A 115,059-nucleotide genomic window follows, 5' to 3' on the forward strand; every position below is an offset into this window, starting at 1 on the left:
TATAGGGTTAGTGTAAGGGGTTAGGGTTAGTGCTAGGGTTAGGGTAAAGGTTAGGGTTAGGATTAGGGTTAGGGTTATGATTAGGGTTAGGGCTAGGGTTAGGGTTAGGGATTAGGGGTTAGGGGTTAGGGTTAGGGTTATGACTAGGATTAGGGTTAGGGTTAGGGTTATGGTTAGGGCTAGGGTTAGGGTTAGGGCTAGGGTTAGGGTTAGGGCTAGGGTTAGGGTTAGGGGTCAGGGGTTAGGGTTAGGGCTAGTGTTAGGGTTAGGGTTAGTATTGGGTTATGGTTAGGGGTTAGGGTTAAGGTTATGACTAGGGTTAGGGTTAGGGTTAGGGTTAGGGTTAGTACCACAGGGTTAATCTGTGGTACTTCCGGTTCTGGAGATACGGGGTTAGGGGGTTAGGGGGTTAGGGTTAGGGTTAGGGTTTAGGGTTAGGGTTTAGGGTTAGGGGGGGTTAGGATTAGGGTTAGGGTTAGGGTTAGGGTTAGGGAAGGTCGTAGAGTCATGGGTGGTACCGTTGGAAAGCCCATGGCTGAAAATGGTGGGGTAGAGCTTGGTCCCGAATCTGTGGGACTTCCTGTTCCGGAGATATGGGTTAGGTGGTTAGGGTTAGGGTTAGGGTTAGGGTTTAGGGTTAGGGGGGGTTAAGGGGGGCTAGGTTTAGGGTTAGGGTTAGGGTAAGGGTTAGGGAAGGTCGTAGAGAGTCATGGGTGGTACCGTTGGAAAGCCCATGGCTGAAAATGGTGGGGTAGAGCTTGGTCCCGAATCTGTGGGACTTCCGGTTCCGGAGACATGGGTTAGGGGGTTAGGGTTAGGGTTAGGGTTAGGGGTTGGGTTAGGGTTAGGGTTAAGGTTAGGGTTAGGATTAGGGTTAGGATTAGGGTTAGTGTTAGGATTAGGGTTAGGGTTAGGGGTTAGGGTAAGGGGTTAGGGCTATGGTTAGGGTTAGGGCTAGGGCTAGGGTTAGGGTAAGGGGTTATGGCAAGTAGTAGGATTAGGGTTAGGATTAGGGTTAGGATTAGGGTTATGGTTATGACTAGGGTTAGGGGTTAGGGGTTAGGGTTATGGCAAGGGTTAGGGTTAGGGCTAGGGTTAGGGTAAGGGGTTAGGGTTAAGATTAGTGTTAGGGGTTAGGTTTAGGTTTAGAGTTAGGGCTAGGGTTAGGGTTAGGGTTAGGGCTAGGGTCAGGGTTAGGGCAAGGGTTAGGGTTAGGGCTAGGTTTAGGGCTAGGGTTAGGGTAGTGTAAGGGGTTAGGGTTAGTGCTAGGGTTAGGGTAAGGGTTGGGGTTAGGATTAGGGTTAGGGGTTAGGGTTAGGCTTGGGTTAGGGGTTAGGGTTAGTGCTAGGGTTAGGGTTAAGATTATGGTTAGGGTTAGGGTTAGGGTTAGGGGGTTAGGGGTTAGGGTTAGGATTAGGTTTAGGTTTAGAGTTAGGGCTAGGGTTAGGGCTAGGGTTAGTGTAAGGGGTTAGGGTTAGTGCTAGGGTTAGGGTAAGGGTTAGGGTTAGGATTAGGGTTAGGGGTTAGGGTTAGTGCTAGGGTTAGGGTAAGGGGTTAGGGTTATGATTAGGTTTAGGGTTAGGGGGGTTAGGGGTTAGGATTAGGGTTAGGGTTAAGGTTAGGGCTAGGGTTAGGGTTAGGGTTTGGGTTAGGATTAGGGTTAGGGGGGTTAGGGGTCAGGGTTAGAATTAGGGTTAGGGTTAGGGGGGGTTAGGGGTTAGGGCTAGGATTAGGGTTAGGGTTATGGCTAGGGTTGGGGCTAGGGTTAAGGTTAGGGCTAGGGTTAGGGTTAGGGTTAGGATTAGGGTTAGGGTTAGGTTCAGGGTAGGGTTAGGGCTAGGGTTAGGGTTAGGGTTAGGGCTAGGGTTAGGGATATGATTAGGGTTAGGGTTAGGGCTAGGGTTAGGGTTAGGGGATAGGGGTTAGGGTTAAGGTTAGGGTTATGATTAGAGTTAGGGTTAGGATTAGGATTAGGGTTAGAGTTATGACTAGGGTCAGGGTTATGGTTAGGGTTAGGGTTAGGGCTAGGGTTAGGGTTAGGGTTAGGGTTAGGGCCAGGGTTAGGGTTAGGGTTACGGTTAGGGCTAGGGTTAGGGTTAGGGCTAGGGTTAGGGTTAGGGGTCAGGGGCTAGGGTTAGGGCTAGGGTTAGGGTTAGGGTTAGGGTTAGGATTAGGGTTAGGGTTAGGGGTTAGGGTTAAGGTTATGACTAGGATTAGGGTTAGGGTTTTGGCTAGGGTTAGTGTTAGGGCTAGGGTTAGGGTTAGGGTTAGGGTTAGATATAGGGTTAGTGTAAGGGGTTAGGGTTAGTGCTAGGGTTAGGGTAAAGGTTAGGGTTAGGATTAGGATTAGGGTTAGAGTTATGACTAGGGTCAGGGTTATGGTTAGGGTTAGGGTTAGGGCTAGGGCTAGGGTTAGGGTTAGGTTAGGGCCAGGGTTAGGGTTAGGGTTACGGTTAGGGCTAGGGTTAGGGTTAGGGCTAGGGTTAGGGTTAGGGGTCAGGGGCTAGGGTTAGGGCTAGGGTTAGGGTTAGGGTTAGGGTTAGGATTAGGGTTAGGGTTAGGGGTTAGGGTTAAGGTTATGACTAGGATTAGGGTTAGGGTTTTGGCTAGGGTTAGGGTTAGGGCTAGGGTTAGGGTTAGGGTTAGGGTTAGATATAGGGTTAGTGTAAGGGGTTAGGGTTATGCTAGGGTTAGGGTAAAGGTTAGGGTTAGGATTAGGGTTAGGGTTATGATTAGGGTTAGGGCTAGGGTTAGGGTTAGGGTTTAGGGGTTAGGGGTTAGGGTTAGGGTTATGACTAGGGTTAGGGTTAGGGTTAGGGTTATGGTTAGGGCTAGGGTTAGGGTTAGGGCTAGGGTTAGGGTTAGGGCTAGGGTTAGGGTTAAGGGTCAGGGGTTAGGGTTAGGGCTAGGGTTAGGGTTAGGGTTAGGATTAGGGTTATGGTTAGGGGTTAGGGTTAAGGTTATGACTAGGATTAGGGTTATGGCTAGGGTTAGGTTCAGTGTAGGGTTAGGGCTAGGGTTAGGGTTAGGGTTAGGTTAGGGCTAGGGTTAGGGTTAGGGGTTAGGGTTAGGGTTAGGGATATGATTAGGGTTAGGGCTACGGTTAGGAGTTGGGGTCAGGGACCGGGTTAGGGTTAGGGGTGGGGTTAGGGTTAGGGTTAGGGTTAGGGTAAGGGTAAGGGTTAGGATTAGGGTTAGGTTAAGGGTTAGGGTTAGGGTTAGGGTAAGGGTTTGGGTTAGGGTTAGGGTAAGGGTTAGGGTTAGGGTAAAGGTTAGGGTTAGGGTTAGGGTTAGGGGTCAGGGTTAGGGTTAGGAGAGGTTAGGGTTAGGGGTTAGGGGTTAGGGTTAGGGTTAGGGTTATGATTAGGGTTAGGGTTAGGGTTATGATTAGGGTTAGGGTCAGGATTAGGATTAGGGTTAGAGTTATGACTAGGGTTATGATTAGGGTTAGGATTAGGACCCATGCATTCATGTTTTTATTACTTTTTTATCCAGTGTGGATTCTTTAACAGCTTCATGCCTGTACAAACAACAATCATACCTGTGATACTAATGGTACTTTACAGATCTAATACCTTTGCAAACACAGCATATTCTATCTTAAATTTTCTTAAATGATTTAGTACTATTGTTGTGGACTGAGTGGTTTGGCGGTATGTTTCAACTCTTTCAAGCAACTCTTCATTTCCCAGTCGCTCAAGGGGCTGATCACCCTTGAAAGTCTGTTCTAAAATTGCCCCTAAAATTGAACAAACCCAGGCATCAGGTCACGGCGACTTTTTCAAAGCCCCAAAGTAGGAAGCGCTATTTGCTTTCCTCTGTGACTTTATAAATCTCTCTAACATTCTTTAAATACTTATGATTTACTGTTATGAGTCACAGACAGAGTCATCAGGGAAACAGCAAATTATCAGTCTTCTTTTAACAATTTAATCAGTGAGTTGTTTTGACGCCTGACAGGATCCTTGAACGAATGCGTCCAGATAAAAAGCTCTGATTAACTTTTACACTGATTAAATATATTACAAAAAAACAGGCAACAGATATTTAGAAAAATAGATGAACAGAAGTGTGCTGTTAGTCACATTATAAGATACTTTTAAACAACCACAGAACTTTTAGTTTCTTGATTTGTACACAGAAAAGCTGAGTTTTTAGTGAGTCCACTGTGTGTCACAGATACTTTTAGAACTTGAATTTGTCCTGAAATATTTGAAATAGTTTTTAACCTTCTAAAAATGAGTAAATGCTGTGCAGAGATGGAAGTAGCAGTAATGTCTTTGATCTGCTTTTCCAACTTTTTGTAACAACATGTGAAACTTATGATCATACTGCACTTTCTATACTTATCACTCACTAACATTATTTAATCCCTGTGTGGCCCAAAGCTACTCAGTGCTTAAAATCTATATTCAGACTAACAGCAGGTCTGTTTTCCCTGAGGACAAGTGTTGTTTTCCTGTGACTCCTTTTCACAGGTTGCATACTATAATTTAAGTAAACAAATATACATAGTCAGCAACTTGTTGTAACTGCTTATAATACAGCTGATTATCCTTGATGCACAGCTCTTAATTTTAACTTTACTTTAATACTTGTTTACATTTAGCTGCTTCCACCCAGGAGCGTGTCCGGAGGGGTGGTGAGGGGTGGCATGGGCTCCCCTTGAAACCTGGCCACCCCAGTTGCCACCCTGAAACCCTTAACTATGATTGGCTGTTTGCCTTGTCAGAGGTGACACTTGTGTTGAAATCAACTTTTAGGTTTGGGTTACTCCTGGTAGCTTTCTTCAAACTGTGACATTGGACAAAAATATTTTCCTTTTTGAGTCCTGTGATAGGTTGGCGACCTGTCCAGGGTGTACCCTGTCTTCCGCCCGAAGCCAGCTGGGGTAGGCTCCAGCCTAATGGGATAAGCGGTCAAGATAATGGATGGAGTCCTTAGAAATTAGGAATTGGAAGATTCACTCTGTTGTGTTACTTTTTAAAGTTTACAAATAACACAGAGGGTACAACTTTTATGTAACATTTTGATGTTGTCAAAAAGGAAATGAGTAAGGTTGAACAAATGTTATTTATTCTTGTTTGTGCACATAGTTAATGTCACGCATAAATAATTTTGACTCGGCCTACCCAGAGACTAGACACACCCCTGAGTATACCAAAGTTAAATCAGAACCTTCAGTTGTAATATGTGGTTCATTTTTTTCACATTGTGGTATTGCCTAAAATAAAATATATGACTGTTAGTTCCTCTGCCACTCACGTGCATAATCACAGTCATCACAGTGACTCAGAAACATGCTGGAAAAAAATGACTTTTCAGGAAAACACTAACGTAATATCATCAAGTTTGCTTTGTGGATTAAAAATATCCAGATATAAATCCAGTGTGAAACTTTAAGGTTGGGTCAAAAACCCTCCTGAGGGACAAGGAGTGTATGACTGAAGGAGACATGATGTAAACAGGGGAAATGCATTAAAACAAATGAACTCTTAATGCAGAAGCTCAAACATTCAATCAGACTCCAGTTTGTTAGCTGCACATACAGTATAGATTGTTAAAACAATGCAAACAAAACTACTGTGATGAGTCTCCTAAGGTTTCTCAAAGCTATTGTTATATTGCTTGACATTAGTTTGAGCTAGTTTTGCCTCGGCAGCCAAGAGCATATTTTTTCCCCCATAAATCTAGATTATTCACTTTATTTATTAGACATAGACATGTGGGATCTGGTGACTTCTTGACTCTTTCATGGGTAAAAGTGCAAGACATCTGGCACCCTCTCACATATGCTTTGGTCCTGCCCAAAACTACACAGGTTTTGGAAATTGATATTAACAACTTTTACAGATGTCTTGAATACATCCTTAAAACCTTCTCCTATAACAGCAGTTTTTGGAGTTGGACCACCCGGGGAAAAAACTATGTCGATTTTGGGTCTCTCCTGGCACATCGACAGATACTATTTAAATGGAAAGAGAAATATCCTCCAACTTTTAAATCATGGATAAATGATATTACTCATCATTTGACATTTGAGAAAATATGATACACCACAAGAGGCAATGCCCAGAAATTTTATGACATCTGACACCCTTTCTTGACGTTTATATAGGAAAATGGACGTTATGGATATTATAAATTAGAGCTGATGAACCCACGACAATCCAGGCAATCTCTTATTTATTTAAATTATCTTATTTATTTTTGTACTTATTTATCTATATATTCTTATTATGTGTATACATGCATACATGTGTGTAAAATACCTTGACTGGAAAAAAAAAAAGAAAAAAAAAAAGTGCAGCTTATGTTTTGATCACTTGCTTTATTTTTAAAAGTCCTTTATATGTGTCCAACATGACATTGACTGCTGCTGGCATTATAATGCATAATATACTGTATTATAATTATCTTTGCCATATTATATTATGTTATATTACCTTATTATTGTAACTAAAACTCATGGTCATATTACATACCCATATTTATTTTTATTTATTGCTTAATTTGTCATTACCAACTATAATCACAACATGTCAACTTGTCACTACTGAAACATTTTTAATACTGCCTGTAATTACTTCTATTTAATCTAAATTCCATTGTAACATTGTATATATCTAAATTGTATTCTAGCTTTATTTATATATTTTTATTTTTACTCATCTTATTTTATTTTATTTTATTTTATTTATTTATTTTATTTATTTTATTTATTTTATTTATTTTATTTATTTTATTTATTTTATTTCATTTCATTTCATTTCATTTTATTTTATTTTACTTATTGAAACTTCTTGATTGTACTTATGTCTGGGTTGCTGTAACAACTGAATCAATAAAGATCAATAAAGTAACATCTTATCTTATACTGTATTTTTGTTTAAATCTTGTAATATTTTCTTTTCAGTCTTTGGGTTAAAATATAAAGTTGTTTCAGGGGTTTCAATTCTGTGTGATTTTTTTTTTCTGTTGGTGTTTAGATTGATTTTAAAAGTCACTGAGGTTTATCTCCAATCATCAGAACAGCTGCAGATATGATTAGTAGTAGTAGTATTTGCCTGTTGCACGTGTGCTCTGCTGTGTGTTCCTCCCTGGTCTGTGTCAATGTAATGGTGTCATGTCTCTTAGCTGGTCTCAGGTCAGCACCTCCTCTTATATAAATTGCTTCATGTGATCCTCCTGCCACTTGTAATCTGCCTGAGGATTCGTTTTACCAACAGAGACAAAGACGAGCAGCATGAAGAACACCGAGGGGATTTTTCTGCTTTTATCATACTTTTTACTCGCATCAGGTAAATTCATGAAGACGTGGCGTGCATATTTCTTAGACTGTGATTGTTTTGAAATGTTTGCTAACAGATATTCATCTCTTAAAGCCCAAGAGCCGAAGACATGTTCCACACCCGGGGCGTACCCTCACACCAGACTGGACCCGAGGTACAGCAGCAGACTAAAGTTCAGCCACAAAGAGAAGGTGTATTATCGTTGTGAGGAGGACTTCAGTCCGTCCAGAGGAGTCCACATAGTTCAGTGTGTGGATGGAACATGGACTAAGCTGACTCTGAAATGCGATAGTAAGTACTTTTAGAACTTATAAGCATTCTCATTCAGCATGAGAGGGCAACGAGACGATACAATGTTTTGTTTTTATTAAAGATGAGGATTTTACGGAGGTATTTTGAGGTCATTCTATTTAAAGCGACGACAGTGAAGCTCAGAAGAAGCCGAGAGCCCCCTGGCGGCCACGTGTGGAAACTGCAGGCAATAGAGCAAAAAGAAGAGACAGAGTTTTTGTCTATATTTTAAGAGAAATATGCTACAGTTACACAAGATTTAAAGACTGGTTCAAGTTTTTCCAAACCAATTATCCTCAAACAGTAAAAGGGAAAATGCTCACATCTTCATTGTCACGGTGTCAGAAAACCAAAAGGAGGACCCTAGTGCAGGCTTAAAAAATAAACCAGTTTTAATTAACCTTCCTGTTTATGTTGTGGTTCAAATTGACCCTTTTAAAAGTCTATTTTTGGCAATATATGCCTTCCAAACCAGCTGAATGCAGCATAAAAATCTGGGCAGCATGTGACAGAAGAGGTGTTGTGTTAGTTTATCAACATCACTTCATAAAAATATAAAAAATTCAAAATGTAAAATAAAGTAAACAAAAATCTTTGTCATGTAAAACTATTGTATTTATATTTAAGGCTTGCCAATGTACATTTAAAACAAGTTTCAACATTAATTTTAATGAAAAACGATTGAGTTGTCCTCATTGAACCATGATCTGAGAATTAAAGACCACCAATGGACTAAATCTTGATTTAAATGGTTAGTAATGGAGTTAAAAGATTAGATTTTAAAAAATGTGTATTGGGATTTTTTGGGGTTCTGACACTTTTGGATAATTGAATATGCCCCGGATATAATTGACCCAGGAACATTATTGCTGTTCCAGAGAAACGAACATAACAGGAAGGTTAACAAAAGAAATAAACAAAAACTTAACTCAAAATCTATGCAATAAGAAGGAACACTGGTGACAACTTGACATGACACATCACAAACACCATGAACCGACACAGAATGGAGGAAACACAGAGACTATATACACACAATGGGTAATGAAAGGGACACAGGTGAGACCAACAAGGCACAGGTGAAGACAATCATAAAGGAGGAAAAACACATGAAGTAAAACCTAACACACAGGGAGATTCTACAACATGAAGCACAAGACAAAAACACAGGTAAGGAATACACATGAGTAAACTAAAAAGGAGACCATAAAACTAAAGGAAATCAACGCATGAAACAAAAAACCCTAGAAACTAAATCCAAATAACCAAACATCACTAAAAGAAAACAAAGAACAGACCAAAACATGACATTAGTCAAGTCAAGCCAGACTTTATCCTAAAGCACTTTTCATACACAAGGCAACAATATGCTTAACAATTACGACCCAATTATATTTTTGAAAAAAGATGAATCCTGAAAGTTATACATACACACATACCAGGGTCAAAGAACCACAAAACAAGTCTGATTGTCTGGATTGTGTTTTCAACATTTTTTGGGGGTATCATTTTTTCAAAAATAAATGTTTATAAAATGGTCAGGCAATATATTATCTTATGCAGTTGCCCTACATCAATCCCAGTCATTTTTATTAATAAATATTACCAACGTTCTGTTATTTTGTTTTTATATAACTCATCAATTAATTCAAATGAAACTTTACGTTTATGAATCCACGCACCTTGTTATGTAGTGAATCCTGTTTGAATATGCTTTATAAATACATCACCCATGGTATGTTGAATTTTTCTATCTGAACTGTTTTTCAAAGCATTTTTTTTAGGTAATATTGATATCTAGAATGTAAAATACAAACAGAAACAGGTGCTTTAAAATCCCTGAAAGTGAACTACATGTACTGTAGTTTAAACTTTGTATTTACTGGTTAAGAGGAACACTGGATCTGTGTACTCCTCTACTTTGGGCACATTCATCTCATTACTAGTGGGCGTTTTCTCCACCAAATAACTGTAATAATGATAATAACTGCTGGACAGGAGCAACTTATAATTACTATTAAAATGTGAATCTCTAACTCCAAAGCAGACCAGAGATCTTCAACCTGAGGCTTGTAGCAGAAATACTCTGAATTACCTCACAGTAAATGGGGGCTAGTTTTTCTCTCAAACACATTCTCCCCATTCTGACCATTTATTCTCTTCCGATAGAGAGATCATGCGGTAATGCCGGGGATCTACCGAATGGCATCTTTGTTTATGAAGAGAGTGCATTCATCGGGGAGAAAGTTTATGCTGTGTGCAACAAGGGGTGAGTGAAAGCCTGACAGAAGTCCTGCAATACTTGGAGAAAATACGTTATTGAACTGACTGTGCATTTTATCTCTGTGGTGACAGTTACACCCTGAAAGGACTCAACTACATGATCTGTAAGAGATCTGGATGGACTGGTGAAATCCCGACATGTGAAGGTGTGTAACAGTAACGTACGTCATTGCGTTCTTACTCATGATCTGAAACCCCTACACGCTGCATTCAGAGGTGATCGCGGGCAGGTGGTGTCGTGTTAAGATTGCGTAATTGCCGTCTCAATATGACGTTATTAAATCCTTTTATTTATTTAGATGTTCAGGTTTAACAGGAAGTGGGGCAGAGTTAAAGGGATTTGTAAGAGTAAGTCACACAGAGTTAAATCGACCTAATACATACTCATACACACCACAAACACTGCCACCAAAATCCTCCGCCTCCCCATACCCAACCTGTCTGACCTCAACAACAGAGCCATCATACGCAGAGCACGCACTACAACACCGGACCCCCAACACCCCCTCTACTCGGTCTTCACACTACTCCCCTCCGGTCGCAGATACAGATCCCCTTACTGTAGGCGAGCCCGGTTTGGCAGAAGCTTCGTCCCATCGGCCATAGCACTGCTAAACAGAATGCAACTGTAATGTGTCCGGTGTGTTTATATGTGTCCGGTGTGCATATATGTGTCCAGTGTGTTCATATGTGTTTGGTGTGTTTTATATGTGCCCAGTGTGTGCATATGTGTCTGGTGTGTATATTTGTGGGATGCGGGGCACCATTGCTGTGAGGCTGGGTGGATGTTTATGGTTATTGTGTTCATACATGTATTCCTGTACAGACGGTGGCAACAAATCTCCTTAAGGACAAATAAAGATCTATCTATCTATCTATCTATCTATCTATCTATCTATCTATCTATCTATCTATCTATCTATCTATCTACTAGTACAATGTCAGCCACGCAAAACAGGACTCTGAGTTTCATTGTCTTCATCTCTGCAGTGGGCAGATTTTTTAAATTAGAGTCAATTTATTTCGTCCTAATGGTATGGAGGTTTTGGTTGTCTTGTTAAATGTAGTTTTGTTGCATTTTGACCCTTTGGGCCACCATACCAGGGAGAAAAGTGCCTTGGAGGAAGACAATGGCTGCAAACTGCATACATATTTGGGTTATAGTTGTTGAAAAGTAGAGAAGGGGTAAGACAACTTAACCTACTCCTCTTTTAAACATGTATTGTTTGCTTTATGTTGAATATTTTAGTTAATCATTTTTTTATGTTAAACATTTTTGCTTTTCTTTAGCTATTTCTTAAGAAATACATAAAATAAGAGCACGAGGGACACAGTACCAGATATAACAAGTGACATCACACATCTCAAAAAATACACATCATTAAGTTATTGATGGGTGGAAATCAGGATTCTGATTAAAGTGTGCTTTCACAGGACCAATAACATAATAACCTGTTAATAGATGGATAATGTTTCTATCCTCAGAGGGAGAGCCCAGCTGCTCCTCCCCGGCTGTAGAGAACTCAGTGGGCAACAATGGAAGTGTCTCCATGTACCAGCTGGGAGAAAGTCTCAACTTCACCTGCAGTCCTGGTTTTCAGCTAGACGGAGCTCAAAAGATCACGTGTGGTCCAGGCGGCCAGTGGCAGCCTGCGCCTCCCAGATGTCTGCCGTCGCCTGAAGAAACTCAGCTACCGGATAAAGAGGGCGAGTTACTGAAAATGCAAATTGTGGAGTCGCTGGAAAAATGTGTTCCTAAACTAACACTTCTTTCTCTCTGCTCAGCAGGTGGATGTGATGTGCCAAAAGTCAGCAGTAGCTCCAACGCCCACCTGGCTGACAATTACATCACAGTGAGGTCTTTCTCCTCTGGTGATAAAGTGTCTTACAAGTGTGATGTGGGATACATTCCAGCAGGCGGGAGCAGATATCGCAGCTGCAGCAAGGGGAAGTGGTCTCCTCTGAGACTCATATGTGAACGTAAGAACTTTTAGAATCTTATTTTTAAAAGCTTTTTATGTTTTTATTTCTCGTACTGCTCTTGACGTCTTCTCATCCTCATAAAGCTCAGCTCTGTGGCTCTGCAGGAGAGATCCCAAACGGAGAGTTTAAATACACAGGAGTTGAGTTTGGAGACACTGCGACCGCAATTTGTGATGAAGGGTAAGAAATCTTAAAACCTCTTTCACTGCACTGCTGTTTTTTTAAACATCACTTATACAATTGTCCTTTCTAAATCACTGGGAATGTCCCCACGTTCATCAGGTATAACCTTGTAGGACGAGCAGACAGACACTGCATGAGTGGAGGCTGGGATGGACGGGTTCCTGTCTGTGAAGGTGCAGTGAACTCACCATCACATCATTTGTTGTGTGAGCTTTATTTTCCCGCCTTTTTAAACTGAGCCAGCACTGCTGCTTCTTCTTCCAGCTATGACGTGTGAAGCTCCTCCACCAGTGGGAAACGCATACATGATTGGTGAGATTGAGCAAACATACGAGTACAGGAGAGTGATTCGCTTCCAGTGTCGGGCTGGAGCCCTTATCGGAAAAAGGGAGATCTGGTGCACGGAGAAGGGGACGTGGAGTGATCCTCCTCCTAAATGCAAAGGTCTTGCATGCTGTTAGTGACACAAACACACTTCATGCACTTTAAACCTGACTGGAATAAAAACTGAGCTTTCTCGCCTCCACAGAGATTACATGTCCACGTATAAGAGTGCCCAACGCCTCCTGGACAAGGGCCATACAGGCGAAATATCTGCCACGAGACACTTTATACATTGAATGTAATCACGGTTACACACAGCGCGGCCCGAAAAGTGTCACTTGTGGTGCTGGTGGCCGATGGTATCCTTCCCCACCTCACTGTGAACTCAGATGTAAGTATCAGTTATTTTTATTAAGAGTTAATGCCATAAGTTGTAGAATTATTTTAAATCTGATTTCTGTTTGTAATTCCAGTACATCCGAAATTCCACAGAGGCTAATGCAGCGGCTGATATGTAACTCCACAATATTTAATCTCACCTGACCAGACTGGACGCCGGCAGTCAGTGGAGGACGACAAAATATAGAGACATCTTATTAAAACAAGCAATCTCTGGCTTCTGAAAGTATTTCTACCCGCTTTTTCTAACGCACTCAGTCATATTTTCTCATAAAAAGGTATATGAATTCATGATGCAGACATTAAAATGTGCCTGAAATGGAGCTGAAGTACAGTATGTTTATTTTGATAAGTGTTTTGGGCAGTAACAAGTACAAACTTGTTTCATTCACCTCTGTACATAGTTTCTATTTCTTACAGTCGATAATGTTATGTGTATCATCTCTATAGACTAAACGGTGAATGAGCATTTCATGAAACAAACAAGCTACAAGAAAAATAAGAACACCAATTCCATTCATTTAAAAAGACAATACAAAAATCCAGACAATTTTTCTTTACATGAGCAAGAACAATTCAAGTGCAAATATCATTATCAACTCTATGATACATCATAGCAAACTCTCGTTAAAAGGCAACAATTCAAGAGAACAAAAAAAAGAAAACAGGCTGCAGGAAAGAAGCTGATTCTGGAGGGGGTCTACTGGGCTTAGTGAGCACACTAGGATGCCGACTGTTTATATGACGTACATTTTATTAGAATACAAAATATTAGATTTATTTGATCCGTGGCTAAAGTTAAAAACATGTATGAAGAGGAATTTGAATCTAGTACAAGGCTCTTGCAGATTGGCCTAGCTTCATCCACAACTTTTCCTATGGGGTCAGAATCCCTTTAGTGTCATCCTCAAGTTCTGGATACTTAAAGTTCAGTCTGGTACAATTATAAGTGCACCAAACACTTATTTTATTTACACAAGTGGGGACAACTGTTTTATCTTTAAATTTAATAACATATTGGAGAAGAAAAGAATCAGGTTTAATATACAAGATAAGGGAAAGGGATAATTGTTCCTATTTGACTGCCGTCTGGTAATAGTGACTTTAAAGGAAACAACCGTTTTCCCTTTCTAGCATTGAGTCCCTCCGCAAGCACAGACTCCAGGAAGTGGTGTCATTGAATGAAACCGAAACACTTTGCGGAGAAAAAACAGACCACTCCGTTTGACCCACGACAGTCACAGCAGTAGTGAGTGACGAGGAAGAACCCTACTGACTCATCTAGTGAAAAGAGACCGGCCAGCTCTGTCTCTATTTCCAATATCTGTGCTAAGCTAACAGTCTATTGGTCATCAGACCAAATATAACAGAAGAGATGAGTGGTTTCAATCTCTTCTCACTCTCTGCAAGAAAGCAAAAAAAATCTTTCCCAAAATGTCATTCCTAAAGTCATCTTCTTTTAACCGTTAAAATCTGTTTCAATACAAACTCATGATTTTACCCTGTTTTGGTCGCTGTGTGGAAAAAATTTCTACACACCAAAAATTCAGTTATTTACCCTTTTTTGACAGACAAACTAAGAGAAACATCTTCTACTCAAAGTGACATTAAAATTTTTGACACGATGAGTCGAACATGTCTCACAGACTGTTGTTGGTCATAAAAGGGCGAATCCAGAATCAAGGTGTGTCCTTTTCATTCATTGCACTTTGTATACTACAAAGGTAGGATGACGTGTTGTTAATTTAGTGCACAAAACAAAGTGAGTCGCCCTCTCTGGGCGGTCTTTGGAAGAGCTGTCTCCATCGGGACAGAACAATGTGTGAGTGGGGCGTCTGAACGAGGCTTGAATGGGGCAGAGGGGATTGTTTTTTGGGTGGGGGGGTCCTGCTTAAGAAAATTAGGATCAAATAATTCAACCCTCGTCTAATTTATTTTCATTATTTACAAGATTGAAATTAAAAACAGACAAACTAGTAGTCCACTGACAGGCAATGTGAGATTAACTAGCTGTTTAAGGTCTGAAGTATTTCAGAGGCTTTAAACCTAAAGACTATTAGCGTGTAGAGTTCATCAGAAAGACAATGAGACTGAAGAATTAAAGTGACCTTTTAAAAGAAGCAGCAAACATAATGTCCCTCACAGACATTTCTCTCTCTCTCTCTCTTTCTCTCTCTCTCTCTCTCAGAGACGTGTTCCTCTAGACATCACATTATCTCATTTCTGTGGCTCTCACAATTATTAGTTATTGGTCTCCCAAATGTCCTCTATGATCTTGGAATGTTAAACCACCTTTTTTAGTATTTGCTTTGTGTTATAAATGAAAAAAAAAAGAGCAAGCAACAGAAACTCTGCATGTTGGAAACGCTGGTACAGTCTAGACAGACGGAACAAAACATAGATTAACTGTTTTAACAGTAAAACCCCTGGAAACGGCTCTAAGAGCTCCAATATAGTAAGGCTTTGACTGACGGGGATCACAGCTGCGACGTGAATCTAACAACTGCTCCTCCTAGAGGACAGCACACAGACGCTGAAGATGGACCAAGGGTTACAACACTTACACAACACTTACAGTCATACTTAATGGTAGGAGTCAGACTGGGACTCAGACTGCTCGTTTAAGCAAACACAATAACAAGCTTTGTCAGGCTCAAACCACTCACACCAAACTTCACTCCTACTGCCTGAAAGGGGCGTTTCTTTTTTTTCTGTTTTTTTTATTTTGTGGTTTCATTGCGTAAGGTGAAAGAAACCAAACCCACTCACAAACTCTCCACCCCCACTTAAAGTTTGAGCTCTGGACTGCAGACCTGCTCTGAATGCATACTGACAAAAAACATAAAAACATCTGATTTTCAGTGTTTCTCAGGTCTGCATAGTGTTTATTGTCAAAGCCTGTGGAAAAATAAAAGAGGGTAAACTCGTGTATTTGTTTTTTTTAAGTCCTGTGAGAGTTTTGGGATGTGGTGTGGGAGGTGTAGAGGGGTCTTGGAGGAGAGGGATGTCAGGGGACAGGGGGGGGGGGGTTTGTTCCGAGTCTTCAGCAGCAGCTGTGTGAGCTTTACTTGTAAGGTCGCAGGAAAGCGGAGACTTTGCTGCTTATGAGACGGATGAAGGAGCGAGGAAGCATCTCGTTGGACTCCCGAGTGGTGTACTTGAAGTAGTTGTTTGGATGAGCCAGCACATCGAAAAGAGTCTTAATCAGTTTTTTATCCTGTGAAGAACAGACAAGTGTTCAATTTACAAGTTTGAACTAGATTTGAAGCTGTTGCATGACGATGGTAAACAAATTACACAGAAGTTGGATGACAGAATGAACAAACACTGCTAATAATTAATGCACTCTCTGACTCATGCAGGTACTCATTTGTTTGTCAGTAACAGCTGTGTTTAGCCAAACAACAAATTTTAACATTGGCTCACTGCTTAACTGAACCGGCGCTCACAGATGGTCTCAGGTACCAGCAGTGATCAGACAGAAATAAACACTGTAAGAAGTAATTCAACATACCTTGAGGATCTCTTGGTGATTTTCAGAGGCGTAGAGTCTTCCATCTCTTACGATGTCCTCGACAAGCTGTTCATAGTCCTCTAAATTCATAAAAGAAACATACAATCACAATAAGTCTTTGCTTATTTAGTTAGGTGAGCCAGAGTAGGTGCTGACAGTAGCTGAAGAAGAGTCTGGTAGGTGGAAAAAATGTTGCACTAGAAGCTGCTTGTTCATGATTCAGGTCAACTTGGTCACTTTTCTATTTTCAATAATGATGGATTTTTCTTTTTAATATGAACCGAGGACAACAGCCTAGTGTGAGCCTAATACAGATACAGTACATCATATCAGTGTGAAGTGAGCTGGTAAGTAACAAGATATCAAGGCAGAAATACTGAACTGTATAGTCATATGGAAGCTTTTTCAGTTACATAGTTTGACCACCAGAGAGAGCTAAAGAGTTTTACTGTAAAATGTCCCAATGAGTCCATCTGACTTTTTTTCTGAGCCTACATGAACCGAGAGCTTCTGATAGGTCACCTGTCTTCTCAAGTGTAGACTATAAAACTAGGGGGATAAATTACTCCTTTTTTAAATAATTTCTCAGATTAACATTTAATATTTTGCACCCATTTGTGACAACCTTTTGAAAAGAGATGCTCTCTCCAGGCTTTCATCTAAAAATAGGTGAAATACATGGCCGATACACTGAATAATGACAATACCTATGATATTAAAATGTTAATATCCATCCACGTTTTAGGCTTGGCTATTGTTGTGAACATCAAAAAATATTCCTCCCCACTATGTCAAAGCTGAGAAGGAAAGTCAAAGATGGATCCCTCAAAAATTGCGATCATAATGCTATAAATGTTAACCTCTAAACATCACAGAGAAAATTAGGAATGCTATTTTATTATTATCTTTATTATTATTATTATATGTATTTTTTTTATTATTATTTTTTTCCTACTTTCTTTTTGTTGGTTTTTGTATAACTTATAGATAATTTGTCAACTTGTGGTGAAAAGGAAATACTGAAAAAAATGCAATGAAAGGTTGAACGGCAAAAAAATTAATAATAATAATTGCGATCATAAAACTAAAGCTATCTGCACTGCTAGTTACAGCTAAATTGAGGTTATTGGGGAAAAAAGTGGATATATGTATGTATATTTTCAGTCAGCACCACTCTTGTTAAAAATAATTCATTATTTGCATGCGATAAGTTATATTTGGAGCTCTGATCTAGGAGCTCCCTGCCCTTCCAGGTGCCCATGTGGAATGCTACAAAGCCTGATGTGGGTAGAGCACACCTCCCATCACACTGAAGCAGTGAAAAGCAGCAAGAGACGGCAGACTAAAGCAGTTTAAATAGAATGCCCATTTTGCTATTTGCCAATCAGATGCGTAGATGTAATCAGCTGAGCTGTCGGCTAATAGGGGCTGGAATTAAAAGCAGCTGATGTTCTTGTGGCATGCCTGAACTAAAGCTATGCTCAATTTGTGTATCAAAACTCAATGTTCATAGAATGCAAATTCAAAGTTTCTCATTTCCAAGCTTGCATTCTGTGGCCATAATAGTTAATAACAGTACAACAACAGTAACAGTAACAACAACAACAATATAAACCAGGTGTAATTAGTGAGCTTCATACCATCATAAGTAACGTAGGGGATCTGAAAGCCCCGGGCGCTGTTGGCCTCGTTGGACTTGAAGTTAATCCAGAGTCGTCTGGAGCGAGCTGTGAAGGCAATGGGCCGCTCGTACGTCTGACACGTCTCGTAGGTGGTGATGGATGTGGCTGACCCTTACAGGGGCACAGACAAGACAGGGGTGACAAATCAGGCTTGCAGAGCTGTGTGCCTTGTGAGGTGCATTTATTGACAGAGACACTCACAGTTCTTTCTCATGACCAACACATCCCCACACTCGTCCTCTGAGGGCAGGAAAATCTCTGGCACCACAATCAGGATTTTGCGTTTGCTGGGCGGGTTGATGTTCCAGATGCATTCCACATTAGCGGGATAATTGCCGGGATAGTTAGGTGACTCAATGTAACCCATGAATTCGCCCATCTCACCACCACATTGCCTGTCTAGACACACACACACAACCCCAACTTATTAATTTTTAGCTCAGAGCTGGGAGGATTCTGAAAACGTAAAAACAGTAATTTTCATTCTCACTCTTGCACTGCGAGACACTCGTGGCACCATCAAAGTCAGTGGTTGTGTTTCCAGGGCAGGAGATGCAGTAGTTCTGTCTGAACTCTGTCTGATAGGTCCCTACTGGGCAGCGGATACACCGGTGTACTGTGGTGTTGTAATAATGACCTGGAGAGCACTGGACTGTAGAAAAAAAAGATATTCAGTAGGTCAGGTTCTGCAGATGAGGGACTATAGTTTCCCTATTCGGCTGTGTAAAAAAAAGCAAAAACTGACCTTTGACCTCACAATCATGGAAGGAGCTGGCACCTTCCCTTTTCGTGCTAAGTCCTCCCCCACAGGGGAAGCACAGAGTCCGTCCCAAATCTGGCTGGTAGGCTCCCTGAGCGCACGGCTGGCAAGGTTTGAAGCCATCGCTGGAGAAGTGCCCAGTTGGACATTGACCTGGATTTGATTTGTACACAAGGAGAGAGGGTTTACAGAACAATAACACTGTATTGAATTGCATATCATTTTATTGTATTGTATTGTATTGTATTGTATTGTATAGTATTGTACTGTACCATATTGTATTATACAAAATGTACCTTATTGTTTGGTTTTGTATCATACCAAATCATACCACAACATATAGTATGATATGGTAAGGATATATCGCAAAGAGGTAAAAAATCAATACAAATAAGGGTGGATTAAAATCGATTCAACAGAGTTTGTATCGAGATGTTATTTTCAAGCAGTAGAAGGCGCTATCTGCATTATACGACAAGGAAAGCGTTTTTTTAGTGATTAAACGATAATTGATCATTAACATTTCCAAAGGTCGATCAAGAATACTTAAAAATTACATCCCTAATTCAAAGAGATTTGCCATATTTGTTTTAATATTCAATACTTTCATCTGGGAATCGTTCATTTTCCATTTCTTTATAATTGTTCTGAAATTTTCCAACAAGGTATTTTTGTGCGGTAATTCTTAGTTTTTTTGCAAGGTACTGAAAAAAAGTGTGCAGTGGTTTTATTTGAGTTCCAACACACCTTAAAAATGAAAAAGGATTACTTTGTTTACAAAGAAATATAAGAAAAAATATATTTTGCAACTGTCCATATCTGAGAATTGAAATAAAATAATAGTTATTTAAGTTTTGAGTTCAATCCAGTTTTTTTGAAAATCATTAGAGAATCGTGAGTGAATCGTATCGTGAACCAAAAATCGGGACTCGAATCAAATTGTGGGTTGAGTGTATCCTTACATCCCTATATGGTACGGTATGGTGTGCTATACTATAGTATGGTATGGAATGGTGTGGTGTGCTATGCTATGAAAAGTTATAGTATCATATCCTGTTGAGTCCTGTTGTGTTGTATTGTATCACGCTATCTTGTACCATAGCCATTTGTCCGCTGTGTTGGATCCAACATTTAACACAGTCGCAAATACACAGCGTTTGACACTGGCCCTACCTGCACATGAGGAGATGTTTCGAGCTCCAACAGGCCCGTGTCCATCAGTACCTGGGCAGAGGTCGCAGGCCAGCTGCCCCTCCCTCTCCTGGAAAGTGCCAGGTGGACACTGGACGCAGCGCTCCTGCTCACCGTGGTAGTAAGACCCTGACAAGCATCTGACTGAGAGAATATCCAACACAGCTTTGGTTAAAGATGACACACTTATTTTTAATCCTTTACATTAAATAATCTTACGTCTAGGTTTTGAACTTTTCTGTGACTTGGTTAATGCAAAACTCCAGGTCCATCTCTACGGTCTTACCACATCTCCCACTGTCCCTCTCCCAGCCTGGCCCACAGTTCTCTTGACTTGGAGTAGCCTGGGGAAGTTTTTGAGCAACCTCGTACTCCAACCCAGCAACTCTGATCAGGAAACGTTCCTGGTTGATAGATTTCTTCAGAGCCTTGATGTACATCTTCACCTGCTTCTCCATGCGCTGTCTAAGGCAGCTGAGATTACAACTGCCTGGTTATAGGGAAAAATAAAACATTCTGTGTTTCATCTACAAGAACACAGCAACAAAAAGGATAGACAAGTGGAAATAAAATATGACATTACATGCTCAGACTGATGCAATAGACAAGCTGTCAGTGTTTTCAATGAGATGACTGACCTGTTGTGTCTCCAGGTTTGACTTCAGCCTCCAGCTCTAACGTAATCCTTGTCACCTCTTTGTTTGAAGGGTTTCGTGCTCGTCGCCCTTTGGCTTTCTTAGAGGAGTCACACTTTAGGTTGACAAATGTCACCAGGCAGTTACTGCAGGGCTGCCCACCTCCTGTGGAGCACACAACATCACACCGTGTTTTAGACATGTCAAAAATAAATCAGGACTAGACTAGTACCACATTAATAATGTTTGGAAGTTAAGGTCTTTGATTACTTGAAGGCTATTAGTCACAAATAGAAGGCATGTTATTGTTAATAATTGTACTGGTGTTCCTTTGCGATTTGTTTCCTTTAATGAAGTTAGTATGGTGAAAGTGTAGAAACGGGACCTCTGTAACCTGTTCACCCACCTGCAGCTCATTATCTCTGCAATTACCTGTGTTTACGTGCTAAACCATTTACTGCTGTTCGTCTCAGTTCTCAAGACCCTCCCCCGCCAAACCCCACTACCTCACTATTCTTCTCTCCTCCCCTTTATCTTCTTCTCTCCTCCAATCTCTTCTACTCTACTATCCTCTCTCCTTCCCTCTTCATTTCTCTTCTCCGATCTAATCTCCTCTCCTCCTATCTCATCTCCTCTCCTCTTCTCTCCTTCGATCCCATCTCATCTCCTCTTACTTCATCTCATCTCATTTCCACTCCTCTTTCCTCCCCTCTTCTCTCCTCTCCTTCGATCCCATCTCATCTCATGTCCTCTCTTGTCATCTCCTCACCTCTTATCCCCTCTTCTCTACTCACCTCTTATCCACTCTTCCCATCTCATTCCATCCTCTTCATTCCCATCTTATCTCCTCTCACCCCTTCTCCTCTCCTCTACTCGCAATTTATCCCCTCTCCTCCAATCTCCTCTCCTCTCTTCTCCTCTTTCCTTCCTTAATTCCATCTGATCTCCTCTCCTCTCCTCTCCTCTCCTCTCCTCTCCTCTCCTCTCCTCTCCTCTCCTCTGATCTCCTCTCCTCTCCTCTCCTCTCCTCTCCTCTCCTCTCCTCTCCTCTCCTCTCCTCTCCTCTCCTCTCCTCTCCTCTGACCTCTTCTCACCTCTCCTCTTACTACAAACTCCTGGTATCCCATCATCCAGGCTACCTCAACATTTACTCATCCCACTTTACAGTATTTCTCAATTGCTAAAACACTAAACCCTATTGTCCGAACCAAATTCCTCAGTGGCCTGAACCCATGTATTGAATCAGTCACTCTTTTGGCAAAACCATAAGCACTTGTCACCTGTTAGACACAACTTGCAAACACATTCTCACTCACTAAAACACATTTTGCACTGTGATGCACTTGTGTTGCATAATGGTAAGCACAGGTGGCAAAAGTTCAACACATTTGAAGCACAGGTGTCACAACTTAAACACAACCACTCAAAATTGATCACACTTGTGGCTAATGATGTGAGGAAACCAATATAATCCTGGATCTGGCACGCCAGGGTTGGGAGAATGTGGCCTGTGATGTGGATGAAGTCCTGTGGCCTGACCCAGCACATAGACCTGATGCTGTGGCTGAATGAGTGTTGATACTGTAGGCACTTCAGTTTGATTTTGTGGATTACACTGTAATGTGCTTCTCATTTATATTTGATTTTACTTTATTTTACTCTAGACAGGAGCTACATTCAAAGAAGATATTTTTTTTAGCCTACTGTGAACAATAAACATTATTTCTACAGCTTCATGTCCTGAGCATTGTATTTTCAGTGTTTTGATGTAGTGTGTAATGACTGCTTAGTATTGTTTTAATTTTGATTGACTTGGGGTATGATCTGACAACATTATTTGGTTTTGCAGGAAGAGTCAGAGGTTTGGTGAATGTAGTTTGAAAATTGGGTTTTGTGCTTATAGTGTTGAGAGAAGCGTGGTGGATGTCAAGAAATGCATTTTAGCAATTGAGAAATACTGTGACTCAACCTTCCAGCATAATTTAAATAAAGTATCTTTAACTATACAACGGTTTGTATAATAAATAATTTCTTCTGATGTTCAGTGATGTGGTCTTACTTATGAAGCATAGTGTTATGTCCAATGTAGGGATCTTGTTAGCAAATAAAGTTTTAATGAACAATGGCGCAGTCTTGTTGGTGAATTCCCCACAAATGCCCATTCTCTGTTTATCCAATAAACAGTGAGAAAACAATCAAATCCTTCAACAAAGAACAACATAAATCCTCTCTTGTTACATGCTGGCACCAGCAGATGTTTGCAAAGTTTGTTTGAGGACAAAAACAAGAAACCATCTAAAACCTTGCCACTGAAATTCCTATGGATTTACTTACCAAAGAATCAACAAAGTGATTTGGCAGCAAATTCTACAGTTTATCCCTTTAAATGTCTTAATTTGTACCTGAATTAATATAAAGCAGCATTTTCAGACTGACCTGGACCGAGTGTCCGTCCTCTGTCCTCCGTCCTGCCGGTCAGCTTCGGGTGCAGGTGACATTTGGCGTTTTTAATCTTGAAAGAAGCCGTCTGCTTCACTGGAGGCGCCAAAGTCTCTACAGACAAACACAGCACAGTGGGTTCGAGCACACTGCCATAACAAAGACAACCAACTGTCTGTGAGTTGTGACTAACAGATGGGATTGTTTAAAAAAAAGTGTTTGATTGTGGGAATCTGGCGGGCAGCGAACCTATGCAGCTCTGACTGCTGCTGGAGTTGAACCTGGCAGGAGACTTCCCTCTGAGGATGGGGATACCACAGCTCACTGAGTAGCTGTTATCAGACTCTGAAGAAATCAGACACACAAAAAAGTTCTAAAATATGAATTAAGAGGACATTTGTTTGTTGTTTTCTGATTTTCTATGAGTGATGTACCTGCTAGATAGTGAGCCTTGGAGGCGCATGTGAGCGAGCAACTCTCTTTCTTCCCTGTTTTGCTGCAGGTTAGAGTCGCTTTTGGTGCCGCAAGTCCCGGAGGACATCTCACCAGCTCTGAGGTAAATAAAACACACAATCATTTAGTGTTTAAAAAAAAAAAAAAAAAAAGCTGAGACAGAGAGGGGAAAAAAAGAACATAAGTGTGTGTGTTAGTGAAGTCACCACAAGAGGGCAGTGCTGCTACATACCGATACAGTCTTTCCTGTTCCAGTGCAGCTTGTGTCCCGTTGGACAGGTACAGTCGTAGCTCCCCAGTGTGTTGACGCAGCCATATTTACAACCTCCGTGATTTATACTGCATTCATCAATATCTGAGGGAAAATATGTTAACAGTGGCATTTAGAGGACATGAATAAACTATAAAAAGTAACTGTACAAATGTGACTTTTTTTAAGTGAAGAAGAAGATTTCATAGAAGAGGTTTAAATCAAATAAAGAGGTCAGTCCAAAAAGATTTGGAGCAGGTTTTGTTGCATAAAATGAGTAAGTAAAACGGGTCTCTTTAGAAAGAGCACAGCTGTAAAGAAATGGTTCCCCTGAAGTCAGCTTGCCTCATCCCATCAAGGACTCTTCCTCTAAGATGATTAACATGTTGGCGTGTAAACTGATGTGACTCCTCGTTTTGATGTCGCCACATTCAACTTTGTCAAAAAAGTCTTCTGGTGAAGAAGACTTGCGGTGAGCAGTAAATTAATATCACCTTTCAAACACATGTTGTGATTAAAAAAACCAAGAAGCACCCGGGGTCCAGATGCAGGCTGGGCTGAGGATGCTGCAGACTGTGGACAAGCGCAGGAGACTCTGAGACATGAGACGAGATAATGGCAGTGATTTATGATCTGGTCTGCTGATAGGAAATGCTCTTCTTCGTCTGATCCAATTATTCACCCTGACTAAAGAACCTCTGCGTGCCAATGCACTCACTGATGAAGATGATGGCTTCATCAGTGAGTACAGAGCTGCTGGGGAATGTTGAGAGAGATGTGCCGCTTATCCTCTGCATCAAAGCACTCAATTTGAAAAAGATAAAGACGTCTAATGAATATCTGATGGAAGCAAAGCTCTTCTGCCAGCAACTGTTGTTTTCACTTCTTTGCTCCGTGTAACCAAACACACACTCTGACCTTTCTGCAGATCAGTCTTTTTTTTCTTACAGACGAGTTGAGTCAAGAAGAGAAAGGACAGAACAATAAAAAAAGACAAATTGACATTCAGACTCAACAATTGCTTCATGTAATGGCGAGGAATTCGGGGATGGGTTGGGGAGCTTGTGGAAATCTTCAAATTCTAATCGCTTCTGCGTGCTTATTCATCAACATCAGCGGCTCCAAGTCCAAACAACATTGTAATTTGAGTTTTTAAGAGGAATTTTCTCTGAGAACATTCTGTGTTTTTCCAAATTAACTTTAACTGTTAAGATATCAACTTAAACTCTGTGTGGTTTGAGGGATAAACTGTCTCTGTCTTAGATCTTTGTGTACAAATATTTGTCGGCAACAGAAGGAAGCATTTCTGTTGTTGGTTGGATCAAATGAGCCAAATTCAAAAAATACTCAGAGTATTTAGTCACGACTGCTGAGGCTCTATTTTCTTACCAGATAAGCAAAAAAGAGCAGACTGTTTTGCTAGCAGAGCAGCAGAATGGCTGTAGAAACTCTCACTTTGGAGGAATGTCGACAGGCCTCTGCACAATACTTGACAGCAGGTCATTGACCTAATTGGGTTTGTTTAGGGTGAGTCTATTGTTAAACACTGAGCACAGCTTTCTGGATTGTTTGGCAGCAATATTTTGTCTGATAAACCGCACAGGGAATAACACAACCTTGGCTTTATGGCTTGTAGAGAGCGAAAGTGCAACAGGGAGCGTCGTAAATCTCTGGGGTTATCTAACTGTTCCGACAGCGGTGATGAAAAGTGAGGGGAAATCATTCATCACCTGCTCTCTCAACAAAAGGTATAGAGAGTCATTTATGCCTGACCATCGTCTCTGCTCTCAGCAGCTCCGTGTGGCCTGATCACAGTCCATCATGAGAGTAAAAGCCTTACAAATCCAATCCTTTGGCTTTTACTGCCTGAACTGACAGCTAATACGACTGCCTGCGTGGAGAATGGACCGCATGCACCTCAGCCATCTAGAACACAGAGGGTGCAATTTAAGCCAAACACGGGCATAAATGAAATGAAAACAGCTCATACACTATATATTAAGAGTGACTGTAGCCTCTATGTGCAGAAGTGCTTTGAGCCTGTGATCTTTTTAATGGCCAGCAGGGGGCAACTACAGTAATTACCTAAAGAAATCTAATTGGATCGAAGAAGAGGAGAAAAAAAAACTTTTCATTTTGTGCATCACCTTTGTGCACATTTTCCTGATGTGTTTGTATTCTCAATCTCATGAACTAAGTCAGTGGTTCTCAAAGTGGGGGTCGGGACCCCCTTTGGGGTCATGGGACACTGATGGGGGATGTTGTGAGATGCCTACCCAAAAACAATAAAAATGTATAATGATCTAAAATTGCTTAATTTATCCATGCTGGAATACTATTTACAAAGATTGTAGCTAAATTTAAGATAAAACCATGCAAATTAAAAACATCATTAGTGTTCTTTACTTTATTCCTACTTGACCCCTGAGGAAATGATGCTGCTTGTAGCCTTTTTGAAATTACAAAGATATATGTAGGTTTTCAGATTGGGCTCTTAGTTCTTATATGCGGCTGTGAGCAACTTTCAACCATTTCAGGACAATGGGGGTCTCAAGTCTCTGGCAGTGATATTTTGGGGGTTGCAGACTAAAAAGTTTGGGAACCCCTGATCTAAGTCTTGCAAAAAATGGTCTCATTTGAGTTAAAATGTTGATAGGGTATGGTCCGCCAAGGGGTGTTTCTACCTATGATTGACATCCTGTCAACCGGAAGAGAAAATCTGGTCGCTTCCAGCCCAAAAAAACTGCATGGCAACAACACAAACATTAAACTCAAGGCTGAAAAACTGTGGTTAACAAACAAATGGATGATGTCATAGTGGCTATAATACAGCTCATTAAAAACCCGAACACAATCAACTAGCATTCAACACCTCACTTTGCATTATACATCATTGGAAAGGGAGCAATTCATAATATAATATAACATTTATGTGCATAATACACTGTTTCTGTTACTCTCTCAGTCTCCAGTTTTTAGGCCTTTGCATTATGGAAAAGATTTTTAAAGTCATTCTGAACACTTAGAAGGAGACAGTCAGTAGAGATATAGAGGTATAACTTCAATATGGTTTGCATCCAGTTTTGTTCTGTCAGAGGCTGTAACCAGCTGCCCCGATGTGTTTCTGCAGACGCGTGATTCCATACATCTAAGCATTACTGCTTCCTCATCTCACTAACGTTTCTTATTCTACATTCTGTTGCTACATTGCTGATCAGTCGACCTGTCAAACGACAGACTCAAAAACAGGGTAAATCACTGCCAAGCCGTGTATTTCGAGTACATATGCTGTCTGCTCCGTCTCTCCCAGAACTACTGTGAGACCCTGAGGCGCTGGAGACAGCAGCAGATTCTTACTGGTGATACACACTCCATCAAAGGGACGCTGAAACACCCTGATGTGCTCTGGCGGGCCTCTTGCTGCCTGGCAGGCAGATCTGACGCACCTCCACACACCTCCACACACCTCCTCCTGACACCAAAGGCTGTTTCTGTTATCTGTTTCACACCAAAGTACAGTTGGTACCTGTTAATGTCTGATGGACATGGTCATATTCCACCTTCAAGTTACGGCTGTTTTCATGTTTTAGTCCATTAACTACAGGACAAATTGTCTGCTTGTTACATTACTGCCAAGTGCAGCAGAACTTCTCAGATTGATTTCCTGCCTTCCAGGCTACAATCTGTTTCAGCTCATTTCAGTCCCTTTAAAAATCAACTCAAAGAAACTTAAAACTTAGATCTTGGCTTATAATATGCAATAGGAGTCATTTAATTATATTAAGTTACTGCATAAGAATGCAGTTGCATGCTCAGACTGCTTTTCTTTTTCTTTCAAGGATGCTGTAACATACAGATTTAAGAGTCAGTGTGAGACAAGATGAACAACACAACACACTAGTGCTGTGAAAGTGGGATTAATATTCTGTCAAGAAGGTCGCTCTAAGATTTTTTAAATAGTAGCCCCTGTTGAAAATGTGAGAGATCCTTCAAATGACATGAAACAATGACAGATTAAACAGTTTAGTTGATGTAGTGTGTGGAGAGCAACGATGGCAAACACACCACGCACTAACAGATTACGTCCTCACTCTCTAAAGTAAGCCTCACTAAGTTTCTTGCACTCAAACATGACTGTGGAATAAAGTAACATTGTAGACGACAAGATTGCTTCCAAGTTAAATATGGCTAGCTACTTAGCTACCTGGTAAATCCATTAGGTAGAAATTTCTTTTCAACTCCTCTCCTTGTTAGTTCGATTGTGGTGAATTTTACAGGACATGCTGCATAAATACTAATGTTGTGTCCACCAATCAACAAGCTCGTCCTCAATTTCTAACGTCCACCTAACTTAAGGCTTCGCGTTTCCTCAACTTGCTTCCTGATTGGCTATCAATTTTATTGCATGAGACAATCAGACAGGTGCATGCTTGGCTGTCCCATAGACTGTATAAATAATGGATGTAGTATCCATGTCGTCACCCATCTGTTCCTGAGCACTGTTTTGAAGCCAATCGATGGTGGCAGCCATATTGGAAATGCAGAACTCAGCCAGTCAAAGTGTGACGTAAAGAGGCGGAGTTTGAGCCTCCTAGCCAACAGCTATTTGTTCCTGTCTGGGAGTCAAGTAAGTAATGTCCTTATTTGAGCAAAAACTCAAAATATTAATATCTTCTGAGCCGTGGTGTTAGAAAAAAATGAACCCCCGTACAGTGTGTGCCGATAGAGACATTAGCTATGTAGAGCCAAGCCATTTTTTGAACCAGGCTGTAAACATGTTTGTTTCTGCTGCAAATATTGTCTTTTTTGAATTGGTGTCTATGTGGTTTCTGGTGTTTCTGCAGCCAGGCTCAAGCGGATTCTCGATGAATTGCAGTTTATAACACATCCACATGGGCTTCATAGTTTGGGACCGGAGGTTGCCGCTCGGGGTTCCTCCCGCAGAACAGGGTTTCAGATCGCTTATACTGAGCATGTTTAATATTTACGATTTCAAATTGGTGCGGCACCGATCATCTTCCAAGCAGATCAGGATAAATAAAAAACATCATAACACACTACAAACAACGAGAAAATCTGACAGAGATAATCTTTAGAAATTTCTGAAAACAGGGACTTGGAACTTGGAAGGGGGAACCCGGCCAAAAACAGGCTTGATTATCTTGTGGTGTGTACTATGCTTAAAGAAAGTGGCCATACTATTACTTTGCTGTATTATAAAATGTTGAACTTCTTTTTTTTTAACATATACAGTATGTGCCAAAGACCAATCCAGGACAGTGGATAGAGCGGGAAACCCAGAAAGAGAATGTGACATCTGGGAAAGAGGCTGCAGGTTGGGATCAAACCCGGACTACCTGCTTGAGAGCTGTAGCCTATGTACATGGGGCGCATAACTTAACCACCAGGCCAAAATTTAAATAGTGAAGTTGATTCCCTCACACTTTCTCACTGGACAAGAAAATCATCAGTTTTGCTGGATACAGGAGGAGAAACTAACTGCTCACAGCAGCTTGCTAACATGAGAATCAGCTAACATGCTGATGTTTTACTGATACAGTGTTCATCATGATACCACCGTCTTCAGAATTCATCCTCAGAGAACAAAGGATGTGTGTAAAAAGTTTATTGCAACCCATTTTTGTTCTGATATTTCATTGTCATTGACGTTGCCTTTTCAAAAGCTATGCCACCAGGTTGGCTTAAAACAACAGATGTCTGAAAAGCAGGAAACCAATCAATCAGCAGCAATCTGGAGTTGACAAAATTCTTTGATTCATGGGCTCAAAACTGTGTGGTATGGTTCATTAATATACAGCTTATTGCTAAGACCTCTGTGTGAGCTGTCAGTAGAAATCTATATCAAAATTAAGAATGTGTTTCTAGCCTGGTTACATTTTTCATGTCAAACATAAGAGCAACTAATGGAAGGTTAGTGAAGAGGTGTGGGATGCAGAGAAAGAGTGACTGACAGGAAAATTACTCCAGAGACAAGTCTGAGGAGGAGGGAACAGACGTGTTGGCTCACCTCCACAGTGTGCTAGGCCGTAGAGGACGTAGCCTTTATGACAGAGGCACTGGAAACTGCCGGCGGAGTTGACACAAAAGTGGTCACAGGCGCGGTCAAAAGAGCACTCATCAATGTCTGTGAGGAGAGAAAGACATGCTGTTAGAAACTTCAACAAACTGAGGAAAAATCTGTCAATTTCTCAAGGAAGACTCTTCCGTCTTCCTTTCATGACATGTTTCCCCTCTTTCCTTTTTTTTGTACTGTATTGTATTCATTGTTCGTGTTGGGAGGAGAGGAGGCTGTTCTGGAAGTTTGCTGGTTTATAATTGGCTGAAAGTTCCCAGGATTTCCTAATGAACATCATCATTTCATCTACTATCTGTTGCTGTAATCTACTGGTGTAATAATTTAAGAGCTGAACATAGTCATTCAAAAACAGTGATCAAGGTCAATACTTGACAGATTGTTGTGAGAGCAACAAAAAGATTAACATGTGCAAAAGATTAAAGGCTTATCAGTTTACGACGGACCACTCACACTTCACTCAAATTGTTTGATTGATGCACTTAATTATCCTTATCTTGAAAAAAAGATCCTCTAATACATAAAAAGTAAAATTCAGGTTGAAAATGTGTTGAAGAAAACCCATCTTTCCCAGCCTGACATAGTGTTTCTATTTTAAGGTTCTACAAGAACAAACTCAAATGTTCCTCGCTGTTTGTCCCCCCCATGATGGCCCCTGGAGATTCAAACCAGCAGAGCTAGATGAGAGCAGCATGGATTTGCACATGCTGTATGATGCATTGCAAAAGTGACTGCTTTGGGGATATTTAGACTGAACTGTGCACTCACACTCAGTGCACTTTTAATAGAAGAGTCTGAAAAGCGTCTTGGATTTAGGTGTGGTGACAAAGTAGAGACCTCAAAAAAATGTTGCAATAAGTGACGCCAGAAGTCGATCTGCAACTTGTCATTAAATTGTTTTGTGTTGGGCCACGCTAGAAACTATAAGTGTGACGACATTGAGGACTCCTGCAACCCTTATTTACCAGGCAGCTAAGGAGAAGTATGCAGTGGGTGGGCATCATCAGAAGGTGATGTGCGTGCAGAGGACCATGGAAAGATAAAACCAGAACAGTGATAATAACAAATCAGAGTTTCCATCGATTTTGTCTCCTCTGAGTATCATTGATCTAATTGTCAGGACTCCATTCATCACTCTCAGTTTCCACCCTTGCCTAATAAAAAACACTATGCAGGCAAATGAGGTTGATTTAAACTTTTTTAAAAAAGGTCATTACTGTTTATACAGAGCAGATAAGAGGTCTATCGTTCATGTTCCCTCTGAAGACAACATAAAATGAGATGAGCATCTCCCTCTGAGTGCCCACATGTGGATTAGGAGTGAGAAGGAGATTAAAAGGAGGGTGTTGTGGGCGGAGGAATGCCGACAGGGGCTCAGCAGGCATGCCCTGTCCTGACTTATGAGCCATGGTCCACTGACATCAGGGAAACACCATGACTGTTTAAACCAAGATAAACCCAGAGTTCAGTTTACACATCTCAACACCTTGAGGAGACAGCGAACGCCTCCTTAAGTGTTTCTGAACACAACAACACACTACCAGGCACAAGCACTTCATAACAGCACTGTGTCTCTGCAACATAGTTTGTGCTGCAGCTCGCCCGTAATTATCTTAGCCTGCCAGCTCTGGATTTGGACCCATCAGAGAAATGCTTGATGGGATTTTGAAACTGTGTTTATTAAACTAACACATCTGACTGGCTTGAGTTATGAGTACTGTATACAAACTTGGGGTCATAGAGTTTAAAAGATGTGAGCGTGTACAGTGTAGGGGAGGACTCACTTAAAACACCATTGAAAATAAAATGTTTCAAAGGAAAATTATGATTTTGAAATAATAAAATTAACAAAAAATTTACAACACATCAGTCTTTTGTTTTAAAAGATTTACACTTGACAGATATTTCATAAATTACAGTATTGGCCTGAATATAAGACAACCCTAGTGATAGGCTGAATCCCCTCTTCTCAAGACTTTTTCAACCAAATTCTGTTTTTCTGAGGGACAAAAAATTACAAATAATGATAGAAGAAACACATTGAATAAAAGAAGGTGCTTCACATCCTTTTGTGCTACTTGGGTCCAGTCACTGCATCTCTCCATCTTTCATCCCCCTCGCGCTGTAGTTGTGAGTGGAAGCTGGCCACAGTCATGAAGAGTACACTCTCTTAACAGATAAGTAGCGCCGTCACTGTTATTACAGATATTGGCATTTCATTTCTAAACCTTGAATATAAATCAATCCCACTTTTTGCAGTTAAGTTTACGGAAAAATAAAGATCTTATATTAGGTCAATATGGTAACTTGAACAATGATTTTTAAATATGATTTTAATGCTGTCTATTTTCTACAAAGACAGATGCAAAGAATGCTTAATAGAAAAGTTATCCATCCTTTCCACCCAATTACTTTTTCAATATAGAATGATACGTGTGAGATTGCATCTTGGGAGATGTAGGATCCAGTCTTTTTGGATCTTTCCCCAAATAAGGGACAAGTCTTCCAACTTTATGGAAGTGTAACATGAAACCCCTTGGGCGCCTCTTTAATCACAGATTTGCATACTAACACCAGGGATAAGATACCAAGGACAAAGTTGAGCCTTTAGGGATTATTTTTCAAGTTTTTCAACTTTGCAAGGCCTGCACAGAATGAAAATGATTGCGACAAAGTTAGCTAGCATCTAATTTGCATCTCATATCTCTTTGCATGTTGACCAAACATGACAGAACAGCAAACACGCCACGAAAACAACACAACACACTAAAGTGAATCGGTGTGATCATGTTACTAAATGATGCTATTGACAGGCATCCTTCTCTCTCGTGGGTGAGAGAAATGGCAGGAATGAGAGGAGAGGATGAGGAGCAGACAGGTGACTCAGAAGTGTGGAGAGTGTGTGTGTGTGTGTGTGTGTGTGTGTGTGTGTGTGTGTGTGTGTGTGTGTGTGTGTGTGTGTGTGTGTGTGTGTGTGTGTGTGTGTGTGTGTGTGTGTGTGTGTGTGAGCCTGGCAAAACCTCAGTCAACAGGAGGTGAGCTTTATCACAACCCTCTCACTGCAGACAAAACACACAGCACCAAACAAGGATATCACTGTTCCAATGTTTCCCCTGTGCGCCCAAACAGCACAAGGCTGAGTTGGTTGAGGCATGGTGCCACAGACAACAAGCTGCGATTTACATTCCTACATGCAAAGACCACATTTTCTCAGTTATCTGTGTTGTTTTGGCTAAATAAACTTTGCATTGTTCAGCTCCAAATAATGACAGAAAGGCATCCCACCAAAAATAGATTTGAAGTTACAAGAAAGTGTCCTCGAAGCACAGCGACAGTGTACACTTTCATTGACCACAAAAGATGTTGTGTACTGTGCACAAAAGAGTGTGATTTAGTGCAGCAATTGTAAACCCATTGCATGACACTGACGTGTACCAGGCTGGATATTGATTGACCACATCAATAAAGAAAAGAGAATTAAATAATAGCATGTCATCTGTTTTTCCACTCACAGAGAGGCCGAGTTTGGCTCCACAGTTCTTGCCTGCCTGTCGTTGCTCACCAGATGTTTCTGCAGTGGTTTGATTTATTCAAGAAGAAGTTTTAAACGTAGAACTCTAATTCTCCACACCTGTGTTCAGCCATGGCAAACTTTATATTTGTTCTGCCCCTAGTCCTGCTGAGCCATGGCTACCACCGAATATACCAGATAAACAAGCCAGAGAGGCCTGGTTTGGCTTCTCTGCCGGCTGGAAAGGGCAAACATTTCTGCTATTTGGAGGTCGTTTCTGGTTTACTATTCCTGCATCACACCATCACATAAACTTATTATAATTTTACAGCAAAGGGCAGAAGAAACTGTGACCTACCTTGACAAGTCCTCTCGTTGGTCAGCAGCTTGTAGCCTTTCTTGCAGCTGCACTCAAAGCTGCCTACTGTGTTTCGACACACATGATCACATCCGCCATTGTTGAGACGGCACTCATCAATATCTGTGAAGAAAATCAGTGCGATGAAAAGAAATGTTAAATCACCCATCAGGGAAAGAAAAGGGAAGAAAACTTAACCTCTAATACAGCATGTTTTTTGCAACTTGGGGACATTTAGAGGGATTCTTTTAACTCCTTCTCCAGAACAGATACAACAAAAGAGAAACATTTAACTTTAAATGTTCTGAGTTTGCAGGATGGGTGACTGTTATCTTTGAAAACCTGGAAACTGTTGTAACAGGTAGTCTTCAGAAAAGGACTGAAAGAGGATCAACTTTGCATGTGTCCTTTCAGACTCCTTTGTAAGCATGAATCCCATTAAATAGCAGAAAACAACACATTTTTTGCTATACTAAACTCCATCCTGCTTGAAAAATTCCATGTCCCTATTTTTGATGCAATTGTAAGCAAAAAACATCAGGCTTTAAATGTATGCTCTCAGAGAGCTCCCCTAAAAGCATGTTGGGGTTCCTCCTCTCAGAAGAGTCCCCAGAATGGTTGGATTCAAAAACAACCTTTAGCATTAGTTGTGCTCTGGCAGAGTCACTCTGTTTTAGCTCTGTTTTTGGTCTCTACCAACTTCCAAGACGAACACTTGGTTGTTTAGCTGCTACATGTTGCACTTTGTTTACTGACTAGTCAACAACTGTTCTTACTACAGCAGGATTTCTGGAGCTGCTGAGTGGTGGATAGAAAACAGACTGAATCCAAGAATAGGGAATATCAAAACAATAAGCTGAAAGACTCTAAAATGCTCAGAAGAGCCGTTAGGTCAAAATTCTCTAACAGTCAATTCTTACATTTGACCTCTTCAGCATTAAAGCAGTCATGTAATCCTAGATGGTATAAATACATTGTTAAAATGTAATGGTAATTCCTTTTTTAGACTCTTAATAATTAAGTTATTTAGACTCAAAATTCATTGAGATCAATGCCCTCATTTACAATGACTTTGAGCATATGATGAACTAAAGCAGCTGAAGTTAAAGTTCATAATACTTTATGTTAAAAAAGGAGGAAACAAAGGCAGTTGTTTTCATACTGGCCTTCAGGAAGGCTCAAGTCTGTTTGCGTGTGGCTGTAATGGGATGCAGCCCTCACAAAGCGAGGCCCCTGGCAGTACAGTCTCTAAATCATCTTTGTCCATCTCCCTCAGATTATCCTGCTCTTTATTTCTGCAGCCAATAACCGATCGATATATCATGTGTTCAGCCCTGCTTTTGATGGTGCTCCTCCTTTGGAAGTCTGGCAGCGGCTCTGATTAACTTTGAATCATCATACCAAATGAGGCGTCTGTCTCTTGAGGAACTCTTCATCATGTGGTTGAAATAAATGCATCAAAGATGGAATAAAATAATCCTTTCCTTGCTCCATCTTTGTCCCTATTCTTCAGAAGTGTGAGGCCTGCAGCAAGCCCCTGTCTTCTTGTGCCAGGGCTGCATGGGTTTGTTTTCCCTTTTGTCTCAAAACTAATGGAAGACAATGTTCTTTTATCAGGATTGTTATTGCTCCACTACAAGCTATAGAAGGCTGACAGGTTTCTATCCACGCCTTTCTGGAGAAACAGATTGCTCTTATTCTCTCCAAACGGACTGTCAGCTGTGACTTTGCTTTCTGATCTAATTCTCGTTTTTAATCTAAAGTTCTGAATTGATTTTATTAGACTTTAAAACTTTCTACTATATGCAGGTTGCTCTGCCAACACTCAGAGCGAAGGATGATGGTAATTTAGTGGAAAAACTGTCAAAAAAACAGTGCTATGTCAAATTATTGCTCAAGATATGCAGCAGAAAAGCAGTGAGGGGCGCGATACTGATGGCACCAGTAAGGATTCCGACATTGTAAGATGACTTGTGTGTGCAAAACAAAGCATATAAAGAAAAATATCCCAGGATAGATGAGGGTGGAAGACAGTGTAATAATTCCAGTAGTGTGCTCCATGTGGAGAGAGACGCTCGGGTGTGTTTGGCAAAACGACAACAGGGAGATTAGTTCTGTGATGGTTGGACAGGTGCTGTTTGAATGATGATGCTTTACCTTTGCAGGTCTTGCGGTCCGGCTGCAGAGTGAAGCCAACAGGACAGCTGCAGCGGACTCCCGTCACTGAATCGTGACATGTGCTATCACAGCCTCCATTGTTCACTGCACAGGTCTCTGCAGGGAAACAAGTACTCACAATCAGAAAAAATACACCTCAGACACTATGTTGGCCTACTTCTCTCCCCACCTCCCATCAGAGCAGCATACATGCAGACTGGTGTTATAGTAAAATTTAGAAGACACACTGTTATATTCAGCATTAATTTCTTTGTGTGAAAGACAAGCAGAGAAGGCTTTCTGGTTTTTAAAAGTACGGTACAGAAGAGGAAACAAGACAAGAAATAGGGTCATGAATGCAGCAGCTGGATTTGATTAACACAGAGGGAAATGAGGAGATGCTTGTGCATAATGAAAGGAGAAATGATAAGAACATATTAAACCAAAACAGCCAAAACATATTTTTCACAGGTTTTTCTCTGTGCAGAAGTGTGTGTACGAGAGCATGAGTGTGTGCATGTTTGCTCCTCTTTGGTCAAGGTGAATTTGCACTGTCGGGCGTCTGTCTTCCCTCCATCATAAGGGCAGAGGTTTGACTTCCACACAGATACTGATGAAACCACCACGTTTCCTGGTTTGGACAAAAAACCTCTCAGGCATTCTGGGGATATAAAAGCAATTTCAGCTACCTGGCCCCTGTGTTGGTCAAACTGATTTGAAAAAAGGGAGGTAGTCAGTCAAGACAGGATAGCTGAGGTCTCTTCAGGAGACAGTGACAAATTTTACTGAGACTTTCATTTGAAGCAACAGAACAGGGGAAATCTGTTCGCACATAAAGTGGAGGGGTGTGAGCCTTAATGGTTTTTGGCAGCTTTGCAGTAATCTTCACACAGTCGGGAACAAAAACAAATAAAAAACACCTCTCCAATCCGGAACAATCACTTTAACTCTCTGTAAGGCGGCTGGTCATCCTCACAGCTCATCACCTCTCTGTAATGGGCTGAAGGATGCTGGCTGGCACCTTTTCTAAATGAAGGAGTGAGTACAGCTGGGCTACTCAAAGTCTTCACACTGGAACGGAGGTGGCAGCTCACACATGGCTCTAAAGAGGGGTTGCAGCCACACGGGTCTTTTAGAGAGGACGAGGATGCCTTTGGGGAAACACCTCATCCTCTTCACTTCAATCTGAAACTACTCAGCCTGCAGCGTCAATTACAAAGCTCTCTGAAGCTCTGTCTTCAAATAAGAAACTCATCTGCAGATTGGAATAAAGCATCAAAACAAAACAGATGCTAACAGTGATGTAATTTAATTTTTACTGCCCTTAATAAACAACAGCTCAGAACATTACAGAAGATGTTGTTGCTGAAGGAAGAACATGACGCATTAATGTAGCATGGAACATTCTGAGGTAGTTATTAACACAGGAGGTCTACAAAGAAATAAGGTAAACACTTCGAAACTTCAGAGTAAACATGGAAAACACAATTAAGGACATGGGTTATCTTAGGCTACAGGGTTACCTTAATTCCCAATCAAGTTGCTCTAGCGCAAAAACGCCCTCAAAGTTCTGTAGCTCTGTGCACTTTGCTCCAGTTTTACACCTGATCGTGACTGAGATGAGCTTCATATCTCCACTCTGTGCTGCGCAGAGCTGCACTATGTGCTCTCCTCCTGACAGCACTAAAGTCCATCCACATAAATGATGAGCTGATTGGAGAGTTGAAGTCCTCACCATTAATATTTAGGAGTCGTATCATGAAAGATGTGACACAGATTTCACATTTTATAAAGAGCTTACTTCCTGGGGCAAGCAAGCAAGAAGCAGGTTGTTCAAATGCACAGCTCGTATATGCAAGGGTTGAGCCTATGAAAGCTCCAGAATGATTTAACCCCTGATTACTAGAATAAAAGTTATGTCAAAATACTATCAACAGACTTTATGTGCAGATATGTCTTTTTTTTTAAGTCATCAAGAGGTGAAACTGATGTTTTGAATGCTAAAAAGTTTGACCATCATAATGCTTATAAACACTGCAGCATGTTTTTGAATTAGGTGCTATTTTGCATTGAGGCCATAGACTGTATAAAATGTGGACGTAGGATCCATGACGTCAGCCATCTGTTTCTGAAGCGCTGTTTTGAGGCCAATCGGCGGAGGCAGCCATATTGCTTCTGTCGGATTGTGACGTAAAGAGGCAGAGTTTTAGCCTCCTAGCCAACAGCTACAGTGTTCCCGCCTGTCAATCAAGTCAGCTTTGCCTCTCATTGGAAGACTCGTAATCTCAATATCTTTGAAAGTACCACATTAGAAAAAAAATTCACCCCCCCACACAGTGACTGCCGATCAAGAAATGAGCTATCCAGACTACACTTGTCTTTTGTACCAGGCTGTAAACATGTTTATTTCTGCTGTAAAGATCGACTTTTTTGAATTGGTGTGTATGTGGTTTCCGGTACTTCCGGAGCCAGCCTCAAGCGGATCCTCGATGAACTGCAGTTTTTAGCACTTCCGCATTGGACTCATATTTTTAGACCGGAGGTTGCCGCTTGATTGAAGCTCATTTACAAATAAAAAGGGCAATTCGCTCCAAATTAATGTGTGAGGGATAATATAAATGTATGGAAAAACTGGGGTACAGAGATGCTATTTCATCTCAAGTTTGGTTTGTCGAGTATTGAACCTTTTGCACATGCTTGGTGAATCAGACTATGCCTTTTGGGCTCCACAGGTTAAGCATGCATAAAAGCCACGCAATCCTTAGCAATTTAGGCCCTGAAAGTCTAGTGTCTTTTTGGCAGTGTCAACTTTTGGCCCTCTACGTCCCTTTAAATTTGTTTGGTAAATGTTATCATAATTTTTATGAGACAGTTCTTCTAATCCACTTTGATTATTTAGTTTTTCTCTTTGGCTGATTCTCATGTAAGTTATTTGCTTTTAAAAAAAACAGCCTCTGATACAGTCGTCAAACTAAAAATCTGCTCTTAAAAGCAGCGTTTGACACTGTGTTTATGGAAGTGCATTAATCAATATACTAAAAAAATAACTTTGCTGGATTCAATGCACCCAGCCTTACTTGGTCTGGTATGACCAAAAGCTTGTTGAGGTTCATGTGGTTCAGACCTCAACTAAATATTGCTGTATTACTGAAAGCATTCAGTCAAAGAGGACTCTTCGTACTTGCACTACTGTTGCATTACATTTAAGTGTCTACTGTTACATAATTGCCACTTCAGAAAAGTAAAAGTAACACCGGCTCGGTTTAGTGTGATTCAGTGTTGAAATCTTTCTCTTTGAGGTGTTTCCATTATTTCAATACTTTTCTGTCTCTGGCAGAACACAGATATTTTCCCTCTGATCCTCGGTAGGATAATGACAGCTTTTTATGGAGTATTAGCCATAGGTGGGGGCTTCCAGTTAATACCCAAGTCCCAACACAGGCTTCAGAGAGCAGCACTGTGGGTTCACATAATTGCAATGTGCGAGCAGAAACAGTTGGCAGACGAGATGATAGGACAGTGTCAGGACATGTCTCCAAAACGCTTAGTCAGGCAGCCATCTCACCAAACTGTAATGATCATGTGTTAAGAGAGCAAAGAAATATTTCTGACATTATGGTTTTGTGAAGACGGGGGAGAGAGAGAGACACACGCTCTGGTATGTGTGTGGGTTTGTGTGTTTTGGATGCACGGCAGACACAGCCGACAGTGCACCAGGTTGGGACCCGCAATTACAGTAACTAAGAGTGGGCAGACTTTAGTAAATATTCTCTGATGTGACGTGAGTACAGATTATATCTCACACGGCAAGGGGCAGATAGTGAACATGATCTCTGAACAGAAGCTAAAGGATCATTCTTGACTGTCATCAGAAAAGTGATAAGAAACCTCAAGCTCCTCTTATACTGACACCAGGATCAGAAGTGTTACCACCTACACTATTCAGTGATATATCAGTGAGCAGGCTGGCCTGTGCATCGATCTGAGGCTGTGATGCATCATTACTCTCTGAAAAGAAACAACTTGTTTGACTAGGAATCAACTAATCTTCTTGAGAACACAAGTTGCACTGTTCTGCCTCCATGGATTTATCATTGCTGCTACTGGCGAAGACGGTTTTAGAGCAGCGGAGAGGAGATTTCTGGAAACGTATAACGGGAAGTCGGCAAACAAAAGTGGTTTAGTGCTCGCAGAAAAAGTCATGACAATGGTTCTTATACCTCCTTAAAGGATGTACCCGGTATCAGAGAGTACAGCAGTCTCTTTTAAAAGTAACTGGATTCAGCTATTTTTTTTTGCAACAAAAAAAAAGTGGAAAAGTGTCATCAATGGTGTTTTAACACATACTACATGTACAGTATATTATCCATAGTGTCTTAGGGGTACTTGGTAGTGGCCAATACTCAAGTCTGGGTTTTAGAATTTGAAAGGAAAAAGTTATGTCCGATCATCTCCAAATGTAAGAGAGTTAGCAAAGTGGCAGCAAAACTGGCAATGTTTAAGAGCACCTATTTTCTATTTCAACTCAATGATGTTCAGCTTTTCCAGCACTCAGCGTCCTCTGCCCAAAATTGCCCTAAGCATCTTTTGTTTTTGGTCACCGCACTCTCAACGCTCTCAACGCTCTGAGCGCCCTCTGCACTCTCAGCATTCTCATAGCTCTCAGTTGAAAACAGTTAAATTTTTGGAACAGTGCCGTGCTCATCAATGTCACTTCTTGATCACCCACCAATCAGAATCAAGAAGGGGCGGGACTTCTGAAATAAAATTAGTCAATAAAAATGAGGGAGGGCCGTACAAAGGAGATAAGTTATCACAATTGTATTTTTAAAAGTACAATTTCCAAGTCTAGAGATGCTGCTACTGCTTGGACACTATTCCTTTTCCTGTTAAAATGCCATTACATGAAAGCAAGTATGGAGCATACATGGCATTTTAAAACAGACTCAACAGTCACTCCTGAGGGAAGCTGCCACGGGACTACTTTCTTAACCTAGCAACAGTTTAGGCTGGTGATAAGCGCTCTGAAATTGAGGTCATGGCCGCTCCCAACGCAAAAAACGGCGGCAGTGGTCACGGCACCTAAAATCCCCCCTGTAAAACAACCATGTGTACAATATGGAAGGCTACAGGTTTTAGGGGTTGATCTACTGATGCCAAACAGGGTTAGCAGTAGTAACAAGTTTAAGTATCCGGATCAGAAAGTAAATAAAAAGAAGTTCTGGTACATCTCTGCTAGTCATCAGGCATTTAAAATGACCAAAACAAAACACATCGAATGAAGAGTGGGATGAATTCACGAGGAGGACGGTACGAGTCAGAGTGTCCCTCAGAGGTGGTTGGCATAACTACGTTGATGGCTTCTATGAAAAAGAGGTGAAATACTGTGTTTGTCTTGACCAAACAGAAAACATGCAGCTGGAGGAGAGTAATTCAGAAGGTGCAGATGTTATCAGACTAAAGCTCAGAGGTGAATGCTCTCTCAATTACATGAACCACATGATAAGAAAACAAAAGCACTGTGACGAGTTTCTTAACTTACTGTAAAACTGCACCACAAAGTTGGTTTCAATGTGTTACAGTAACACACGTTTGTGTGTGTATGTGGTGTGTGTGCGTGTGGTTGGGGGGGTTTATTAAGGACAATGCAAAGTATGTCTCTTGCTCTTAATGTTTCTATTTCTGAAACCAAAAAAAGAAACTAGGACACAAAATCTCAAAATAGGTCAGGCTGTTTTAACGTAGTATGTTGGAAACTTAGTGTACGTACAGTAGTTACAGCTGAAAACACTTTTGTTTTATCTCCTACCTTGAACAGAAGTATCCCTCTGAGAAGAGGCTTCCTCCCTCAGTCTCTTACGCGGTATAATTTAGTTGTTAATCTCTTTGATGTATTAGTCTTTGAAGCATTTTTGTAGAAATTAGTTTATTTGTCTGCCTTCTTTGCCTTATCCGATAAAATATAGCCCATGTAGTAAATTGGGACTAATAACATCAATAGTATTATCTTAATGTAAAATAGTTTCAGTCTTTTTTCTTTTTTTGTACCCTCTAAATGTGTTGAATGTTTAATTAACTGCAAATGTAGTGAAACAAATGACTTCTGGCTGCAAATAGAAAAAGAAATTGGACTGTGGTAACACGGACACGTTGCCATTAATTGATTGTTTTCACCAAGTAATGACACGACTTTAAATGTGCATGAAAAAGCCCGTTTAGAAAGACTTTGGCGCGAAGCAGGACATAATGCAGGCTCACTCACAAAAGCTAACAGACTGTGTCGATGGAGTTTTGGAACACAAGGCTGAGTGTTAAATATATGCAAACTAAATTTCACTTTTTGATGGAGGCTCCTCACACTTGAGTTAAAAAAATCCTTATTCAGGAGTTACAATAAAACTTAAGTGATGGAAAAAGTAGTGGATAAATATAGAAATACAACATTTTAAGCAGCAGTCCTTCCATTCAGATTTGCTCCAGGGAAGATGTGATGCACTTTTAGCACCTAAGCTCTTCTGAAAGATGATTTTTTGGGGCTTTTGGGTCCTTATTGAGAGGATAGGATGGTAGGTAGAGTTTGACATTGGCGCCTCTATGAAAAGCTTTTTACTGTTTTGTATCCGCTCAAATAGCAGCTAGTTGTCTGTCCATCCATGGGTTTCCTTTTACTTATCGAGGCAGTTAATGGCACACAAGTTAGCTTCTTTAAAAATGTACCTTTCCCAAGTTTCATTGTGAGTAGCATATTGGACACTAAAAATAAAGAGGGATGAGACTGATCAGTTAAGAGATAAATCATCCCCAATTTGTCCACAGGGGGCGCCAAATCACTGAAACATATAAGTTCCTCACAGGCAGTTAATGGCACACTGCCAAAATTAGCTTCTTTGAAAATTTTACTTTCTCAAGTTTCATTGTGAGTTGCATTTTAGACACTAAAAATAAAGAGGGATGAGACTGATCAGTTAAGAGATAAGTCATCCCCACTTCGTCCACAGGGGATGCCAAAATCCACGAAACATGTAAGTTCCTCACAGGAGATTAACTGGTCTAATTTTCAAATGGACTTTCAGCATAAAATGGCAATACTTACTGCTCTCAAAACACCTTTTTAATAATGCACTGAACCTGGTGGAACTCTATTTAACCTTATCATAAACAGTACATCTCTTTATATAATGTTTTGCATGCTGGTCTGAGGCTCCTGTTTGCAGCTGTGTTTTGAAAAGGTGTGGTTTGACTTGGGCAGTGGTTGTTATTGAGAGGGCATTCACAGAAGGAAGAGGAAGGTAGGGGGTGGGGTCAGAGGTCAAGGGTCAGAGGGATGATGCCCCTGTGGGGAGGGGAAGGGCTTCATCAGTGGCTGCTAGGTTAGCTTCCTCTACTCCCCACACCCACGGACCCCCAGAGAGAGGAGTCAGAGGAACACATATTTACCATTGGGGAACAGCTGTGGGGCTGCCTGGGACTGGACACTCCTCTCCCCTGCATGCACACGCACACCCACACACACACACGCACACATTCAAACACGCACACATTGTAAAAACACCACTTTAGTTCTCTGTACACGCAGCATTCATGGGTAATGTAAATCATGAGCATGTGAGAAGAACCAATCTGATGTTGCATACTGTTAATTCAGCTCATTTTCATAGCTCCTTCATACCCTGCCTGAGTTTTTAGCATCTGTGTGAGTTAGCAATATGCTTGCAGTGTCTTCTTGGTGAAAGAGGTGAAACGATTTTTTTTTTAAACCTTACATGTCAAGTCTTAAATGAGATGTTGTTGTGATAACTTTGCCTTCTGCTACCTAAGCAGCCTTACTTTAACCACATATGTTTAGCTTGACCATTGGTATTGCAACGAACAGCACTACCTCTCCCTCTAACACTCTATAGCATTTTAGCAAACACTAGATAAACTTAGTTTGTGGCAGCTTCTTGGGCTCAGAATTTCCTCTCAATTTCATCATATCTAGTTTATTGAATTAACCATAGACTGTACTTTGTATAATGGAAGCTGTCAAAGCAACTTTTGAAGACTCAAGTTTGGCACATTTTCTGTCAGCCATCTTTTTTTCTGGCACCAGAAGAGACCAGGGGCCTCATGTACTAAGACTTGCATGGATTTCCTACTGAAACAAGGCATATTCTCAAATCCAGAAAATGTCATACGCACAAAAATATCCAGATATATGAATCTGTGCGCAAGGATCAACAGCTCTACAAACGTGCAAATGCAAGCCATGAAGGTGGCATGAGGCACCGCACATTTCCACAGTCATTTCACTCTTGATACATCTGAACTTTGCCCTGAAAAAGAGTGTGCCATGTTTTTGTGCACACGCACTCTTTGTACATGAGGCCTCAGGTCTGGAAGAAAGGGTGGAAACGCATTACTGTTCGTCCCTTGAAAATTGTTGTAGCAAATTGGCTGTCACAGGTGGCTTTAACTTCAAGCATAGCCAATTTATGTGTTGATTTTACCTTAAATGAGACAAAAACTTGAAAAATGCATATCAAGGAGACTTGATCCTAGCAACTTAGACCATAAACCCACTAGTTTGGCTGTAAATCCACTAAGAAGGAGGGTTGCTTTGCTTTGACTTGGTTTTACATAATCTGCCTCTTTTGCATAATGTTGAGATGCCACCTGCTGGTCATTAAAACAATGCAAGTTCGAGGCACTTATGCATGGATCACTTTGAATAAATAACTAAAGAAAAAATATTTCAATTAAAGGAAGACACCCGAAGCATACTGCTAACTTGTTCTGTTTCAGAATAATTGAGTTATAATTTATGCAGGGTATAATTGAGCTAAGAATAGGGTGGATAGCATGAATAAGAGGAGATCATCTCTCCTTAATTAAACAAATTGCTCATGTCTTTTTACACCCACAGGAGTTGATAATGAAATGAGAATGACATTATGCTGTTGCAAAATGACAGACAGCCTCTTGCTGAAAACAACTGAGCAAACAGCAGTGATTATTTTCCAAATCCTAACAACAGACTAATGATGACAGGTTCTATGAATAGGGTGACATCTCAAGGCAAAAGTGTTACCTCTCAACATGCAGTCATGCAAACAAATAATCCACACGGTGCAAACAAAGCAAAGTTGTGTTGTGTACTGTGAGATTAGGCTTTTGCTAGTTAGTATGAGCGCTGCGAGCCTTGACAGACAGAGCGAGTGGTGGTTAGTGCGACAAGCTGAAAGAAAGGGACAGCCGGAGTCATGTCTGCGCTTGATGGTGCTTTTTAATGGTCAGATCATTTCAGGATTAATGCTGTTAGGCTGTTATGTCAAATTTTTAAGCACCATCAGTGGCCCAGCTGTTCTATTTAAGTGCTGACACTTAAAAACACTTTCAGGAAGCATCAGTAGGGTTTGTTTGTTTCTGTCTATAATTATGTCAATTAATGACTTTTAATTGATTTGCTTTTAATTCATCAAACTCTACAGGCCAAATTTGCTAAGTGAATCCCCTCTCTAGTGCTCAGTGAGCATGTGTGACACTGCACACATTTAGAATTTAGACTTTGCTGGAATGAACAGTCCGGGCCTTTGAACAGAACAAAAAAATGGCAAACAGCCATTTGAGTTTGTTCTCATTGCACTAAAAACTACAATGTCTATCCCAGCACTATTTTACTCACTTGAAATAAAATAACTTCTAGTCCCTGCAACTAAACATTGTACTTCCTGAAAGCAAGGAGCCTGAGCTCTTTGGAGGTGCAAGATGAGGAAGCAGATGCTTGACACCCACAGTAAGACGTCAGCACCACAGAGCATGCACAGTTTACATCAAATGCCACAGTTCAACCAATGTTTTCTGATCCCAACATGCAGCATCCAGATACATGCCCAGCAGCAAGAGGACTGAGAGATTTATCTGAAGCCACAACAAGCATGAATGAACAGACCACCCGAAATGAGAGCAGAGTGTGTTTATGTTATGTCATATGCATGTAGACTACATGTGTTTACATGCATGTGATGCATGCATGCTGAATATGTCCTGTATGTTTGTGTGGTTGTTTGTACAGCTTTCTGTTTGTATAATAAAAGGCATCTCCTGCTCTCTATCTTTCTGTGTATGTGTGTGTGTGTGTGTGTGTTTGTGTGTGTGAGTCGGGCATAGTGTGGCCAACTCTTCAGATGATTGAACTCCTGAGTATGTCTGCATCTGCCTGCTATTTGTGAGTGTTTATGATTTGCTGAGCTAACAGCGTGAATGCTTCCACATGATGGCTGCTCCTCTCTAGCATCGGAGCGTATGCGATACACTGACATTTATGCATAAGTAAAACAAATTCAGGAAGAACTTTTTTCAACCTGGCTTTACAAATGAACAGCTATCTCTAACAGTGTGTGTGTGTGTGTGTGTGTGTGTGTGTGTGTGTGTGTGTGTGTGTGTGTGTGTGTGTGTGTGCTTTTGTAAATGAATGAGAAAGAACAGCTCATAAAAGCCCAACTCCCACTGACAGGTATCCACAGAGGTGAGACAAGAGGGATACAGAACCAACACCTCCAAACAGAGCACCTTTATAACAAAATGCAGAGACCAAACATAGCTGAGAAGAGGCGCCACAAATGAGTGATTGTGTCAGAATACATGAGAAACCCCCCACATGATAAACTGAACTGGGAAGCTACAGCACATGGAACTAAAGCAACCGACTAAAGTGAGGCTAACTGCAGTGCATTTTCACACCATGTAGCTGCTATGATACCCTTGACACTCTTTAGATCATTAACTATTTCTGAGCTGGGTAGAAGTAATTATCACTATGTTAGAGTCATGCAGGCAGTGCGTCAACGTACATCAACCACAGAGACATTGGGACATTTAATATTATATGATCTCATGTATTTAGAGTCAAAGTTCTTTTGTTGTCTTCCTTTAAAGCACACTTAGCTTTCTTGTTTCGCAAAAAACGTCTAATGTATCCAAACATAACAGAACTTTTCAAGGCGGTTACATGAGCACACTAATGCAGCTTTTAAAGTGTGACTTAAAAACACAGCTAAAGTTTCATTATGAGCTGCTTTGATATGTGTTCGTATGGTTAAAATCCAAAACATTTACAGCCCTGGTGCACAGTAGCGCTGCCCTACTGAAGGTCTTTCAGCGGCCTTGTCACTCACCCTCCTGTCAGTGTTTCATTTGGCAGATTGTTTGTTTTATTGAGGTTTTATTAACTAACAGAGTGTCTGGGAAACGGAGCGCCCCGGCGTCAACCGCAGAGCAGCCCTCGCTCCACCTCTGTAACCCCAGACTCTAAAAAGGGGTGAGCAAGAGGTTTGAACTGGCGGCCTGCTCCTAATCTGGCACACCAAACGTACGTTCGCCCTGCCTCAGGAACAAGACAGGCTAAGACGTATAATTTGGCTGTGGTCAGTTTTGTGGCATCCCCCTGGCCTAGCAGGGTATGGGAATAATGACAGGTTGGCTGAGCAGACCTTGACACAGGTCTGGCTCTCATCAGGGCTGTGGTAATAAAGGGATCCAAAACACTGAGCTAATCAGCCGCCATCCAAACCGGGCTCTTCGACTTAACAGCCACTTAAACCAAGCATGTAGCAGCTTCCAATACTCTAATGAAAATATGTCCAATTCAACTCACTGAAGCTTCAGCTATAAAACCCACGTTAACAACACTTCAAAACGTCTGCAGTACTGGTTTAAATGTGGTTGTCGTGGATACAGAAGCTATTAATTACACTCTGGTTAAATAGGCGGATCAAATAAAGACCAGCCTGCATCAACGGTCAGTTTCAGATTTCCACCTGACCAACTTTACAGTCAGTGTTCCATGATCGTCGATGAAATGTGCAATTCTGCATGATTAAAAGCAATCACGTCTATCGAAACCTGTGCTCTGACTCTACGGCGCCTACAGGTCACATCTGATGACACACTGCCCTTCACAACGGCTCAATATGCTTGAGTAGCTGAATGATTTTTACTCAACTTAAGTCAACTGAGGCAAACACTGAGAAATGTCAGTGGAAGGTTAGGTCAGGTGTGTGTGAGTTAATCCCCAATGGGAAGCAGTCGAGGAATCGACCCAAGGGCTAATAGAAGGTGTGTATCTGGCTGCACGGCTAGTAGACGGAGAGGAACAGGGAGAGCTGATGCACAGTGTCCAGTGAAGAAGAGGAGGAGGTGGAGGAAGGGGAGGAGGAGGAAGTGAGGCCGAAGCAGGTGCAGGAACTGAGGGGTTACTGGAGCAGCAGCGGCAGCAGCAGAGGACGAACACAGGGTAGTAGCCTTTTGTCCTTGTATGTCACAGATCAAGGTTTACAGCTACTGTCACAAGGCCTGCAGCCCAACTTTTATCACTATAAACTTAATTTCAAACGTTAATTAAATTTTCTGTAGGAAATTGGGCACCAAGTTAATTTATGGTTCTACATTTTCTCATTCCAAAGCTATTATTTTGTTGCCCTTGGTAGTTGTATCGGCATGAGATGACTCACCTACACAAGTCTTTCCATCGCTGTGCAGGACGAACTTCATGTGGCACGAACACTTGGGGCCGTGATCTGTCTCCTCGCAGATGTGCTGGCAACCCCCGTTACCATAGTTGCACGTTACTATCAGAGATTATATTGTTAATATACAGATGCATGCAGGATAAAAAACACACTCAGTTTTAAAAAAAAATAAAGATTAAAAAAAGGGTGGACAGAAATATGACATGAAACAAAAGCTCCTCATCTGGAGACTTAATATCACATAATATTTATTACAGAATGATAATATTCCAGCCTCAATTCAGGCTGCATTTGATCTGTGGTTTGAATGCTTTAAAGGTACAGTCTGTAGAAATGGGAATATTGTTAACCATCATGATAAGTTTGATCCTCCATTTTTCAAGATTTAACAAAAAGGCGTATCAATATAAAGTCTTTCACACACAATAACCACCCTCTTCTTCTTCTTACAACCAGTGCATTATTGTCTGCCTGCCTGCCTGCCTGTCTGTCTGTCTGTCTGTCTGTCTGTCTGTCTGTCTGTCTGTCTGTCTGTCTGTCTGTCTGTCTGTCTGTCTGTCTGTCTGTCTGTCTGTCTGTCTGTCTGTCTATCTCAGCTAAGTTAATGAAAACAAAATTATTTTTATATTCAGGTGGTTAGACACTAATTTAAACATACTTATAAATATCATATTCCATTTCTACAAAGTGGGGAACGACCTAGCATCCCGCTTTGCTGTAAGGTTACTGGTTGTGGTAGTTGCTGATGTCATAACGTGTTATTTATTTCCTTATTTCCTTTACTGTATATTCTGTACTATGGACAGGTTGACTGTAAAACTGAATTGCCCTTCAGGGACTAATAAAGTATTCTGAATCTGAATCTGAATCAATCAATTAATCAATCAATCAATCAATCAATCAATCAATCAATCAATCAATCAATCAATCAATCTATCTATCTATCTATCTATCTTAGCGAAGTTAATAAAAACAAAATGATTTCATATTCAGGTGATTAGGCACTAATTTAAACATACTTATAAATATCATATTCCATTTCAACAAAGTCTGTTCAACTAAACCCTACTAAATTCTGCAGACTGCACCTTTAAGGAGACATAAGCCTCCCATTGTGACAAATAACTGGATTAATAAATTCACGAGTCACAGGTCAATATATATTTTACAGCATGTAAAAGTTTCTTAGCAAGGTTACTGTTCAAATTAAAAAACACAGCTAGTTAGATCAAAGGCAAATCCCTGCACCATAATGCTCCATATTAATTGGTGTATCTCTGCTAATTGTATTTACAAGCTTCACTTTCACTTTGGCTTAATTCATGCACGACTCCTAAGAGGAGCTGAGAGCTCGTTTCCTTTCTTTCCTGAGGTGGCTTTAAGCACGAGGCTGAACTTGCTCCTTCATTATGAGTCAGATAAGAGTGTAAGCCCACAAGCCTAAGAATAATTTTTCATGCATTTCATTAATTCTGCAAAATGAGCAAAAAGTGAATACATTTTTTTTTATCATTTATAGTGACATAAACAGACTCATGTCAGTTTCACATTTATAATTAGGAGAGTATGATTTCTGGTGTCAGTGTGCGTGTTCATGGGTGCGTCTGTCAGTGCAAACGCATTTATGTGCTGACGGGCGAAGGGAGCATTAACCTCTGCAATTTTAACACACCTGTGATGACAGAGTGAAAAAGAGCACGCTTCCACCGCCATCCTGTCTGCACCTTACCATCCCTGCGCCTTTTTGTCCTTTTCCTGGGCTGTCACAGAGAAACTATAGAATAACACTTCTCCAATCCTTATCCAAACACAGACAAATCCCCCATCAGCCCCAGCCCCGGCTCTGACAGGATGATCTCGGTTGCACAGCAACAGGAAGTGTGCGCTGTCCATCAGAGTGGTCCCCTTCGTGTAACCTCCACACTTGCCCTGGTTGTGTAAATGATCGCTCCTTGTTTGATAAACATGTTTTTCTTTACGAGGATGGTTCAGGAGATTAGTCACGGCCTGGTAATGTAACATAAATGTCAGTTAGCTTCTTCTGTTGGAAGGCATTTATGGAATGAGTGTAATTACCCATCATCAGCAGGTTTCTACCCTGATAACCTTTCACGAGGAGACTATAAATCCTCCCTCTCATGGCTTTCCTGTTTGTGTGCCTGTGAATGTGTGCACTTTACAGAAGGAGAACCATGCTTGAGGCTGATACTACTTACATTTGCAGTCCTTCATGTTACGGGTGAGCTGGAATCCAGGCCGACACTCGCAGGAGATGCCACCTTTCTGTGTTTCCCTGCAGATGTGAGCACAGCCGTGATTTTTGTCCATGCAGGTGGGTCCTTCTTTTGTGCCTTCTGGTTGCGCTGCAAAGAAAACAGCAACATCAGGAGAGTAAGTTTATCTTTCAAAAAGTGCCATACAGATTACACACGTTCTTCAAAACCAAAGACCATTCAGTGAAAAACATTGAATAAGATATCACAGAGCTGGCAGGAAGAGTAAAAATGTTCAAATGCCTGTCACGCATCCCGACCCTGAGTAACATCTATGCCTACTGCTGGTGACTGACATGCCCAGTACCCCCTTACAAAGGTTCAAGCGCTTGTTTAAACATGCTCTCTCTGTTAGGCTAATAAAAGGAGGGCTGCCGACAAAAAGGATAAAACTCCCAGCAGGAGCTGATCCCCTAGACCTGTAATTTTAATTGAGGTAATCCCCCATAAAGAAAAGAAAGGAGGAACACTCTGAGAGGAAAAAAAGTCTAACTGCAGATCAAAAGAGGCCTTTTCATGAGTCATCACGGTTGACTCACAAAACGAAAATATGATTTAAAAAAGTTCATAACTCAAAGTTTCTGAACATGGCACACAAAGATGCATAATTTCTGCTTGATGTATAAATGCTTGATGAGCGACAGCAGAAACCTAGCATGCATTTCCATGTCTTGAGACCCTCCTGTCATGAATTATTACACAAAACGAATGCAATGTTGCTCTGCTCTGCGATAACACCGCCGCTTTTGCGAGAGAAGACTGATATTCGGCTCATTCGATGTGAAACCATGCCACGGCTGCAGACGCAGTGACAAACCCCAGCTCTCAGGCTCATTAAAAACCAAACACATCTCTCTCCTTTCCCTTCTCTTCTGGTGAAGAGGGAGGCAGTGAGCACGGAGACGTCTCCATTAACGTCTCGTTAAATCTGCCGTCGCACTGAAGGGTGTTTGGAGGTCTAACTTTCTTAATTAGCTAACTTTTTTTTGCTATAAATGTAACAATTTGCATATGTGTGTAGAAATGTCAACACCTAGCGAAGCTCAAATAACCCTGTGGACGCTTTCCTTAAAGAGGAAATGTAGTGAGTGAATCTTGACAACCGAGTGCCATCATATGTTTCCTCTCTTCCTGCCTTGAGGGCTACAAGATGCAACAATCAGCTTGACAGAGATGGCGTTTTCACATTATTAGATCCTTACTTATTCATCATGTGCTGTAATTACCTCAACCTGAGCCTCCCCTAACTATGCCCTCTTGTTTTCCACATGTTTTGCCAAGAACTCAACCTGCCCCCTATGTATTTCTACTCTTAGCTGAGATCTATTTTGAGTTTTCTTTTCTTCAAGTAGCTGACAAGGCGAGTTTGACAGACAACTCTGACCTCCTGGTTAAATACTTTCCATCACTTTGAGTCTGTCAGCAAGTGTCACAAGGTCACACAATCCTCTCAGACTGTCTGCCTGAGCTCTTGTCGTTCTTGCAGACACGACAAGCTATCAGACACCAACTTCAGCAGCAGCAGAAGCAGCCGCCATCCGCGCCACACAAAGGCTCAACTTAGAACAAACACATGGCAAGCGCTCCTGCTCTGAAGGCAAAAAAGAGAGGGAAAAAAAAGCACAGCAGGACTGAGTGAAGTGACCATGAATGAGCAGCAACAGAGCAGCGGCTGTAAAGTGCTGCAAATTTCACAGCGAGTCATGTGGATATTTAAGTAGGATGTGGAATTCAGTGCTCCCTTTCCTTCGCTTTGTGTCCACAGAGGGCAAAAGCAAGGAACAGACATCTATGAACTTAACAGGGGATTGAATTTCCAACTAGATAACCCCAACGGACTCAAGATTACTTACTAGGGTTGTATTATGCATCCCAAAACTCACTTCACTCCCTCTTTATTTTTATGCAGCCCCACAACCCAAATGCTACAGACCAATCCATCAATACCACGTCGGGCCAGAACCTGGGCCTTCATCTCTCTCAGGACCAATAAAAGCTTAAGTGTTGACACAATGGCCCTTTTCTGCTGGCTGAGGCGAGCCATCATCCACTATGTGCTGTTCCCTCTAACTGGCTCCAGTTTTTATCATTACCAAATGATGGGGAGCAGAAAGAAAAACATCCTTTGGTGAGGAGGTGGATGGGAAAGAAAACCAGAAAAAAATTTAAAAAACGATACATCACATGTGCTGTGTTCTCCTTAAACAAACTGCTGACCCGTAAAACACAACCCTTTATGAAAAAAAATAAAAGTAAAAACGATCACAGACCACTTTGTAGGCACAAAACTGGACAGGAAATAGAGTCTAAACTGCTGGAATTCAGAAGGAGTCTTCACACATAGCTACCAAGCTACTAACAAATGTGAATATGGGCTTGACATAGACAGGCGTCATCAAAACTACAGCACATGTGGTAAAAAAGGGAACACTGCAATTAACCAAGAAAAAAAAGTAGCAGTGTTTCCTCTGCACAGGAGCCACAGTTTTATTACCCCAGGACAGGTCATGACCCCAGTATCCAACACTAACTGTTTATCCTGTTGCCAGAAGCTAACAAATCCCCTTTTCATGTTGTAAACTTGCTAATAAAAGCAAATGTGTTAAAGGAAAAGTTTTAAACTAGAGAACATGTGCCTCACTGCTTGCTTCTGACTGTGAGATGAACAGAACAAGGCCACTCAAAGAAAATAAATCCACATGAACAGGACTGTGTGGGCGTGTTGTTGTCAGGTTTGATTTATAGCATTCAAACAAACAACCGACCAACTATTAATAGATTCTGATTGAGAAGAAAGTGAGAAGGTTGAAAAAAAGACTAGAAATCTCTTGTTCTTACTTCGGCAGAAAACGATCTTTTTCAATCGATACGTTTTATTACAAGAGCCTTTGAGAAAAAGGCAGGGGGGTGGATCTACAGACAAGACTTGTTTCAGCAGAGTCCTAAATGCTAAATACCCAGGGCTTACCTTTTTCAATTCACACACAAAGAAAATAAAAGCATGATACTCAAGGTGAACCGAGTAAATTATTTTTCGATCTTTGAGGCAGAATCAATTTGTGTTTCTGTCACTGAGTCAGTCACTGAATATGTGAGATCAGCTCCATTGCCTGCGGGACATGACATTAAGTGTGGGGCTACATGCGCTGCATTTTGCAGTCCAGCAAGTTTAGGACAACATGCATAACATGTCAAAGGTACAAAAGTGGATAGCTGTGTGGAAATACTAACTGGACTAATGGCTGGCAATTTTAACTCTCAAGTTGATGAGCTAGAAATTAAAGAGCTGTTTGAACTCTCACAGTACTTTAAAAAATCTACAGATTTTACACTTTTAGTACATCTTAATCATGAAAAAAAAGTTTTGTTTGGACCTTGTGTGCACAGAAGCTTCAGGCTCTGTATGTCTATTTTTCTGTGCCAAGATCTGCCTACAACTAAACTAACAGCAAACTTTCAACCATAGGGCATGCCTTTTATTCATCACACAAGGATACTGCTAAAAAAAAAAAAAAGTTAACATGAGCTCTTCAGCCAAGATGCCGACTCCTGTGATCCTCAAACAAAAGATACAAAGAGGCCACAAGTTCTTCACCACAGCTCTGCAAGCTCTCTTAAACCTGAAAAACCATGTAGTGAAGAGAGTGAAACAATAGGCTTGAAGTAGTGGAAGGCATGCCAAGGGTTTATGGTCTGCTCTGAGTGCTCGGGGCAGTGAAAGGAGGACTCACTGTCCTCGCTGAGCTGCTGTCATATGTCTTAGATGGGAGACGGTCCCCTCTTTTGCTCGACGCTGGCTGGAGAACATTAAGAAGCAAAGCTAGAGGTGGTTGGTTGCAAACTGAAAAGAAGGGGCCTAAGCATGGAGCCACCACACTATTAAAGCAGCATTCCTTCCTCCTAGATAATGGGCCCTTAAAAGTTTTAATAGGAGGATAAAAATGTCAGCGCATGAAATAGACAGAATGGGAAAGGAGCCGGACTGGATTGGGCTGAGCTGCGACGCAGATGGACAGATGGAGGACCGGGCGGCCAGCCGGTCAAGGAAGGAACTCTTCCAGACTCTGCTCATAGGGAGCAGAGAGAGTAAATCCAAGTGCTACTGTTTGGTTTGTTGTGTGAGTGCTGATTTTCTTCAGCTCCCCAAGGTCTTGTTGAGGCTGCTCATTTCACTCACTTACTCAGAGAGGAGCCACTGAAAGCATAAACAACAGGAGAACGGAAAAGACAGGAGAGAGGATTCTAGATGGACACACGTCTCTGCCAAAGTGCTTATAAAATGACTTATATGAGTATAGTGTGCTCCTGAGGAAAAAAGCATATTTAGTTAACATTTGTGCCAACCAAAAGAAGGGATAGTTCTACAGCTGCCCTGAGGGATATGCTTCTAAAGAGTATTTCTGTAAAAATAAGCACAAATACAGTAGATATGCTTGTTTTAGGTTCTTAAGAATATCTATGATTTCTACGATTCTATGTTCAAAGATAATGCTATAAAAAGGTGTGTATTTTGTGTGCTAAAAAGTGTGCTTCAATTAATGTATATGTATGCATTGGTACACAGGTGTATTTGCATAATGTATGCATGCTGCACGCGCATTCATGTGCACCTGCCCATCTGTGTCACAGACAGTTGTGCAGCACCTGCTGGGGACGTGCCACTCTCCCCTTCACTCCTCCTCTCGTTCTATCAAGGTCACCTCACTGTGCAGTCCCAAAGGAGACAGGCATCCTCTCAACACAGGAGACTCCATGGCAAGCAGAGTACTGCAGAGCTCTCTTTAATAAAGGCATACACAAAAGACATGAGGCATTGCGTGTTATTAGAGACGCATTCTTTCCAAAATCAAAGGGGAGAGGCAGCTGAAGAAGGCATCTGTCTGTGCAAAGCTCAGTCTGGCCCTCTGGTTAAAACCATGACAGCCAAGTGTGAGTGGAAAAACCCCACTGGCACACAGGCAGTCCGCAGCAGCATGCTGGGCCAACCAGCTTAGAGATGGCCTTCAACAAACCCACGACCAAAAGGGATGCCCATCTCAAATGAGCTGTGGAGAATTCAGTGGCAAGGCAGCCAACGTTTGCTAAAGCCCAAGCCACTGGTGTATATTTGTTTAAGGGTGGGGGTGAGGGCAGTGGGGGTGCTGGGTTTGGTAAAGTCTGGACAAAGAGGGAAGATGAGGGAAGATAATCACAGAGAGGAATAACCAGAGGGAGACCAGAGGGACAGCAAAGTGTCCCCTATGTCCTCGCCCCTGCTACTGGAGTGACGGAGAGACTTAATAGGTAGCAAAGGGAGCACGAGGCGTTCCCTTTGCTCCACTTCCCAAGAATAGGAAAAGAGCCTGGTTATACGGTTGGGCTGCAGAGCAATGGAGCAGTGACTTCTACACTTGTAAAAACAGTCCTGTGGCCAATGCACAGACAGACAGGCAGGCCGGCCTGCTGGGAAGCAACAGGGGGAACATGTAAGAACCATGTCGGCTTCTACGCAGCAGGACAAATACACAGCAAAGGATAAGAATACATGAGCCCGTAAAACTCCTTTCACAAATACTAATAGTCATACTAATAGTCAAACAAAAATTATTACATAATTTGAATGATGGGAACCGGCGCATGTAGCAGCCCGTTACTACATTAGAATAAAATTTACGACAGTCTGCTTCATGGATATTACACAGCAGGAAACAAAATAATTTAATTCTTGTATGATAGGAATAAAACACAATAAAAACAGGGTTTAAAGATTTTGTGCCAGATTTCATTCAGAAGGAATGTCATACATGGAGAGCATAACTAACTGAGAATATGACAGGACCATTTATTATGGATTTGATCACGTTTATTGGAAAATTCCTCACGCTGCTGCAGCTCTGACCAGCTTAGAAAACACATATCCAGAAGTCAACATGCCACGGTCTGCATCAAAATGTCATAACAACATGTCTGAATCTGCCTCCAGTGGGATTAAATTGAAAATGACTCAGTTTTGTGCTTGCATGCATATGTTTGTGTGCATGTGTGTGTCCACCTCTTCCATTGTGTTCATATTTTAATTGGAAAGGGAGAGCGCCAGAAAGACAGAGAAGAGATTGGCTGCACGAGGGCTAACAACCCCGTTGGGAAGCTAATGAAAGTTGTAAACACAGGAAGAGCTTCTCATTGACAAAGTAAACATTTCGTGGAAATACGAGGCTTACTGTGGAGGAAAGTGCAACGCTTGCATTCACAGTCAGGTCTTATTATTGTAAAACAACAAGGCTACTTTTTTTATTTTACTTTTTTCAAATATGCTCAAATAACTGCAATAACTATGTGTGAAGATGAAATGGAACATAGTGTGTGTTTTGTGGACTCGAAATAACTCATAAACATTGTTTATTAGTTTCAATATTTCAAATAAAGTGATACAAGATATATCTGACACAATGGACCTCAAGCTGCAAACCTTCCTTTCTGTTTATCTGTTATGATCTGCAGTGTTTGTGCAATATGGAGATCAGAGTGCAGTAGCCTATTAACTGATTTTCCTCCGGCAGTAAACAGTGACAGTAAAGAATAAATATGCTCACATAACCAAAGTTTTCTCTGCAATAGACCTTATAAGCTCCCCACACAATAGAGTGCTGCACACTTGACATTTATGAAGGCCAACCAGGAAGAGAGCAGCAGAAAATGGTAAAAGGACGGTACTTCTAGAGTGCTTTTCAAGTATTCTGATTTAGCACACCACATCAAATTCACTCATTCACTGACAGAAGAGAATGCTATGTAAAGTACTAGTCAGTATTAAATAATCCCATTCACACATTCACACAGCGCCCGCCGGCTGTGCAGTAATTTGGGGTTCAGTGTTCTGCCAAAGGACACTTTGACATGTGCACTGCAGAAGCTGGGATTTACCCTACCACTGTGCTGTTGCGGCCCCAGTAGATATGCTACTGAAATTTTCACAGACATTTTGGATGGGGTACATGTGTGAACACAGCCAAATTATTATAATTTTTTTTAAATTACATTTTTGGCTTTTTATTGATAGGACAGCTGAAGAGAGACAGCAAGTGTAGGGAGCAGAGAGCGGGGGAAGACATGCAGTAAATGGTCAACCGGCCGGGAGTCGAACCGGCGACCTCTGCAACAAAGACCATAGCCTCTATATGTGGGCAGTTAGACCACTAAGCCACCAGCACCCCAACACAGCCAAATTTTTCACCTCAACTTTACCTGTAATTTCTCCCACCAGCCCCCAAGTGAAATTCCTGCAAGAAGTTTGGGTGAGGTAACATTCATTGGTGTCCCGCTGGAAGAGGTTACATTCAAGAAAATCCCTGTTCACTTGAGTAGGCAGGGATGATGATGTTTATATCATGCGAACAGAACGCAACTGGTGCGATCTTTTTTGCGTGCGTAGCGAAGCTGCTTCATACTCTTCCTGCTCACCAGCATGTTCCTTTCCCCTCACATAGCATTTGATAAGAAAGCAAAGAACTGTCATCTTACAAACATAACTACCATAGTGTCCTTTACGTCATGCCTTGCCTCCTGAGACAATATCCATGCTGTGAGGGCACCTGCGCTTAAGTAACTCTGGGAAAATTAAGGAGAAGGCTGTCGTGAACTTTACTACAAATTTTCATATGGTCTTTGGCTTCACCATAACATAGCTTCAAGTTTGTCTGTAAACTAGTCTCTCACACACTGCGATCCACAATGAATTAATTTCTCTGTTTTTATACCTTTATTGAGAGATTGAGACAAAAAATACAGAGAAGGAAACTGGGAAAAGAGAGAGTGGGTAGTGAGATGCAGCAAAAAGACAGACAGTTAGTATCAAACTGAGGCGCTTTGAGGACTATGGCCTCCAGTCCGTACATGGGATTTAACCACTAAGCCAAAGTGACACCCAGGGCAACAAATTCCTTTTCATTCTTTTTAAACATCTAATTTCTGGAGGTGTGGACTTTAATTATATATTTAATTTAGTAGAACTACATCAAATAATCTCTAAAGCTTGTGTTAACCACAGGCATTTAACTAAAACCCATTTAAAAGCTACTGACTTGAGTCAAGGGAACCAGAAATGCAAAAAAAACTTTCACTGATTTCCTCATTCATGCAGCACTCCATGTCAGCCACATTTCTGCCATACTGATTGGCAGGTTGATGGAAAATGAAACCCAGAGGGCTTGTTTAAAGTCACATCTATGCCTCGACTTCCTGAACCCTCTCACAATGAATTCTGCAGAGCTCATGATTGAAATTCAAATCACATAATCATGTTTTATGTATCCTGAAGACAGTAAGAGTGATCGCAAAAGTAACAATATGTGACTTACACACCGGGCCATCAGTGCACACTTAAAGTAATTGCCCGACCGGATACCTGGGAATGCACAGGACTAAAATTATGGATGTGTGGGTTGACTGAGCTTGAAATTCCGGGATTCCAATGTGCTGGATCCCGTCTCACGCACATATAGTACGTCCCTGATATCCCTCTACATAAGAAAGACAATAAATCAAAGGCAGAGCAGTGGAACCATTCTTGACCTAAATGGCATTCCTATCAACCGCTAAGCACCTTGGCTGGGATTTCAAAGCCTTTATTTCTTGACTAGGAGAAATGTTTGGGGAGAATAAATGAACTGTTACATTTTGTCCAGCCTGACGATGGAGCCTTCATTTGGCCGGAGTTATTCCTGTTCAGGGGGGTAGGGGCAGGTCTAATAAGAGACAGGCCAGCAGCAGCCTTGTCATTAGCTGAGAGGCTGGCAGACCCCTGCTGCCTAATTGGCACAAGCTCACTACTAACAAGGGCTTCCTACCAGCAGGGAAACAGACTGTTAGCACCACACACTGCAGTGACCAGCTCTCCACTGTCCCCGGAAAAGACTCGCAGAAATTGCCGAGGGAACACCTGACCCATTAACGAAAGAAATGGAAAGCTGATGTCTTTTTAATGAGAACAATAAAGCTCATGAGCAAACTGCACCCCAGGCTTCTCTCTTTAAGAGGAGCCTCGGCAGAATGGATGGAGGGATGCATTTAAACCGACTCGGTGAGGAGTCCAGATCAGTTTTAATTTACAGAGAGATTTTTTTTCCGAAGCCACTTGTGCTTAAGTTTGCAAGGAGAGTGAAATTTACAACAACTCTGCAGGGTTATTGTCCAATAACTCGCATAGCCAATTCCTCACTGCTTCCATTTTTCCTGCAGACACACACTGTTGTAATAAGAGGAGTAATAATAAGCAGATGAGCTGTTTTCTGTCTGTTAGTCTTTCAAAAGTAATGAAACAATGATAGGGAAGCTATCTGATGTGTGAAGGAAGTTTATAGATTTATGGCAAGCTTTAATCCTTGATCCAAATGGGTCTCATCTGGAAGCAATAAAGACAAAATTAATATGAAAATGGAAGATTAACAGGAACCGGAGAGGCATTTGTGAAGAAAGAAAGAAGAGAGGAAGTGAAAGAGAGACTGGAGCGTTACTCAAAGTCTGCTCCTGACAGCACTGATATAGTAGTCGTGCTTTGAAACACACGATCCAGCTCTTCACTCCACTCAAATAACACTGCGTTTATGAAATGTAAACATTGACAGTTCACTAGGCCAGACTGATCTCATAAGCCAGACGTCCAAGATCCTTGGTTCACCGTCCGGGAGACCAAGGAACACCACGGTCTAATGACTCCCAGCGTGAGCAAGTTATCTAATAAAGACAGAGGAGAGAGAGGAAGAAAAGGCAAGAGATAGAAAGACTCCGGGATCCTGCTGTACCTCCATGCTGTCAGGGCTGCACACAACAAAAAGATCCACAACACAGTGTCATCCCCGAGCCGAGGAATCAGTAGACAGCTGGATAATTACTCCTTGAATGAATGTGTTTTGCAGTAGTGATAACAGCTGTTCATTTTCTCTAATGTTGCTTTTCTGAGCAATGGACCGGTACGCAAACACAAAACAGACACATTGGTCATTGTGACAAACAACAAGCGAGCAGCAGCAAAACACAGAGCAGGGCAGGGAACAAAATCAATGGTATTTAAATGTTGGAGTCAATACTGCAGCGGCCAGCAGCTAACTCTGCCTCTCTTTACGGCCTAACTGTAAATTTAAGCTATATTTGCTGAGACATCAATTTCTGTTGTGAATTTGTTGTAAACATTAGGGCTGAATGAAAAATATATTCAGGTTTCTGCAACAGTAGTGCCTCTTAGTGAGTCTTCTTTGGAGTAAGTACATTTTGGTGCAGACTGATGTTGACTGAGTTTCTACATGGGTAAACACATCATTTTTTCATATATATTTTTATATCCCGACCTCATCGGTCCAAATGACAGTCTCTTTATTTGAGACTAAGTAACACACTCTTCTTTTCGGCCTTTTTTTGCCATTATTTGATAGGATAGCTGAAGAGAGACAGAAAATGTGGGGAGTAGAGAGCGGGGGAAGACATGCAGCATATGGTTGTGGCCGGCAGTCGAATCGGCGACCTCTGAGACAAGGACTACAACCTCTGCATGTTGGGCGCTTAGACCGCTAGGCCACCAGCGCCCAGTGAAAGAGCCAGGGGGTGGTCAGGGGTGGCCCTGAAAACTGATTGTCCACCTTGAAATTCTCAAACATGATTGGCTATTTGCCATTTCAGAGGCATTACTTATATTCAAATCAGCTATTGTGTTTCAGCAAGCTGCAGAGACAGTAGTTTCTGTGAATTTGAATATTGTTTTTGTTGACGCTTTGACTTTGGACAATCAGCTTCATTTTGAGTCCTTAAAGAGTTCAGTTCAGCAGATTTAAATGTTGAAACTCTGTTGAGTTACATTTTTAATGTTAACGTTAGAAATCTACAAAAATGTAACATTTGTTAAATTATTTTATAAAAAGAAGTTAAAGTAGGTGGGATTATTGGAAGTAACCATCCTAGGTCTGGCCAACCCTTCAACAGTCAGTGCCCCAGGTTGGCCACCCAAGTCAAAACTGTGTTGCTCCGCCACTGCCAGCGCCCCAACACACTCCTCTGAAATGTTGTGACATTGATTTATCTATTCATGTAAGATCTGACAACTAACATCTCAACAAGTGAAACCATGAAGTAAATGGGGGAAACAGCTTAAATAGCTTAAGGTAGTCTGGCAGATAGCTAACACTGTGGGTAAAGCAATGTTTCATATTACTAAGAATTTTTTCGTGCTCCAATCAGTGGCTTGCCATGAGACTTTACAGTTCATCTCTTCTCAACGCTAGCTCTTAGCAGTCAGACAACTGTCGTCATGGGAAACACAAACCAAGAGACCTGAATCATGTATGGGGCATGGGCCTTTCCATGACAAATATGTCCTGACAGAGTTTTATCTTCCTTTGTAAAACAGAGAACTCTGCTGTCGTTACATCTTTTTTTATCTTTCATAGTTGGTGTAGATTTTGGCGCCCCCTGTGGCAAAAAAGGGAAATTATTACACCCTTTTAACAGTCAAATATATCACTCACTATGAATCTTTTTAGTGGAAATTGTAAACAAAGGCTGTTACGTCAGCATGCAGCAACTCACTTTGTCTGACACCTAATGTGTGGTACTGTTTGCAAAAAATTAAATTAACTATACACAGAAGAATTCTACATCTTCAATCCAACATGGTCTCCTTTGCTTTTGTGGGTCGCATATAGGCAGCAATTTATTTTGATCTGTTCCATGACCAGTTAAAAACTCTTCCTGGGAGCTTTAAAAATACAAATCCATAGGTCGCCATTGGCCTAGAAGTTTGAGCTCACGCCTCATATACAGAGGTTAAAATCCTTGTCGTAGCAGTCGCAGGTTTGACTTCTGGCCTCAACTATTTGCTGCATGTCTTCCTCCACTCTCTGCTCCCAACATTTTCTGGCTCTCTTCAGCTGTCCTATCAAATAAAGGCAAAAATGCCCCAAAATATTGACACATACACAAAAAAAATCTAATTTCAGCATGTAGTTTCGCCTTTGTGAAAAGAACAAACAACAAAAAACATCCATGGTCTCATAACTGTAACGCTGAAGCTAGAAAGATTTACAACAGTGCAAATGAAAAAGAAAACAACAAGTCCTCCATCTGGCCTTAGATCTGTTTCAGTGAAAAAATGCTTTAAAACTGCTCAAACTTCACCTGCAATCAAGTCACACATATAGCTACTGTAACACACTTTGTCATCTAAATAGTGAAAATCTGGCGAAGCTGAGGAACTGGTCGTTCTCAAGATATCAAAATATTTTACAGCGTACTTTAAACAAACCATAGTAAATATTTTACAAACTATTACTATTGCTGTGTTGCTCTTTCTTGCCTGGAGACAACTACTACCAGACAAAATGCATAACAGAGATATTTTCCTGACAGCTTACTTAACTCTAAATGCAGCCATGACGTTATGAATGTATGTATGTATGTGTGTGCTCCTGTGTCTGATGAGTAAGACTGAGAGCAGGTTGGCTCTCTACCTCCTCCTGTCACGTCTCCATCCCACAGGAATGCTCTATAAACAAGAGGTGTGTCTGCCCGAGGCTACTCCTCTAATTGTTTTCTCTGCTCACAGTCCCCCCGGAGGGCCACTCTCATACCAGCGATACCTTAAAATGCTGCCAAGCACTAGATTGGTTCAATTTGAAAGGGTGGGAGGAAAACAACAAAGAGATTTATCCCCGTTTTCTTTTCTCTTTTTTTTTACCCCTCCTCAGACTTCAGACACTTACCTTTGCTCACCTTGTATTGAAGCCTGTTAGGGTTGATTCCCTTCTCTGTTTAAATCTGAACAACTCATCAGAGCCATTAAGAATGCTTGAGGATGAACATAAGCATTTTATATGAAGATTCAGCTGCATCAAGTTATTGTTACAAACTTTCAACACAATTGGTAAACGCATCCTCACTGATCGTGTATCGCAGTTTTTTTTATAAATCATGAAAGAGCGTGTGTGTGTGTGTGTGTGTGTGTGTGTGTATGCGTGATTCACCTTTGGGCCTTTGGATACAAGTATGCTGGTTGTCACTCAGGAGGAATCCTTCTCTGCAGCGGCACTCGTAGCTGCCCATCATGTTGACACAAATCTGTTGGCATCCGCCGTTGCCTTCTGAGCACTCATCCACATCTGCCGGGAGACAGACGCATTAAACCAAAATTAATAAGATCACATCAAGACAGAACAAATACTACACAGATTAATGTTTGGCTGAAGGTTGTTAGGGATCAAGTCATGACCCATTTAAAAGGATGAGTAGCTGTATATCAACATCAAACAGAAGCGATAGGAACACACAAAAGCCAAGAACGGCAGCGCTGGTAATTATTTTTGATGTCTTTATCTCAAGATGACAATTTAATTATTTTTGCTTTCTTAAGAAAGCAAGATAAAAAAGCTGTTATCACACGAACACAAAAGGTTGTTTCCACTTATTGTTTTTAATGCTTATCAGAGATCAGGAAGGCCGTGCAGGCATACATCTATGTCGGCTGACATCTCTGGCAACTGATTTAAAGCAATATGTCAGATGACCTTAATTATGTTTACTAATGCAACTGCAGGGGGATGGTTGGTCAACCCTTTATTTACTCTGATGACATGAGTGGAGCAATCGCAGCTGCTATTTGTACATCAATTAATGCTGAGTTAAAGTTGTTAAGTCTGGATATATAATCACGCCATCTTGTAAAATCTGCCTTTTGTTTACGTAAAATAAGAATATAGAATTGACTGATTTCCCCGTCTTGATGTCAATATTAAAAAAATAATCAACTTGGGATTTACGATATCTGCATTTAGACAATAGCAAAAAAAAACATCCTTTGCCTGATTAGGAATACACAATTATCATATTAATCTATTATAAATTATTGAATCAGGTATCATTTAACATTTATCCAGAAAGGTAATCTTTTTGAAACGCATGGACATATCATCAAGAGAGAACTTTTGAGGACAACAGCAGCCATAACACACAAAGTTAAACACACAAACAGGACTTATGGGACAGGCAACAAAAAGGACAAAAATCATTAAAATGATGGGAGAAAAAGTAGTAATGTCATTAATAATACATACAAGAACAACCCCTTAAAAACACCAGAAAATAATTTGAAAATCGTAGGACAGTCATGGTTCAAAGTGTTCATTGCAGCAGGAGAACTTTTTTTGTCTTCAGCTTCAAAGCAAATAGATTGGTCAGATTCCATATCTGTCATCAGGCGGATCCATCTTTCAAAGCGCAAAGCTAATACACTTATTCTCAGACAGAGAATGATGAGATAAATCAGCGTCATTTTAGAAGACAAGTGGTAGCTCCAGGTGTAGTTAAGTTGTGGCGCAAGGAAGAAGCGACTGCCTGTAAACACTGGCGGCCCACGAAAAGATGGATTCAGGTGTGGCGCAGTTTTATCAGAACTTGGCAACATCTCTTTATGAAAAGAAGAGCAAAAGCCTTTAATGTACAAATATTCTATCCAAAAAATGGCGAGAATAGCGTATTGACATGACAATGGCTGCCTGTCGAGCTTAAGTTATGTCGTTACTCCTCAGCAGTGTGGTTGCTGTATGTTTTGTTGCTCTGATCATCCCGTTATGACTGTGACAGACACAACGTTCGTCCAATCACCCTCCAAGTTTTTTCAAAGGTTCTGTCCTTTCCAAACACTGTCCATGGGGTGTTGCCCAGATGGATGCGAGATATACTCGTGCCATGGATATGTGAAATAGTCTATACAGTGTGTGAGGTTAAGAAAACTAAGGAGTCATGGCGGAGCATCTCAAACCCCTTTGCCAGAGCCTGCAGGTGGATGTTGGGGAGGGAGGTATCTTAACAAGTCAGGTGATTGAGAAGAATGATGCAAGTCAAGTGTAAAATCAGTGCAGCTAAAGTTGCCTGCATGGCTAGCTCTCAGGTGTCTACTGAGGCCATTACAAAGTTCTGCACTTGAATTATGGTGACCAGTGGTATTAAGAATAATGAGTACAATGGTGTGTTGAGGGTTTATAACTGTGTATGAGAGAGCTTCATGTTAGACTTAACGGATAGAGAGAGTGAGCTGAGGGGTTTATGTATAACACATCCCCTTAGGAAAGGATGGGTTAGATAGGTGTAGCAACAAATTGGTATCATCTCTTAACACTGATCTGTGGAACAGATTCAGATTTTTAATTTATTTATGTATCTATTTATTATTATTATTATTATTATTATTATTATTATTATTATTATTTATTTATTTTTTTTATGTTTTGAGCCTTTTTGCCTTTATTTTATAGGACAGCTGAAGAGAGACAGGAAATGTGTGGAGTAGAGAGCGGGGGAGGACATGCAGGAAATGGTCGACCGGAGACCAGAGACCTCTGCAATGAGGACTGTAGCCTCTGTATGTGGGGCGCTTAGACCGCTAGGCCACCAGCACCCCAGATTCAGATTTTTAAGTGTCTGGGCGAAGTGCTTTAATGTTAACACACAATGGTATCATCTGCATATCGATGTACAACTTCTTACGTTTTTTGCCCAAATCCATTACATATGCAGTGAAACTAACGGGTTCTAAAACTTAACACACCTGTGGTGACATTTAGAAAGCTGCATCAGCTTCATTGGGAGAAAGTCAATACAACCCCAGATCTCCCCCGATAAATTTAGAAGTTGGGTAAATTGTTGATAAAAACAGAACTTGATGGCTTGTAAATCATTTAAAGCCATTGTTTAATTGAAAGCAGTGCAAAGACAAAAAATCAAATGTTTAAAGTAAAAATGTGATTGCTTTACAAAGAATCCATGCTCATTTTAAATTTGATGGCAGCAACACATTTCAAAACAGCTGGGATAGGAGCATGCTTACTATTGTGTTGCATCATCTCTTCTTTATACAACACTACTCTATAAACAATTGGGAACCGAAGAGAGAAGACACCTAACCCTTGGTTTCTGCCCTTTCCTTACCCAAACACAAGACTGCACACACCTGCTACTGAGACACACACACACACACACACACACACACACACACACACACACACACACACACACACACACACACACACACACACACACACACACACACACACACACGGATATGCAAAGGTATTTTGAAACTGGAAATGCAACCTTTTCTTTTCAATTTCAAAGAACTCCTGCTGCTGTCAGTAGAGGAACTAGGCATTAAAAACAATCCTCTGTGAGACGCTGGTCTAAGCGCGCGCCCCATATACAGAGGCTATAGTCCTCGTCGCAGAGGTTGCAGGTTCCATTCCTCGATCATTTACTGCATGTCCTCCCCCACTCTCTGCCCCCCACATTTCCTGTCTGTCTTCAGCTGTCCTGTCCATTAAAAGGCGAAAACGCCCAAAAATATAACTTATAAAAAAAAAATCCTCTGTAACACATGACTCACCTGCCGTGAAAACGAACAACAAGAAAGAAATTAAACTTTTGTGATTCATAAAATATTCTGCTGATGACGAGCGAGCAAGTGAGATAGAAAGAAAGACAGAAAGGTGCGGGTAAAGTGACTGTGTGCATAGAGTAGTGGGTCGTGTGTGTGTTGGGGGGGGGGGGGGGGGTAACATGACGAGGTTAAACTAGTTTGTGAATTAACACTGAGGTAAGTTGAAGGATATAGTGCAGTTAAACAGTGAAGGTTAAAATAAGAATGTAGAAATGGGACAATGCAGCAGGTCTTCCTGTAATGCAATGCTTTTCACATTATTAATGTATGCAGCTAATTGGATCAATTAATCACAAAGCTTGTAACTAATTAGACTATTTGTTTTAGATTTATTCCCCTACAGAATATGATGTAATTAATAAAAACCTGTTGTATTCAATCAGGGGTAATAGCTAATATAAAATGGAAAGGAATTATTCAAGAATTTAAATGAGCATTTCCTCTGTCAGATTCAAAAGAAGCAATTTTCTTCCTCTTGGTATAAATGAAACCAACACACTTTCATCAGTGAGAAGTTTTAACAACCATAGAGCCTGGGGCTTCAGTGCAAATGTCATTCAAAAGGCAAAGAAAGGGAACAAAAAAGGGACTTTTCAGATATGAGACAAAGCCAGAGGACTGTCTTAAGCTGCCTGAAGAGGCCATGTCTGTCTTAATGTTTATCTGACCTGGCAGCACACCAGAGTTGCACTGAAAACCTCCAACTGTGCAGCAGCACTAAGCCATAAATGTGCACATGCAGCACAATCTCCTGGCAAGTGGGAAACCTGATCCACCTGGGCCAGAGTACCTGCTGATGACGAGTGTCTGTCAGCCCCATGACGGGAAGAATGCAGAAAGGAAAGATGTGGGGGGAGAGGAGGTGGAGGAGGACGAGGGCGGAGAGGAAAAGTAGAGATGGAAAGAGGAGAGAGAATGAGAAATGAAAGGGTCGGGGGGAGCAGGAGGGTAACAAGCCACCATGTGAATCAATCTCAAGTGCATACAAAGGCATTTCCAGAGGTGTCGCCTGAGGCCTCGTCCTGCTTTGGGGCAAGAAAGGGAAACTGACCACGAATGAAAGTTGCTGACTTCATTTCCACTCATAATGAATTGTGAACTTCCAGCTGCTCTCATCTAAGGCGCAGACGTTTTTCCCTCAACTCATTTTGTGACTCCACAAAAGAAGCTAATCTTCAACAGAGGAACATCTATAAATCTTTGATATATTTGTTTATTTTCAAAGTGAAAGCTCTAGTGAATGTCATTTTCATCACTTGTACTCGTCTGGCATGCTGCAGTACTTAGTGGCCCCGTATTCCCCAGTGCGTGACTGCTCTGTGGCTCTGGAGGTGACTCTCCATATTCCCTCTTAGCCAGGAGACCTGGGCTCTGTCCCCTCTGTACCGACCACACTGGAACCTTATCCACCCCTCTGCTCGATGCATCAATAATCCGCTGTATACACAAGACGTTTTTTTAATAAACCGTCATGCGAAACTAATTTACTGTCTATTTGTCCTGTCTGAGAAGGCCTAGAGATTAAGTTTCCTTTCTGGGGAATTCTCAGCCCGACAGAGTTTGAAATTAAACTTTTCTGGCTCCTCTTCTTTCTTCTTTTTCCACACTGAAACACAGGGACATGTGGATTCACCACATTCATAAAAACACACAATCTGTGCGCACAAAGTGGCACCTGGTGAAGCTGGCTGAAAACCTCTGGGGTGGATAAGTAGGTCAGTGGCAGGTAGCACTCATGACCCTCACTGGTTTGCCAAGTCTGCTGTCCTCTTCCCACATTCCATCAGCAAAACTGTCTCTTTCCTCTAAAAACAACGTGTCAAGTCAGCCAAGGCCGATGGGGAAAGCATCACTCTGCAGCCAGGTGAAGCAGTGCACTCATCACCAAAATAAAAGTGCTCAGTAAAGTTAACACTTCGCCTTTTAGTCAGAGTCAAGGGAAGACAGTTCAGAAAAAAACAGCTGGGCAGGCTTTCATTCAACCATGTTGTTGACCTCATGGTCTTTTTTCTCCATCATGAGAGTGGCAGCAGCAGAGAAAAGACCTCTGAGCTGACGAAAGCTGCCAGCAACCTCCAGCTGCACCTTTGCAGATAAACTGTTAGCAGGCACCAAACACCCAAACTCCACAAATCAAACGGGAAAAACCTTCAACACAGAACAACTCTCTCTCTCTCCCTCTCTCCCTCTCTCTCTCTCTCTCTTTTACTTTACACTCACAAACCCCCAAAATTCTAACTTGTCCTTTCTTCACAAATACAAAAGTCCTCAACGCATGCACAAAATACCCATGAGAAATGCAACCGGCCACAGTCCTCCTGCGGGGATTCTCTTTCCATCCCCTCAGCGCATCAATGAAGGTTTCATTTCCTGATTCCTTCATCCCTCCAAATGAGGCGTCGCCTGTCAGAAGATCTCGCCTGTTTAAATAGCTCCCATAATCGCCTGTGTTGTGTGCTGGGCAAGGCTGGCCTCCAAGGCAAATATTTCCAAGCGGAAAGGGGTTCTGGCATGGCCTGGAGAAGTGCTCATGTTATTTGGACTTAAAAAACTTTTTAAAAAATTCTCCAGAGACTACGGGGAAAAAAAAAATCTCTTAATCAAGTTAAAAGGACTGCCTCACTTCTGAAAAATGAGACATGTCCCTGCTCTACCCCTGCTTCACTCAGGGAGGCGCAGGGCAAGGGAAGGTTCAAACGAAGAGAGATTAAGAGATTGGTTGTGTTTGCGGAGGCCATGTCCGCTGGTTTCTCAGATAGCCTTGACTGTATATATAACATTTGGCCTTGTGCAGAGCTTTAGAGCCGTGTAAACACAGTGGTTGCCTTACAGAAACTCCTGAACTCTTATTTGGGAGAAATGTACAACTCTTCTACTCTGCTTTTTTTTAAGTTTCAGAAACTTTGGGGGTATTTATCGCTGACCAAGAGCAGAAGAGAAAGTGAAAAACTGCTGCTGTCAAACCTGTTCCTGCATCCATCCCACTGCTTGGCCTCTGTCTGGATCAGACAGAACTGTCTCTGTGGTCTAGACAGACCAGAGACAAGGAGGTGAGTGGACTGACACTGGCCTCTTTGGGCATTTCATTTACAGGAGTGGAAGAGGCACACACTCTTTAATAAGGCAGCAAATCGGAGCCATGTGCAGCAAAAGGTAGCAAAACAGCTGGTGGACTGCAGAGGCCACGCTGCTCGGTAAATGATCAGAAGGAGGGGCACATCTACAGGATACCATGAGTTTCCCCTTCTTTTTTTAAAAAAGTCATCTCTGATTGAGTTCAATGACACAGCACATTTCAAGCCCCAGGTTTGAACTCTGAGAGGACATATGAGTGCACAGACAGATTGCTGAATCTGTCTTTATTTGAACAAACATTCAGACGCAGCGTGACACATGTCAGCCGGGGGTTTTATAAATTGATATGTTGCAGGAAGTCCTTATCTTTCATCTGCATAACAGGCGCTCTCTTTTCTAAATCAAAGAAGTGTGTGTGACATTTTCAAACTAAAAACTGATGCATGAAAACACTTACAGTATTCAGCTTTGAACACTTTATTAGTTCCAGCACTTCCTTTCTGCCTGAATCACTGTGTCTAATACAGCTGACTGAGTCACATCTGCTACGCAAACATGAACAGAATGTGTTCACTGTCATTCTTAAATCAGCAATGAGGCTTAATTTTTGCACGATCACATAAACACAACTATCGGCTTTACTGAAATTACTTTGTTTAACTTTTGTGTAAATCTCCCAGGTAACCATTGAGGTAAATGAGCACATGCTTGAATTCCAAGTGCAGGATCTCACTAAGTTCCCTCCTTAATAGAAAGCTATGAAGTATTGATACACTAAATGGTATTTCCCAGTTCCTCCACAACAAGTCTGGAAGTATTTTAAAACTAAAACCCCAAGATAAGTGTTTTCTGAGGTGGACAGTCTCATGCCAAAGAGACAAGAGGCCCTGCACTGACGTCTGCCGGCTCCCAGTCTGCTGCATGCTTACATCCTTAAGCCCAATCTCAGGCTTCAGTTTCCCCCCAAAGCCAAAGCCCTGCCAGTGGGCTCAGCTGGAACTGTTCATTTCATAGTGAGTGGGACCGAACAATCCTGAGAGAGACGCACATGTGTGAGAGAGAGTGCTGATATAGTCTTCAGGAACCAGCTAATGTGTCAGTCTTAAATCCGCCGTCCCATAACTCATCACTCCAGCTCTGCTCCTCTGAACAGCGGAGAGATTCTCCTGTCCAAACTCGACTCTGTGCGTGTCACAACAAAAGCGAGGTGACTGCTAACTGAGGAGACATTTGCATCAGCAGAGAGAGAAGCGAGGACGTTTAGTGCTGGGTGTGTTGTATCCTGCACTCCTCTTGTTCTGACGAGTGAGGGGTCATCAGATCACCACTCTCTCAAATCAACCCTACATATTATCAGTATTTGAAGGTGGGGCTTTAAAGCCGCCTTTCAAGGCAAGAATCAAATGTTTTCAGCAGAAGCAAAAGATGTGGAGGTTATCAACCTCGTCTTGGAAGAGTGGGCAATAGACTTGAAAGGAATGTATTTAAGAGCGGGGCAAAGGCTGTGGAGCAAATCAGCGTGACGCTCTTTGATGACTACTTTCTCCCATCAGGACCCGGTCAATAATACATCAGTCTGAGACCTCCTGTTTGATTAGTAAACCCTGCAACACGATCCCAAAGGATTACAAGAGCAGGGACTCAGGCGCAGCAAGGAGACTTTGTGTTGTATGACTAATGAGGATTTGTGCGGAGGACAACTCAATTGAATGAGTCAAAAATATGTCACTCAACGATTCAAGGCATTAACAAAATCCTCAAAGAGATTACCTGATGGGAACGTAGCTGTTCTCAAAGGCACATTTCACAGATTTAACAGCACTGCTTCTGTGTTATAGATCATGATATGTCTTTGGGCAAGGTTAAAGTAAAAGGGCATTCATTTCCCTATAGATTGCACAGGGAATTGAGCAGTGCCGAATCAATACAAACCAAATCACGGTGATCGATGCAAATCAAAGGAACATGGCCTGTTGAGCTGCAGGAGGAGAGCCCCAGACCCCCAAAAATCAGCACCTTGACTAACAGAGCCGAGCATGATGAATAACTGCTAACAACGCAGAGGCAAACACATTAAAATTATACTACAGTAGTGGCACTCCGTCACACATTTGTATTGTCTTTTTCAAGCCTGGTTTGCCCTCTTTTTTGCGAGTCACGCTCAAGCTGCATGCCATTGTGCCATTTCTATTTTATGGGAGCAAGAGAAATATGGTTATTTGTGTTTTGTGCATCCAGAAAGAAGTGACATGTTATAATTTGTGGTCGCAGAGGAGGGGAATATTTGTGCAGATGCGTATGATATTAGGCTACTTGAGAGAGTTTAATGAACTAGCAGTGATGAGAGGGAATTCTGGTTTCTGTTGGACCTCAAACAAAACACATAGGTCATAAATGTGGGGACGGTGGTGCTACAGTGGGGAACTAATAGCCTTCCTGCATCTGGTTTTCATTCTGAAGAGGATGTGTGTTTTGGATTAAATTGACATTGATTCCTCTGTTTTTCCTAAGACTGTAAAAATCCTTTACAGCATCAGCATAAAGAAGGTGCGCTGATTAAATACAATCCCTCCCTCACCTCGGCGAGATAATCGTCATGACTGTTATAAAAGACGTAATCAACTTCTTATATGCGCCGCTTCCTCTCTTCAGTGACTTTTGAGGGGAGTACAATAGTCCCCTGTGAGGTAAATTATACAGTGAGTGACATCTCACTCTGCGCAGACAGGGGCAGCGTGCTGTGATATTGCATTGCTTCCACCTTGCTGACTCCCTGACATCTTTGTGGGGTGTAGGGCAGACCTCAGAAACCGGAGCGTCCCCGATGAGGCGCGCTAGGCAGCGTTCTGCTTCACGCTCCGCCGCCTCCTGCCACCACCCAATGTCATTATGCTGCCAACACATCCAATTACAAGGAGCAGTGTGGCACGTGCGGAGGCGAGCACAAAAAGAAGACATCTAGAGAGACATGTGCGCTGGTCTAAGGAGTGTCCCTGAGCTGACAGTCACACACACACACACACACACACACACACACACACACACACACACACACACACACACACACACTGGTGCCCACAGGCCGAAGGGAAGCCTGAGGGAGCAGGAAGGTATGGACATAACTAAGGGCTTATACTGCTTTAAAAGCAGATGATATAAAACAGAAGAACAACATAAGGTAAATCCAAAGAGGAACACCTTCAGGATCCCAGACTCTAAACTCAGTGTGAACTTTTGCAGATCAGGTGAGCGTCTCCTTCTGTGCAGCCTCAGGCACATCTGGTCTATAAGGGGGCTCGGAGGGTCTGACCTCGTCTGGGAACCAGCTGCTTAGGCTCTCCACTCCAGGGCCAAGGGGACTAATCTTTTTCTCAGGGGCCAAAAAGGAGCTTAAACCTGGAAGAGGAAGCTGGGGGCCTTAACATGAAACCTCTGCTATGGCTCTTCCTCTCCTTTCTTGTGTTTGCGTTGGGGATTATTCCCTTTGCAGAGCAGAGCGAGGGCATTAGCATGAGTTAAGTTCTTGAGAGAAAGAAGACTTAGGAGTCCTTTCAGGTCTCAGGGCAAGAGTTGGATTTGTGCTTGACAGCTTTACATATATACCATCCGGTGCGCCTTCATGATGCCTTTGCTTTGTTGAGATTCTTGAGCCTTGAAAGAAGTTTCTGCCCTCTTGAATGCAGGTCAACAAAATAAAACATGGCAGAAGAAGAAATGGCTTTAAAGCCCTCACTGTTTTGCATCGTGTGTGTTTCACTATGACAGATTACATCAAAGGGATAGATGGATGCGACTCTGTTTGATGCAACAGCGGCAGTCACACAATATATTGCAATTACACACCTGCATGGAAGGCAGGAGCAGGAGCTGATCCGCAGCAAAGCAAATGATCCAAGCACAGCTTAACGCTGTTGCTAAATGGCTTGTAAAATAGCTGCACTTTAAACTGTAGATACAAGCACATGAGCAAAAGAGAGATGCAGAGCGAGGGAAGACAAGAAAGAGAGAGGAATACAGCAGGAGTTCGAGAGGGCGGCATCGAGTCTGAACAGGTTCATTATCGATTTAAAGATTTGTTTGACATTCCAGTGTTCCTTAATCCCTGTTCATCACGATCATTTTGGAGTGATATAAACGTGTTGCCTTGTGTACCTGCATGTAAAAGCCCTTTCATAGTGAATCATTGTTAAGTGCTGATAAGTTTCCCTGTCATCACTTCACCTGAACGTTCAAATCTGCTGTAGCAGGTCGCCATCTACAAAAAAAAACGTGCAGCATCTAAAAGAGGGTGAGCCAGCCTCAATATCAAGTGAAATGTAGCGTGCTGAGGTTGAAACCAAGGGGGGGATTACTTCTGAAGAGCAGCAGGGTTTGACTTGGGAGTTTAAAAAAAGTGAAGGTAGGATGGATATATGAGGGAGACGGGGCAAGACAGATAGAAAGGGTGGAGCGGGGGTCGATGTCTATGTTTCGCTGCTTCCAACAGCAGGAAGGGGAGTGTTTTTTCCCTTCATTTCGTAACCTTTTAAGTGTGATACATTCTCTGCGAGGTTAATATGAATGGCACACTGGTGAAATATTAAACCCTGGGAAAGTACGGTTGGCTGACGGCTCACTCAGAGCCCCCAGCTCAGGGTCAAGCTCTTCATAAATTCAGCGTTTTTTCTTCTGACTTTAAAAAAAATAAAGTATTTTCTTTCCTCAGTGAGAATGCATTTAAAGGCTACCTGATCAGAGATATGAGGGAGTAGCTAATATGTAATGCAGCAGTCTTAATTCAGCACTGACACATACATTACCATGCATGATGTGACATTAGACATGCAGGGAGAGGAATTTATGCAGCCACATGGGCAATGTCAGCCAGAGTTAGACGCATGCAGTTTAATGCACATACTCTCATGACAAAAGAGCCTTATATAACCACGGTTTCCTGCATAATTTAGACAGCAGTGGGAAATGTAGAGGAAAAAATATAGTTGGTCACACACCAAGTGCACACACGCTCCCAAACGTCACACACTCACCTAGACAATTGTGTCCATCATGTGCCAAGCGGAAGCCATCATAGCATGTGCACCTGTAATTTCCAGGGATGTTGATGCACTCGTGGACACAGCCGCCGTTGTATTCAGTGGCGCACTCGTCGACATCTGTGAAAAGAGGATGGATAAGGATGTGAGAGAATGTACTTCAGAACCTGAAGTGTTCAAGGTTTGGTGAGGAACAGAGGATTTTGGGAAACAGAGTCAAACTGTTCATTACCACGAGTGAGAAAAAGGGATCAATAACACCTCTTATAACACAGCTGGAGCTATGAACAGACAGTAAGCCTAATACAGTAAGATTTTTTGGGGGGGGGTTTATTTGCGCTTTTTTTTTGTTAAGTTTTTCAGCATTTTCTTTTTTTTTTTTTTAAGTTATGTTAATGAGCATGTTTTCATTTTCTTAAGTAATGTATTTGAGTTTTTTTTCCCCTTTTTTTACTTTACTTTATTTTTATTTGTTTTTTAAATTTTTGGGGCTTTAACACCTTTATTTTATAGAGTGGATAGTGTATGTAACAGTGAGAGAGTGGGGGAGTGACATGCAGGAAGGAGGCCGCAGGCTGGATTCAAACCTGGGCCACCGCTTCATGGGCGCGCAAGTTAACCATTAGGCCAAGTCCATGAACACATTTTTTTAAAGTTATGTTTTTGAGCATTTTTATCATTTTTTAAAATATTTTTTTAGCATTAATTTTTTTTTTTTCAGTAATGTATTTGAGCTTTTTTTTCCCCTTTTTTAAAGTTATGTTTTGAGCATTTCATTTTATTTTTTTAAGTTTTGTTTTTGAGCATTTTTCCCTTTATTGGATAGAATATCCATAACTGTATGTGGGGCATATGCTTAGACCGCTCGGCCAAAGGTGCGCCCAGTTAACTAGCTTAGCATTGAGATAAAGGGATGAGGAAAAACCTTAGCCAGACTACTGTATGCCAAATGGAGTAAACTGTCTGTTTTTCATCTCTGCATCGTTCTAATAATTCTTCTGAGAATGTCATTTTTATGTTCACTGACAGAATGAACAAGAAGTCATACCCACATTTCACATATGGTATCACGAGGGCTCTGAATACTGTGCACAGGATGAGAAATGTAATAGATATTCCTCACCATACCTCCCTCATCATCGAAGACTAACCTCAAGGTGATGATGACACTCCAGGAAGTGACACATAACCCCCTGACTTTACTTTACACTGTTGATGAACTGCTGTTTATCATGAAAGAGACATTTCGTACAGCTCGCTAAAACAAGATATCAGCTTTGACAGCTAAACTGTGATAGCTAATAATCTCCAGAGGTGCTGAAAAGAGGAAAGTCTGTAAGTGCAGATATGAGAAATGTGTCTATCTCTTCATCTGACTCATGACAGGAAAGCAAATAAGAACAATTCTTTAGATATGAAAAGATGGAAAAGACAGAAACAGCTTTTTTAATTCTGTGACGACATAAGGCAATTTGGTGCAACATGGAGTATTAAAATGATCTGTTTCCTTCCAGCAGCTCATATGAGATAAAGAGAGATGTGACACCAGCTGTGGCAATAAGGTAGCTCACCTGTTCCTGATGTAACTTGGGCGTGTGCCAGAGCTTCTCTGATATTTTATTCTTTTCAAACCCTGACGCTATGTTTTTATGCCATATTTAATATCCTATAATTTGAGCAGCTTTATGCCAAGACATTGCTTTTCCACTGTGGAATTTTATTGTTGGCAGGAAGTAAAAGCCTCTGAAACCGTGTTTTGTGTCCAGTATGTGGTTCTAAAAGCTTTATACTGCGATCCAGAGAATGAAGTCAGTGTTGATATTTGTGGATATTTCTAAGAAGATAATTGTCTGTTTCACCACAAACCAAAACAAAAGTGAAGTGAAGTTGTTTAGGGGAATTGAATTGAAATTTATGTGAATATACGCCATCAAAAAGCAATCTGAGCTGAATAAGCACTTACATAATAGACATAAAAGATCATAGCTTATAAAAGAGGAGAACACTGACCATCAGAGATGACTCTGAAACTGAAGAAACGTGACACAGAAATAAGTGAGCAGAGTCAGGAGGATAAAGAAAGGCTGCAGATCGGTGTGACAGCCTGAGTGGAGTTGTCTGTTGTGGTTATGATGATGATTGAGGATCCGTGCTGAGGAGACCCACAGAAGGTGGGCTGAGAACTCGGCGCACTTCAAACCAGCACTTACTGGCCCATTTAAGCCCGATGATCCCGGCTGTTCAGTTCCTCTTTGAAGCTGTCTCACTCCAGGCTTAACAAGATGTGACAGCAGAGGGACGGGACTGAAACAAAGAAACACTCTCCTGCTCCCTGCTTCTCCTCTTCCCACACATCTCTGTCATTCCTCGATCACAGCCACAATCACATATCGCTGCTCTGCTCCTCTCTAAACCTGAAACAACCACTACGAGTGATTTTCATTCAGCTGCTTTGATTTGGTTGTTTGATTCTCCTCACATCGTTCTGAGTCAATCTGGAGATTTTTTTCTCTATGCATCGTCTGTTACACTAACACAGCCATGAGAACTTGAAAAAGTAGAAAATACATATACTGACAAGATTACATTTAGTGGAAAACAACATAATCAGTCTTTTTCAAGAGTAAGAAAGAAATCAGCAATGATGGATTTCCAATTTTCTCCCTTATACTTTTGCAGATTATTCATCTATATCATGAAAAACAAAAATCTGTTTCTTTGTTCAGAAGAAAAGTTATGAAGCTATACGAAAAAATCTAAATAGTTGTTACTTTTGTAGCTGCAGAAATGTCTCTAAAACATTCTAATAGTTATACAAGGCTGCATAAAAGTTATTAGAAGTCTAATGTTTAAAACCATTGCATAAATTAAGATTTAATCAAATTATATGAACTGAATCTGCATGTTTCTGGTGGTCATTTCAGGATTTGCTACCATGTTTTGCAAGTCAAAGTGCCTTAGAAAAAAAATAATACTCTGCTGTCTTACTTATTACCAGGGCTGTGTGAAATACTTAATCCTGATTGGTCAAAACCCTGTAACAACGGTCAATAATTCTTGATAGCAAAAGTGACACCAGGAGCAACCTCATCACGCACATCCTGTTAAATCCATCCAGAAAAGAGTCTGGCATATGTCACCTCTGCCTGTTGACAATGTGGCAAAGACGTTAGTTTCAGTCTCAGGCTGGTCTTGACAGTAAACGAGGTCTTAAGAGGAAATAATGACATTTACACAAATATGAGATCATCCTGAGGAGCTACTGGGCCCTAACCATCTCTGATCGGAAAGCGGAGCAAAGCAGGGGAGTGCATCATTACAAAGTAACATCGACCTTGGGCGGTAGTGATTATAGCAACAGTGTTAAAAGTTTTGACTTTTGCCTCATCTGTGTTTCGAAGCGAGTCGGCCGCAAAGCTCTGAGAAAGAGAGCTGAATGAGGACAGAAAGGTCAACATATTGTTGCAGAATCCCCACTCACTTTGTCGAATGTTACTTTCAATGGCAGTGTTCAGTTTAATGTGAATTATGACAAATAAGCAGGCTTATTTTTTAACTTCATAGGGAATGGAAATGTTCAGTTTACTGTTCACTCGTCCCACACGTAGGTAGGTAAGAATGGTAAAATGGTTAATTGTGAATGGACTTGTATTTGTATAACACTTTTCTAGTTTGATCTGAAACTGGAAAAGAACTAGTGGACTAGTCCAACCACTCTACGCGCTCTTACACTACACATCACACCACATTCACAACTAAACACTGTATTTTACTGAAACTGTATTTTAAAGCACCTCAGTACAAAAAGGTTGACCTCAGGCATCACAGCAGACACAATGTACAACAGTTACATTGGTGAAATTTCCCATCACTCAAACATAATATCCTGGATCCTTCACACTTAAATCATACATAGTGTTGATGTGTCTGACCTCACATGGGGGAAAATAAACACCATGCTGGACAGTGCAGCAGAGACGCGTGGACAACTTTGGCAAGAATGAGGAAGAGGAAGAGAGCTCTCTGCATCAACTGCATGCTTGGTTTCAAGTGGTATTTTAAGACTCACCATACTCTAGTGGTAACTCATTTTGCATCAATGTTAAATGCAAATCATTTTGGTCTTGTCAAAAGAACCATCTGGCAGAGCTTTGAAGCTGAACTCGCCATTCAAAAGACCTATTTCTCTATCTATTTCTGCTCAAGGAGGTGTGTTTATGCTCGTCATCCATGTAACTGCTGCACCACTTCCTGATTTCACATGGAGCGGGGCAAGGGTCATTATCACAGAACGTGCATGCATTAATCGTGTACTAAAAAAATGTGTTACATTCAACATGTTACTGCTTTAATTTTGACAGACCCTTTAAAAAGGTTAATCTATCTCCTCATTGCAAGAAAACAGGAGGAGAAATTTCTTTTGTGTTGTTTTGATGATAAGAGTTTAATGGTGAGCTCTAAAATAACGGTCTTGTTTATTTGAATTTTCCTGATATAAGCCTTTCAGATCTCCGTGATGACTATGAGGGAGGATTCATAAGTGAACAATGACTGAATTTCGGTGTGATGTGCCGATCTAAAGGGTACCCCGTGAGTAACATTATGAGTTTAAATTAGATGCTGCTGTTATCAAAAGTTGATTTAATGTAAACTTATTGCCATGACAGAAGAAATTGAAGCCACTATGCGCCAATCAGAACAATCATAAAGGTTTGCTATTAATGTCAAAGTCACCGTTTTCAATAAAGGGGAGTTAAGCTATTCACATGAATAATGCACCAATCTTATACCTTTGAAAGGAGGGATTATTGAATGAGTATGTGAATTAACTGAAGGAGTGTTCCTCCCATGGAGCGCTCTTTTTCAAGCTGCTGCTGCTGTTTCATATTTCAAAAGCAAAGTTTACATGCACACATAGAGCTCAAAGCTTCTGTCATTTGGAAGTTTGTGTGTTTTCAGCTCAAGTTGGTTAGATATTATTGTGTTTACTTGTATCACCTGCATGGATCTTGACATTAACTTGGATTCCTTTGAAAACACTGTCACATACATCAGTATATTTGAAGACAAACACAAGATTTGACAGAATAAGCTGACTGAAGTTTCATGTCAGTGTGAATTTAATGGTGATAAATTATTCAAATCTGGGATTATAGATTGTGTCAACGTTAAAGAACATCGGAAATATATTTTTTACTTGTCAGCGTGAACAGAAGAGGGTTTAAGAGCTGGTGATATTTATTTTACTGTTCATACAGTCACCTAACTTCAAAAGAAATACTATGAACACATCCCTTGGCAGCTGAGGACAAATCAGTAGCTTCCCCTGAAGATAAAAGCTTTTGCTTCAACTTACAAGGACTTGTATAATCAAAGCTATTCCCACAGGATACATAGAACCAAGCCTTTAGATCAGTAACACTTTAAAATCAAAACTGAACCGTAAATTACAAAGACAGGTAGAGTGGAGGAGCTTTTTTCGTGTTAATGACAACAAAGCCAACCTGAATACAAAGTAAAAATCATCTTTCTGCTGTTCTCTGGCAGCCCACTGGAGCAATGCACTTTAAAGTTCTGTGTGCAAGGTTTTCTTTAAACAGAAGACAGACAGCAATGTCCTGAAATCTCAGCACAAATTACTAGAAAATTTATATTTACTCCAAGTTTTATGAATATTGCTTTTAAATTCTGAATTTGCGCCGTATTTCAGCCCTGAGAAGCCTTCGGCAAACCCTGAGTTGAAAGGAAATCCGACCTTGCACATATTTTACAAAAGATTCAATAAGGCAAACTTTTATGACCCACAGGCAGAAGGCCATGAAAAACACTCGGTCATCTAAATGAAAGAATAATAACAGTGAGGGAAAAAATTGACATTGAGAAATATGGCTTAGTAATAATACTAATAAAAATTGTGGGATATAATGATCCGGAGGCTTTGGGCACATTGAAAAAAAAGGTTAGAAAAACAGACTTGTGTCTGACAGTCCATGAGGCCTTCCTCTGGCTGTGGAATTATCCCTGACAGCTTGGCAGGCCTTCTGACTGCTGTTTCAGCCGCTATCTTAATTTTCTTCTGCAACATGTGTAGGAAATTTACTGCTTCATTTCATCTCGTCACAAAGGAGCACTCTGCACCTGGCTTTCCCTTTTCCTCCTTCTGACACTCTCTCCCCTGTCTCTCCTCCCTCTCTAGGAGAATCTTGAACTAATGAGTTACGTTTGAGTGAGACAGAAGCTCTTATCGAGCCTGTCACCGACCCGGGGGGGCTTACATTCACAGAGATAAGTCAAATCAACATGAGAAATGTGGCTTTTACTTCAGTGTACTGTAAAAATCCTCTCAAAGAAAGGGAGCAGGAGTTTGTGCCTCTAACCACAGGTGGAAATGAGCGCATTAATCCAGTGAGACTTTTACCTTCACAATGTTTGCCGTCTCCTTTATAGCCTGACTTGCAGATACATTTGTATGACTTCAGGGTGTTCTGGCAGATGGCATCGATGCTGCAGTTGTCAAGCGCCTCGGCACACTCGTCCACATCTAGAAAAGAGGGAACAGGGAAGAAGTGGTCATTTGGTGAAGCTGCAACCCTCTTGATGTTAGTGAAATACAAGTTTTCAAACACAGTTTTTCTCAAAAGAGCAAATATGAAAGCTGGAAAGAAAGAGCAGGGCATCTGATGCTAATCATTGTCAGAACTGTGAGGTTCTGCACGATTAAATTGGTGGCAACATTTGTTTCAAATCATGAAAAGAACTTTCTCTGTAATTATTATTGAGTGTGCTGACATGACCTTTAACTGTGAAAGAGGACAATTATCTTTGTATAATTGAAGTTATGAAAGAGACTTCAAGAGGAAAAAAAACAAGAAAAACCTGTAGAATATTAAAAAAAAAAAAAAGAATTAAACAAATTAGTGTTGGATTGCCTAAAACCGACATTTATGAATCACCATTTCTGTTTTTATAAATCGTCCCCAGTGTCTCCTGAATGATGCAATTAATGGAAAAAATTAAAAATGAAAAATGAAAATGGTTATTTCAAAAAGAACTGAACAATGGCTTTTGGCTCACAGCCTTATAGCACTAACCAGACTCACAGTCTGCAGCCATGCTTGTGGCCGTTTGACAGACTGCAGTGCTTGGGCTACATACTAACATCAGCACGCAAGGACAATGCTAACATGCAAATGTTAACATGGTATGATGCTTGTCACCTTCAGGATAAAAGTTTGGCATGAAATGACATTAACACAAGTAAGCATCAAGTACGGTTATGGATGGAATCGTTTTCTAAGAGTCAAACCAAGTTATATTTTTTTGGCCTTTTTGCCTTTATTTGATAGAACAGCTGAAGAGAGACAGGAAATATGGGGAGTAGAGAGTTGGGGAAGACATGCAGGAAATGGTTGACCTGCCAGGAATCGAACCGGCGACCCCTGCAACGAGGACTGGAGCCTCTGTATGTGGGGCGCTTAGACCGCTAGGCCAGAGTCAACACATTTTAGACCCAGTTTTACTATAATTGTGTCACATGAGCTTTGTTGGAAGATCTGGTTAATAACCAATATTTTAGCCTTATGATTATTAAAGAACAAAAGTCAGTGGAGGCTCAAAATGTATACCTTGCAGAATTTTCTTTTTTTTTTTAAGTTATATTTTTGGCCTTTTGGCCTTTATTTGATGGGACAGCTGAAGAGACACAGGAAATGTGGGAAGTAGAGAGTGGGGGAAGACATGCAGGACATGCCGGTTGACCGGCCAGGAATCGAACTGGCGACCCCTGCGACAAGGGCTGTAGCCTCTGTATGTGGGGCGCTTAGTACGCTAGGCCACCAGCACCCCCCTTGCAGACTTTCAATGATTGTTTTATCACAGCCAGTAGGAATGAAATGACATATTTCACACCAAATTGGTTGACCTACCAACGTATTACCATACCTAGTGCCATCCACCTCCATCAAGAAAACCACTGTTCAAATTTTCACGTGATATAAGATCTGATCATCAACCGAATCACTACAGCTCACATTAGCTTATCATATATGTTGACTTGTTCTGCAGCCACAGCGATCAGAGATAACATCGTTCAGCTCTTATGTAAGTGCTGGATTGACTTTTGAATTATAAATAGAGATAATGTGAAAAGATAAGAATGGAAATGGATTTCACCCTAAGCATGGTCACATTTGCCTCATGGAGTCCCAAATCCCATGAAATCCCAGTTAACTATCCCAGGTGTTTAGGATTACCCTCCTGCACACAGAGAAGGGGCAGCTTAACAAGGTTTACATAGCTCCCAAATATCCACTCTTATCACCATCCCTCTGCAGGAGCCGGCTGATCCCGATGGGAAATGACCTGCAACCTAAACCCATGAGCTTAACATATTGGCTGTATCTGCCTTCTCCTGGAGGACATGGAGTCTGCTGCAGCAAGGAGGGCAGTGACAACCCAGGATGCTCAAAACCCTGGAAAATGTGAGTCACAAAATTAAACCTTGCAGGGCACTGCTGGTAGTGTGTGTGTGGGTGCCTCATGTAGTGAGGGCCTGTGTTTGATTCCAACCTGTCTCTCTTCAGCTTCCTTCCTAATAAAGACAAAAATAACCCAAAAATAACATCGATGAATCCCATACACCCAGTACAAGGGTTCTAAAGTACTTTTTTCTGCACAGTGCGTTTTTTTGGTACACAGTACATCACGATTGTGGTTTTTACAGTTTGTATTACTCCTAGAAAAGCACAAAGCAAATAGTTCAAACTTATAATAAACTAAGTTTATTTCACCAAAAGTGTTTGCAAAGCTCTGTTAGACTTCATAAATATTGGGGAGTATGAAGTGTCTCAAACAGAGTCCAACCTAACCCCAATCCCAATCTCCCAATCTCAAACAGTGTTGGAGAACATAATGGCTAATGACTTAGGTATGCAATGGAAGCATTTTTGGGCCTAAAGCCTGATACTTTATAGATATTTACTTAATTTTGTACTCAAGGGTTAAGATTTAGCTGTCGCCCAAATGGAAATGTGGCGTTTGAGTATCATAAAAGTGGAAGATTATTTAGTGTACCCAAGCAGCAACCTCCGGTCTAAAAATACGAGTCTAATGCGGAAGTGTTAAAAACTGCAGTTCATCGAGGATCCGCTTGAGGCTGGCTCTGGAAGTACTGGAAACCACATACACACCAATTCAAAAAAGTCGATCTTTACAGCAGAAATAAACATGTTTACAGCCTGGTACAAAAGACCAGTGTAGTCTGGATAGCTAATTTCTTGATCGGCACACACTGTAGGGGGAGTGAATTTTTCTCTAATGCGGCAATTTTTAAGATATTGAGATTACGAGTCTTCCAATGAGAGGCACAGCTGCCTGCGGGAGCACTGTAGCTGTTGGCTAGGAGGCTCAAAGCCCGCCTCTTTACGTCACAATCCCTCGACAGCAGCAATATGGCTGCTGCCGCCGATTGGCCTCAAAACAGCTCTTCAGAAACAGATAGGTGACGTCACAGATACTTCGTCCATATTTTATACAGTGTATGGATATGACCACTAGCACTGACTGTATACTAACATGGAAAACACAGCTCCATACGCTCCCATTGTAGGATGTGAAGACAAACTGCCACCTTGATGGGCACTGACATATCTGGAGCCAAGGCATGCAAAGAAGCTGATGGAGCAAAGGTACTGACGTGACACCCCTTCCAATAACCTGCTGCATTCATCAGCAGAGCTCTCGATCAACCATCTTTTTAACAATAAATAACTCATTTAAACTCTACTTCTCAGAAAAATTAACACTTGCTCATAAATCAGCATGATGAGAACTAGCTGCTGAGACTGAAAGCATGTTTGAGAAAAAATTATGTGAAGTGTATTTTAATGTTCTAGTTTGCCCCATGTTTCATCTGATGTAATGAAGGAGGTGGATTTAAAGACCTATGCTGCAGCTTGAAAGTTTTGGCTTCACTCAGGATTGCTGTTTTTCTGGCCATGGTTTAGTACAGTCTGTGGTCGCGACCTGAAGTTGCCATTGAGTCTAGGTCAAAGTTCATGCCCTTTATCTGAGTATTTCCATGGATTGGGACTCATTAGCTACTCTATAAAAACACAACTTTATTACCCTATCAAATAACTGTGGTGAATAAGGATCAAATGAAATGATTCAATGTCTTCTGATTCACCTTCTGATATCCTCCAGCTGCTCTGCCTGAACTCATTTCTTTTCTTAGAGCTTCCCGGGGGAGTTTTTTAATTACTTTTTACTTTTGACTAACTAGAAGTTTCAGTTTTGGCCTGGACTGCAATTGTTCACACAGCTATCACATTTTGGGATTGTGTACAGATCACCAAAACCGGTCAAGCTGACACTGGAACCAACCTTCAGCCAAGCAGTGAGTGAATTTGGACTGGGACCAGTGGAGACCAGTCATGGATTACCAGAGTTACTTCAATATGCTTCTACAAGGTCTGGAAGTTGGGCGGCAATGCCAGTTACCATGACACAGCATTTTGAGGGGTCAGCCCTAGAACAGTAGCCTGCAAGGAGTCCATCTCAGTAAAAATCCTCCTCCCTTTTAGTGCTTTCTTTTAGAAAGGCAATCTGTCCATCATGGCAATGGATGCATGTGAAATCTAACCACACCCCAATTCTCTGACTCAAAATAAACAATAACCCAAAAGCCGTAAAAAAAAAAACACTGTCTGAAGTGGACTTGAAGTACTCAAGTCTGAACTAACATGGTAGAAAAAAAAGACCTTGCCAACCCCAGATCCATAAAGTTAATGCCAAAGACTATCAAACGCCTGAGTCATGGTTGTACATCCAAAAACATGAATCACATTGTTAGTAGATCTGTTTTTTGAAGCCTGATACCCTGACTAACCCTCACCCTAAACTGAATGTTCCTTCAATAAAGATCTGTCGGGTTTGTTTCTGTACATATTGTTATGTGCTGGACAACGTTCAGTAAGAAGGTGCGGGACAGTTGTGGTTCCTCTACTGCTAAGTTTCCACAAAGCCGTTTAATGATGCAAATTCTCTGGTCCCCCTGCTCTATATTGATTTACATTATGTATGAACAATGTGAATCCTCAAGAAGAGCAGCCTGGGTCTTTTCTCCCCGCAGACTGTCTTCCAGGATTAGAGCAGGAGAGGCCATGTGAGGAAGTGTTTTTCAATAGAGGAGGCATTAATCACAACAAAATATCTGTCTCATTGTCAGGTTACTTGGTGCCAAGCCACTGTAGTCATTAATATTCATTATGACAGAAACTCAAAGAGTATCTCTTTTTGTTTTGTTATTAATGTTCCCATCTGGAGCATCAGTTCGATTCATCTTGCAAGGTTGCCGAGTCTCACTATCATACTTAAAGACACAAACACACAATCTCAGACTCACAAACACACTTTTCAAACATGCCTGAAGACACAAACTGCAATTAGGAATAAAAAATTGACAGCTTGAGACATAGGTTGAACCAACAAAGAAAAAAAACTTGTAGGTACACAAATAGCGCAGAAAAACTGAAAACTGTACATCTTACTTTCCAGCACAACTCTGTTTATTTTATTTTATTAAGTTTCATTTGTAAACAGAACAGTTTGATGCTTTTATTGCCTCCGGCAGTTGTTGAGGTGAAAAGAGCGACAACAAATATAACACTGTAAGTGCCTGTGACATCGTGCAAGAGACATTTTATGATACCTAATGAATTTCAAATGATGACGGGGGCAGATGATGAGCATTTGGGATTTGAAAAGAACAAAACAACCTTGTTTTACAAAAAACTGTAAAATTATGTAATAGAATAGAATAGAATAGAATATATTTATTGTCATTGTCAGAAGTAAAACGAAAATTAAGTGAAATCTGATTTCAGTGCAAATAGATAATATGAAAAAAATATGTGATAAGAAAAAAAAAAACACAAGACAGACCAACCTACACAAACATCTACATTGGACATTCATTGCACAATTCCCTTAGGCAAGATATCACTGTACTGGATTTGTGTTTTAGCAGCGTTCAGTGCAGTGATGGCTGTGGGGTAGAAACTGTTTTTCAGTCTATTTGTCCGAGTTTTCATGCACCTGTACCTCCTGCCTGATGGCAGCAGTTCAAACCAATTATGACCAGGTTTGCGATGGGTCCCTGCACTATGTTTTGGGCTCTCCTGAGGCAGCGGGAACTGTGAAGTTCTTCCAAGGAGGGGAGAGGGCAGCCGATGACCCTCTGAGCCACCTTTATGACCCCCTGGAGCGCTTTCCTCTGCCCCACTGTGCAGCTGGAAAACCACACGCAGAGACAGTAGGCCAAGATGCTCTCTATCGCGCAGCAATAGAAGGACACCAGCAGTTTTTGAGGGATGTTGTTCTTCCTGAGAACTCTGAGGAGATAAAGTCTCTGCTGGGCCTTCTTCCCCACTTCAGTTGTGTTTGTGCCCTAAGTCAGGTCCTCTGTGATGTGGACTCCCAGGAAGCGGAAGTCCGACACCCTGTCCATGCAGACCCCACCTATGAATAAGGGCTGGATGTCATTTTTCTTTCTCCTAAAGTCCACAATGAGCTCATTCCTCTTGGTCGTATTAAGACGCAGATTGTTGTGCTACACAATCCCATCAACTGCTCCACCTCCACTCTGTAGGCAAAATTGTGCGAAAATGTCCCCAAAAATCAAACTTCAATCTCTAAAGGTTGGCAGCAGCTAAAGGCTGATTTATACTTCTGCGTCGAATCGACGGCGTAACCTACGCCGTAGGTCCGCGTAGCTCCCGTACCTACGCAGAGGCCTACGCACGTAGCTGACGTGCACCTCCTCCAAAAAGTAACTACGCGTAGAGCCGACGCGGACCGCAAGCTCTGTGATTGGTCCGCTCGACGGCTTTGTCTTTCCCGCATTCACAGCACTTCCGGGGTCCCGGACATCGGCCACACATCGGCCGTGTATTTCATCTCCTCCTCTCTATTCTTCATGTAATCATGTCTGTATGATAAACAGCAACATGTATCAGCTGTAGATTAACATAACACGCTCTGAATCGATGTGGAAAAGTAAACAGAGATCGTAGCGGGACCGGAAGCAGGCGACCGGCTATCAGAGAGACCGCACTGCCCTCAGGCGTTTCGGCGGAGAATTGCTGCGCGACACAAACACACCGACGCAGAAGTATGAGGGGCTCTCATGTCCGCGTCAGCCCCTGCTGCGTAGGGCGACGCAGAAGTATAAATCAGCCTTAAGTCTCCATTCATGCTGGAAATTAGCATATTGAAATCAGCTTCACAGCCTGAGAAAACTGTTTGCCTATAGTGTGCAACCCTTCACACAAGAGACGGAAATTCTGGGAAGAGTTTAGACATGTTATTTGTGATGATAAAAACCTGACAAACACATAACACACCCACATTCCCTTTGCCTGTGGTAAAAGCTGCACAAAATGAAATAAAAACAAATCAAGAAATCCTGGCCCACAAACTACAATAGCCTCCGTCTGTCAAAGCATTGTTTAAAAAATCCACCCATAAGAGTGACTTGCAGAATTTCAATAGACACATGGACAACAAACGCTAAATGTGCTGGTGTTGTTGGAAAGCCAACATGTCTCCGCCGTGGAAATAAACATGTCAGAATCAATATATCCTTTCTGTTCACTCCAGACGATGATCCTCTGAACACTGAGCGTGTTCAGTAATGCTGCCCTGGTAATTGACTCATGCCCATGATGAAAGATTTTTTTTGTTTTTCATTTGAGAGGCTCTTTCATTCTTTTGTGTTGAGGAATCACAGTTGTCGGGAACAAGTCAAGGCAGCAGAGGATGAAGCCGGCGCTTCTAGACAAGGATGGATAAACAAAGTCAAAACAACAAAACCCCAGAAGAAAGAGATGTTGGGCAATGCTCAGAAGTTTAAACTGTTTCCTCTGGTGGATGTGTCATTTTGAATATTGCTGCTGTTAGGGCTCTCATCTGGTTAATAGACTTGAGCACATTAAGCCACAAATTGCTTAAGTCTGTGTTTAAACCCACTGACATTCCCAGAATATTGAATCCAATGATTTTGTTGGATGAAACAGACAACAATGAAGAATGTTTTCGTTCTCCTGAAAGGGATTCACCTCAATAAAACCTTAAACTTTGTCAAACAAAGGCCAACCAACAGATCTGTTGGAGAATCACTGATATAACTGTATTAACAATATATGGACCTATTTAAAGCTCCTGCACAAACTTGTCTGGTTATGAAACAGACCTAAATTAAAACAGTTGTACCTCTATAACCTACAAAAGCAAACAAATCCATCAGCATTCAGGTAGACAACTTCTCCGTGGTTATCTTTAATGTCTAAAACCACTGCCAGGGGGTAGGTGTCAGAAGAAGAAATCAGCTGCAGCCTTTTTTCCACAGCAAAGATTCTTGTTACGTGATACATTTGACTGTTAAAGAAAGCAAGATGAGACCAACACATGTGCAAGACAAAATCAGCAACAAGATAGATTGTGCTACTTTGTCCACAGCGGGCACCAAAATCAACTCAAACCAAAAGTTCCTCAGAGGAGCTTTAATTTTTGATCAATCAAGTCAAATTATGCTGAAAAAAATCAGGCATGCACGACAGATATATTTTAGCTGACATTGATAACCGATACAGATAACCCTGTGCATGTACTAATGTCTTTTTCATGTTGGCCGTTCAAACTATGCACACTCACTGGAATGACATCAGAAGTCCATATGTCTGTGGTAAAACTAAGCGGCAACCTCAAACTATGAAGCCCATGCTTCAGAAGTGTTATAAACTGTAATTCATTGAAAATCCACTTGAGGCTGGCTGCAGAAAACCACACCGGAAACCACATACACACCAATTCAAAAAAGACGATCTTTGCAGCATTAATAAATAAGTTTACATCCTGGTTCAAAAAACGGCTTGGATCTACGTAGCTAATTTCTCTATCGGCACACACTATACAGGAGGGTTCATTTTTTTCTAACGTGACGTTTCAGAAGACATTAAGATTAAGAGTTTTTGCCCAAATAAGGACATGACTGACTTGACTACCAGTCTGAAACACATAGATGTTGGCTAGGAGGCTCAAACTCTGCCTCTTTACATCACACTATGCCTGGTTGAGTTCCACATTTTCAATATGGCTGCCACCGTCGATTGGCCTCAAAACAGCGCTCAGGAACAGATGGGTGACGTCACGGATACTATGTCCATTATTTATTGGTAAAACTCATGTCACTGATATTGTCAATCGGAGTGTGAATGTGTGTCGACATCACAATAAGTCTGCACAGTAGTGGCCACCTGGGATACTGTTTCAAATATTACTGTGCTGTAAATTTGGTGATTATTTCATTAATTGCTTTAGCTTTGGTTGCCTCTGGTTAAAATTCTGCTGTTCTCAGATGCCTGTTAAATGGCATTAAAGCGCATGTAGTTTTTTAATACTAAAGCTAGCTGTGGCTACTACTGTTTTGCATTTCTTCAATACATCTTGGTTGTGATGACCGCTTTTTATGTGACTTAGAAGATGTGCCATGTTAAAACTTCAAGACTTTTTCCTTCTCTCTGAATACTGGCGACACGTTTCGCAAAATACAATCTGAAACTGTAATAAACATCCACACTGGTGACGCCATATTACTCTTTTGTTAGCTTTTTGCGACTGCACTTGTTCTTCTTCCATGTACGTAATGACCAATCTGACCAATCTGTAGGCTTGTTAATAAGTAAACAAAAGCAACTTTTATCAGTTGTTCTTATTTGATAAAAGAGAATGACTGGAATAATAAATACCAATAAAATGATCCTTTTATCAGGCTGTTGTTCTGTACATCCCTATAAAAAATGCTTGGGGTTATTTGGAATTGGTTTCATCATATAGTTTCTCCAGCTCACCTCTATTATTTTTAATACTCTCAGCCCTGTCTGGAGCACATTCAGATGGGAATCACAGCACTGCACTCATTCCCTCTGCCTGATGTTTTTTTTTAATAACATAACATATCCTTTATTTAAGTTGTTTGCTTGTCAGAGTGGTGTTTTAGCTTCTTTGAGAAGACAGTGCAAAATCTGTGCACATTTACACAGACAACGCCACTTTATATGTCATTATATCACCCGGAATATTTGTAAAATTCAATATCAGTCCTAAAAGTCCAAAATCAGTAAGGCCCTAGTGTCTCACTCATAAATTTTTTGCCCCATGCTCATGATTCAGCAAAGCGGACTTTAATGTTTAGATTGTAAAGGTAGGCTTGCAGGGTTAAATGGCATATAAATAGTCTTTTTTATAATTGTATTAAATTTCCCAGACAAAACAACCTTTGAGGTTAAAGGGAAATTCAATCTAAGAAGCCATTAGTGCGTTTATTCCAAAGTTTTCTGAACATGTTAGTCAGAGTTACTGGCTAAGGGCTACTGGCCGAGGGGGTGAGACCCTGTCAGAGGTGCTTTTCCTCTCTAATTTATTGGAAGGTCCTGGGATAAGCAGGGTATTTAGCTGAGCCCGGCTGGAGGGGGTGTTAGCCAGAATAAGGCTCAGAGAGGAGAGCGCTGGTGTGTGGGAGAACTGTAGGGCTGGAGGTGTGTAGTTCAAACATAGGGTAATGTTTACTTTGAGTGTTGAGACCCTCGCTGTTTGCTTTGCCCAAAACCTGCCCCCCCTCCAACCCATCACCTTTCCTTTGGAGACAGAAATAGCCTGAGTAGAGCTGGGACACCCATAGGTGTAGCTTTACTCTCACTGCCTGTGGCCAGCTTTAAAATAAGAATAAAAAATACGGACCAAATGATGCATTCAATTGGCAAAAAGGTATTCATCTGAGTATTCCTGGTAGAATGATTTGGTGCACATTTAAACAGATGGTGTTACACTCGAGAGACAAAACAAGCTCTCCTGACAAAGACATTTTCAGACGATATCCGTCCCTTGCGGCAGAAGAGGAAGGGTGCTGGGTTCAGTTCCATAAAAAGGTGTTCATGGGATCACAGCGTATGTCGTACTCTGTATAATTACAAAGCAGCAACTATTGTAATTATCTATCTTAGAACCACAATTACACTATACTTAGGGGTTGTGGTTGAGCAGGATGGGGTTAAGGTCAGGATAATTACTTTACGCACAGAGTAACTGAGTCTGTTTGGCTGTGCTGCATGAAAACAGACTTGTTACATCTCTTTTATCCTTCTTCTGTCAACGACCCACTTGATGATGTTCGACTCTTAAACAGCATGTGTTGTTGGGCCCAGGTCTATCAAAGCTGTTCCCTAATCCCTATAATAACCCCAGCTCTATTATTCTGTGTTACACTAGATCAGATTAGGCATTCATAAAGCCACAGATTCTTGTTGTGACTTGGCTGAGGAACGGAAAGTCAAAGTCAATAAAGTCCTTCACCATCGGAAGTAAAATCAATTCATGATTCTCAATAGAGTTGCGTGTTGAGGCTCCAAGCCTTTTACTTCTGCTAACAAACAAGTAAAAAATGACTAAGCGCTTTTGTTTGGTGGCATGCTCTACCAACAGGTTAAATAACCAAAAACTAAGTGAAAAAAACCAAAAATGGATCCAGGTAATGAGACTTAAGTCATCAGCCGTAAGACTGGGAAAACTGATCCTGACACTTGGTGATTTGACCAGACCATTAGTAGCAGTTAAATCTATACCGAGCTTGATTGGGTAAATTGATGATCTTACCTAAGGATTTTATGACATAGCAATTCATATGTTAATATTTAAGGATGTATTTCATTTTGGGTCATTCAGTGGCAACGGTTCTCAAGACAAAGAAGACTGGGAGAAGGAGCACTGACACAAACATACAATATGACACCTTACCTCTTTCCTTTAAAGCTCCTGTGATGAGTTTTCCACTAGTTATAAAATAGACTGAAGTTAATACTAATAAATATTTTAATGGCTAAAACCACTGTAGGTGTCAGAGGAAGTGATTAACGGCACGTAGCTGAAACAGCCTTTGTTTACATTTTTCAAGCAAGATTTGACAATTAAAAGACAACAGGATAAGGTTGGGTTTTTTTAAATAGCACTTTTTAAAATGTATGGAGCAAAATCAGCAAAGAGATGAGAAGTACAGTTTTGACCACAGGGGTACAGAGGTGTTCCTATAAGTTCCTCATAGGAACTTTAATTAGTAAATGGTAAATGGACTTGTACTTATATAGCGTTTTCCTAGTCTTTCTGACCACTCAAAGCGCTTTTTTACACTACTCGTCACATTCACCCATTCACTCACTGATGGTAGAGGCTGCTACTGTATATAGTAAGGGACCATCAGTGTTAACTAGGGATGCATTGATCCTACTTTTTAGGTCTCGATATCGATATCGAGACCTGGGCTTTAGTATCTGCCGATACCGATACTAGCCGATCCGATCCTGATATTGATTTAACAATCTCTATTCCTTAATGTCTCTGCCCCAGGCGCAGGAGTTTAAGTATCTCGGGGTCTTGTTCACGAGTGAGGGGAAAAGGGAGCGGGAGATTGACAGACGGATCGGGGCGGCGTCTGCGGTGATGCAGGCGCTGTACCGGTCTGTCGTGGTGAAGAGAGAGCTGAGCCAGAAGGCAAGGCTCTCAATTTACCGGTCAATCTACGTTCCGACCCTAACCTATGGTCACGAGCTGTGGGTAGTGACCGAAAGAACAAGATCGCGAATACAAGCGGCTGAAAAGAGCTTTCTCCGCAGGGTGGCTGGGCTCAGCCTTAGAGATAGGGTCAGGAGCTCAGACATCCGGGAGAGGCTCAAAGTAGAGCCGCTGCTCCTCCTGATCGAGAGGAGCCAGATGAGGTGGTTCGGGCATCTGGTTAGGATGCCTCCCAGACCTCTCCCTGGGGAGGTGTTTCGGGCATGTCCGACTGGAAGGAGGCCATGGGGAAGGCCCAGGACACGCTGGCGAGACTATGTCTCTCAGCTGGCCTGGGAGCTCCTCGGTATCCTCCCAGAAGAGCTGGTGGAAGTGGCCAGGGAGAGGAGTGTCTGGGCTTCCCTGCTGAGGCTGCTGCCCCCGCGACCCGGACCCGGATAAGCGGAAGAAGATGGATGGATGGATGGATGGATATTCCTTAATGTGAGGATAGAATCATGTTTGGCAACTTCAGGCTTTTCTGACTTTGTAAACTCAAATAAAATAAACATTTTTAAACTGACAGTATTATTAGTCAAGAGATTATAAATGTGTACCAGCAGTTTGGTGAGTTAATCTTCATAACCAACAGATATCACAATACAACTTTAAACCTCAGCAGTGGATAAGAGGAATTCAATATTCTGTATAAAAAAAAATGCTTCAAATGAGAAAATACAAAATATGTCAACGTAGTGTTTCCCACTGAGATAAATAGATCTGCCGTATGGATCGTCACTATATATCGTCCCCTTGTCCCCGATATCCGATCTAGCTTTTTGGGTCCGATCTAGCCGATATCCGATACCAGGATCGGATCGGTGCATCCATAGTGTTAATGTCATTCATACACATTCGCACACAGCTGAACAATAGAGGAAGCAATTTGGGGTTCAGTGTCTTGCCCAAGGACACTTCGGCATGTGACTGCAGGAGCTGGGATCGAACAACCTGCCTTCCGGTTGATAGACCACCGATTCACAGCTACAGCCGCCCCGTTCTAATTACTGAGAATAATTAATGTTTAGGCTTGCACCAGGCATTTAGTCAGTATTTAATCCTTGGTTTCATATTGTGGTGCCATTTAAAAAAAAGAGTGAGATTGTGAAACTTTGCACTTTCTTTGTTCAACTACAGTTGTCCCTACCAATCACTGCTTTCTGTCTGTGTGATACTATTGATGAAGGTGCTAGACTTCTACTTCCAGTAACGAGAATCTAAATAGCTGTTTCTCGAGCTCAATCAATGCTATAGAGCTGTTGCTCGAACTCATTAAATCTCTCCTCAGTTTTACAGTTCCAGCTAGCAGTAAACAGCATCATTCCCCTTTTCTTCTTTTAAATGTGAACAGGCCTTCATCTGTTGGTTGTGATCTTATATTTCTGAACCTGACATAAGCTAAACCTGAACTGCGAGGCCTTAAAAATCAACACAACTGTATTTATAAGTACCAACATATATATATATATATATATACATATATATATATATATATATATATATATATATATATATATATATATATATATATATATATACTATACTATATATACTATAATCTGCTTAAACTCTTTGAATATTTACAATATAACAACATTGAAATGAGAATCTACATCAAAAACCTTACAATGGGGCATAATAATGTAACTGGATGGATGTAACTTTAATCTGGAGCCAGTGGACACGAGGTTGTAGAAAGGACAGGAACTCATAGTCCCTGCACTAACACAGCACTCAGTGAAAATGTGAATTTTCAGGATGTGCAGCAAAGCAGACAAAAAAAGGTTTTGATGAAATGCAGACGTCAACATGAACACAAAATTTAGCATCCCTCCCAACTCTTGCCAAAATCCCCTTCAGCTAATGAAGGGACACTCTGTTGGCTGTCCAGCAGGCCTCTAAAAAGTTGTGAATAAAAATATCCACGGCTTCCATTTGGGATATTTACACTCATCCTTCACACACTCTAAATGTTTAGGAATCATAACCACTGACTGATCCTGTGCTTTCAGAAACTGTGATCAAAACTTCAAACCTCCCGGGGCCCTCCCTGCTTATGTCCACTGACCACCAAGCCTCAGATTAATCTGAGAGCCAAGGGAAAATGAACAAGAACATGCAGACGGAATTAAGCAGAGAAATATCAGGTTCCCAAATGCACACGTCTGCAGATGTTCATTTCATTTTTTTATCATACCTGTGTCTATCACGTTAAAATGTATGTGTTTGGGTTTTATAGGACAGTGACTATAAGGCTGACCATGCTGTGTTTCACAAATTAAGATTACTTATGAGGTAGAACTAGTGAGTGAGAGGAAACAGTTTGTAAAAGTTAAAAACAAATAAACTCTGGTGATGTCAGGAAATGAAAGATGCTGCTTAGTAGAATCGAGGGATACTTAGGATTCTGTGTTTTTCAAGTTTGACCTACCACAGAGGGCTTAACGGGATGGATTGGATTTGTTAAAGCGTAGTTGTATGAGGTACTTGTTAATAGTTATTGTATTAGCCACAACTGATGCTAGTCAGCTCGGGCCCCTTTGTCTAGAAAGCGGAACAGAAGCTAGCCAATCAACTGCTGCAAACAGGGTCAGCTCTACCAAGAAACTCTGACCCTAACACTGATGTTGGTGTAATTGCACGCCCTATTTGGACATTTTTCAAAGTTTTACTTTGCGTTCTGAAAGTCCATTCATGGAGCACCACTTTAGCATAGTTGGTAGAGCAAGTAGAGAGAAAATGCAGTCCTCAACGCACTGGTCTTATGATCGATTCCTAGTATGAGGTGGTGCACGTCAGTCCCTCTCTCTCTGCCTACATTTCCTGTCTCTCTCAAGCTGTCTTATCAAAATTAAGATAAAAGCCTTAAAATAACAAACAAAAAAAGATCAGCACCTCAAACAACCCTACTTCTACCAAATCAAGCTATCCCAATAGAATCACAACTTGTGAAATATGTTGACCATTCTTTTTTAAAGGGATATTCAGTTTGCCATCAGAAACCCCCATTCTTTTGGCACTATTTTCGGCGTGTATCCGTGCTCATGCAGCGGAAGAACATAGGTTTGCGAGGTGTGCCTGAAAAAAGTATCAAAAGAAAGGGGTTTCTGACTGCCAACCGAATAGCTCCAATTTTTTCTACTGGTGCATGCATTTGCATGAGTGCCTGGACCATATTTTCTTAACTTTAGCGAAATTATGCGAAAGAGGTGTCCCTGCCCCCAGAGAATTATAGCCTAGCTTGCCTGCCGGTCATCTGGGAATTTTCACATTAAAGGGGAAGAGCTCACCGGCACTCATTGTGGCTAGCAGGAGCCTAGTGTAATGTAACTCATACAACCCCACTTCAAAAAAACTGAAATATCCCTTTAAGTTATGTTTCAGGTTCCCTGTGAGTGGTCCAACTTTGTAGAAATACTGCATTGACGGCTGACCTCCATGCCCACGAATTAGTAAAAATAACAGGACTGTGATGATTTTTATAACTTAATTATCGTATCATTTTCTTGATGAATTGTGTTTTAAATCCTTTAAAAACAAAAAACAATCCATTTCATTGTGCCATGATGCAAGACCAAGAAAAACAGCCACATCTCATTACTGAAAGACATCAAAGTCTGTTTTTGTCCTTTTGCTTGGTTCAATCAGTTCAATCTGTACAAATACATTTTCTTTGGATTATTCATCAATTCATCATTCTATTTTAAACACCCTATCATAACCAACATCAAACTCTTATTTCTGGCACACAGTTACAGCTTCCTCAATCAGAGATTTGGCACTATAACAAAGAGAAGCACTAAATTAGTTCCCCCCTCTGGGACTGACTAAGTATTATGACCTTACATTACTGTATATTGTGGGTTCTTTTCATTTCCAGGGGAAGAGAAAGTGGGAAAAAAGAAGCGTATAGAGGCAAATGTGAACCTGTGAAATTGAAAAGGTTTTTAAGCTTCTTCAGACAAAAGCAATAAAAAACAACAACCAACAGCATCTAAAGCGCATTTGTTACATCGCCATCATGAAAGTCTACCAACTTATGCCCTAACATCTGATCTTTGTATCTGCTTCTTCAGTTCATGAATTCTTTCGGGGTTGCTTTTTCATGTAATTTTTAACAAAACTCACAGTGGTGAGCCTGGAGACTGCAGGGTGGTCACATGACCTCACCTTGTGTCATTTATAAAACATCTCTTCAGGCTCAAACTCTGAATAAATGATGGACATTCTCTGATTTGGATCACAGAGCGAGCATCTGGTGCCGTGCTTTTTTCCTTAAGCTTGTGTGGCCTTAACAGACTCTGACTCACAGACCTCGTGACCACCTCCTGTAGAAAAACACTTATTACAGTAATTAAGGGAATCATGGAGCAATACTAAGTGGGTGCAGAGAGAAGCTGACATGACACAGTCTTAAGTGTTAGATGTCTAATATATACCACACTGAGAAATTGGGCATAACATATAACCGCTTCCTATTGGCAGCCGAAGTGACAGGAAGTTCATTTGAACCTTTAAAGGAATCTTTCAGCATACATGGCATGTGTCCTCCACTGTTAATGACTTCTTGGCCTCATACTGAATATCTTAAATACGGGAAGGGTGGCACTCCAGTCCAGCTATATACCTTATATTTATACAGCCATAGCTAACTGACATGACACTCTCCCCTCTGCACACAGCAATTACATTCATTGGTGGCTGCTTTAACCAGTTACTGTACCAACTATAAAGATGGCAAGGTAGCAATTACAGCACAAGTGTGATATTTTTAGTTGTTTCCTGTCAAACGGAGGTATAAAGTGAATGGTTCTCTGTGTAAGCTGTGAAGCAGGCATTAAGTACTACAGCTCAGAAATGTGAAGCTCAGCAGGCCTGAGCTGAGTGTATGTAGGCTTCATTGAAATGCTGTGAGACAGCACAATCACTCCATGTAAACATCTCACTTATACAGACACATTAAATACTTAATGGCCTCTCCATCACCACTCCTACTGTATTTCATTCAGACTGCTTAAAGGGGTGACAGAGAAGAAAACATAACATCTGTAGATTCTTACTCCACGTATAGAAAGGAGGTGAAAATGTGAGGACATTTTGGGCTTAACTTTTTCTTGAAAATGAAAAATACAGATCATAAGCCGTCAAATGGCCTGCAGTCTTCCCAAAATTATTTCAGAGTTGTAACAAGTCAGTTAGTTATAAACAGAGATTTTGGATGTTGGGCGTTAAACAATAATTATTTTCATTGTAGAAGTTTTTTCTTGATAAAACATAATTCATTGTTTTGTCTATATAATCTCTGCAAATGATATACAACACCCCATAATTTTTTGTTTGGCACAGCTGAAACTGACATCCTTAATTTCCTGCTTTGTCCAAAACTGTCAGTAACCCTGAAAAGTAAAGTTTAATATCATAAATGACACTTCAAAAGTCCTTAAAGTTTTTGCATTCTTGCTTGAAAAATTCTTCATTCTCTGTCCATCCTCTGATTACTTAAGCACTCATAAGATGTCATCACGCTCACTATAATTATGATCGTTATTTTTAAAAGCTACAGTAAAATTTTGGTCGACATCGCCTTTCAGTTTTTCTTCATCCAGATTTTAAACTGTCAGCCATCCGTCAGCATATTTTCCCCAAATTTGGTAGTATGATGACTTGAATTATAGACTCAATTCAAAATGGACCCTGTAATTAATCTGTGCAGCACCATGTCACGTCTGGAAACTCTGAAAAGGCTTGTGTAATTATAAAAGTATAACAGTGATGACATTTTGTATTTTAAAAGAAAGTTAAAAACTTGTGAAAAAATGTCTTTCCATCGACAGACACCCACTAAGATTACTAGCTGATACAAAGCTTTTAATTGTCTGTTCATTTAGAGGACGTGCTTCTAAGTTTGTGGATCAGCTATGAAACTCCATTCTCCCATCTACAAAGCCTTGTTAGGCGAACAACTTGGAACTAACTTTTCTGTTCTGTAGGGACCAGAACCCTCGTTAGCCTGACCTGAGGATCTTTGACCTTAATCGTTAAATTGTAATGCATGTTTTGGTTAGTGGTGAACCAGCCAGATCCCTTCTGCACATGCTCCACCAGCGTAATATGTCAGAACTTGTCTAGGCAGTATTGTGACTTCACATCTCACAATGGGTGGACCATGGAGGCACGGTGTCCAAATTAACATACAGTCCATGAAAGAAAGGTATGTTCAAAGACCTCCAGAGATGCAATGATAAGTCAGAAATTAATCACCAACTATTATGACAACGGATGCTAATTCATTGAGTATGGAGCAATTGATTGTCAAAAACATTCTCAAGCACACACTTCTTTTGTGATTTTCCATCAGGTGATGGATAACACACATGTGGTCTCATATTATATTCAGCGATCAGGGTGAGGTTTTAAGTTAAAATCATGTTTCAATGCAAACCAACTGGTTAAAGGTGTTTCACACAGCAGAGACGCTCAGCCAGCCACTGCACCAGGTCTCCTCAAGCTCTTTTTTGAGGGGCAAAATACGGCAGTAGCTCAGGGATCCATAGGGATTTCGCTTGGGAACCGGAGGGTCACCAGAGTTCAGGTCCCAGTATGGACGAAGTTTGGCAAGTGGACTGGTGGCTGGAGAGGTGCTGGTCCATTTGCCTGGCCACTGCCAAGGTGCCCTTGAGCAAGGCACCAAACCCCCAACTGCTCAGGTGGTGCTGGTTGATGGCAGCCTCCTCACTCTGACATCTCTCCAAAGGCATAGAATGTTTTTATGTATATATATCAAACTACTGTATGTGGATGGCATGATCAAAAAACAACACAAGTGAAAAAATTTAATTCACCCCCCCATGGGGATTAATCATCTATGAGCAATGCAAATATGTCTGCAGAACAGCATCATCAGTATTATCTGAGCAGGTGTTTGTGCCGCCAGACCGATTGTGACCTTGTTGCCCTCCTGAGGGACATCCGGCTGTGTGGAGATGCTTATTTTTTCTCAATAAGAAACATTGTGAGTCTGAAATATTTTTCTGTTCAGTTCTCTTGTTGCAGCATTACACTTTTATCTATTTGAGCATCACGCTATACGACTATATGTCTGCTGAGATTACTTTAATGAGCCTGCTCTTGCATGTTGATATTCAGCATGTATTACAATTTATTGGCCTCTATATGTTCTTTAGTTTTTGGTATTGATTTTGTCATAGGAAAAAAACGTTTTTTAAAAGATTAAAAGATAATTGATCGTTAACATTTCTAAAGATCAATCACAGAGGACTCTTTGAATTTGCATCCCTTATTCTTATGACTAATTCAAGGGAGACATGTCAAAATGTTATGGCTTCTATCTCTCAAATCTTGGTTCCTTTGTTCTTTATTTTCATTGTAAACCAAACATCTTTGGGTTTAAGACTGTGACTCCAACAAAGAAGGACGTTTCAGGACATAAGGCCCTCTGGGAGCTTGTGATGGGCTTCTTGCTATATGATGAAATCTTATGAACCAATTAATCAATCTTTTCTTTTGAACATAATTGGTACATTAATTGATTGATACCAATAATCATTAGTTGTAGCTCCGATGTCTGTATGATTTATGGTGTAATAATTTCAAACAAGACAGCACAGCCCGTTCTTGCCATTAATCAGCGCTGTAGGCTATTAAGAGTCTGCAGTAAATATATACTGTATAAGGAGTTCACAGGGGGTGATTAAACACTGCAGACAGTACTTTGGTTTTTCCCATGCCTCTGTCCATTGAGGAAGTCTCAAATTCACCCCGTGAAGTCATCCCTCTTTCTACCCAGAATGCACTGGCCAGAACCCACCAAATAAATAACTTGGCTTTTTTCATCTGGACTCCTTGATGTATTGGGTTGGATTTTTCCATTACTAAGCAGAATAAGAGCATTCCCTTTCACTTCCAGCAGTCTCTAAAGCTGGCGCTCACCATCAGGAATGTAAACACACACAGTCTGTAAACAAGGCTCTCTCTAACCCCCAACCCCCCTCTGACAACACTGACCACTGCAGACCAGCCTAATGACGTCCCTCACTGACCCCCCTCCCAAAAAAAAACACTCAAAAAAAGGAGACGCAGCCCTATTATTCACACAAGAGGTCACAGGAGGGAGCGGGGTTGCGGGCCAAATAGGAGGAAGGATGGTGGTTTAGTGTGTTTCAGAGTACAGAGACAGAGATGACAGTCCCTCTGAAATCTTCCCCTGAGTCACAGTATCCCTGATCGTTGAGTAATGAAGCAGAAAAACAAATGCAGGCTCTGTGAGGAGGGGGTTTAGAGGATTAATGATCTAAGAGCCGCTGCAGCTGGCTGAGGAACGGCACTGAAGTTCCTCAGCAAGCCATCAGTGCATATGAAGGGGGCTGTGGAGGTGAGTTTAAGTCTGGAGGGGTCAGAGTGCCGTCAACACTGACTCCATCCTCCCCCGAAATCAACAGGGATGTTGTCAGCACTGTGCCGCATCTGCACGGAGAACAAAGACCTCTGACAGGGTGAGAGGGACGGAGATGGGAGCACAGGAGAATTTTCTAATTTTCACCACAATGCCTCAGTTGAAAGAAACGTCACAGGCCTCATTTGGAACATATTGTTCAGATTAAAGCCTTGAGAAATAAACAGGCTCCCAACAAGCTCCGTACTCCTTACCTCCAAGGGTGAGGGGTTGGAGTTCACACCGGTGCTGCATACAAAGCAGACACGCTGATGTTCTCAGAAAAGTTTTCGGCAATTTGAAACTACATTTTTTCACTTCTCCTTTTGCACAAAAAAAAATGTACAGCTTTGTCAGCCCTGCAACCATTCCAAATGAGGTGACAAATTGTGGTCACAAGGGTCTTGCTGGCTGCTGATAAAGTGATTTTCTGCTGGAGGAAGGGGGGGGGAAAGGTACCATGGCAGAAGGATCTAAACAGCTGATCCCCTGGGGAGCAACAGGGAATCTGCAGAGTCCACGGGTTGGGGTTTTGTTTTGCTGTGACCTAACAGCAGTGCTGCATACAAATTGTGTAAAACAGAATAAGCTGGAGCAAATGCGTGAGGATGGGGAGAGGAAGTTATGCAGAAGTGATTCAATGCAAACTTTAATGCACACATATGCATATATTTTAAGGAGAAATTTGACATATATAAATGTTTTATTGCTTTCTTGTTGAAAATTACATAGATGCTCAACACCAAAATCTGTCTCTTAGATTTTAAAGATACATCTGGCAGCTAGTTAGCTTAGCATCGAGACTGTTAAAAAAGTTACATAATCCACCAACCAGCACCTCTAAACACACGTTTGTTTAATCTGCACAAAAAAAGAACATTCTTATGCGTATGCGTGTGCGTGTGCATGTGTGTGTCTGTGGGGGGTGTGTGTGGTTGGGTGGATGGGTGGGTGGGGGGGGATATGTGTCATGACATTTCTTAACTCTGAGCAGTTGCCAGGCAACCAGCAGATACTCTTGGAAGCAGATTAAACAAACCAAATATAATGTGCTAATTAATGAGCTTCAGTGATGCTGGTAGGTGTGTTTGTAACAATTTTATGAGAGGCTAGCTTTATGTGATATTCTGAGTCATTGTGCTACGCTACACTAACAGCTACTGGTTATAGTATTTTAATTTGCAGACAAATGTAGCGGTCTTCTTATTTAACACACACGAACAAGTGTGCACAAGTATTGATCTCACAATGTTTGGCTTTTCGCTTGAATTGTTGCTGTTAAACTTTTATGTTATACCAGCAAGAAATCAAGCTGTTCATTTCTTGAAACAGTGGAATGATATTTGATTTGCTCTTTGCAGGAATACATCTCATCGTAGCTAATATGCAGCTTGTAATAAAACAAACACTGCAAAGACTACCAGAGGAAATAGATTAATTGATCATTTGAGAAGTCAGATTCCGTCACGGCAGAATCTTTGACACTCTGTTGCAGAGAGGAAACTGTCTCCCTTTGACATTCAAGCAGCCAGGATGAAAGTGAGCGACTGGCCAGAATGAAGGCCCTCCAGCTCGCCGTGGGTCACAGCTTGAGCCGGACAGCTTTGACTTTGCATGTGCCGGTAAACACGGTACTCGCTGCAGTCTGCTTCTTCAAACTGAAACTAAAATGTTTGTATCAAGCCGCAGCTTTGCCAGATTACAGCCAGGGAATTAGAAATAAAGCTGGCATAATAAACCTGAATGTTTTACTTAAAGGATTCCCTGTCTCTAATGGAGCCTCATTTTGGGAGGTGAAAGCACTTCTGCTTGTTAAGTGCACTCATTAACATCCCGTCTAAAATCGCTCATCACATTCATAAACACTTTATTGTCCTTGCAGCATCCCCATAGATCAAAGTCATTTTCATGAATCACACCGCAGCGCTCTTAGACTGGATTATTATCAAGTGTTTTCAACAAGTAATGCCAAGATAATAATCTCTGTGCGCTCTCTGCTGCTCTGTAACAACATTTACAGTGGTACCACAGCACCGCTTGTCAAGCAGACACTTTCTCAGAGTCTGCTGAGTGCTAAAGTGAACACTAGATTGATCCCCCTCCACCCACCCATCAGCCAGTGACCGAGGGCTACCCCGAGGCTCGACCTGCCTCGCGCGCTCTGATCATAACGAGAACACAACTGTCTGACGCCGCATGCCTGCTGCAGAAGAAGAAGACAGACTGAGATGAGCTTGGCTGTTTTCATCAGAACAGAGTACTTCTGGTTCAGGGAAAGGCATATAAAGGTTAAGGCAGCTCATCTGCTTTAATTGGGCCGTGGTCTGGCTCAGACTACCAGAGTTTTGGCTGATTTATAGAAGATTTGACCCCCTTCGCAGTCACATGAGGAATCTGTTTGGGCACCTTGGTTGGTACTGCTTTTCATCCTAGTTTTTCTGGTAATGTGAGAGCTTTAAAAATCCAGCCCGAAACCTTGCCCGAGCTTATAGACTCATCAGAAAGCCCTGATAGCATGAGGCTAGTATGATACACAGGGCTGCAATTCTGAGTAAGTGCTCTTTGTCAGGACTTTCCAAGCTGGACCATTGACCGTAATAAGATGGAGGGGCTATCATGACCTCCTCCTGTTGTCTTAAAAATTAAACCAAAATGCCCCTTGCAACAGGTACTGATATAGCACTGCTGGTGGCGTTTGGAGTCGGAGGACGTGCACTAGAGATTGGCTGGTTGACATCATATCCCTTCCTCAAACCAATAACCAATAACCAATAACCAAAGAAACAGCAAAGGTCCCTCAGGTTGTCATGGTCTACACCATAACAGCTTCCTGACGCTCACTCATAGGAAGTGCAAATTTTTTCAGTATTTATCAAGTTTCCTCTTGCTTTTCTCTGTACTGCTAATCAGGTGCACACAGGGATGCATGAGCTGGCAACAGAGCTGTCAGTGAAACTCTATTTAAAACATCAAACAACCAACTAAACTCCACAGACAAAATAAACACTTGGACAAAATCATCATGATAAGAACTTTATATAATGACAAAAACAATGTTTGAAGAACAAATTTATAACCTGTAGTTTTATGTGAAAGTTTGACCCATTCACCATCTGTTTAAATGGAGGGGTGGGCCTTGCAACCTTTACTACAGCCAAACAGTAAGGGTAACATAATCTGTTTTGGCTTCACTATTGGAGAGCTATCTTGCCGCCAGTCTTTTTAAACAGTCTATGATCTGGACCAAAACTGGGGACAGTCTAATAGGAAACATAACAGTGCTGCCAACGACAATCATTCTAGCAATTCAGGCTAATGTTCGATAACACATGACTGTTGACAGATATTAGACCAATCAGTTAAAGTCGCGCCTTCATTTTTTGCTGAACAGTCCATATTGAGCATGTTTTTGAGCATATATCACCTCCTGGTTATTATTTTCCACAATGCAAGAAACACTACAGAAGGCTCACTTTATTTATTATGTTTACATCTACCTATGGGATCATACAGGACCACTTAATAATCTTAACAATACTGTTATATTTGATGATTTATGTGTCATTACTTTTATTTCTTGTAAAATGAGCATGTTTGGGATAAAGGAGGAGAATATTTGTCGAGTTTGTCTTTACATCAGTTAGGGATTTTGAACCTCTGTGATCAGAGCCTGACCTTACACAGGCAAATAAAACTACAGGAGTCATTCAGAGGTGATCTGTCACTTAAGTCGATAGGTGATCCACTCTGCAGTGTCCTTAACTCCTCAAAGTCACAGAGCATACCGAGAAGGACACTGAAAGACTTTCTTCCTGGCTGACCTGAATACCTCTTCCACCCGCCCGCTGTTAAAAATTACTTTGCCGATTATTTTGCTCCTGTACCTTGGCAGGCAAATGGGGACTTGTGTGTCTGCTTTTTTTTTTTTTTTCAAGACACATCCAGTCTCTGAGGGGAACAGCTCAACAAATATTACTGCAGGAGTTTGTCAGGAGGGTAATGCAGAAACCAGCCTGAGAAAACAAGTGTGAAAACGATGAAAGCCCAAGTGGAGTCGAAATGTTACAGTGTGATGACCGTGGACGATGGTGCCACAGTCTCTGCCAGTCTGTCTTTTATTTAGTGCCACTCCTGCTTTCTACTAAATGCTGTGAGAAGTTCAAGGCCAAAGGGATAGGGATGCAATAAAAGCCCCATTTAAACACTTATTTATGTGGCTTCACATACTGTTTCAAAGAACTGCCCAAATTACCACAGACACAGCCCAGGCTCTTTCTTATTGTCCCAATTACATGTACGCACACATACTGACACTTGCAATGCTAACACACCTGCAACACATTCAGCCCAGTCTACAAAGTAATAAAAGTGACAGGACTGGGGACAATGCAGAAGGCTGTGAATGTCTTTTTTGGTTTGCAGAAATATAAAATAGTAGTCACAGGCTGACAGCAAGGTTTTCCCTGACATGCCGGGTACGATGCAGTCTCTGCTTACGGCTGACAGAGAAAAAGCCTGGCTACTTCATTAAGTGCAAAGGAAAGGAAGCGAGGACAAAGCAAACAAAGCAAGAAAAAGGAAAAGGAAAAGGGTTGAGTGAGTGAGTGTTGGGGGGTGGTGGAGGTGGTGGTGGGGGTAGGGGGGGTGGGGGGGGTCTTCTTCCTTTCCATCTAGAGACTCTCTAAGCATGCAGCATCTCTAGGTAAAAGCCTCCCCGTCACTTGGGCCTCATATTGCCAAGGCAGCTCAGTTCCCACACTGTGTCCAGGGGCCTGGATCTGGCCTGCCTCCCTTGCTCGGGCGGCCCTGCGTCTTTAGACCCCCAGGCTCCCAGAGCAGAGGTTACACCAACACAGCCAGCCACGGCAGCATGTCAGCCCCACACCAACTGTTGCCTTGGTGCCGCCGCATTAACGAAGAGCTCCTGACTCTGTTTCGAGGGAAAAGTGATTTGCCATGACGTCTGTGGCTCCCCTCTTTCCTCTCCTTCTCTTTTCCCTCGCTTGTTGCTGCTCGCTCACCAAGAAAACCCTCCTCTCTTTCTCTCCCTCTCCCTGTCTGTCTCGGCACCCTTAATCTCTCCTGCTTCCCCTGTCTCATTTTTCCCTTCTTTGTCATTCTCTCCACCACATCCTTGAATCTTCCCTCCCTCATTCCACTCCTCTTTCACTCTGCTTTTCTTCTTCCCAGAGTAATGACTGATGCCTGAAACACGGTGCCATGATTAGTCTGACACTGATGAAAGACGAAGAGTCTTGTCTCCAACATCTGTGTTGAATAAATATTGAGCTGACAAATTGTGCCTCTTTTTAAAAGTCATTGTTCATCGGTCTCTGCAGCTTTTCAGAGTTATTCTCAGCACGGAGACTTGTCAGTGCCACAGAGTTGTGACCAACGCCAGGCGCAATATTTATTTAGAGATGGGCACAAAATATGCTTACAAATAACTTGACAAGTGAAATCTGACTACAGAGCTGCTGATAAACAGGAATTGGAGGAGAAGAAGCTGATCAAGTGTCGTCCAGCGCCTTTCACTCAGTGACCAACAAACAGGTGCATGCCATTACAGACCTACACTCATATGGCCACATTCCACGCTACTAGGAAGTGTGTAATTGATGTTGTGGAAAATAAAGTGAGAAAAAAGTAGTTCTAATTGCAAAATGTAAATATTGAGTTTTCCCACAAGTGGGGGCAGACCACCCAGGATGCAAAATAGTCACCCACCCCCTTTCTCTTTTTGCCTCGTCGACCGCCCGAGAGATGTCTTTTTGTGTGTGCGAAACTTCACCGACCACAATCAACACTCGCACACAAACCAATGATGTGTCTTTGCATGCAAATACTTCTGGCAGCTCCAGCTCTGGGCTTGTATTGTGGGGAAATTAAGTGATGAAAACCTGCAGGGGAAGGCTGAGCAGATCAGAAATCAGAGTGTTTAACACACGCTACCCGGTCTTATACTTGCTCCTGCAAGGTGCCAAGAGTTTCTGATTCAGGCCACGCCTGTCTGCTCGGAATCATTTCTCAAGACAAGAGAGCAAGAGGGTGGCCAGCTGGGCAGGACGGCACTGTGGCTGCAGTGTGTCTGACAGACTGAGGCTCCCTCCGTGTGTGTGCATGTGTTACAGGCCGGTGTCAAATACTTGTCTGGACTGTGACAAATGCCTCCTGGTAGTCTCACTTCAAGTACCTGCAGGATCTGCTATGAAACATAACTGTTCACACTGCAGCTTGCAGATCAAAGACAAGTGTTTTTACTGATGACAGATGACTCCATGTGAAACTTAATTTAAGCCTCATTAAGTTATTTTCTCTCCTGACATAGCATAAGCAAGAAGAGCTAAATGAGCTCACTGACAGATGAACAAAAGAAGCAGCAAATTAAAAAGAATGGAAACTTGATGAATCAAGGTCTCAAAAAACTTCCCTAATGCGCTTTTAAATGTCAAAATCTCCTGATTCTTACCTACATAAATACAAGTTGTATTAGTTTACACAACTGGTTTCAATTTTAGAGAAGTGTCACCATTAACAGCTTTCAAAAAGCATCAAACAAATCTATGAATTACAGGCACCAAGCAGTCTGGAAAGATCAGCTTATCTCAAGCCATTTAGGATGAAAAAATAACACATTTTTAAAAAAGCAGGAGAAGAATCAGAGGCTATTTTTGACGTGAAAACTTACCTTGAGTGGTCTTACTTCCTGAAGCTGACTGTTGGACAAAGGCGACCAAGCAGAAACCTACAAATCCAAAGCTGGCGCGGATCAAAGCGTGCATATACATGTTAACTTTCACTGTAGTTGAACACGAGCACTTTGTGAGATCTGCGATGCGCAAAGAGCATATGAAAGGATGTGTGTGCGTGTGTGTGTGTGATGGTATAAAGGTCTCGTGTTATTCCCCGCTGATAGGACACTCTGCGATCCCCTGGCTTCTTCTTCACGCCTTCTTATTTGAGTTTCAAGTGATCGGGGTTGAGGACAGCCCGACAGCGCGGAGCGGAGGAAAGCTTTTCTGTTATCATGTTTCGAGCCAGACCAATGTCAATTTAAGAGAGGGAGGGAGAGAGAGGGGGGAGAGAGAGAGAGAGAGAGAGAGAGAGAGAGAGAGAGAGAGAGAGAGAGATGGAGTGGAGCGGGGTCTGAAGGGGGTGGAGAGAAGAGGAAGCGTCCGCGCGCTGCGCTCTGGACTCCTCCGCTGCTCCTGCTCTCCTCTCACCGCTTTTTTCCCCTCTTTTTTTTCTCTCCTTTTGTTCTGCAGGCCTTTTCACACAGGTGCCGGTTAGGCTAAAAGTGGACCAGGGCTACCACGTGCACACTGGGTCAGGCTCGTGCGATGTCACCTGGCTGATTCCACCTGCGCAAAAGTAGTGGCCAAAACGTCAGCGTGGTTAAAAAAAAAAAAGAGGAACGGCTGAAAAGAGGTGCAGGAGGGCGGATGGGTTTCTAAATGAGTGCGATGGGAAAAATAATAGCCTGGAGATTGCATTTTGCTCTCAGACCAGCAGGCTTGTGGGGGGGGGCACAGTTCACCCAGTCTCGCTAACATACCAATAAGCACCCATTTTCACAGGGTCACAGTGGGTGCAGCGTTAATGTGAGGATGTGTGCAATCTCACTGATGCAGGATCAATGATCTTATTAAAACAGTTCGTCAATAACCAATGTTGACATTAAAAAATATCAAGTCGACAGCCAATTATAAAATAAGTGATTACAAATTAAAAAGGAAGAGAAATAAATGAATCAAAACAGTCTTCATTCTCATTATATCTCTTTGATTGGAGTTAAAAGTTCAGCTTATAGAGCTGAGCACTAAATTAAAAATAAAATATTTTAAAATGGAAATGAAACCTACACTTTTTCTAAGCTTCCACTCATTCTCCTGCATATCATCTTTATTCTAAGGTCAATTGAGGGCTCAAAGCAATTTCATCTCCCTGAATTAGACCCACATTGAGAGCTCAAACCTCAGTGAAGGTACAACTTCATAAAAAACACATGCAATGAATTATAGCTCTGTTGATATTAAGTTATTATGTTGAATGAAAAAGCTCCAGCTGTTCTAAATATTGTCGAAGATGAATCAACTGCTGGTGTACGATAACTAACACAAAGTAATTGTTTACAGGAACACTGATTAAAGCTTTGTCATAATCATCACGGAAAAAAACACAAAACCTGAAAAACAAATTATGTTTTGTGTCATGTGGTTCCAAAACTATAACCAACAGCACATTATCCGCTCGCCTGTATTGATTATTGGGTTTTTCCCTGCAGGAGATTCAGCTCTGCTGCCACATTGGCTCATTGATTTCTGCTCCTGGCTTTGAATAACTAAACCCTGCCTGTTGTGAGGAATCAGTATTATATAGATCTACTTAACAATGTGTGAAGTATAAAGGAAAAAAAGGACAACATTTCCCTCCACAAAATGAGGATGTTAAAAGTTTTGGAGCTTAAGACAGCAAGGCCTTTTAACCCCTGTGTTCAGCCATGTCTGCAGATCATGGGGCACCATTTTCGCACCATTACCACCCAGATCTGAAGAGGAATGAGGCTCGAGGACTTACATGAATCAAAGCAGAGCTCTCTCACAGCCCGCCAAGCTTCTGTGCCACATTTCACAGCCGATGACACATGAAACATTTGTTTTCAGGAAGCGTCCTGCAGAGGAAAAGCATCTGCATACCCCAACACCTGCCGCCTCCTCGGGCATTATCGGCCAAATTAATCAGCTGTGTTGATGCATTTATGTTTGAGTTTCAACGTGCGAGGGAGATTCTACACTATAATTATCACGCCCGTTCCCATGTGTGATTTTTTTTTCTCAATCAGATATAATTAGGACCTCACAAAGAGGCTGATTGGAGATAACAAGTTTCTTCAGATGATGCAGAGAATATTTAACGCACAAGCTGAAAATAGAGTTATTGCTAAAGCCAGGAAGGGAGGAGAAAGGATCATTTTTCATTATCTAACATCTCATCAGAATTTAGTCAGTGCCTTTTCTTTAAAGATTATGTTTCAGAATGTAACTACCTTAGATTTAAAGATTAAACAGTGTAATTTAATACAGTTGTTTTTCCAGAGACTAAGAGGCCTCAGTAAATAAGAGATTCTGTAAAACAGAATAACCTTCTGAGAATCCCTCTTTACATCCACAGAAAACAAAAACAAAACAAAACATGTAAATCCACAGCACAAAGTCAAGCAGCGCGGTGTAATTAAAATAACATCCGTCAGGGATATGGAAATATCCCACGTCCCTGTGTCCAAATCTCCTGGTAATTGTGAGCACTTGTATAACCAAATGAGCTCAGAGTCACTTGGGGAGTTTGAGAAAGTCAGCACACGGGTTGCCACAGAGCCCCAGTTCAAGATCGGTACACTTTTCATGGAAGCACTTCATTAAAGACAGAGGGGCTGTGCACGGGCGTCACACTGAGCACCAAACCGAGCTATTTTTATACCCTCAGACACACAAGGGAAGCCGAGGCCATGTTTAATTTATGATGCTGGTCATGAAAAGGACTTGAGCTACACACTCGCTAAAGAGGAGTGGGAGAGTGTAGAAAGTGTCAGAAGAGCAGCGAAGATCATTCATAGATAATAAGTCAAATGAAGCTGTACGACGTAGCTTTGCAGAGAGAGGGAGAATTTTTTTTATGCAGTGTGTTCATGAGTTTCACTGCAGAGAAGCTGACCGCAACCTGCCAGGGCTTGTTTTGCAGAGAGTGTGTGTGGTACTGTTTGCTTTTTGGATTTAAAGGCAATATCAGTGTGTAACTTTTTTCTTTCTAAATTGCTGAAACGTGGCAGTATTTGGGTCTGAATAAAAAACCAAAGAATATTTTAGTTTTACACATAGACTGTATATGAGAGGAGGATGTATCCACCATAATTTAACCTGTTGTTTTGTGAACCCTTCTTTTGAAGCCACAACTTCATCATTGTTGCCGTCTCCATCTGGTCTCTTTTTAAACTGGAGGTGACCATATCTTAGAAATACTTGGAAACACAATACTGGTGGTAGACAGACAGCTGTGAAAGTGACTTCAATGCCCTGTTTTAATGTTACTTATATAGCACTTTAAATTGGCCGTTCATTTACAATGAGCAGGCTTATCATATGAACATCATGCTTTACCGGAAGACACTTCAAACTAGAAATTATAAACCAAAAACTCATGAGAGCAATGTTTACTAAACATTAATCAGTTGGAAGTAGGGTCACTTTGCATCTGGTTTTCATTATCTCACATTGCTTAGCATTTTTTTTGTGTTATGTGAAATATTATGGCTTATTTGTAGTTGTGAGGTAGCTCTGTTCTACTCTGTTAACACTTTCATTGTTGTTTGATTCGATTATTGTTCATTTAGATGTTATACTGAGAAAACGTCTTAATGTGTTCAGAGCCCAAGCTAAATTCTGCTATCGGGCAATAACATGTCTTGTAGCCTAGTAAAGTGTATCATGTTGTATTTTATCTTATCGTAATGTATCGTATCATATTGTATCGTATCGTATTATAACCTATCGTATCGTAATATATCGTATTAAATTGTATCGTACTATATCGCATCGTAATGTATCATATTATATCTTATGGTATTATATTGTATTGTATTATAGCGTATCGTACTGTAATATATCGTATCGTAATGTATTGTATTATATCGTATGGTATTATAGCATATCTCATCGTAATGTATCGTATTCTATCGTATGGTATTATAGCGTATCGCATGGTAATGTATCGTATTATATCGTAAGGTATTATAGCGTATGGTATTATAGCGTATCGTACTGTAATATATCGTATTGTAATGTATCGTATTATATCGTATGGTATTAAAGCATATTGCATCGTAATGTATCGTATTCTATCGTATGGTATTATAACGTATCGCATCATAATGTATCATATTATATTGTATCCTATTATATCGTATTGTATTATAGCGTATCGTACTGTAATATATCACATTGTAATGTATCGTATTCTATCGTATGGTATTATAGCATATCGCATCATGTATTGTATTATATCGTATGGTATTATAGCATATCGCATCGTCATGTATCGTATGGTATTATAGCGTATCACATTGTAATGTATCGTATCGTATTGTATCGTATTATATCGTATTGTATTATAGCGTATCACATTGTAATGTATCGTATCGTATTGTATCGTATTATATCGTATTGTATTATAGCGTATCACATTGTAATGTATCGTATCGTATTGTATCGTATTATATCGTATGGTATTATAGCGTATCGTACTGTAATATATCGTATCTTAATGTGTCATATTATATCGTATGGTATTATAGCGTATCGCATGGTAATGTATTGTGTTATATTGTATCGTATTATATCGTATTGTATTATAGCATATCGTAATGTATCGTATTCTATTGTATGGTATTATAACGTATCGCATCATAATATATCGTATTATATTGTATCGTATTATATCGTATTGTATTATAGCATATCGTAATGTATCGTATTCTATCGTATGGTATTATAACGTATCGCATCATAATGTATCGTATTATATTGTATCGTATTATATCGTATTGTATTATAGTGTATCGTACTGCAATATATCGTATCGTAATGTATCGTATTATATCGTATGGTATTATAGCGCATCGTACCGTAATGTATCGTATCATAATGTATCGTATTATATCATATTGTATAGTATCCTATTACATTGTATTACATCGTATCGCTTTGTATTGTTCCATTTAGTGTCATATCATATCCTGTCGTATCTTATAAAATAATATCGTATCATATTGTGTCTCATCCTATTATACTGTATTACATCCTGTCATTTTGTATCATATTGTGTCTTAGTGTATCAAATCATAAGTTGTTAAATTGCATCATATTGTATCATATCCTGTCATGCTCTATCATATCTCACCATGTGGTATTGTTCAAAGTGGCACACAGTAAATGATTGTTGCCTTTTAGTTGTTCATATACACGAAAACAGCGTTTTGGGCAACAGGTAAGGCAAACTTTTGAAAACAGGTTCCAGAGTGAAATCTTAAGAAAACAAAGGACAATAAAAACAATAGCAGACTACAGAGCTGTGTACGTATATGCTGCAGACTCTACTGAGTTTATTAATGCTTCTCCAGACAAAGTTAAAAGTTGGAAGCAGTTGAGTCTCCCTCTACTAGTCATTGGAAAGCGCAGGTTTGAAGGCATTTTGCTTTATATTTAAAATCCACTTCTTGTATACAACATTTGATGGTTTTAGTTTCAACAACAGAAGTTCAGAAACTCCAAATTTTTCCACTTCTCTGTCACCGGAAGGGAAAAATATGTGGTAACCAATTGTTCAACTTACTTTGACTGCAACATTCGAAGTCAAACAATGACTGAACAGCTGTTCCTGTAAGATAAACACAAGATGGATGCATGTTGTGAGGCCAGCAGTGTCCTATACTGCATGCTAATGAGTGAAGGAGTTAGACACCCTGCAGAGAGCTTAATGTTCTCTTCCAGATGGTCATACACAGCGACACATCACCTCCACTCCTCATTTACTCTCTTCCATTCTGACATTTATTTCTCCCCAATTGTCTGAAAGATTCATGTGTGAAAATGCCAAACCGCACAGTTCAAAAGTTTCTCCTCTTCTTCCCCCTTCCTCTTCCTCTCTGCAGGAGCTTCACATGCAAGGTTACTGACACCACCGCAGGCCCAGCGGGGTCTCTTGGTACTCACCATGGCGGCACCACAGGGGAGCGGAGCGGCTTGCTGAGTTCCAC

The 115,059-nt window shown here is 41.3% G+C and overlaps 2 protein-coding genes across 4 annotated transcripts; one reads left to right on the forward strand and one right to left on the reverse strand.

Moving 5' to 3' along the window:
* Positions 1-7,044: 7,044 nt before the first annotated feature.
* On the forward strand, positions 7,045-13,078 carry LOC117821161 (membrane cofactor protein-like). Of its 2 annotated transcripts, XM_034695240.1 has the most exons (12): positions 7,045-7,147; positions 7,230-7,301; positions 7,386-7,583; positions 9,753-9,852; positions 9,939-10,012; positions 11,352-11,573; positions 11,652-11,846; positions 11,933-12,029; positions 12,132-12,205; positions 12,297-12,476; positions 12,562-12,747; positions 12,830-13,078. In XM_034695240.1, the coding sequence occupies exons 2-12, from the start codon at positions 7,247-7,249 to the stop codon at positions 12,853-12,855; spliced, it is 1,407 nt and encodes a 468-aa protein (XP_034551131.1). In that variant the 5' UTR covers positions 7,045-7,147; positions 7,230-7,246; the 3' UTR covers positions 12,856-13,078. The 2 variants fall into 2 exon arrangements, with proteins under 2 accessions (XP_034551131.1, XP_034551132.1); XM_034695241.1 differs by having other exon boundaries at positions 7,087-7,301; positions 11,655-11,846.
* Positions 13,075-109,284, reverse strand: scube3 (signal peptide, CUB domain, EGF-like 3). 2 transcript variants are annotated; one of them, XM_034695238.1, is made up of 23 exons: positions 108,940-109,284; positions 81,558-81,680; positions 75,134-75,259; positions 63,568-63,702; positions 50,525-50,671; positions 48,291-48,407; positions 43,237-43,284; positions 35,800-35,916; positions 33,643-33,765; positions 29,708-29,824; positions 23,662-23,784; positions 23,411-23,527; positions 23,226-23,321; positions 22,974-23,090; positions 20,541-20,702; positions 20,189-20,392; positions 19,885-20,046; positions 18,697-18,864; positions 18,442-18,603; positions 18,153-18,350; positions 17,910-18,062; positions 16,270-16,349; positions 13,075-15,972 (listed from the first exon to the last, which is right to left on the reverse strand). In XM_034695238.1, the coding sequence occupies exons 1-23, from the start codon at positions 109,037-109,039 to the stop codon at positions 15,820-15,822; spliced, it is 3,048 nt and encodes a 1,015-aa protein (XP_034551129.1). In that variant the 5' UTR covers positions 109,040-109,284; the 3' UTR covers positions 13,075-15,819. The 2 variants fall into 2 exon arrangements, with proteins under 2 accessions (XP_034551129.1, XP_034551130.1); XM_034695239.1 differs by lacking the exon at positions 43,237-43,284.
* Positions 109,285-115,059: the final 5,775 nt, after the last annotated feature.

Source organism: Notolabrus celidotus, chromosome 11 (genome assembly GCF_009762535.1).
Source record: "Notolabrus celidotus isolate fNotCel1 chromosome 11, fNotCel1.pri, whole genome shotgun sequence".
Taxonomy (NCBI): Eukaryota; Metazoa; Chordata; class Actinopteri; order Labriformes; family Labridae; genus Notolabrus; species Notolabrus celidotus.

Coding starts and splice junctions, on each gene's coding strand:
- LOC117821161 (XM_034695240.1), top strand. CDS start 7,247: ATGAAGAACACCGAGGGGATTTTTCTGCTTTTATCATACTTTTTACTC. Junction 9,853..9,938: donor TATGCTGTGTGCAACAAGGG/GTGAGTGAAAGC, acceptor CTGTGGTGACAG/TTACACCCTGAAAGGACTCA. Junction 11,574..11,651: donor TCAGCTACCGGATAAAGAGG/GCGAGTTACTGA, acceptor CTCTCTGCTCAG/CAGGTGGATGTGATGTGCCA.
- scube3 (XM_034695238.1), bottom strand. CDS start 109,039: ATGTATATGCACGCTTTGATCCGCGCCAGCTTTGGATTTGTAGGTTTC. Junction 43,285..48,290: donor CGATGGAAAGACTTGTGTAG/GTGAGTCATCTC, acceptor GTGTGCATGCAG/GGGAGAGGAGTGTCCAGTCC. Junction 16,350..17,909: donor CCCCTACGTTACTTATGATG/GTATGAAGCTCA, acceptor TTATGAATTTAG/AGGACTATGAACAGCTTGTC.